The sequence below is a fragment of the Leptopilina boulardi genome, unplaced genomic scaffold (assembly GCF_019393585.1).
Source record: "Leptopilina boulardi isolate dan_hultmark-lab unplaced genomic scaffold, ZJU_Lbou_2.1 LbouV2_317, whole genome shotgun sequence".
Taxonomy (NCBI): domain Eukaryota; kingdom Metazoa; phylum Arthropoda; class Insecta; order Hymenoptera; family Figitidae; genus Leptopilina; species Leptopilina boulardi.
In genome coordinates, this window is record NW_026137882.1 from 461,617 (window position 1) to 587,188 (window position 125,572).

At 30.4% G+C, this 125,572-nt stretch overlaps 1 protein-coding gene and 1 long non-coding RNA gene across 3 annotated transcripts; one reads left to right on the plus strand and one right to left on the minus strand.

Annotated features, from left to right (window-relative positions):
- The first annotated feature begins 11,172 nt into the window (after positions 1–11,172).
- Positions 11,173–94,551, plus strand: LOC127284038 (LIM/homeobox protein Awh-like). Of its 2 annotated transcripts, none has more exons than XM_051309320.1 (4): positions 11,173–11,555; positions 24,995–25,272; positions 70,479–70,933; positions 94,249–94,402. In XM_051309320.1, exons 1-4 carry the CDS (start codon positions 11,550–11,552, stop codon positions 94,260–94,262), a joined length of 753 nt encoding a protein of 250 aa, XP_051165277.1. In that variant the 5' UTR covers positions 11,173–11,549; the 3' UTR covers positions 94,263–94,402. The 2 variants fall into 2 exon arrangements, with proteins under 2 accessions (XP_051165277.1, XP_051165276.1); XM_051309319.1 differs by having other exon boundaries at positions 11,174–11,555; positions 94,226–94,551.
- LOC127284039 (uncharacterized) lies at positions 44,704–45,585 on the minus strand. Its single transcript, XR_007843427.1, has 3 exons — positions 45,562–45,585; positions 45,313–45,481; positions 44,704–44,800 (listed from the first exon to the last, which is right to left on the minus strand). It is a non-coding gene; the product is annotated as an uncharacterized LOC127284039 (long non-coding RNA).
- Positions 94,552–125,572: the final 31,021 nt, after the last annotated feature.

Consider the following 125,572-nt stretch of genomic DNA (forward strand, 5'->3'; position numbering starts at 1 on the left):
AGTTGCAAATATTTTATTATTATAAATTTTATAAAAGAAAATTAAAATGAACCATTAGACATGTAATTTAATTAACACTGTTAAAGAATGTTGGAATTGTTACTGAATTCTATTCAAAATTGAATGTGCAAAAAGTTCTTTTTCAGTCACAACATGGCAATTATAGAATCGCGCGAATGTTCCTGATTTTTCGGTCCAACCTGCACATTTTTTAATAATGTCAATTCCTACACCGTTTTTCTTAGCCAAGGATGTTGCCGCATGTCTAGTGCTATAGGCATCAAAAATGTTGACGTCCACTCCACTGTCCTGAAGAGTCTTCTTTATCCAGCGGCTCAAGGTCTGACTTGTTACCTCTTTATATGGCTTTTTGAAGGAAATGAATAACCGTGTTTCATTTTCTCGTAATTCCTTTGTTTTTTCCAAGTAATCCTCCAATGCAGAAGCTGGGCAAATTCGCTTATCTTGATGAAAATAAGGAATTATTAAAATCGGCTGGGTTTTGTTTAATTTGGATGTTTTAATCCGATCTGGGATCTTAATTTGAATAAGATCAGTACTTTTTTCGATATTTTGTACATTGATTAATGATAGTGTTTGCATTCGATGCGCTGTTATCAATGCCAATAACGTCACTAATTTTAACGTGAGCTTTTCCAACGTCAAAACATTATTATCTCCCCACTCGCTTATATGATCTAATACTATTTGTGGATTCCAAACAACGTCGTATTTCGGTTTACTTGGTCTTAATTTAGTAATTCCTGTAAATAATCTTCTTATTAGAGGATTTTCACCGATTTTTGCTCCTTGTAACAAGGAAATAGCTGACCTACAGCTGTTGAGACTACCATGAGATGCACCCTTGTTGAATTCTTCCGTGAGAAATTTTAAAATCTGTTTTTTATCCGAATTATAAAAATCCACATCGTTACGTTGACAAAAACACCACCACTTTTTTAAACAAGAGTCATATTGTTTTATAGAAGAATCCGCTAACGAAGATAACATGATGCTGACTGAATCTTCAGGTACGCTGCCTCTCTTTAACGCTTCCCCGACAACAATCCTGCAACCAGGGTAATCCTTTTCCAGAGTGGGTGTGGTAACCTGTCAAATGATCGCAATAAATCAATATTTGGTTTAAAGATAATTGGTTTACAAACCAACATAGAATTAAAAACAGGAAACCATGCCTGAGCTGGCCATAATGGTACGACTACTATACCCTTTGAACCATCATCTCTAATTTTTCGTAAGACGCGTAAAATGATAGAAAAGGGGGGAAAAGCGTAAAAAAAGTATTTACTCCAATTTAGAGTAAAAGCGTCGACTGCCATTGAACCAGGATCTCTTCCCCATGAAACGTACAGATCACATTTTGCATTAATCCGCGTTGCAAATAAATCTACTTCAGGTGTTCCGAATTGTTTTACAATATCCAGAAATGCTATTTGTGATAAGGAGTACTCCGTTTCTGGTTCAAGACGTCGAGATTCCCAATCGGCTTCAATATTTTCTTTAGAGGAGATGTACGACGCGAAAATCCAAATCTGCCGGTGTTCGCACCATTTCCAGATTTCCTTTGCTAAATTGCTTAAGTTCTGAAATTGAATGCCTCCCATCTTGTTTATATATGCTATAGCCGTCGTATTGTCGATTCTTAACAATACATCACAGTTTTTTAGATTTTTCGCGAAACACTTTAAACCAAAAAAAGCAGCCAGCAATTCTAAATAATTAATATGTAACAATTTTTCCTCGTTACTCCAGTTCCCGTGTGTTCGGTTTGCATTACAATAAACACCCCACCCAGAACTCGAAGCATCCGAAAAAATTTCAATTACTGGTTTAAATTGCTTGATGGGACATGACGTTTTTTCGACATGCGATTTCCACCAGTCAAAATCAATTTGTAAATCGTTAGAAAGAGTCATACGTGATTCATAATTATCACTATTCTTTTTAAGGGCCAAAAATTTTTCCCTTTCAAAAGCTTTCATGTGAGACCATCCATATTTCAACGTTGGGCAACATGATCCTAAAGTTCCTATGAAACCCGAAAATTCGCGAATAATACAAGTCTGTTTTTTTTCAAATTTTTCAATTAATTTCTTTAGATTCTCTTTCTTTTCGTCTGGTAATTCAAGAGTCATTTTTTTTGAGTCATAGATGAAGCCCAAATATTTACATCGAGTGGAAGGTATTAGATTACTTTTATTCTTGTTAAGGGGGAAAACGCACCGAGAAACGCGAAAAAAAGCCATTTTTTTTAATTTTTTTTAAGGCAACCTTTTAATTCAATCAAAGCAATCTTTTTTTTACATGATAAAATACATTTTGAAGAATATATCATGAAATTTTTTATGAAAAAAATTAAAAATTCTCTGAGATATCCTCATGCTTGTCAAGTACTGCAAAAAACTATCGCTTTGCGGTACGCAGCCCTGCTTCATCTGTAATCATCCAAATCAAAAAAACCAAAAAGATTATTAATCTGGAGAGCATTATCTAGTCTTTTACGTACGGGATTTTGAAAATATCGATTTTTGACAAAATGGCGGACATTTTTATAAAAAAATCGATTTTTAAGGAAAAAAACGACCTTATTTCGTCGATTAAAAAAAAATAAGCCACTAAAAAAAAAATCCGTACGTTAAAGACTAGATAATTATGTGTAGAATAAGCACAAAAAAAATCTTTGCAATCGGTTAATTAGTTTTCGAGAAATCTTGCGTACCGACTTCGAAAACATGATTTCGAGAAAAACGCGTTTGAAAGTTGAGTAATGAATAAATCACAAAATTCTTCAACTTACATAGAATCATCCATTCCAGGTCCATAAAATTCGTTACCGAAATGAAATATAGATGTCAGCGCCTTTTAGTAAACACAATAAAAGTGGTTTATTGGTGTTACAATAGGGGCCGACGGCGTATTACTACCTGAATTTCGTTCGGCCGCTCGGCGCTGTCTAGACTGCTGTACGACGCATTCCGCGCGCTTTTACTAGATCGGCTCTAACTTTGTTATTTATTCGAATTTTCGCATGCGGCTTTCACCACACATTCTTAAGATGTTAAGCTTGAAGAATAGTAAAAAAAAAAAAAATCGAAAATTTTGAAATTTCTCGGTGCGTTTGCCCCCTTAAGAATAAAACCTAAACTCTCGAGAAGTGAACATGTGTTTTCAACATTTTTTAAACACTTAGCATAAGACGTCCCAAAAACTAACAAATCATCTAAATATATAACTGATAGATAGTTTTCCTCTCTTAATTTCGTCATTACCGGTTTTAGTAATTTAGTGAAGGTGTAAGGAGCAGTACTTAAACCAAATGGTAAACACGTATACTCGTAAAGTTCACCTTCAAAAAAAAATCTTAAAAATTTTCTATCAGAATCTTTAACGCGAATTAGATGATAGGCATCTTTAAGGTCGATAGTAGCCATAAAACATTCGGAAGTTATAAGTTTTTGAACTGTTTTTCCGTCCTCAAGTTTAAAGTGTTCTGTTGTTATAAACTTGTTGAGTCCTTTTAAATTTAAAATTAATCGGTACGACCCGTCTGGTTTGGGAACAATAAAAATGTTTGAAATAAATTGGCCGGGAACAGATTTGCACCGTCTTAATGCACCTTTTTTAATTAATGTGCCAATTTGATCTCGGATTATATGTCGGTCTTGCATAGACCAACATGGTTCCGTAGGAGGTACATCTTGTATAACTAAGGAGGAAAAGGGTATTCTATATCCTGAAATCCAGCTCAGGATAGTTTTGTTTGACGTAATTTGTTCCCATTTTTCAAAAAATCTAGATAATCTTCCAGCCAAATGACTTACCTCTACTTCTTCTTCTTCCCTCCTGATTGAGAGTACTTCGGAGGTTGATTTTTGTTCTGAGGCGTCGATCTGTAATTCCGGTGATGAAACTGTTTCTGCCCGCCTCCCCTCGACCTGTTGTGATGAGACGGGGCATAATAGTTCTTTGAATTATTATCACTTGAAGGTTTTTTAACAGGTTTTAAATCATTCGTTGATTTCTGCAAAGTTTTAGCCGTTTTTAGCTTTTCGCTCAATTCATTTCCAAATAACCACTGATCGGATTTCGAGTCCTTCAAGGTGTCTTTCATAGATGCTTTTATATTTTTTAAGATCAAATTCCTACGAATTTCTGTTTCATCATGTTGAAGATCAGTTAATAGTCTCATTACACTGTTAAGCGACTCTAATAATTGAGTTTTTTCTGGTGAATTAGATTTTAATATTATTTCTATCGCTTTTATTGTGCCTGCTAATGAAGCAGTAATTTTTTCTTGTTTCTCGACGATTCTTTGATCTCTTTTTTGAATTGTATTATCCAATGCTGTTTTAACCTCTAAGTTTAGTTTAGGAGGATCCATTAAAATACAGTTTTTAGGTGGAGGAAAATTAGTTAGCAATTTTTTTCTTTCTTCTGTTGGAAGACCTCCTTTAATAATATCTTCCCAAATTTTTGCTAAGTGAGGGTTCACTTCTGGAGCAAGAACTCGTTCTGGCAAGAGCCGTTCTCCAAAAATTTTTAAGACGTCATCCTCCAGGGTTTGAGTCAAAACTGTTGCACTCTGTTGAGACGAACCAAAGTGTTCTGTATTTGATTTTTTTCCATCAGTTGTTTTCGTAGGTGATTTTTGTTCTTTAGCGTCAACCTTTCCATTCGCAGATTTGTTTTTGTCCATTGACTCTGTCTCGTCGATTATACTCGGAGTATACCGATCAGAGGGAGAAGACCAACTATCTTCTGGCGAAGGATTACGAGTGCCGTAGTAATAATTGTTATAATAATTATCATATCTCCTATCGAAATCTTTATGAGAATGTCTATTTTGATAAAAATCGTCACGTCCATCTTGGTTTCGACTATGAGAGTGACTACTAGATCTTTCAGATCTAACTGAATGATGTTCATAATTACCTGTCAAAAAGAAAGGAAAAAAAAACAACATCAAATAAAACATATCTCATATCGCTCATATGAGTGTGTATATATTTATATTTATTTATTTTAAATTATTTCAAGCTTTCATAATTTGGTTGGACCAATTATGATGCATATTATTTTGTTTTTCTAAAAGAAACGAAAGTGTATCACAAGCGTTGAACGGTTGTGAATTGTTTGGTATTTGAGGTTAGGTATAGTAGAGAAGTTGAACCTCAATACTATCCATTAGTGGTTAGTCGGTTGTACCGAAAAACACACTCTTCCATTTGCAGTGAATAATCAATTTTTTTTTTTTTTTTTTTTTTTTTTTTTTTTTTTTTTTTTTTTTTTTTTTTTTTTTTTTTTTTTTGTTCTTCAGAGTTTCCTATTTTAATTTTTAAACACATAACCTAACATTTCACTATACTTACTGTCTCGACTTTTATGTCTCTTTTGTCTAGAAATCTCTTTTTCTAATTTTTCCAGCCTTTTTCTTAATTCGTCAGCATTCTCCTGCTTGGGTGATCTATCCCTATGTTTTCTTTTTCCCATAATTTTTTAACTTTTCTTTTTACACACAAAATAAAACGTGGCTTATTTATCGGCACAAAGAGAAAGAATGAGATATTATAGATGGAACGGAACCGAAATTGAAATTTCATTCTTTAAAACTGTGGCAATATCGGTGCATCGTAGAGGGCACTACATCTTGATCTATTCGGAAGAGGCGCGAAATACAATGAATGATTAAACCACGTCTTTTCTTTATTTCATGAAAAAACTGTTTTCGGTGATTTTCTTCTAACTTATATCTATTTTGTTCAGTACTTGTTTATTTTGTAAATAACAGCATTTTATATAACATTTTTTGTTTTTCATAAGTGTCACTGACTACTCTAGCCAGGTAAACATATTTTGTTTAATTGTTTGTTGAATCATCATACTTTTTGTTGGTTAGCTTTTTAGTGTAATTTCGCATGGGGGGACATCACACGAAAAAAAGTAGAATTTTTACCCCAAAATCGGTATAAAAATTACCTGCAACAAATTTTATCCTAGTTGAGGGCGCCACCGTCTATATAAATTAGCATTGGTGAAAATTACCCGCAACAAAATTTACCCAGCGTTTTTTCTGTGCAAGACGGGATATATAGTTTATTTTATCCCCCACAGCACCAAAACTTTCCTGAAAATTTAGTAAATATTTACTAATGAAAGAGTGGAAATTCGTTTACGAATTGAATTAGTAACAGTTTTGACTCTTTTTTAGTTGAAAATTATTAATTGCTAGTAGAAAACTACTAATTCATGGAGTAAATCTTATTTTTTACTATTTTAAATTTCGTAAGCCGATTTACTCAATGAATTAGTAGTTTTCTACAAGCAATTAGTAGTTTTCTACTAAAAAAGAGTCAAAACTGTTACTAATTCAATTGGTAAACGAATCCGCACTCTTTCATTAGTAGAAAACTACTAGGGTAAGTCCGGGGGAGTTGGCCATGCGGGAGAGATGGCCAATTCAAATATTTTATAGAATTTGCTGCTAGGTATCGCTTATTAAAGATTAGTTTGCTTTATTTTGTGGCAAAACACAATTAAAAGAAAAAACTTCCCAAAAAATATTGAAAAAGTAAGTAAAAATCTGATTTGTTGTTTTGACTAGTTCGGAAAAAAAGTGATGAGTTTACATTTCTCACTGGTGTTATGTTATTTTATAGAATAATTTTGAATTTCATGTTTTTCTTTAAAGTACATGAGCCAAGCTTTGTCATAACCTTATATTCATTCAAAAAATTTATTTATTTATTTAAATTTTAGTTGTGTCAATTTGTCTCCTGACATTAGGAGAGATGGTCATGTTTTTTCGAGGTGAGATGGCCATACTGTTTAAGTTATTAGCACCCTTGAGATTCATGTGTTCGATAAAAAAACATTAATTCTGAGGCAAATGACATTTTTTATGACATATATTACAACAAGAAACTCCAACAAAGATTTTCAAATTTAAATATGATCAAATAAAATAATCACTATTGTGTAATTAAATCTTAAAAACGTTTATAAAAAATCATAACACAGGTATACAAAATAACACTTTTTTATATATATAGCGGAGTGGTTTCCAATGTATTTTTGTGTGCTGAACCCGATTCCGGGTTCTAAAATTGCGTATCACATTTTGTAACCCGGGATCGTGTTCAGGACACAAAAATAAATTGGAAACCACTCTGATATATCTCAAAAAAATACCTTGTAAACTTGTTGTGTTGGTAAGACAGGCAAACAGAGAGCGCTTATCGAAGACTGGATTCAGTGCAATGATTGTCACCTTTGGCTTCATGAAAATTGCACTGAATTTAATGATAAATGTTCGAAATGTGGTCAGAAGAAGAAAAGAAGACATTATAATCACTTTAAATAATGAATTATAATAAAGCGAAAAGCCAAATAATGATTTTAAAGTATTGGCCATCTCTCCCGTACGCCTATGGCCATCTCCCCCGTACATTCCGGGAGAGATGGCCAAACGTGTTTTTTTAAAAATATTAATTTTAAGATTGTTTACATTTAAAAAATTTATCATTTCTATTATTATTTGTAAGTTAAATGTTCAATGTTTAATTAGCAATAAAAGTTAATACATAAATCACTTTCTTCTTATTTTTACAAGCCTTTATAAAAACTATGGCCAACTCCCCCGGACTTACCCTAATTCAGATTTAGAGAGTATTATTCATTATTAATATAATATATTTTGATTAAATTTATTGAATATTTATTATTTTTTATAATGTAAGTGATATATAATAATAATTGAATAAAAAGTTAAAGAATATTTCGTGATTTATATATTTTTTTGATAGTACCCGGTTTTGCCCCACCATCGGGACAAAACCGGGTACTTTGCATTTTTTTGAAAAACCTGGTTTAAATTGATCAAAAAATTTTTTTTCATGCCATCGACCTTATTTTCTCATTCTCTAATGTACAAGGAAGAATTTTCAATGAGACTTGAACTAATTTGTTTGATAGATTTTTTGTAAACCCAGAATTACAAAAAGGTACCCGATTTCATATTTTACTTTTCTACGTTTTGTTAATTTTATATTTATTTATGTAACAAATGTTCCTAATAAGAATGTGCCACGGAACACTGATTCCCAAAGATGATTATTATATAAAATATATTTGTTAGATGCAATTAAAAATATTTGATCAGAGTAAATATTTTTCATATAATTTGAATTAATTTAACGAAACCATATTTTTAGTGTATAGATAGGATAATAATTTCTCTTATTTCATATATAAGCTAGAATATATTCAGTTCTGTGAAATGAACATTTGTAAGAGAATAAAATTTCTATTATTTCTGACTATATATTCGTTCCCTAAACAAGCAAAATATACTTGTAAGTTGTAATAGGATTTATTTGTATCCATGGATCAGTGAATGCTACATATATGCACACAGACCGTTCGTATAATCCTTACTAACAGTTGTACATTGTTAGAAAGTAACAAGATGCACGAAACACACACATTTTCCTCTACTGACAGCTCTAACTAACGTGCTACTGGTTCATTAGAGATCCCCAAACTTTAGGGTGTTGCTGCAGGGAGTGAGGATTTCATTATCGCCAGGTACCTACGTTTATTTGTATGATGCATCGTTACTCCGACTCACAATTGACCAATGTGCCTACAAATAGACATATGCGTTGATTACACTATACCAATACCTAGGAATATATTCCTCCAATATAAAAAGAAAAATTGGATATTAATATTGAGAAAACCCAGATTTTTAAAATATTAATTTTTTCAAGATAAAAAATTATAATTATCTAGATTAAGAAAAAAAATTCATCTTGTAACTTTTAATTCAAATTTTCAATTTTTGTTTTTTCAGTGGTTTAAGATTGAAAAATGTTTTCATGGATTTAACGTACATATATATCAGCTAGGGGGGGAGGGGGTCAGAAAATTGTGACGAAGAGAGAGAGGGTGGCGATCGCGATCGTTATGTCACACTTTTTTTAATGTCGTTTTATTTATTAAACTTGTATATATGTATGATTATACAACATTACGTTCAAAAAAATCTAAGTGTGTGACGTGATTTTATGGGGGTGGTTCAAGGTTTGGGACGAAGTGTGACATGGGGGAGGGAAGGTCTAAATTGTTCAAAAATCGTGTGACGTACTATGTGCACAACCTCTGAGCACAGTAGAAACCTGGGATAAAAATGATCCGGCTACCTGGATCATTTTGATACGCAGCAAAAATTAACCCTGGTTCGACTCATTCTGAGTTTTACTCAGAATGAGCCTGATCCGGATCATTTTGAGTCAAAGACCAAATGACATTTATTATCGAATAACAAGTAATTATTCAAAAAATATGAATTAAAATGATTGTTTCTAATAAGCAAACACACTGCACTTGAAAAAAATTTAATACATATTTATTGCCGAGTTTCATGCGTTTAAAGCTTATCTAATTTTTTTTCTGATGCATAAAATTAATCCTGGGAATGTAAATAACAACTTAAAAAAAATAAACCCGCAAATATTACCTATTTTAAAGGAAGAAACTTACGTAATTTGTGAAAAATAGCGATTTTGTCACCATTTACCCCAACTAACTGTATTATTATTCAATATTATTATTTTAATGTTTTTTATTTGAATCAAAATATTAATTCTTTAAAAAGTAGTAATAATAGTAATTGACAAACCAGTTCAATTAATTTTTAAACTTAAATTTTCATCGGAATAATTATCTTTAATACTAACATAATGTTCATTAACTTTCATTATTATGTACTTTATTTTTCATTATTTCAATTTTCAATTATAAATAAATTGTCAACGCTGTTAAATTAAATTCTGATATTAGATATGGATTTGCTTTGTTTCTTAATCACCAGATGGCGCCATATTACTTAGACCAACTTAATAATTATAATCTTGGCAAGGATGATTTTGAGTCACTTGAAGTTTGTCAATTACTCATTTTGATCCAGAACTCTGAATGATATAAGCAACAAAAGTGAACCCGCAGGTTTTTACTGTGTACAAGAATAAAGCAAACTTATATACAAGATTACATTGTAAACTTACAGTAAGTTTAAAGGAATAATCGTTTTCATTTTGTAATAAATGTTACATTAAAGTAATTTTTTAATTGTCATATATACATACACTGTGCGAAATATAAAAAGAAATGATGATTATTTTCTTCGTAGGAGAAAAGTTGTTTTAAAATAGAAATAAATCAACCCCTTAAAAAAATATAAACACTAAACTATATGTTACAAAACGCAGTTATTGTATGCATTATTTAACTATATATATATATATTATAAAGAAAAAAAATAAACATGGCTTATAGGTTGCAGATTTTTAAAACATGAAAATTGCACTAAATAAGCTGCCTTCGCAACAACTATGTATTACATTGATTTTTTCCGCTAACAAGATATTTCAATTTTGTATGGAAATATCAAAATATTATCAATAAAGTATTTACAAATATTATTTTTTCACTTTTTGTACCAGTGTGTAAAATATTTACTTTTTAATGCATCACTCCACGGCATATATGGTGTTCGGTTGTCATATATTTGCTAACCTTTACAAAAATTGTTTTGGTTAAAAATCTAATATTATACGCGAGTCTTATATATATATATATATATAGTTGACATTTGTAGGCGCACATAAGAACTCCTTCATTTTACATATTTATTTAGCTTTAGGCCATGTTATTAGTATGGTCAGAAAAGGGAACATTGTTACAACCCCTACAAAAAGACTTCTTTTGTTTATAACAAATTATATCAATATGGAGAATTTGAAGAGTATTTTAAAACAAATGTAGGTAATAACATATAGAGAAGCCCCTTTCATATCGTATTCTAGAGGATTGATATATTTTTTTACAATTGGTTAACAAATATTTGTTTCGATAGTGTGCATGTATTTACAAATTACTTTAGTGTAGGATACCATATGTCGGTGTGTTTCGAGATTCAGGGGCGTGAACGAGGCGGAGTTTGTGACTTCCCTCTTCTGAAAGTGCACCTTCTTCCCCACCACTTTGCCTTATAACGCCCCAAATTCTACAATAAAAAATTCTACCGTTCTAATATGAAATCGTACACAACACAACCCAATGATTCAATAGACGATGTGCATGTTTCTGTTGGAGATAGATGTGCCGACTTGGTGGGGCAAATCCGGAACATATCATAACAGTCTTCACCGGGCCACCGGACAAGCTACATAGAATCTATAGATGATTTTAATTCGAGAATTTTATATATAGCCTCAGCGTATATGCATTATTAAATTACATACATATAAAAATATTTTTTAAAAAACATTAAAATAGTTTATAAACCGTTATACCAAGATAATAATGTTGTAACAATTAATTCAATTTTCAAGAAACATAATAAAATTCTCATGTGATTTATAATGATGTGAAGCTTTTTTAGTGATGTAACTTAACATTACAGTTTCTAGTGATAAGTTATTTTTTAACAAGGATTCTGAATTTTGGAGTCATTAGTGATTATAGTTATGAAGGTGAGCATTTTAGATATACAGGGTAAAAGTTCCAAACCAAATGTCCCATAATCCAATAGTTTCAATAGAAATAAGTTCCAAAATTACCAAAAGTATTTATTTAGTAATAAATATATATATATATATATATATATATATATAAATCAAAAAATATAAAAAGTTTAAAGATGTAAAAAATACATAAAAGTATGATGAGAACGTTAGATATACGATATATTATGTCGCACATATGAAAAGCTATCAATATATATCGTCCTTCCAGAAATGAATATTTCTTCCATAAAGTAGATAAAAAATTAATCAACAAATTCAAAAATATATCTAAATAAGTTAAAACGTTAAAACGACGTACAATGATAAATGAATGGTAATCTGCAGATCCACCAAAATTTAATTTGAATTTTAAATTAAATAAAAATATTTTGAACTTTTAATCAAGTCAAATTAGTCAGAAAACAAGGTATGTCAAAAAAACAGTTTAGGGTCAGTCGGGGTAAATCCGAACGGGGGGTAAATCCGAACGCTAATTATTTCAGCTTAATTAAAATTTTTAAAAATAAGTTCGATATGAGAATTTTTACCTCAGATCCTCTTGAAGAGATTCTAAGTATTATCCCATTTTTTGTTTGTTAATTAGCAACAGCATAAACAAAGATAACAAGTATTGCAAAAAAGATTGAAAATCAAAGATGACACTCTTTCAGTATTTTGTCTCGTATTTGAAGAAAAAGAAGCTAAAAATTCATTTTATTATTTATAATTGTTTGTTATGAATACTAGAACAGAAACTATATTTGATTTTTGCCTTTTGTAAAATTTTATTAATAATATCAGACCGTTCGTATTTACCCAAGAAAATTGGAAAACTGGGGTAAATCCGAACGGTATTTTTAATAATTTTTTTTTACATCAAAGCCACACAAAATTGTTTTTATTTGATTACACTATTATTTTAACATTATAAAAGTACCTAGAAAAAAGTTTTTCTTTCTATACGTGTCCTCGTTAGTAATTAATAAGCAGAAACTTAATCTCTGTTCTCTCGAAGGAGTGTTTCAATTTTTTTGCCAAATGGTTTGTTGAAAAAAGTTTTTCAGGATCTTAATAAAATTTGGTATTCTACGGTTTTTGGGGTCGCTAATTACCAATTTGAAGTCAGTTTTTCAAAATTCAAAATGGCGGACGAGAATTAAAAAATTCATTGGATTCGCTCGAAAATTGTTACTCGGGGGGTTTCAGGGTTAGCAAATTTGATCATTTTTAAAAATAAGTTTTAGGAAAGTACGCCATTTTGAATTTAAAAAATTTGACTTTTATTTTTGTATTTACATTCAATCACTCCAAAATACTTTCTGTACCAAGTTTTGCAAAAATCCGTTATGATTTGATAAAGTTATTGAAGGTTTTAATTGTGTAATGCATTTTAATTTTTAACCTGTTTGATTTTTGTATTTATATATGATGCATTATTACATAATAGGTTTATTATCGTATTTTTTTTGAGTTTTTATATAAGTTTAACAATTGCAATACTTTAAATTTATTTTCCCTAAGATTTTTCTGAAATACAGTGGCGTTCGTATTTACCCCCATATTTTAGGAAAGTTGCAAAGTATCGAGGTAAATATGAACGCTAAGTTTCCTGCGATTGTAATTTATCAAAAATTTTTTCTACCCCATAAAATTGTTCTATGGAAGTAAAGTAACAACTTCATGCACCAGAATACCGGAAGTATTTTTTTTTTAAAGAAAAAACTTATGTTATTGTTGAAACTTACTAAAAGCGTTCGGATTTACCCCAGTTGACCCTATTGCAAATTGCCGCTTCCCATTAGATTTTATAATTCGTAGGAAAAAGAAAGCGTAAAAAATTCTGAGTAGGGGAGACCGGGTCTGAAAGTGCCGATTTTGAGAAAACTAAATAAAATGCTAGTAAAATGAGAAATTTTTGTTTTAATCTATATAGTCTATCTATTTTAAAATTTAATGTAGTTTTTAAATCCATTATTATTTTTTGATAATTTTGAACAGTTTTTTTGTAAAAAATGTTTTTGTGCAGCGAGGCAACACGGCACTTTGAACTCCGCGCTGGGGAGAGTTGTGCCGACGCCGGGGTCGGTTGTGCCGTTCAGATTTTTTAGTTGTTTCAGTTGAAGCAAATGATTTTACGCGTAAGAAATAAAATAATTATTGCCAATATATGATTTACTAGTATTTATTAATCATTTGTTATAAATTTTTAAAGGTTTTTAGGAACAATTTCTAGATTTTAGTAAGTACAAATAAACATTGTCTGACTTATATTCTATAATTGCATAGTTAGTCAGTCACTTAAAATATAGTTTTCGTAATAAATATTTTTATTATAAACATTCAAAAGAGTTTTCCAACAATCGTAACATTTATAGATTTTTGTAAATAAATAAACATTTCTGACTTAAATTTTACAATTACATAATTAGTCATTCTTTTAAAATATTTTTTGAAGTAATTATTTGTATCGTTAATTAATTGTAAAAACACTTCTTTCTGATTAATAAATAATTTTTAAGACATGAATACTTATTCCGAATGCGATTTATTGAAATTACAATTGACACACATATAACTGACCCTTTTTTTACCCTTCACACATTTTAAATGTGTCCAGTTTTTGCAAACTATGCATTGAATCAACTTTTCTCTTGATTTCGGGTTGCAATAACTATTCGAACAAACGAGGCAATAGTAGATTATGGTTATGTAGCGATTGACAGCGGCACAACCAGCCCCAAGCGAAAGGCACAATTAACTTCGTTGCGTCGACGCTCACTTTTTATCAAATATTAAAAAACTAGATAAATTAAATGTTAGGTTTCATACACTATTAAATCCGTCGATAAATTTGTATCATTTTAAAAAAAATACGTATCGATATTTTTAAAAATGCAAAAAATAGACGAAAAAGTGTAAACATGGAAACTTGCACGTAAGTGACGCCAAAGCACCAAATTGCAAACAGCTAATTATTCCGTGAAGCAAACAAAATCAAAAAAGTTGCCAAAGATGCGCATAAGTAAAACAATACTTCTGTCACTTCCACTTTTCAAAAAAAAAAATTTTGTTTTTGAGATATTCCTGTCGACAGAACTTACCCCCGGCACTTTCAGCCCCGGTCTCCCCTAATTTAAAAAAACCAACCCTGTAGCTTAAAAATTGTTCGAGATATATAGTTTCCGTATATATTTTAGTAGATTTTAAAAAAAGAATTATTAGAATTTTTGGTGTTGGAAAAAAACAGATTTAGCTAATTTAGATTAAATTTTCTTACTGTAAGGAAATCTATTAATATATATTTAACAATGTTTACGTGTTAATATGTATGTGTATATATATATATATATGTCGTAGGCAATTAGAAGAATTTTCCATTTAGCTAAATGCCTAGGCGTTTAGCTAAATGGCACAAAATAGACGAATGGACTTGGAAAATGATTAAATTCGTCTATTTGCCTGAAGCTGTGTCGGCAAATAGAAGAAAATGGTTAACACATAGAAATTGAATTATATATTATAGTTTACATAGAATACAGAGAAAAATTTTTTCGGGTTTACTGAAAGAAAAATTTTTAAATGTTAATTATTATTTATTCGTTAAGTTAAATTAAATTTTACTTATTTATTGGAACATGGTTGGCTCTGATGGCAACGAGAATTACATAGAGTACCCGATTTGAAACAAATGCATCGTTTGGTTTTACATTGCGATTGACTGGCTTTACAATTACACTTTTTAAAGCCCTGACCACCACTGATAGACTGCTTAGCTGCTGCTTCTCTCAGAGATATTAGCGTGTCTGTTGATACGTCAGAAAATGTTATAACATTGCTGCCAGTAAACCAACCTTTGAGTAGACCATCTTTTGTGCCAATTTGATATACAATTTTCGTTGTTTTCACTCCTTCAGATTCTAAAAGTACTTGTGTCACTTCCAATAAACGTTTTTTATTCCAAGCGTTTCGATTACTTTTTTGACCACTGTTAAACACTTTCAATTTTTCTTCAAATTCATCGCGATTTACACTCATTTTTGGTAAAAAAAAATAGAAATTTAAATAAAAATTCGCGTCAACTACAATTTTCACTTAGAGGGTACGGGAAATATGATTATACTAAGTAAAATTTGGTTTGGTAACGTAATTTAAGGAAATAAATTTATTTTGTTTTGATCATTTGTTTACAATTTCTACAAATTAAATGTACATATCTGACGTTTGTTTCAGAAATTAAATTTCTTTTGTTTCCAGCTCCTGTTTATAATTTCTGTTAACCATTTTCTTCTATTTGCCGACACAGCTTCAGGCAAATAGCCAAATGACTAGTCACTTAGCTAAATGACTAATCTATTCAGGCAAATAGACGAATTTAATCATTTTCCAAGTCCATTCGTCTATTTTGTGTCATTTAGCTAAACGCCTAGGCATTTAGCTAAATGGCGAATTCTTCTAATTGCCTACGACATATATATATATATATCATATTAATGTTTGGTCAATAAAAACAAATCTGTAAAAGAAAGATTTTTTATTATATATTTTAAGGTAACACCAAAATTCTTTATATCTCGTGTACTTGTAATGCTAATTAACCTTTTTAAATGCTTTCTTTAAATATATAATTATTATAAAATCAATTTTATAATAATTATATATTGTGTGAAATGGTGTGAAATGTCAACATTTCACACCCTTAGAAAAACTTTTTCACCTTTTTATGACATTAAAAACATGTAGACTACACTGAGAGACCTTTTGGACTGCAGCGAAATAAGGTAAGTGACAGCAGCGCCACTATGGTTTTGGTGTGTGGCGGTACAATTTTGGGAGCGTGACTGTCCAAAATGTTGGTGAGTAGCTCACCGAAATAGTGGGGACGCCACATTCAGTTTGTAGCTGTACAAGTTTTTGGCAGTCTCGCGCCCAAAAATGTACAACAGCAACCCAAACGTATATAGTCTCGTAGCTTGCCAACAGAATGCTCCGCAGCCCCCTGTCGAAAGTCGGCTACGGTGCAAAAGGTCTCTCAGTGTATATATAAAAACTATATTATAGAGATTCTCAAACTTTAAAATTCTAACGATTTATTAAGATTGACAATCTTATTTTAAAGATATATTAAACCTTAGAAATAAATATAACAAATATACACTATTTCGGTGAGCTACTCACCAACATTTTGGACAGTCACGCTCCCAAAATTGTACCGCCACACACCAAAACCATAGTGGCGCTGCTGTCACTTACCTTATTTCGCTGCAGTCCAAAAGGTCTCTCAGTGTAGGGTAAGGTGCGGGGCGAGGCCGATTACTTCTCTCACAAATGAAATTTTGTATCTTATTTTTTTGTTTACAATGCAGACTTGTCATTTCAAACAAACTTATTATACGGAGAATTTTAGCTGCTAGCGCTATATGTATTATGGACACGAGGTAATGAAATATGTTTTTGACATATATACACGTTTGACTGGAAAACATTTTAACCCTAAAAGTTGCAGCCGTTGGAAAATTCCTATTGAAACTTTTTCAGGGTCCTTCACTGACCATCCTCCATAAATATAAGAAAACTACCCTAAGCGCTTTTTTTTAATTCCACTTGTGTTTTTTTACTTAAAATTCAAGAAAATTGGTTTTTATGATTACATTACTTGGTTTTAAATGGTCCAATTTTGTTCAAAAAATATAAAAATTACTGATTTGAATCGGAAATTAGTATAAGAAACATATACTTTTTCCAATTTCAACTCAAATCATGTAAGATTCTAAAAGTCAAACAGACTTAATAATTAAAATTTTCCTTTTAATATTTACATTAATTCAACAATAAACCTTTTTATCAATAAGATCTTTCTAAAAATATTATGCTGTTATGTCTAAAGTAACTTAAGGAGTTAGACCACTGTGAAATTTTTAAAAAGTCGAAGAAATTTTTTTGGATAAAAAGGTGCCTTAGGGTATTAGGAATGAGAAACAATAATCATCATTATAGAGGTAAAATATTTTTAAAAGCTTAAATTTTACATCCGCGCGGTGCCGGAATTACGGTTCTGTATATCATAGAGACATACGTTTACGCGTTTTTCTCAAAACCATGTTTTTCAAACTGGCCGGTAACTTTTCTCGTACAATTTTTGACCAAATAAGTTAAAAATTGATTTACAGTTTCAAGATAACATTCTCTATGGAAGTACGTAGGGCGAGGGGGAATTTACTCTGGTAGTCAAGTGTACACTTGCATGGTAATACTCGGTAATACCTGTAATATCTTGTAATATTTTGTAATGTCTTGTAATAATAAGTATTATTGTGTAATACTGTGTAATACATGTAATATTGTGATTTTATGGTGTAATACCTTAAAAAATTTAAAGAAAATCAAACCAAAAAATGTTAATATAAGTAAAAATTTTAAACATACTTATTCAAATGTAGCATAGGAATTAATGCTGAAGTATAACAACTTTGCCGGTGGCGGTATCGAATGTTTACAGAATCAAATCAGAAGATGGTTCCTTAGTTATGTTATTTAGATGTTAAAAAAAATTTTTAACTTTATAAAAATCGATTATTTAAACAAATATGAGAAATTAAAACTAATACCGTAATTTTCTATTGCGGCGCGTTTGTATCAATTTCGGTGTATCGATTTCGGTGACAAAAATTACGTGTATTTTCAAGATACTTTGCCCGCCGAAATTAGAGCCAATGAAAATATTAAAAATGTTTCAATTACGGTGAGGGAGAAAATTTGATCTCAAATAATTTAATTAATAATTGTTTAAATGTGCATCTTTATTAGTAATTGTATCAAAAAAAGATTAAAATAATTTTTTTTAAATCATTTTTCAACATTTATATTAAATATAATAGTAATAATAGTTATTTTTTATGAACGCGCCGTAATTGATGCACTTACCCTAATATTTAAAAATATTTAATTATTTATTTCTCTATTTCTTATTTTAAAGTTTTGCTCTTATAAATAATAATTTTATTGAAAGTTCTACTTATAAGAAAGTGCTATTTGACGTGTAATATTTTTTGTAATAAAGGGTAATATTCAGTAATATATGTGTAATACTTTGTAATACAGTAATATTTTATGTAATACTTGTAAAAAGTGTAATACTAAGGTAATAATGGTAATATGTGTAGTTGTAGTCAACTGTACACAATTTTTACTAGTAAAAATACTTGCACGTCTAACATTAAATTCCAAAAATTAAATTAAAATTTTCAACCCACAGGGATCGAACCCACGACCCTATACCTAATCTAACGCTTTAACAACCATGGCTAAATCGACTTAAAAAATTTTATTTAGGATAATTCTAGGATAAGCTAATTAAACAGTGAACATTATACTTTAAAGAAACAAAAAAATACACCGGCACACAAAAAAAAATTCGATTGCCAGGACTGCCATGTGGTAGGTTCTCTTCCTGAAGATGTATTTAAAGAGAAAAACGTAGTCCGACCTCAAAGTTAGATCGTGTTCTCTTTTTACACGCATGGTGGAGGAGGGAGTGATTTTTGAGAAATTTATTTCTAATGGGAGTTTACTTAATTTCTATAAATCTAAAACTGAATTTTATTTGCTTCTCCTGAATGTTGATTTGGATTCAGTGACCACAGTGTTCCTCTACAGTCAACAAGTTCAACAAAAATGTCAATGAAAACTGCTAGTGCCATTTTTTTCTGTGCATTTCATACTTTAAGAATCATTTTTGGTCGAAATCCTACCTGATCGCGTTTTTAAGATAATTAGAAAACAGTTTTAACATTTTATTAACATAATTTATGTGACCTGGACAGTTAAAAGGGACAATTATGTTCGAAAAAATCGATTTTCTCTTTTTTGTTGATTCTTATATAGAAAAAGATGTGCTCAAACAAACCGCGCATCTTAAGCTTCATTAGTCTTTTTACAAATGCGCTTCAAAGATGGACACAACTGGTTAAAAAAATTGTAAAAAATTTAAGTAGAAAATAGGTGAATAAAAATTGATCAAATTAGTTTGAAACTTTTTACTCAGGGGTTTATGGGGTCGCTGATTAGGAATCTGGCAATAGCTTTTCAAAATTCAAAATGGCGGATCCAATAAGGCGGATGACAAAATTAAATGACATCATATTTTTATAAAATTCAAAAAAGGCGGATTTAACATGGAGGACAAAATTTTAAAAATTGATCGGATTTGCTTGAAACACGATACTTAAGGGTTTATGGGGTCGCTGATTACGAATCTGGCATTAGATTTTGAAAATTTAAAATTGCGGATCCAATTTGGCGGATGACAAAATTAAAAATTAATTGTACTTGCTTAAAACTTGTTACTTGGGTGCTTTTTGAGGTCGCTGATTACGAATTTGGCATCAGAGTTTTAAGCGAATTTTAAGCAAATCCAATTAATTTTTAAATTTATTTTTTCCGCCATATTGGATCCGTCATTTTGAATTTTGAAAATCTAATGGCAAATTCGTAATCAGCGACCTCAAAACCCCCCGAGTAACAAGTTTCAAGTAAATCCAACTAATTTTTATTTTTGTCATCAGCCATTTTGAATTTTTAAAATCTAATGCCAGATTCGTAATCAGCGACTCAAAAACTCCCGAGTAACGATCGACCCAAGTATAGCATGGAATATTGCTTAAATGTCAAGGTGATATCAAGCGAGAATATTCTTGTGACATTCAGGCGATATCATAATGTCCGCTTCATGGGGACATTCCACGGGGATATTCATGTGACATTCGCGAGATATTCATATGATACTGAGGGAATATTCCCGAGAAATTCATGTAATATTAAGGGGATATCCCTGTGATATTGAGCGGAATATTCTTGTGATATTGAGGGAATATTCCTCTGATATTAAGGGAATATCCCTGTGATATTGAGAGAATATTCCTGTTATTTATAAAATTCTTAAATGTTGTTTGTTTTGATTGTATTGAATATTTTAATAAAAAAATAAATAAATAGAAAAAAAACTGAAAATTTTTTTTTGAATTTTTTAAATTATCTCATCAATATCACTGGAATATTCTCTCAATATCACAGGACTATTCCGCTCAATATCACAGGAATATTCCCTTAATATTACATGAATTTCACGGGAATATTCCCTCGGTATCATACCGAGGGAATGTCACAGGAATATCACCATGGAATGTCCCCATGAAGCGAACATTATAATATCGCCTGGGGACAATTACGTAACTTTTTCCGGTTCCCATATTCCGTATCCCACTTTCGAAATTCCGTATTTCACATTCCATATTCCGGATCCCACTTTTAAAATTCCCTATTCGGGAATTATCCATTCCGTACTACACTTTTCAAATTCAGTATTACGTATTCCACTTTTCACATTCCGTATTTCGAATTCCATTTTTTACATTCCGTATTCAGGATTTCACATTTCGGATTCTACTTTCAAAATACCGAATTCCATATCCCACATTCTGAAAATGGAATCCGGAATGTGGACAGTGGAATTCGCAATGTGAAATCCTGAATACGGAATACAGAATTTTAAAAGTGGAATCCGGAATACAAAATATGGAATCTGAAATACTGAATTTTGAAAGTGGGATCCGGAATGTGAAAAGTGGAATCCGGAAAAAGTTACGTAATTGACCCCCTGAATATCACAAGAATATTCTCGCTTGATATCACCGTGACATTCAACCAATATTCCGTGCTACTTAGGGAGTTTCAAGCAAATCAGATTAATCTTTAATTTTTTCCGCCATATTGGATCCGTCATTTTGAATTTTGAAAATCTGATGGCAGATTCGTAATCAGCGACCCCAAAAACCCCCGAGTAAAGAATTTCAAGCCATTTCAACGTGCAGGAGCATCGTTTTCGACTTGTTAACTTTGAAGTTGTTTTTCTCGAAAACTTGATTTCGAACGTAAGGTTTCTTTTAACTGTCCAAGTCACATATGATTCCGATTATGTAGTTCCGAAAGCATCCCCCCGCTGATTTTAATAAAACTTGGTATACAAATGTATTTTGGTGCGCTTCTTACGAAAACTATAGTGAAAATTGGCGCAAATTTGATTATCATGGTGAAAACCATAAAAACACCTTTAAATCATGGTTTTTTGCGATTACCTCGTAAAAAATGCAAAATTTCAAAAAATGTTTTAGATAAACGAAGGGTGCGCTGTTAGAAAGCTATGTATCCGCCAAAACAGCACTTACACTTTTGGAGCTAAATATTATAATAACTATTGATATTCATGAATTGATAATAGAAGATTGTTTATAATTATCGTAAACTTTGTTTAAGAAAGATTTTCTTCCTTGTTCCAGCGTTTATTAGACGATAAAGTATTTAGGACGTATAAAATTTTCATATTACGAAGCCATCAATAAGTAACGGTAACGACCGGGAAATCATTTCTTTTTCCAAACCTTTTTAAGAGCTTATAACCTGTATTTAGATTATAAAGTTATTTTCTGAAAGTTTTAATTGTAACATAATTTAACCCTACTAAAAATTAAAATATATAATGAGTGAAATAAATTTTATTAAATAAATAGAAATCAGTATCATATGCCAAATGCATTTTTATTTTTTTATTAATAAAATTTTTATATGAAATGAATTTTATTATTTATTAACAAAATTAGTGTCAACGTCTTCTCTCACTTGTTAACTAAAAATTAAAAAGTAATTTTAAGTAGAATATACACAATTTAATTTTATATTATTTTAAATAATAACATAAATATATTATTATGCAAAAAAAAAAATTTGCGGAAATTTCGCGGAAAATCCGCGGAGCTACTTCGCGGAGTTTACCGGTAATCTTTTCACGTGGGTATCATAGCGTTGTCAATAAAAAACCGTGAATTTTTACGAAAAATGCCTAAAAATGACTATGTACCCCCCTAGCGGCCACATCTTATGACATAAAGAGCTCAAATTTAGTATACTTACGTATTTTTACGTGAAAATTACAGGAAAATATAGTGAACTTGATTCGGATCGATTTATTGTCAAGGAAAAATAAAAAATTTCGAAAAAAATGATTTAAACTCCCTAGCGCACACAATATTCAACCCAGACTGTTTATATTTGTTGTATAAATGTATTTTTGCGTGAGAATTACAGGGAAAAAAATGTGAGTACGATTGGAGTTGATGATAAATTTTTATCAAATTTTTAAAGAAAAATCGAGAAAAATGGTAATTTTAGGAACAAATGTATTTTTCCACCAAAAACAAAAAATTTTATCTAAAGCGCTTCATAGTTATTCATTTTTACTTATTTTTATGTGTAGATTATAGAAATAATTTAACAAACATGAAAAAAAGTTGTTTTAATTAAGTTTTTTAAGAAAAAGAAAATGTTTTGAAAAAGTAGATTTTTCTTATAAGTTTATTTATTCGTTTCTCTATTCTATTTAATTTTTTCTAATTTATTTTTCTCTTTCTCCTATTCTTTCTTTTTTAATTGGATATTTTTTCACATTTAAAAAAAATGTTTTTTTAATTGAAAATAAAATCGGACAAGTGCGAGTTACACTCGTACAATGAAAAAATAACTAGTAGGTTTTACTACTTTTTAACAACTCTGAGTAGTACAATAGGTCCTCAACTGAATTTAAACGGTTCTATTAACTATATAAAAACAGTTAAGCCAATTAAAAATGTAATTGGTAGAATAACATTTTGTGATTGTATTAACTCAATTTAAAAATGTTAAAACAACTCAATGTGTAAGTAGTAGATTTTACTACTTAAAGTGGTTTTATTTATTTATTTATTCAAAACTGACGAAGATACACGGAACATTCACAAAAAACATTTATAATGGCTTTTTTATATCGGGTTTTTACGCATTATATCCCCACTTCTGTAAAACCCCAAAATCCCCATATTGCAGTCCGTAGCCGACTTTCATTAGTAGTACTCGCATTGGCGAGTACTCTAGAGAGTTGTAAAAATTGTCCATTATCAAACAGTACTCTTTGTGCAATAGATTTTCGCGTCGCAGCATCAAACGCTTCATTATTGGTGAAGTGTAAAATTTTTTAAATTTCTTCGAATCGATTTACGGTCATTAAATTATTAACAGGAGTCTCGATCAATTTATTTTTCGACCAGTACCAACGCTGTTTTGGTTTGACAATTCTGCATTGACGGAAATCTGGAAGCATCTATATATATGTATGTTTATTTGATGGAACTTTTTCCAATCCTTTAGCAAATGTTCTTCTTCATCTAGTTTAAACAGAAAATCATCATCTGGTTTATCAAATGATTTATGGGGTCTTCACAATGGGGAGAAATCTAGTCAATTGATATCCGGAAATAATGAGACTTTTAGGAATAAGTGTTCAAGTGAAATATACAACGTGTCATCACAACACACCAGGACAACCGGTATTTTAAAGATTGCGGCGAATCTCTCCCTCTAGATTACTACAAACCAAAAAGAACTTCCAGGATAAAGTGATAAATCTTAAAATTTTGCTTCACATCGTGCCAAAAAGGATCGATTGTGGAGACCACATGGTGATCATCGCCAATACTTGTAACAAGTGTAAGACAAGCTTGAAGAGTACGGGATTGTACTTAATCCTAAATAATGTTTGCCCATTGACAATACGGGATTACATTTCATCAGTCAGTTTACAGTTTACAAGTTTAACTTCAATCATGATCAAGCACTAGTACTGGCGAGGGCAATAATGACAGCAAGACGATGTCACTAATGTTCTGGACAGCAGGTAATGTAGATTCCAAGTTTTATTGTTTCATTGGTCAACTTATGGTGTTTTGTTCAGAATTAGAGCAACCTATTTAACTTGACGAAGTAAGTCATTTACGGAGTCGACATCTTCACAACGAATATGACATCGAAATATTGTCTGCAGGTTCAAAGATATAATATTTACTACTTCTTCCTCATCATAACCTGTCTGCGCCTAAACGTACGAAGGTTGTCAACATAATATTAATATATAAACGTTTCGTTGAGACCCTGTATGCGTGTATAAAAGAGAATTCAAAATTTTCGTACTCCGACAAATAGAATTGCCGAAAGAAAGTGTATAAGTTGTTCATATGTTTTCATATTAATTATACCCTGCTCCTATACCAAAGTGTGACGTCTCCTTTCAGTAACATAATTGGAATTCATCATATCGTGAATTCATCATATTGAGTAAAGATTTAATGACATATAAATATTGCATGCTGATGATAATATTAGAATAAATAAATTTTTAAAAACATTTCGTTTTTTGTTTGCTCCACTGAAATTCTTTCCTTGTCGCTATGAACGAGAGTAGTCAAAGAACTGTAATAATAGTATCGATAATTGTAATTTTTCCCAGCTAAACATTACACGTTCAATTCTGGCTATTTATGTTTCAGACGGAGATCGTGAGAAGCGCTGATTATATGGACAATAATCTTACTGATAATATGAGTAAAACTCTTAGTGTTGTGAATTGTAATAATAATGACAGTGTGTTTGTAATGGACTGTGGGGGTTGTGGAGAAAATGTTGAAGAAAAAACTGTTCTTTGTGTAGGAGGACGTTCTTGGCATTCAAAATGCTTAAGGTGTTTCATATGTGCAAAGTCTCTACATGATCATCACTCCTGTTTTCTAAGAGGCATGCGACTATATTGTAGGCATGACTATGTCTTGTAAGTATTGTTTTCTAATTTATAATCTTAAAACAGGAGTTTTATATATTCGAAAGTATAATCTATATAAATTTTACTCTACATGCCCAGAGAAAACCTAATCTCAAAACGAGTAGCCCCTACTGTTAATTCCCACATGAGATCCTTTATAAGATCGCTTACGATTCTCGTAAGATATCATGTAGTATCTCATATGAAAAACCATAAGTGATCTTATACGGGAATTTACAATAGGGGCGTACTCCACTCATTTTGAAGTGCAGCAAAAATGAGCCAGGCTGGTGGCGCCACTTAATGTCGTTTAGCATTGACTCATTTTGAACTGCATCAAAAAATAAGACTAGATTTTTTCTATCCACAACAAGCGGTCAGGTTTAAAGTTGTGTGTGTTCAAAATTAAAAGTTATAAAATAAAATATAACTTATACCACGAGCTCCAGTCGACTAAAGGTCGACAGCAGCTGACAGCAGCAACTTCGTATTGTTTATTAGACTAAATCTTGCGTGTCAAAATTGTAGTATCCAAATTTCAGTAATTTACTATCACTCCACCTACTAAAATTATGTTCGACTTTGAAGTGGGAATTATTAATGCTGCCAAGGATGTTATTGTATTGAACAATGTACTATGTTTTTTTCACCTTTGCCGAACTATTTATCGACATATTCAGTCTGAAGGGTTACATGAAGTATACAATGATGCGAATGACCGAAGTATTAAAATTGGCGCTCATATGCTCTGCGCATTAGCATTCGTTCCGGTTGATCACATAAATCAGCATTTCGAGACATTACGACTAGATTTACCAACAACTCTTCATCCGATTGCGGACTATTTTGACGCAACTTACATTCGAGTAAAGACGACAAGAATTCGAAGAGGAAGAGTACGACACTATTCGTACGACTTCTCCACAGTATAACCCTGCTCTGTGGAATCAATTTGACGCAGTAAGAGAAGGTTCTGCCAGAACGAACAATATTTCAGAAGGGTGGCATAACAGATTTCAAACTGTTGTGGGCAAGCACCATCCAAGCCTGTACGCATTTCTCGAGGAGATAAAAAAAGAACAGTCCGACACCGAAATTATGCTGCGACAATTACAAACTGGGACAAAGAATCAAGAGACCTACTGACGCTAAGAAATTACAGACGCACGAACAGATTATTAACATTGTATCAACTTACCATGACCACGTACAAAACGGAGACATTTTGACTTACTTACGAAACGTAGGATACAACGTTCGGTTCTGAACTTTAAAATTGACTGTGATTTGAAAGTGATTAAAATTATAAGTGACTAAAAATTTTGGTAAAATTATGTTTGGTAAAAATAAATTTGATAAAAATGTTTTTGGTAAAAATAAATTTGGTAAAAATAAATTTGGTAAAAATGTCTTGGTAATGCATTTTTTTGGGAAAATAATTTTTGGGAAAAATGGTCTTTGGAACTGACAGATTGGGAAAAGTGACACCTAATCAATTAATGTTAATAAAAAATGAAATATTTAACAAATAAATGAAGTTATTGCAATTCTGAAGCAACCAATTGAAAGCTGACGTAATTCCGCATCCAACAAGCTCTACATGAAATATTTTGGATTAGAGGATTTTTTATAAACAATTGCAATGTTAGTTAATTGTTTATTAACAATCCACTAATCCAAAGTACTTCATATAGGGCACGTTGGATGCGGAATTATGTCAACTTTCATTTAGTTACGTCAGAATTACAATAACTTTATTTGTTTATAAAATATATCATTTTTTAATAACATTAATTAATTAATTAATTAATATCTCGAAGATAACGAAAAAGGACATTTCCATATTTTTTGTGTTTAAAGTATACGTTATAAAATTTCTAAAAAAAAATTGAAAAATAAAAAGCAGTCGGATTTTGAAACAAAGTGAATTTTTTTTTGATTTTTAAAAAATAGGGTAGGTAAAATTTTGAATTATTTGAAATTTCTTTTTTCACCAATCGAACAATGTGAATTAAATTGATTGTTTCTAATAAGTGAACACACTGCACTTGGAAAAACTTTAATATTTATTGCCGAGTTTGTTGTATTTAATAAATTAAGTAAACTAGATTTTTAGGTTAGGAACTGTCATGAGTGACAATGTTCACACCGTTTACAAATAACGTAAACTAAATATTAACGGCGCTACTGTCTAAAAACCAAAGATAATGGCGCAAAATTCAAAAGATGAAAAATTATAAATATTTTATAAAATTAGTTAAAAATATCTTACGAAAAGAAAAAGACATAAACTAATTTCAAAATTAAAAATTTTTTTTACTTTAATCGTAATAATCACTTTTTTTGAATTATTATTAATTTTATTAAAATTTTGAAAATAATTGAGTTTTACAAACAGTCACAATTGAAGTTATTTACAAATAAACAAATATTACATTTTTTCTGTGTTATCTTCTTAATTTTAGCTTGAATCGAAATATTAATTCTTTTAAAAGTTTATTTAAAACCTTAAAAACCGTTGTAAAGGCCATACATTTTTTTAAAGCAGCTAAACACACTAAAAATTTTAATTTGACTTTTTACGTAAAAAATATTCTTTTTTTAAAACCCCTTTAAGTTGTTTCATCGAAATCAGAGAAAAAGACAAAATTTTGTTTGGAAATCAGAGAAAAGTCAGCGAAAAATAAAATCTTGTGTCAGCGCTGATTAAATTGTATTAAGATTTAATATGATTTTATTTTATTGAAATAAATTGAATGAACAAGTGTGTAATTAATTAATTAATTTAATTAAAAATAAATAATTGTTGAAATTTAAAATAATTTAATAAACAATAGTTATTTATGTGGCAAGGGCGCAAAAGTAGGGGAATCGAGACTCGTGTTAGTTTGACGCACGAGCGAAGCGACCTATTTAATAATTTTTAAAATTAAATTATTATTTAATATTTTAATTTTAGTTTGAATCGAAATATTAATTCTTTAAAATATTGTAATAGTAGTAATTGACAAACCAGTTCACTTAATTTTTAAACTTAAATTTTCATCGGAATAAATATCATTAATAATAACATAATGTTTATTGACTTTTCTTATTATACACTTTTTTTCATTGTTTCAATTGTCATATATAAATAAATTGTCAATGCTGTTAAATTAAATTCTGATATTAAATTTCAACTGCTTTGTTTCTTAGTCATCAGATGGCGCCTTATTACTTAGACCAACTTAATAATCATAATCTTGATGAGAATCATTTTGATTCACTTGAAATTTGCCAATGAATCATTTTGATCCGGAACTCAGAATGATGCGCAGCAAAAATGAACACAGGTTTTTACTGTGAAGTCGTATGTCTCATGCTCAAGTCTTAAACATAAAATTTAAGACTTAAGAACTACGGACGGACGCCTGAGTCTCGTTATAAGGCTTTTGGGCTTGGACCACGAAACCCTAAAAATGATATATTTTATAAACAAATAAAGTTATCGTAATTCTGACGTTACTAAATGAAAGTTAACATAATTTCGTATCCAACGAGCCCTATATGAAGTAGTTCATATAGGGCACCTTGGATGCGCAATTACGTCAGCTTTCAATTGGTAGCTTCAGAATTGCAATAACTTTCTTTATTTGTTAAATATTTCATTTTCTATTAACATTAATTAATTAATTGATTAATATCTCGAAAATAACAAAATAGGACATCTCAATATTTTTTGTGGTGAAAATACACATTTTTAACTTTGAAAAAAATAAATAAATAAAAAAAAACCGAACTTAAAAAAAGAAGTCAAAAAAAAATTTGCACTATTCGAAAGATCAGAAAAAAACCTTTGGAAAACATATAGGTCAAATTTTTTTCATCTTTCTGTTTAACCCTCCGTCAGTCGCATATTTTTTTGTAACGCGGTTGCCCTGGCGGATTTGATTTACCCAAAGTCCACCCAGCTGGGTGGATATAGGGCGGATATTGGGTCAACATTAGGAATAACGTATAAAAATTGATAAGTAAGCTAAAATTGTTCAAAAAACATTTTGTAATTAAGAGATGGACTTCTTAATAGTCCACTTCTGCATTGTTTATGTTAAATTAATTGAGAATTATGTAATTATTAAGGAAAATAGTAAAATTTGTCAAATCTGTCACTTTAGATACACTGTAAACTTGATGGTATCATTTTGGAATGCAACGTTTTGATTCGATATAAGGTATCAAATTGATCCAAATATTTGAATCATCTTCAAGAAATGATCCAGAATATGGGATCATTTTTTGATACCTGAATTGGTATCAAAGTATAACTGTCATGGCTGGCATGCTCTTATTGACAAGTTTATTAATTAATTTATTCACTGCACTGAATATTCAGATATTAAAAATACTTATTTATTATGAATTTTAAGAAAGAGAGAAGCAAAAATTTATAAATTGCGAGCAATTAAATAAGAAACAATTTATTTCGAAATAAAATGAACTACACTAACCTTTATTTATGTTTATCACATAAGATTTAAGTTAAGTTCACAATCACAACAGTTGAAAATTTTTAATTATTTTTGTGGTTCAAATAATTATCAATAATTTATTTATTATAAATGAACAAAATTTAAGCAATACACGCTTGATAAATATTTCTAATGCGTTGTCAATTAATGCAATTAATAATTTCCTATTACACAATATCATAATCATGACATTTGTAAACAAACAGGGTTGGGAAACAAGAGCCCAAAATATATTCGTCCAAAGCGAATTTCAATCCTACCCAACTCTGCTTTGGACAAACATATTTTGGGCTCTTGTTTCCCAACCCTGTTTGTTTACAAATTTCATATATGTCGATTATGATATTGTGTAATAGGAAATTATTAATTGCATTAATTGACAACGCATTAGAAATATTTATCAAGCGTGCATTACTTAAATTTTGTTCATTTATAATAAATAAATTATCGATAATTATTTGAACCACAAAAATAATTAAAAATTTTCAACTGTTGTGATTGTGAACTTAACTTAAATCTTATGTGATAAACATAAATAAAGGTTAGTGTAGTTCATTTTATTTCGAAATAAATTGTTTCTTATTTAATTGCTCGCAATTTATAAGTTTTCGCTTCTCTCTTTCTTAAAATTCATAATAAAAGTATTTTTAATATCTGAATATTCAGTGCAGTGAATAAATTAATTAATAAACTTGTCAATAAGAGCATGCCAGCCATGACAGTTATACTTTGATACCAATTCAGGTCTCAAAAAATGATCTCATATTCTGGATCATTTCTTGAAAATGATCCAAATATTTGGATCAATTTGATACCTTATATCGAATCAAAACGTTGCATGAGTTGATCTTCATTCTTGTATCAATTTGATACAGACAAGAAAACTGTGTATGCACGATACCTATAGCAAATTACGTTTTAACTCCGAACGGCGGAACGCGCACCAAGATTTGAAAAGAGTTACAAACTTTAACATTCATCAAATTGAAAATATGCAATTTTTTTCTTTATTTATAAAAAAACTTTAGAATTTTGTTAAAATAATAAAAATTAAGCTTATATATTTTTTATAAATTTTTACTTATAACTTTTTAAAAAATTCTTAAATAAAAGATCAAAAAAGTTAGTTAAATTTGTATTTTGCCATCATAATTTTCAACAAAAATGTAATTTTTTAGACATAAAAATAAGAAAAATTTAGAATAAAATTTATTTAACAATTTCTTTTTTTTTAAAAAAATTGCAAAATTCTTTATTTCATATTCATAATTCTTTAATGAAATTGTTTTTTTAATACATGTTATAAAAAATTAATCATTTATTTATACTAATACTAATAATCACTAATTTTAAGTAATATGACAGCTGCAACTTTGTGCTTCCTGCATGTCTCAGCTTTCGTTTGCAATTATTATTTTTTTTTTTTAAATGCATCGATTTTAGTGAAAATAGCAAATTTATGTTTAATTATAGAAAATCAAGGTCAAAATTCAAAAATTTTAAAAAACGAAATTCACCATTGGAAAGAGCATGAAAAAACCTTCAAAAAACATACTTGGAAAAATTTTTTTTATTGCATTTATAGACAGAAAAAATTCAAATAGTAGCCGGTGTCAGGGAAAAATGATAAAATTGACCCCTCTATCTCCCCCAAAATTTCAAAAAAGTCAAAAAATTTTTTAGGGATATTTTACTATTAGGTAGGACAACAATTTCCCCAAGTTTCACTTTTTTAACTTAGGACATTACACGTAAAATGCCTCATATCTAAAGTGACAGATTTGACAAATTTCACTTTTTTCCTTAATAATTAAATAATTCTCAATTAATTTAACATAAACAATGCAGAAGTGAACTATTAAGAAGTCTATTTCTCAATTACAAAATGTTTTTTGAACAATTTTAGCTTATTTATCAATTTTTTTTTTACATTACTCCTAATGTTGACCCAATATCCACTTAGCTGGGTGGACATTGGGTAAATCAAATCCGCCAGGGTGGTCGCAGGTGAGAGAATCCCTCTCCCATGTAAATGAGTGCAGTGTTACCGTATAATTCAAATAAGCGCGGCAAATTTGAAATTAAATATCCTCGGAGTTAGGGTACACTCTTAAGGCGCTCTCACACCTTTTTGGCTGCCTGCAGGTTACCATGGCAACGCATAAGAGTGAGTGCGACAGAAAATTTAAAAATTTGAATATTCAAATTTTCTGTCTCACTCACACTCGTGCGTTGCCATGGTAACCTGCAGGCAGGCAGGCAGCCAAAAAAGGTGTGAGTGCGCCATTACCTCTTGGCAACGTGTAGGAGTAATAGAGATAGTTAATTCAAATCTGAATTTTCTCTCTCTCTCTTACTTCTGCACGTTGCCATGACAACTCCTGCAGTCAGGCAGGCAGCCTAAAAGGTGTGAGTGCGCCCTTACTGCCATATGTTTTTTGAGGTTAGATTCTTACATGTATGTCAACTTGGCAACGCCGCCTCACTACTTTATTTACAAACAACGAGACAAAGAATCCCTCACTAAATCGTGACATTAGTTGACTTTAAATTCAATAAAATAAAAATAACACTGAATAAGAACGTGAAAACTGTTTTAATGTATAAAAGAAAAGTGCTGTGAAAGGATTTGAAATTATGGAATGATAATTTTATGTTATTTAAGAGAAATAAATAAAAAATGCACCTGGGTGAGGGATTCTCTCACCATGCGACTGACGGAGGGTTAAAAGTTACATGTCTTCCAAAATTCACTGTTTAAATTTTTCAAAAAAATTCAACCCCCTCCCTCGTCTACAGTTTTTAAAAAAATCTAACAGTACTTCCTGTTTAAAAACTCACCCTTAGGACTAAACTATGTGCAAGTTACAGCCCGATCCGATCAACTTTTTTTTCACTTAGTACGCCACAGGACGAGGGGGAATTTACTCAGGTAGTCAAGTGTACACTCTTCCTGTAATACTTGTGTAATAACGTGTAATACCGTGTAATAATGCGTTATTACGGTGCTGTAATAACGCAAAAAAATCTGTAATATCTCTGTAATAATGTGTAATACTCTGTAATAACATGTAATAACTTAGTAATAAGTGTAATATAAGGTGTAATACCGGTAGTCAAGTGTACACGTTTTTAACTAGTAAATTCCCCCTCGCTACAGGAATTATAATATTATGTTATATTTTTTTCATTTTTTACCTATAAAAGTAATAATAATTGCAACTTTAAATTAACTTTTTATTAGTTTATATATTATAATTGAAGAAAATTTCGATTTTTAAATTATTTTCAAAGTCGTTTAATTTGTAATTGAATTCAAAATTTTTCCCTTATATTATTACTGCCGTGTTTTTAAGAAACGCAATAACACTGCATGAAAATACAATTTTATGATTTTCTATTTATAAAAGTAGGTATTACTAAAGATAAAGATTAATAAAATAAATAGTTAAAAATATACTAGTATTATAACCTTTTTTATTTAAGTTATTGAATTCGTTCATTTTTCTTGATCCAAAAGAAAGGTATTACGCCTGCGAATTTTGATAAATCGAAATGTTTTGCTTACGAATGACTGTTAAAATATTTTCTTTTCATTTAAAGATTGAAAAGATTTCTTTCTGATATATGACAAGAGAAGTCTGAGGACCTCACACGTAATCGATGATTCTTACTCAGGTGTAATGGGAGTGTTGATGTGTTTTATGTGAGCGTGAGTTAACATATGTATGTGGGTGCTAAGTCACAAGTCAGAACTGTCTAGCATCAGTGCAATCACCTCAAAGAAAGTGAGGAATTCGCTTTGTAAGCCTTCGACTGTATGAAATTCCCTTATGTATATTTGTGGTCAAACTTTAACTTAAAGACAATTTATAAGATGTCCAACATTGTAAAAAATTAGTGCATTAAATTAAAGTCCATAAAGTCAATGTATGTATTATTGTTAAGATGAATGCATTACTAAGCATAGAAAAAAAGAGTAAAATATCGAAGTTCGATTGATCTCAGTAATAAAATATATGTACCTGTTTTTAATACTGCGTTAAAAATGATTTTAATTTAAATAATTTAAACAAATAACACCTTAAACGGATAGTATATTACAGAATTTATTTACCTAGTCGAAAATTCAAAACTTCTTTACAGCGCGAGCGTCCGAAAAGCCTTCGAGAAGAGTACACGGAAAGAAAATCCTTAGCAATAAATGTTAAAAATGATACAAAAATTTAGTATATTCTTTAGCAAGTCATGGAAACTAAGACTATTTATTAAAAATTAATATATTTTTAGCAAAAGCTTTGTAAAAACAATTTTAACAGAAATTGTTTTCATGTAGTTAAAATAAGTGTTAAAAATAGTTATTTTTATGATTTATGTAGTTGAAAAAACCATTTCTTCCGAAATGCAGAAAAACAATTAGACTTACTGTTTTCATATAGTCACTATTAATGTGGAGACTGTCGTTCAAGTCAAACATATAATTTTTGTTGTAGAGTTAACTGTTATTTTGTAGTAAATACTACTATTTTTAGCAGTTGAAAAAGTTTTTATGTACACTTTGAGAAGTATTAATTAAATGAAGATAATAACTATTAAAAGTAGTAAATTTGACTACATTGGATAGTAAAATTAACTACATAGTGATAAGAATGTTCTTAAGTATCATGCAAGCTTGCGAATGTTAGGGTCGTGCGTTCAATCCCCAGCGTTTCGTGATTTTTCTCTGTTAGGTATATAAGAATTAAATATTATAAGGTACATATAAACGAAAGTAGTAGGGAAGAGGATGAAAAAATGGATTTCAATACTAATATTAATAATAATAATTTTACTACTTTGAATAGTTTTTTTTTACTAAATTTTACAGTTTATTTAACCGTTTTTACACAGTTGTCTCAACTACTTTTTGTTAATAGGCGCCTCCTGGAACTATAAAAATTAGCGACTGCAACCTAATGAAACAGTTAATGAGACTGACAAAAAATCATTGAAATAACTTCTTTATTTGGTTAAATTTACTGTGGTAATTTTTACTAAAGTTTACAGTTAATCTGACAATTTTTACATAGTTGTTTCAACTCCTGTTTGTTCATAGGCGCTTCCTGGAACTAGGAGAAATAGTTAAAATTTAGTCCAATTTACCATGAATTTTTTTGAGTGTATATCCCTAACTTATCGAAAATACGCATATACATAAACGCAGAATACTTATATTATATACATGTTTCACGAAGGTAGAAAATTTCCTTATATACTAAGAAAATAGAATTTAATGCACTTGCGAGAAACGCTTTATTTATTAGTTTAAATTATATGCGCTATTATTTTTTAATATTCATAAGAAAAGAATAACTAACTTAAATTAACGTTTAAGAGGTCATTTTTTAAAGTAACACACTGATCATGAATTTCTTATGATTTCTTATAAAATTCTTGATAATCTAAAAAACTAGTGCTCCTAATTTAATTAGTTAGTGAATTGAGTAAATATTTAAAACTTTATTAGCAAATTTTGAGAAATGTTTTTACTTTTAAAAATTAATTACTACTGGTTATGTGAACTTTCAAGTTGCTCGGTTATAAGATCTATATTCAATTCAGTTTAATCTTAATAATGATTAAAGAAATACAATATATATTTTACATAAATTCCAAAAACAAATCATTTTAATAAATATAACTGAAATAGCATAAATGGAAAAAATAGCCAAATACCTACAGGAGTAATCATCGTGACTTTTCGTTAGCAATCGGTCAAATTCGTTCAGACTCGCTCGGTTGCTATCAGTCCCTCTTCCCCAACCATCTTTTCTGAAATTTTCGTATCGGCTATAACAACATATGAAAATATTGAAGCAATTAACGTAATCATTTTATAATGATATTTCTAAAATTTTTAATAAAAATTGTCATTTGAGTTTCCTATAGTAAAATTTTAATTTTTCAAATGACTTTACTAATTTTTATTTTCTAACTATATTATATAATATTGACGTTGAAAAGTCGTGTGCATGGTTTCTGAATTGAGGGGAATCAGGTCTCTCTGTAGCTCAATTGGTGGAGCATCTTACCGGCAATAAGAAGGTTCTGGAATCATACCCCAGCAGCGAGAAACGAACCACTTTTTTCAGAAACCATGTACGAAAAATATTTGTACGAGTTTCATACATAAAAATTTGACTGTTGGTCAATTAAATTTCTACCTTATCAGATATGATTAGGTTAATGAAATACTTAATAGGAGACACCTATTTACCATCTTAACTATATTATATAATATTATTTTTATTTCAGGCTTTCTTAAAAGTGATAATAATAATTAATGAAATCCGTTAGTTTCCATTACATGCTAGCAACTAAAGTAAAAATAGATTTCAAAATATTAAATATTATTACAATTTTTCTTTCCATGTAAAGGATTTAATGGTCTGCGGATACTTCTCGAACATCCTATGGATATCCTAATTTCTAAATATCCCCAGGACGTCCGTAAGATATCATAATTATCCGGATGCTTTTTGGGGAATTTAAAATAAAAATTTCCCTTTACTGAAACTTTTGTAGGAATTATTTTGTATTATGTACCTATTATACAAACTAGTGCGCCGATATGTTAATTACAGTTAGTCTCTGATTTCTGCAAAACTCACTACCTGCACCTCCTCCCATCGTGAAGCGCCTGTAGATCGACTACTTTTCCGCCTTGTGACATGACAAATGACTTTCACTTTTGACATGTACTCAGTACCAAATAGTGATAGGGTATTTTATAATTAAACTGCGTAATAAATGAATAAATAACACTTAATTTTTAATTATTGGAATGATTTTTACTTCATTATTTTATGAAAAATATACCTAAACAAAACTTTAAATATAATATTCTTAATTTGTACAAAAAATATTAAATTATTTTGCATATATAAGTGGGAGGCGTTGAATTAGATATTTTTTCGCGATTACGTTAAATATTAAATCTAGGGGAAAAGAAGTTGACAATATTCTTTTTTTAAAAGAAGAATCCTCTTTTTTTAGATTAAAACTGAATTATTTAATACTACTAATACTAGTTTCAAAAAATGTCACTTCACTAAATTCAGGACAGTGAGACTTCCTTGTGAGGTAAAGACTTAAAAGTTTTTTACTTATGTATTTTTTTTAATGTAAAAACCATTTGTAAAACTAGGGTCAAATCTAAGAACCATAAAGGATAAATGTTTGTCCCTGGCGTGAAATCCCTCACAACAAAAGAAATGGATTTCGATGCAGTCAAAGTTCCTATCGAAATTCTAGACTTTAATATAATAAAAATTCAAATATTATTTCAACAATTATTTTAACAAATCTTTATCACAAAAATATTATAAGCTTTGTTTAAAATTTACATAGGGGAATAGTGTCAGGGTTGGACACAGTTTTGGTTTTTTGTTTATAAATATTTTGTTTAGATAAATTCAGTCAATTGTGGTACATGGGTGGAAAGATCTACAAAAGAGGAACACTTTTGCTGTGGACCGTAAATTGATTGGTCCAAAATTAAAAAAGTTATAAACATTTTAAAAAAAAAAAAAATCTAGTCAGGGTTGGACTTTTCAGTCAGGGTTGGACACTTTTTGAAAATCGAAACGCATTATTGGTAAAAACGTAAAATAACATTTGTAATGTTTTTTATTCTTATTTTTTCATGTTTATCTTTACTTATTGTTTACAAATTGTAAAGCTTCATGGGTTTAAAAAAGGAATGAACTCAAATTATAAAAAATAACGCTTTATTGTTCCAAATAACTCAATGAAATGATGAACAAAATTTATACAATTTAAGTATTATTTTTCTAATATCTTTGGCACAATTTTGCACTGAAATATCAATAAAATAAAATTTATTTATAAATTGTGTCAAATTCATAATTAATATGGGTGTCCAACCCTAACTGTATAAAGTGTCCAACCCTAACTAGAAGCATCATTTTCGAATTGTGCTAACCATAACTAGACATGTGTCGCGATTCGATTTTTCACTTTTTTTCTTCTTAAATTATGTACCCCACAATACATTCAATAAGCTTATCTTGCCGAATTCGTGTTTTTTTTACACATTTTTTAGGTTTATTCACAAGTCAAACAAAACTTTTTTTGTCTCTTCGATTGCACCGAAGTCACAAGAGACGCTACTTTTGATTCTCCAAAAATGTAATGCCACAAAAAGTTAGGTTATACTACTAGAAGATTCGTCACGTACGCACACAGGTGGCGCTAGTGTTCTTATTTAAAAAAAGGCAAGTGTCCAACCCTGACAAGTGTCCAACCCTGACACTATTCCCCTACTATTTACTCATAAAAAATTGGTTAATAAAATTTAATTTCTATGAATCATATAAACATTATAAAGAAATCAATTCAAAGTTGGAAAGGGATTTTTCAAAGGTTTTAGATTTACAGGGCTTTAAAATTTTTATTGAAATTTAAAAAACGTGATACCTACTAGTAAAATAAATGGATCTTATAACCCAGAATTATTTATTATTTGCTAACAATTATTTTTTGAAAATTTAATATTTCTACAACATTGCACAAACACATAAATCTGTGTTGGTAGACCAGGGGTCATTTTTGTTGCGTATCAAATTGAACCAATGTTAAACGACATAAAACGTTGTGCCACCCACGAGGATAAATTTTTTGCATTTCAAGTTGATTACGCTACTCATTTTCAACTCAATTTTTTTGTATGCAAGTGATCAAACCAATGCTTGATTACTGAAAATGTTTCATTACTACTGTGGAAACTGAAAAATTGAAATAAAAAAAGTGTGCGTGTAGGACGTTCTTTTTATATTAAAAGAATAAATTTTGTATAAACTCATTTATTGTTTGTCAATCAATAGAATGGAATATAAACTTTATCAAAATTACTTTTTCTATATGTTCCAAAAGAATAAAATATTTAATCTTTCTGAAATTATAAAATAAAAAAACATTTTTGCAATTAAGTTTTATCGTATAGGATAATGTAAAAATTGCTTTTAAATGTATCTTTATAATATCTTAGTATAGGAAATCAGTCGATATGACAATGACACCGTGCATATTTAAAATTTCACCGTATATATCAACGTGACTCGCACCTTGAGTTCACTCATGTATTAATACACGTTGACATGAATGGCTAGTCGAATGTGAGACCCAAAGAAGCCTGTATCAAAAAACATTAATCATCCAACGTAAACGTCAGATTGTCTTCTTTCATATTTTACGTATGAGTTCATCTATCTTCTCCATCTACATCCGCACCCACGTGACTTAAGAAAAGTTAAGACCTAAACATTGTCGTTTAGAAATTTTTATATACAATCTCTACTTTGTATACAGAAAACCTGTTTTTAAGTGTACTCTAACACATGTGACAGTGTTACAGAACAAGTGTTACAAGCTACTTTCAAACATATTTTATAACGTCATGTCAAACAAAAATATAAAAAATTATATCATATTATAATAAGATGAGGTAGCATAGTTCTGAGACACAGTTTATGTATATGTAACTTATTTCCTATAGATAGATCTTTAAGCATACAAGTATAGTAGAACTTCTGAATTCTTATTAATGAGGAAAAAAACTAAACATAATAATCGATAAAATCTGATAAAACCTTATAAAATCTGATTGAAACTTTCTAAACCTATTTCAGAAACATAATTAAATCTAGTTGAATTATTTAGATACAGTAATAATTCTAAAATAACATATAAACTTTTTTTTAATATTTTGGAAGAAACAATAAATAAATATAATAATTGATGGTCCAGCATATTTATTGTTAGTGCTTTTAAAAAAACAGTTATCAAGTTTTCATCTCGACATATTTAGACTAAAGTTTTATCAATGAAACATTATTTTGTGCAACACTTAAATAAAAAGCATTAATTAATGTTATGTTAATTATGTTGTCATTGCGCGAAACGTAAACATTTCTGGTTATCACATTGAATGGTTTTTAATTACCTACTTTGCAGTAAAAAATCATAAAAAACATTTTTGAAGGATGAAAAACCTCACTTTTTTACACAACATGTTTTCTACTACACTATCCGAGTCGAAATTTGAATCGTCTTTACCTCCTCCTGGAATCTAAATAACCCAGTGGGAAAAGCACGATTAGCTGAATATTGGTCCAATATTGGGAGCAGTTTTGCCAATCTTGGTCCATTATTTTAGCCAATATTGGACAAAGTCTGGGAGTGTAGAGACCAATGCCAAGGCTCGAATTTCAATATTGGCCCAATATTCAACCAATATTCAAAAATACAAAAAATCAGACTTCAGCCAAGATTAAAAAAATTATTATTAAAATTAAAATAAAATAAATTTTTTTGTTATATTTATATATTAAATTTTATTATATATAATAACATTATTATTTCCCTTCGGATCAAGGGTTATATATAAAATCATCCGCAATAAACGGAGAAAAAGAAAAAAATATTTTATAATGTCCTGCTAGACAATAACAATTATCAGGTGAATAAAAGAGATATTGTGAAGATTCTGTACATATCGCGGATACTTATACCCTAACCGATTGATGTTGTTTATAAGAGAGAAAAACACTGCCATTTGTCGAATAGTTGGAAAATTAACGTAGCGCGAAATTCAAATTGCGTGAAGGAAAAACTGTGAGTATAAAGAATTACTTAAAAATGTATTTACTTAAGAATGCATACTATTGCATTAAACAAAACTTAATTAATGTTACAATGGTCACAAATAATTTTTTTAATTTTAATTCTTTATACTTACAGTTTTTCCTTCACGCAATTTGAATGTCGCGCTACGTTAATTTTCCAACTATCCGTCAGATGGCAGGGTTTTCTCTCTCATAAACAACATCAATCGGTTAAGGTATAAGTATCCGTGATATGTACAGAATCTTCACAATATCTCTTTTATCACCTGATAATTGTTATTGTCTAGCAGAAAATTAGAAAATAATTTTTTTCTTTTTCTCCGTTTATTGCGGATGATTTTATATATAACCCTTGATGCGAAGGGAAATAATAATGTTATATATAATAAAATATAATATATGAATATAACAAAAAATTTTATTATATTTTAGTTTTAATAATTAATTTTTTTAATCTTGGCAGAAGTCTTATTTTTTTGTATTTTTGAATATTGGTTGAATATTGGGCCAATATTGTAATTCAAGCCTTGGCATTGGCACACTCCCAGACTTGGTCCAATATTGGCTAAAACAACTGGTCCAATATTTAGCCAATATTCAGTCTTGGCAATTTCCCACTGGAAAGCACTCTTTTAGGTCTTTTAGACTCCTGTAGGCCCTTTTTTCAATACAATGGTGGAGAAAAGGGAAACTTGCGACTGGTTGAGGAAGCTAAATGTGGAAAAATTTTGTGGAAGTCTAGCGTCTAGAAATAGTCTTACCAGTCATAGGCAAGCCCGTCTAAACTAGTCGGTCTTGCTATTCGCTAAGAAGCGTTTCAATAGACGTAGTCGAGTTCGTCTTATCTAGACCGTTTTTCAAGACTCAAGCCAGCGACTTTACAGCGCTACTTGACAAACGTGTAGGTTATGGTCGTTTGCGGTTGTCATCGTACTTTTACAGTTGTTGCACTTTTGTGAAATTCTTTTCTTTGTAAAATGCTTTTGTAAAATACTTTTGTGAAATACTTTTGCGAATTACTTTTGTAATTGTGTACAAATATTTTTAAATAATATATTTTTTACAATTTTTACTAATTACAATTTAATATATTTTATAATTAGTAATTAATATTATTTAAATTATATTTATATATTGCTGTTAATTTCAATAAAAATATTCTTTTGTTTTTTTATAGATTTTTGAAATTTATTTTTTTAATCGAAGAAAAAACTTTGTCACGAATTTATTTATTTTTATATTATATATCCATTTACATAACCTCAAACTAAAAAGTAGTTTTTAACAAAACTAAAAATATATTTAAAATTTATTACACCCAAATTCGACATATCCAATTGTACAATATATATTAATTTAAATAATATTAATTACTAATTATGAAATATATTAAATTGTAAAAAATATATTATTTAAAAATATTTGTACACAATTACAAAAGTAATTCGCAAAAGTATTTCACGAAAGTATTTCAGAAAAATATTTTACGAAAGTATTTTACAAAAGCATTTTACAAAAAAAAAGAATTTCACAAAAGTGCAAGAACTGTAAAAGTACGCTGACAACCGCAAACGACCATAACCTACACGTTTGTCAAGTAGCACTGTAAAGTCGCTGGCCTGAGTCTTGAAAAACGGTCTAGATAAGACGAACTCGACTACGTCTATTGAAACGCTTCTTAGCGAATAGCAAGACCGACTAGTTTAGATGGGCTTACCTATGACAATAAAGTCAATGGATATGGCTTTTATATAAATAGAAATAATTTTATAATTATATTAAAAATATATGTAATTTAAGAATAAAAACATTTTGAATTTAGCATAAAAGCGCGTCAAAAACATCACCGATATTAACAGATTGTCGCCAAGTAGCCAGCGTGGCCCCGTGGTTAGCGTTGTAGGTTTGCGAGTGTTAGGTCGTGGGTTCGGTGCCCAGTGCGAGCGAGATTTTTCAAATTAGATTAGGTGTTATTTCCACAGGTGTTGTTAATTAATCTTAACTGATGAAACAAAAATTGTAAAAAACTTCGGATTAAATTAATTAAATAATAATAAATTTTTTTTGAAATTACTAATAATAATTAAATGAGGAGATAAGTTGTCTTGACTTATAAGATTCCAATACAACTTATCTCCTTATTATTAATAAATTAAAATCATATTATTAATGAATACTAATGTTATTTTAATTTTATCTATAAATATAATAATACGTAATATTAATAGGATTATTATTATTATTACTATTATTATTAAGAATTATTGAACGCGAGAATCAAGACCTGGCCAGCTTGTCTAACTCTAGACCGTAGCATGGAACTTTCGTTCCACTTCTGATCGGGGGCTCGACAAGACCGTCTGGCCTGGGTCTATAGAGACGTTAGACAGTCTGTCCAGTGTCCTACCAGCGCCCCGAAATTTTTCCACAAGAGGGTCTAGTTCGATTAAAAAATACAAAAAAATAGAAAAAAAATAATTTTTTATCCTTCAGGCACAAACATGGCGCATTTAGATACCTGTCGTCTGGGTGTAATGCCAATCATTTATTCTCCCGCCTGAAAATGGTCTCCATGTTTGCCCTAGGGTAAAAATTAACGCCATTTTTAAACGGTAGAACAAATGAATGGCTTTTTCACCCGGCCGTCAGATAACCTAAAAGCGCGACGTTTGTGCCTTTGGAATAAAAAAGTATCCTAAGTAACATGGGTCCAAAGGCAGCCAATTGTTTATACGTTGACGTTTGCTAGCACTCGTTCACGTCTTGGGCTCGCCCTCGACTACCACTTGTGCTGCAAACGCCAACGTAAACGATGGCTGCCTTTGGACCCTTGTTGCTTAATATACTATTTTAATTATTTTGATTAATTTTATAATTATTATTTATTGTTGTATCTTTTAAATAAACAATTCTTTTTACTTAAAAAAGTGATTATTTTGGACCTTTATATTAATAAATATTATAAAAAAATGTTATATTTAATTTAGGGTAAGTCCGGGGGAGTTGGCCACAGTTTTTTTAAAGGTCTGTAAAAATAAAAAGAAAGTGATTTAAGTATTAACTTTTATTGATAATTAAACATTGAACATTTAACTTACAAAAAATGATAGAAATGAGAAATTTTTTAAATGCAAACAATCTTAAAATTAATATTTTTTAAAAAACGCGTTTGGCCATCTCTCCCGGAATGCACGGGGGAGATGGCCAATACTTTAAAATCAATTTTTAGCTTTTCGCTTTATCAAAATTTTTAATTTAAAGGGATTAAAGTCTTTTTTTCTTGTTCTGACTACATTTCGAACATTTATGATTAAATTCAGTGCAATTTTCATAAGCGCTGTCTGTTTGTCTGTCTCACCAACACAACAAGGCTACAAGGAAATTTTTCGAGATATCATAAAGACTCCAAAAAAGTGTTTTCAGCATATTCTTAACTTAATAAAATTTGTTTCACTCAAAATACTTAAGTGGCGTTTTTGTGTTCAAATATATGTATGAAAATTTTTCGATCAGACCATAGATTGACCTGTTTAAAGCAAAAATGCAGTTGTGCCTTTAAAAAATGTATAAATTTAAATGAAATCGCGATTTTTATTATCATCTTTAAATTGTTACCACAGGAATACAATTAGAGGCATATCATTGAAAAAAGTCTTAAAATTTTTGTTTTTTCATCATCTTTTAAAAAATGCATTGAACTTTTATTTTTATCCAACGCCGTAATAGATATTTTCATAAGACGTTCAATTTAATTTTTTTAAAAAGTGCTATCACACAATCAAACCTTTGTATTTTTAGTTTTAGTGGTGGCATACTAGTGGGATAGTGAAAAAATTTTGACAAAATATGTCTGTTAGATATTTCCTTTGCAGCTGAAGCGATATTTTACACGCCGCAAAAGAAAAGTCGTTAAGAATGTAAACTTTTCTTACGGTGTCACATGAAATTTCAGTGTTTTTTCACTTTTTAACCTATAAAACTAATTGACTAATTAATATTTTCTTCGAATATTGTACAGAAATGTTACTTTGTATATAATTTAGCAAGAAAAAATTATATATTAAGTTTTAATTAAAAATAATATAGACTTTTAAGTGTTTGATTCAGGTGTCATAAAAGTTAAAAGTTTCGTGGATTTGCCCTTATATATCTTCATTAGTTACACTTTAAAGCGAAAAAAATACTTCATAAATTATATTTTTTTTTTAAATATCAGTTTTACAGTTACGTGATAAAAACCCTTTCTCAGGAGAATCACTTCGCGAACGGAGAGGTTTTTGCTACAATTTTTATCTTAAAACAAAAATCGGCTTATCTCCTGGAGGATTTATCCGAAAAAGTACTCTGCAAAAAGTATTATATTTTTAATAACAGTTTAAAAAATCAAATACCATAAGAAAAAGTCTTATTAGGGTGTCCAGCAAAAGATTGGAATAACTAAGTTTTACATTGGTTTAAATATGGAATTATTAAATTTTTAATTGTTTAAAACTTGGAATAAAATTGAATTTTTAATTGATTAAAACTTGGATTAATTACATTTTTATTTAGTTAAAATGTGTAATAATTGATTGGCATTCGGAATTATTGAAACTTAAATTAATTTAAATTTGGGACAATTGAATTTTAATTAATTAAAATGTAGAATTGAATTTTTAAATTAAAACGTTCAGAAAATATTTTTATCTTTGGACAATATTAAAAAAATCCCTGACTTTTGATAAAATTCCCTGACTTTCCCTGCCTTTTCCCTGACGGCTGGACACCCTGCTTATAAAATTAAATAAACAGTAATTACAAACGATAATCCAAGATCTACAATCAATAAAAATCGTAGAATTCAATATTTCAAATACCTTTGAATAAATTCCAATGTTTTGGATAGACACGTTGGATAAGCATATCCGAATGTGTAGTAGGAGACGAAGGCAATTAAAATTTCCTCTGATACACTAGTCGCACGAATAATAATTTTTTTTTCCAGAATGACGCAAAAACTTGCATTGCTATCATACAAAGACGTGCCTGTAAGAAATATATTAATTAGAAAAATTCCTTATATAAATTTTCAGTATTTTATAAAGAATAAATTATAAAATTCTTACATATTTTTTTTCAAAAAATTGTCTTAAATCTATTTTTTGAAAAGTGGTGCTCGCAATTACTATTTCACTATATTTAAACAGAATAGATTTATTTTACACACCTCTTACAATTAAATGAGGATAAACTGTCGCTTCCGTAAGCATTTCTTCATCAGTAACAGAATCCTAAACACAGAGAAGCTATTTAAATAATATATATTATCGAAAATTTATGACAATATTATTAAAATTTTTAAGTCTGGTGAAAATGAACAAAAAAAAATCATGTTTACCTGTCAATATATTACATTAGTTTATTTTTACGGTACTTATAGCGTGTGTGCATTAATAAACAAAAACACGTCCAAAAATCGATGAATATAAAAAAAATAAAACCCAAATGTCATGAAATAAAAAGAGCCAAAATGGAATAAAAATAAAAACTTCTTTCAGGTTATTTAAAACGTGAAGTAAACTTGAAGTTATTAAGTATAAAAATATACAGTAATAAATGCAATTTTGATGAGGTAAAAGATTTTTTGACATAACCTACAAGCTGTCATTCTCTGAAAAACTTTTCAGACAGCATATATAAAATATCTTAAAAAACCAAACAATAGAAAGAACAATCAGTGTCTTTCTGTTCTACTTGTTTACAAAATTTAAATTTACTTACAAGAATAGAAAAAAAATGGCCCAAGTAAACTATTAAACCGTCCATTGACGTAGAATATTTCATGCCCACTTGTAAAGAAATCACAATTAATTGTTCTAAAAATTGGTTATTTATTTTAAATACCACCATCAAATTTATATTGGAACAAGAAACTAGCGTAATTCACTTTAAAAGAATATATTTAAAATAAAATAAAACACGTAAAATTATCCAAGCATTTACCTTTAACTTTAGGCTTGTAAACGCCATTTTGTTCGTCCCTAGTACGCATGCGCGAACATTTGTTCCGTATTAACCTCCATGAGATGGCACAAGGACGCGGACTCGTTTTTCAAAAGTGTATATTATTTTTTATGTGTTAAAAAAGATTTAATTTTACAACCTATTCTTAGAGAAACCCAAAATCAATAAGAAAATATATGAGCAGTGACAACCGCATAAATAAACCCTGCAATGTATTTTATTATTTTCCATTTAGAAATATATTTTTCTCTTCTTTTAAGGAGGGTCACGACCATTACATAACCTCAAAACTAAACAATGCTTTTTAACGCAAAACAAGGAAATAGTAAAAACTAATTTTAAACTATTTCAGAAAATCCAGTTACATACTTTCCAGAAAAAATTACGTTAAGTCGAAATCTTTGGCGAAGTAATAATTTTTTGACATTTTGACTTTTTTCCTTTAGATCAGACAAAAGTCGCAATTTTCATTCAATTTTGATAAACAATAGTTTTTTTTACTCAGTGAAACATTCTCTACAAACGTAATTATTTTCGAATTCTTGAAAGTATGTTATTAAAAAATTATAAACAATATACATAAATTTTATTTATTAAATAATTTGTTAACAACATACTTTCAACAATTGGAAAATGATAACGATTGTACAGAATGTTTCACTGAGTAAAATAAGCTATTGTTTATAAAAATTGGATGAAAATTGCGATTTTTGTTTGATCTGAAAGAAAAAAGTCAAAATGTCAAAAAAAAATTATTTCGCGAAAGATTTTGACTTAACGTAATCTTTTCGAAAAGTATATAACTAGATCTTCTGAAATAGTTTAAATTAATTTTTAATACTTCTTTGTTCTTGTTAAAAAAACATTGTTTAGTTTTAAGGTTATGTTATGGTCACCACTCTCCTTAAGTATATGGAATATATCCCCACACAGCACACACAGAAATTCTTCAAAGATTACAATAATCTAGAAATTAGTTAAAGAGTTCGAAAAAAAGAACCTGACAAAATTTTAATTTTTTTATAAGGAAATCCATGTGGATTTCTTGCGTAAATTTTTCAAAATTTTTATAACATTTCGTATGGAATTTCTCTTACATGGGGCTGAAGAGTTGTCACTTAAATAAATTTATTTATTTTTTAATTATTTATTTATAAATTATTTTAAACAAATTTTCTATGAAATAAATATAATACGAAAACTGTGAAATATTCAAGTATTAAGACGATATATTTGTGGCACAAATATAAAAGTTAGATACATATACTTTTATTAATTGTACTTCAAACAATGAGAGATAATAATAATAATAAAAATAATAATACTAATAATAATAGGAGTTAGTAGAATTTATGGTGATAGACGTAGAACAGAGGATATACTGACAATATTTGTTTGTCTACATAAGTGATAAAACTTAATTTTCTTTAGTTTGTGGAATGAAAAATTTAAGTCAAAGACAGTATTAGTTTTAAATAATAATAGGAACAACTTCTGTTCCAGGCCAATAAAAAATAAACCATTTCTACGTATATTAAAAAAAAATTATTAATTTTAGAAAATTAAAATTTAAAGAAAAAATTTAATTAATATCAAAATTAGTGCACATAACTCTTGGAAATAATTATATTATTATATAAATTTAAAATTGATAAATTAGGTTATATAAATATAGGAAATGTATATATAAATATATATGTATATATATTTATTTTATATTACATAAAAATGTAAAAGAATTAAATAATTTACTTACTTTTTTCCTATTTCAATTGTGAAAATTTATTAGGTTGAAAAGCATCCGCTCTGATCTTGAAGCAACTTGTTCAAAAAACTCACTAATAATTGTATAATTTCTATCAACTTTTCTCTTCACGATTTTGTACTATTCAAACCATAGCACAGAGGATACTGACAATATTTATCTAATATAAGCGCTAGAAGCATTTCAGAGCCCCAAGAAAGTTGTTGACAATAACAAACCATTTATTTTCATTTACACATCGATTATTCTAAGCTGTTTAAAGAAAATTTAAGTTAAAACAATAAAAAGAAAATAAAATATAAACTTACAATTAAAACATAAAATAATTAATAATAATTAATATTATAATTTTTATGGTTTTCAGTATAGGTTTATTTAAACTTTCTTTAACCTAAATTTAATGTTTATTTAAAGTAATATATATATATATATATATATATGTCAATAACTTGATTTTCACATATATTGAAATTAACAAAGCTTGGTATATTACATTTGCAAACATAACATTTAATACACTGGTATAGGAACATTACCATATAGATGTACATTACAAAAAATTAATTTACATGCATCTTGAAATTAATATACCATGGTATATTAAATGTGTTTTAAATTTACAAATATCAAGGACTAATACACTGGTATATTAATATCACAACAGAGAGGTGTATTACGTAAATTTAAATTACAGGTATCTTAAAATTAATATTCTTTGGTATATTAAATGTGTTTTAAGTTTACGAACATTTTTAACAGTGTAATATATTGTTTTCATTTAAGTTAAAATCAAAATTTACACAGTGCGACAAAAAAATGTTTAAGTTAATTTTGTTGTTTTTTTCGCTAAAACTAATTAAAATAAGAATACGATTTACTGGATTTGTTGATATTACTACCCTTTTACTTTTTTTATACGTTTAAAAAACACGTATTTTAGAATATTTTAAAGTCTTATAACTACATACTTCAAAAGATTTTTTTGTGTTTTATATTATTTTTTTCATATGTTCTACTCACCAAATTGAATGAAAGTACAAAAATTTCATAGAACTATGAAAGAAAAGAAATTTTTTCCAAACGGTAAAGTCTCGATTCTAAGAGTGGAAATCATCCTTTTAGAAGGAGAAGAGGGTTAAAAACAAAAATTTTTTAAAACTAATAAATTCCCTTGAGATTTGCTACCCAAGGATTTTATGGCTCACTGACTACGAATCCGAAGTCAGTTTTTTAAAATTCAAAATGGCAGGTCTAATATGGCTACTGAAAGTTTATATTCAGATCGGAAAAACACCTCGGCTTTCGTTTGGAATTATTTATTTAAAAAAAACGGACCGATTTTGTGAAAATAGCAAATTTATGTTTAATTATAGAAAATCAAGGTTAAAATTAAAAAATTTTTAAAAACAAAATTCATCATTAAAAAGAGCATGAAAAAACCTTTAAAAAACATACCTTCCAAAATTTTTTTTTTGCATTTACAGACAGCAAAAATTCAAATAGTAGGTGGTGTCAGGAAAAACTGATAAAATTGACCCCCCCCCTCTATCTCCCCCAAAATTTCAAAAAAGTCAAAAAAATTTTTGGGGATAATTTACTATCAGGTAGGACAACAATTTCTCCAAGTTTCCCTTTTTTTCGAGAAATCAATTTTTCAACTTAGGACATTAAACGTAAAATGCCTCATATCGACGACTCCCGTCCATATAATCGTAACTCAAATGTCAGAACTATATAATCGTAACTCGGAGCTCAGTTCAATATGAACGTAGTTAATTTTCAGAAGAATAAAATCGTATCTCAACGTTCAGTTCTATATAATCGTATCCCAAAATTCCGTTCTATATAATCGTATCTCAAATTTCAACGTAATATAACTATTTGTAAAATAAAAATAAATGTCCACTCAATTATACACGGTGAGCTTCGTTTAGGTTCAACCTAAACTGCATGACCCTTCTCAGGTTTTTTTTTATATCAGTTCGGTGATGCCTCACGATCATTTTAAGACGAAAATTAAAATAATCGTTGGAGGGAAACTCAAATTATATTGATTTTTAAATTTTTTCCTAGGTTATTGAAGATATTTTCATTAAAATACCGTTTGGTAAAATACTTATTGCTTCAAAAGCTACAATTTAACATAAAAATAGATTATATATAATAATTAAACCATTTTGATACATAGAATTAAGAAAATGTTTAAAAATAGTCGAAAAAACTGAAATTTTTCTAATTTTTTAAACTTTACTCCTTTATTTAACGTTATTTCAATAAAGTCATGTAGAAGTGAATTAAAGTACATAAAATTTCCTGTAAATTAAAAAAAAACTCTTCTATCTATTACCGTTACAAAAATATGGTCATTTGAATTTTAAATTTAATGGATAAATAGTTAAAATTTAACATTAGGTCTAGATTATTTGGTAAAATTGTTTTCGCAGAACTTCATCTCAATTCCATATTATAATACGTATAAGAAGGTTTAATCTTGAACAGTTTCAAATTGAAAAAACTGATTTATCTCACTTACATCGAAAGTTACATTGGTTTAAAGAATGTCTATTTCTATAAGAGAGATTTGAGTAGTTTTTAAAAATTCGTTTATTTTGAAAAATTACTTTTTTTGAAAATATTTACTTTTTAAAAAAGTAAATATTTTAAATATGATTATGTTGCATTTTTCAAAATAAACGGATTTTTAAAAACTACTCAAATCTCTCTTATAGAAATAGACATTCTTTAAACCAATGTAACTTTCGATGTAAGTGAGATAAATCAGTTTTTTCAATTTGAAACTGTTCAAGATTAAACCTTCTTATACGTATTATATTATGGAATTGAGATGAAGTTCTGCGAAAACAATTTTACCAAATAATCTAGACCTAATGTTAAATTTTAACTATTTATCAATTAAATTTAAAATTCAAATGACCATATTTTTGTAACGGTAATAGATAGAAGAGTTTTTTTTAATGTACAGGAAATTTTATGTACTTTAATTTACTTCTACATGACTTTATTGAAATAACGTTAAATAAAGGAGTAAAGTTTAAAAAATTAGAAAAATTTCAGTTTTTTCGACTATTTTTAAACATTTTCTTAATTCTATGTATCAAAATGGTTTAATTATTATATATAATCTATTTTTATGTTAAATTGTAGCTTTTGAAGTAATAAGTATTTTACCAAACGGTATTTTAATGAAAATATCTTCAATAACCTAGAAAAAAAATTTTAAAATCAATATAATTTGAGTTTCCCTTCAACGATTATTTTAATTTTCGTCTTAAAATGATTGTGAGGCATCACCGAACTGATATAAAAAAAACCTGAGAAGGGTCATGCAGTTTAGGTTGAACCTAAACGAAGCTCACCGTGTATAATAATTGTTAAACATTTTTTAATCATTACATATAAATGTAATATTACTTATCTATTTTACAAATCAAGATTTGAATTAAATTAACAAATACTTTAATCAAATTATTAATAAATTAATTATTTATTAATTAAATTAAATATGCGTTAATAAATTATTATCCTAAACGATAGGGGAGGATCCCTATTGAAAAAAAACACGTATAATTGTACGTATAATAATACGTATTATTATACGTGTAATTATACGTATTATTATACGTATAATTATACGTATAATTATACGCATAATTATACGTATAATAAGACATACGAATTTGAAACAAGAATTATACGTATAATTATACGTATAATAATACGTATAATTAATTATACGTATAATAATACGTATAATTATACGTATTATTATACGTATAATTATAATTCTATTAAAAATAGAATAATAGAATAGAATAATAATAGAATAATTAGTAGCAAAATTGCGCTGAAAATTTTTAGAAATTTTAAAATGCAAATTAAATTTCACGAAAAAAAATATCGTCTAATGTCAATTCAAGCAGTCACCCATCCAAGTACTAACCGCGTCCAACGTTGCTTAACTTCCGTGATCTGATGAGAACTTGTTCCTTCGCCTTGGTGTTTCCGCTGTCTTGTCTTGATTAATAACTTTGTCGTATAAGTATCACTAAAAGTGAGGTGCGATACAATACTTATACGACAAAGTTATTAATCAAGACAAGACAGCGGAAACACCAAGGCGAAAGAACAAGTTCTCATCAGATCACGGAAGTTAAGCAACGTTGGACGCGGTTAGTACTTGGATGGGTGACTGCTTGAATTGACATTCGACGATATTTTTTTTCGTGAAATTTAATTTGCATTTTAAAATTTCTAAAAATTTCCAGCGCAATTTTGCTACTAATTATTCTATTCTATTATTCTATTTTTAATAGAATTATAATTATACGTATAATAATACGTATAATTATATGTATTATTATATGTATTATTATACGTATAATTATACGTATTATTATACGTATAATTATACGTATAATTATACATATAATAATACATATAATTATACGTGTCTATATTTTATAATATTTAGGTATATATTAATAAACAAAAATATATCCCTATTGAAAAAAAAAAAAAAAAATTATACGTATTATTATACGTATTATTATACGTATAATTATACGTATAATTCTTGTTTCAAATTCGTATGTCTTATTATACGTATAATTATACATATAATAATACGTATAATTATACGTATAATAATACATATAATAATACATATAATTATACGTATTATTATACATATTATTATACATATTATTATACGTATAATTATACGTGTTTTTTTTCAATAGGGATGGGGCATGAATAGTTAGGTAAGACGTTTTCGAATCTAGCGACCAAACCTGAATTTGTATCTGCAAACGAGTAGTATTTTTGGAAAGCCTGGTTATTTGGCTATAATTTTGCTATACATTATTTTGCTGTAGAGTGCAATCCCTACGAGATACGAATGAAAAAGTAAAAAAAAAATTTTAACTATCCTTGCCCCAGTACCGGGGCAAGGATAGTTAAAAGAATCCAAATGCTAAAATTGTCATAGAAAATCAGTAAATTTTTGGTTTCTTTATTTTATTGGATTTAGACTATTTAATATTGATATATCAAGTATTAACAACATGTTTCGAACATTTTCCAAATATCAATTATTGCATTAAAATTCGTCTGAAGTAGAATCTGAGGTTTAACCAATTTTCTTCAGATGATAACCAATTTCTTCGTCAATAAGCTTCTTTTTTCGTATATAATTACGTACCATTATGTATATCAACAAAAAAAGAACAATTAAACATTTTTTTCTAATTTGCAATCGCATTAGCAGGATTTTATCGAGCCGTAATAGCTCTAACTATCCTTGCCCCATGAGCCCATATTTCAGTTTTTTCTAAATTTTAAGGAACGACTTGAATTAATTTGAAAATAAATACGATATTCGTGTTCAGCAGGAAATTCCACTCAGGAAAACACTCACGTAAATAAATATTCGGAAGCACTAATATAGAAAACAATGTGATAAACACTACGTTCAGATTTTAGCAAAATAGACTTTTTACAAAAATAAACTCCTGACTTCGCAATTTGTGACAGATTGTCTTCCAATTTTTACTATTTTTTTTTAGTTAAGACGCAAATATACCATAAATGACGCGAATTTTGAGCAAGCCGTCTAAACATAACAGCAACTAACTATCCTTACCCCTTAACTATCCTTGCCCCATCTTCCCCTAATTTACAAATTTTAAAGTTTGACAATATAAAAAAATTTTAAGTTAATAATACTGAAAACGTGTTGAATAATGAGGAAATTTGTAAAAATAGAATATTCAAATAATTTCTTTGGTATATCCTGGCTGTATGTTTAAAGTGTAAAATTTAAAATATAAAAATGATAATTAAATAAAAACCCTAATTGTGGAACGATTAAAATAATATAAGGTGAATAAGAAACTTTCTCTAATTTATCAAAACGTAAGACTTAGTATTTTTTGAATCTAGATTAGCTAAATTATTAGGGTTTTTTTTTATTCAATTCAATGTGTGATTATGCCCATTATTTTTATAATAATTAATATTTTATTTCAATTATAATAAAATTTTTATTACCAACTTTAATATTTATTAAATATTTTTTTCAACATTAAAATAAAAAAAAATCGGACAAGTGCGAGTTACACTCGCACTGAAATCGAGGGTTCCGTACTCGAAGCGAACTTATTTGGTATAAAAACAAATGTTTAAAAAATATGTGTTGTATGTTAAATAATATATGTGATACAAAAAGAAACAATTTTAAAAAAAGAATTTGAAAAAATTGTTCCTCCTTTGGTATAAAAACAAAAAAAATTTTAAATATGTGTTGTATTTCAAATAATATAAGTGATACGAAGAGGAACAATTTTCTTAAATTTTACAAAATTGTTCCTTTTTGTATCACTTATATTATTTGAAATACAACACATATTTAAAATTTTTTTTTGTTTTTATACCAAAGGAGGAACAATTTTTTCAAATTCTTTTTTTAAAATTGTTTCTTTTTGTATCACATATATTATTTAACATACAACACATATTTTTTAAACATTTGTTTTTATACCAAATAAGTTCGCTTCGAGTACGGAACCCTCGATTTCAGTGCGAGTGTAACTCGCACTTGTCCGATTTTTTTCGTTTTTTGCGGAAAAATACAATTTTTATTAAATTTATCATTTTTCTTCAAAAATTTGATAAAAATTGATCATCAACTCCAATCGCGCTTACATTTTTCCCTGTATTTTTCACGCAAAAATACAGTTTTGCAGCAAATATGAACAGTTTGGGTTGAATATTATGTGCGCTAGAGAGAAAAAATCAATTTTTTCGAAATTTTTGATTTTTCCTTGACAACGCTATGTAAATTGATCTGAATCAAGTTCCCTATATTTTCCTGTAATTTTCACTTAAAAATACGTAAGTGTACCAAATTTGAGCTCTTTATGTCAAAAGATGTGGCTGCTAGGGGGGGGGGTACATAGTCATTTTTAGGTATTTTTCGTAAAAATTCATGGTTTTTCCTTGACAACGCTATGATAATCAATTCCTATCAGGTTCCCTATATTTTTCCTGTAATCTACACGCAAAAATAAATATGTGTACCAAATTTCAGCTTTCCAGATAAATTCGTGTGGCCGCTAGGGGTGGGGTACACGATTTAAAAAAAACCGATATTAATAGGGTTCCGAACCGAGTACGGAACCCTAAAAATTTCAATATATCAGGAAGATCTAAACAAATTATTAAAAGTTTGTGTTTGATAAATAATAAAAAAAATCGGACTAGTGCGAGTTACACTCGCATTAAAACTGAGGGTTCCGTACCCCTAATCCTAAAATTTGAGGGGTTAAAGTGTGAAGGCCGATGGAAAAATTCCAATTTTGCTTAATTTTTCCTGTAATGTGAACATGGAAATACGCATCATAAGTTTTTAAAAAATTTTCAATTTTTTTATCATTTAACATTTTCAATTTTATGATTTTTTTTAGATTTCACCAAATAATAAAAATATCAACATAAAAAATTGTCAAAAGTTAAAAAAAATAGCAAATGGTAAAAAAAAGAAAATGGTAAATTATAAAGAATGGCAAAACACTACAAAAAAATATAGCAAGCTCAATTGGAGTTCTCGCTATATTTTTCCTGTAATCTACACACAAAATTACTATGTAAAAAGGTGTGACAAACAGGGGGGGGGGTACATAGTCATTTTTAGGCATTTTTCGTAAAAATTCATGGTTTTTCCTTGACAACGCTATGATAATTAATTCCTATGAGATTCGCTATATTTTCCTGTAATCTACACGCCAGAATACATATGTATACCAAATTTCAGCCCTTTAGATAAATTCGTGTGGCCGCTAGGGGGGGGTACATGCCTTGCTTCACTAGTCTCATTAATAGGGTTCCCCCTTCGGGTTTTGTTGCAAAAGGCTTTCCATGTTCTTTTCTCCAAGTTACGTACATCAAATACATTTTACTTATAGTCATACTTTCTTCTAAATATTCTCTATTTGAGTCCTTTCGAGTATAATGAGATTCTATTGTTGGAAACTTATTTATGTGCTTCATAACACTGGCACTCATTTCTTCATCCACAGCTCTTGGTTTTACTTTTGAAAATCCTCTTTTGTCCTTTAAATTCGGATCCCCACTTCGAAATTTCTTAAAAGCTGTTCTAACAATTTGCTCACTGATGTTCAGTGTGTTTAAAAACATTGTCTTACAGACATCAAAATTTTTGCTCTTACCATTAATTATATATTTTCGAGTGAAATTTCTTTCTGATTTCTCTGTATTTTCCAGGAAATTTTCTTTAATGCAGGTTTCATTAACATGACGAAGGATAAAATCATATTTTCTCGAATGTTCTGAAATACTCCAATATTCGGTAAAAAATACACTTCTTGCTACTTCGGAAACTTTGCTTTCACATTGGAAACGAGAAGCAGGACCACATGTTCTTAACATTTTTCGAGCAGGCATGTCTTTTTTTGTAAACGATGACGTATATTCCAATCCTAGGTTTGAAGACTTCTTTGTAATATTTTTTTTTCCATTTTTCAGAATTACACAATCGCTTTCTGGTTAAAGGATCTGATTCTTCACTTTTTCTCTTTTCTCCAGTATCTGCAGGTGCCGATGTAGTTTTATCAGCATTGCATTCGTTGACATTTTCTTCAGAGTTCGAAAAATGAAATTCCTCATTTGAAGATGATCAATAACGGACTATTGGTTTGAAAGATTTGTATTTGTTAAATCATAATAATTGCCATTATTAAAGTAATTGTTAAAATTTTTATTTGATGATGGAAACACTTCTTCGTTATTAGTAGACGATTCACTTGAAAGATCCACATCGGTTAAGTCATCATAATCATTGTCATTTATAAAATAACTGTCAAAATTTTCACTTGATCTCGCTCCCTGGTATCAGGACAAGGCGAAGAGAGCCGCCATCAAGGTGTGCAACCCAGAATTGCGGGTTGACAAGTTCCTGGAGACGAGCAGTGGATTTGTTTGGGTGGAGGTGGCTAAAAGACGTATGTATAGCTGCAACTTCTCGAGTACATTGAGTTCTCAGTCTCAGTGGGAGACACACGAGGAGGCTGAAGACAGGAAGCTCCTAGTCGAAAAAGCCCCTCGTGGAACATTAAGAGACTCGACAAGGAGAAGTTCGGCCAGTCCCTTCTAGAAGCCCGCTTAATTCAAGAGTTGGGATGGGTAAGAAGGCCGAACAGTCTTGATGGGGAAGTGCGGGCGGTGAGAAATTCCCAAAGAAGAGATCCTTGCACTGGTGGTCAGAAAGGTTGGCCTCCTTGCGAAAGGCATGTTTCAGAGCAAGAAGGACATATACCCGATCTAAGGGAGATCCTTTGCTCAAGGAAGCATACAAGGAGGCCAAAAAGAACCTCAGCAAAGAGATCCGCGCGTCGCGACGCCGTAGCTGGAAGGACCTAATCGACGATGTCGAGAAGGACCCATGGGGTCCGACTTTTAAAATCTTTACTAAGAAATTAGTAACGGGGCAAAAGACCCCCGGCCTGGACAATCCCGATTGGGTCAGAAAGGTAATAAAAGCCCTGTTTCCTCCTGCAGAGCCGTGGCTTAGGAAGGACTGGAGTTCTTGCATAGTCATTGAGGAAGAACTCTTTACTCTTGAAGAATTGGAAGCAGCAGGTAGAAGATTGAAGACAGGCAAGGCGCCTGGAATCGATGGGATAGGCAACAAGATCCTAAAAGAGGTGATTGTTGCTTCCCCCTTGATTTTGTTAGACATCTTCAATCTCTGGCTGGAGAGAGGAGAGTTCTTTCCAGCCTGGAGGAGGCAAAGGCTGGTCCTCCTAAGAAAGGGTAACAAACCTCTAAATAAGGTCTCATCTCCAGAGAAGGGAAAAACAAATTGGGTCCAGATAAGAAGAAGAGCTTCTGCGCGTTGGTAGCAATAGACTTACGGAACGCGTTTAATTCCGCGAACTGGAAAGATCTCATCGAATCGATGATACAGAAGGGTATACCGCCCTACCTGTTGCCGATAATGGATAATTATCTAAGCGACAGGTGGGTTATTTACGAGGGAGACACCTGCATTCTCAAGGAACAGATGCAGCGTGGGGCCCCTAAAGGCTCAAGGGTAGGACCATTTTTATGGAATGTATCTTACGATGACTTCCTGAGAATGGACCTGCCCGAAGGTGCGGTGATCGTCGGCTTTGCGGACGACGCGTTGATCGTGTGCGCTGCCGACTCAGCAAAATTGAAGCATTGCTGTTCACAGACAGACGTGGTTATTAATCCCCACGAATCGTGATAGACGAATTCGAGGTCAAGTGGAGGAGACAGATAAAGTACCTTGGTGTGGAACTGGATGGAAGATTAAATTTAAATCACTACATGGCTACGGCGTCGAATAAGGCAATCGAATGTGCGGCTAACTTAGCACGAGTGATGCCAAATGTTGGAGGCCCCCCTGAGAAGAAAAGGAGACTGGTGGCGAGTGTCGCCCACGATAAACTGCTTTACGCAGCACCAGCGTGGGGCCCCTCCCTGAGAACAAACAGATGTTCAACCATCTGTAAAAAGATGCTGTCCGCGCAGAGATCCATTACTTCACGTATCGCCTCTGCTTATCGGACAGTATCTACGAGCCCTGTGCAGGTCCTTGAAAGTGTCCCGCCAGCAGATCTTTTGGCGCTTGAGAGGGAGGAAATTATCCTCTTTCTCAAAGAGGCGAATTCCTTTGAAGAGGAAGATCGACTCAGCAAGGACGGCATCCGCTTCGAAGCGAGGCACAGGCTGTTCGAAAAATGGCAAGAAAGATGGGACGGGGAGGTAAAAGGTCGATGGACTTATCGCCTTATACCGACACTCGCCACTTGGTTAAGTAGGAACCATGGAGAGGTCTCCTACTATTTGACACAAGCGCTGACAGGTCACGGATGTTTTAATTCGTACCTGCAGCGTTTTAAGAAGAGAGAGAGTGAGGTGTGTGCTTACTGCCAGTTCCCTGTGGACATCGCAGAGCACACCCTCTTTTCCTGCAGTCGATGGGACTTGGAGAGGCAGGCCATGTTCACCGGTGTAAACGCTATAGTTACACCGGAGGGCATGGTAGCGCTGATGATCCAGTCCCAGGAAAACTGGCGGCTCATCGAGACCTTTATCATCTCTGTTATGATGAGAAAGGATCTCGATGGCCGCAGATAGGCGAAATTGACAGTCTCCATTTTATATTTATTTGTTCATTTTATTATTTATTTTGTCCTTTTATTGTCTTTTTACAATTTTCTGTTTATTTATTTTAGTCTTTTTACAGATTTATGTTATATTTTGTGTGTTCATCTGTCTTTTTACAATTTTATTTTACTTTTATTTTATTTATTGACTTTTTATTGTTTTCTTTTCTGGTGTGCTGTTGATTCCGCTTGACATTGATTTTCGTTTTATTATAAACTGATAACGCAGGATGTCCGCAGGAATGGCTGAAGTCGCTTTTGCGACAGAGTTGGAGCGCCACCCTCGAAGGCAAAAGTCTTCACGACAGTACCGAGGGTGGATAAAAGGGCTCCCAAGAAGAGTTGACGGGTTTTTAGTTGGTCGGGGTTGGTAGTAGTTCGCCAGCTTATTTTGTTTAGTGTTCTCCTTTTTTTTACCAACCCCACATAACCTTGGCATGCGGAAGCCAAGGTATCTGTATACAGATTTCCCAATAGTCCCTAAGCAAAAAAAAAGCTCTTTTCATTAATTGCAGTTAAAATATTTTAATTTTAAACATTTAATCCGAACACTTTTATTTAAAAAAACTATATTTGCTTTTCCGCAATTATTATAAATTTAAAATTACATTAAAGTTTAAGTGAATTTTATCTTATTATTCTTTTCCTTAAACCAGCATATTGAATTGCTCACAAGTTCTAATCGTCAGCAATAGCTCTTGAACTCTTTGACGCACTAAATAAGTATATTCAGATTTTCAACCTGAAGAAAGGTTTACTTCTTAATCATTAAAAAAAAGTAGTGACTAGCGTTAAATAATGAGACAAATAGGCTTCATTTCTTCCCATGCTTTATACTTTATACAAAAGTCAAAAGAAGGAACTCGATGATTTAATAATTTATTATAATCAGGAAAATCATCGGTTATATTCTCATCCGATGCGTCGTCGTCTGATATATTAATTTCATCAGTATAACAGAAATTGATATTATTGAGAACAATGTTTACACAATCTGATGTTATTATTTTTTCATCGACATTTTCACACGCAACTTTAATATTTAATTTTTCGATAACTTTACTTCTCAGCTGTCTTTTATCATTTTTTAAATTTGTGTATATATTATGTGCAGATCACTATTCATTTAATTTCTTACTGACTTCAGCATCAAACATATCTGAGTACGCTGGTATTGTGCCATTACGTAAAGTTGATGGAAGTAAGGCACAAACTGCTTCAATTCTTTTTTTCAAGTTTTTTTTTCATATTTTTTGCATCATTTTCACTAAATTGACAAATTTCTTATAGAAGCGATAGATTACGATGTTGTACATTAATTGCTAATAATTAGGATACGATAAAATAAAAGGTAAAATATCGTTAAAAGGATTTTAAAAATAAAAAAATGACTATTTAAATGTAGAATATATGAGTGATATAAGAGATTTTAATAGATTTATGTAAACCAAGTCCATTTCGGGGCCAATAGGCTGAAATACAAAATTTGATCAATATCTCTTTGTTTAATAATTTGCAGTAAAAAAAATATATGTGACAAAGTAATGAATTTCCATAAGAATCAATGTTAAACAGTGAAAAAATAAAACGAACAAAACTTTTTTCTCCAGAACCTACAGATCTCAAAAATTTAACTACATAATTTTAGAAGCATTATCTAGTAGTACACCAAGTATTATCAAAATCTGTTTCTTTATTCGATTATCCGTAGATTCTCCTTAATGTAAGAATAATTATCACAATTGTCACAACGTTTGAATAATTCAGAAAAGGAAAAGTAAAGTAATATTTGTTTTTATAATATAGAATTAAATTTAAATGATAGTTTAACTACTTTACTGTTGGGGCGTTCCAATTGGCATTCCACGCTGCCTGGACCAGACTGGGGAAAACACCGAATTGACGTTCCTACTAAAACTAAAAATTTTAAAAGTATACGTTAATTTTAAATCTCACAAATTAATATTTCTATATTTGAGACATCAGGGAAAAAAATATAACAATAAAAATTCGGTCTTTTAATGTTATTAATGTCTTAAACCTTGTCCGTTAATACAAAGGGATTGTGTATTATTTAACTTAACTTAACATTATAAAAAAAGTAAAATACCAAAACAATTTATAAAAAAACCAAATTTTTATTATCATATTCTTTTTCCCTAATGTCTAAAATATAAAAATATTAATTTGTGGTAATTAAAACTAACGTTTACTTTTTAAAAATGTAGTCAATATAGGAACGCCAATTCGTTGTTTTTGCCAGTCTGGGACAAGGAGCCTGGAACGCCAATTGGAACGCCTCGTCAGTGAAGTGGTTAATTTAATGCATTGTAATCAAAAAATTTAAAGTTTTATCAAATCTTAGGTTTGGAAGTTGAATAATATTAAATCCAGCGCATTAAATTTGGTAACAAAAGTAAAATAAAAAAGAAATAAAAAGATTTAGAGAATTACAACCCGATCGATTTAAAAAGTAGAACGAACCTTAAGAAGAAAAATTAATCATCAAAACAGTTTAATGTTAATAATTATAATATATTAAAAAATAATATACAGTACAATCTCTTTAAGAGTCGGGACCCTCGCAGGGGACTTCAGGACCGAGGGAACAACAGCTTTCACAATGCCGTTTTTGCCCCAAGCTACATTACCACCGGGATTGTCCAGTATTAGCCGCCCGTCGGGTAGAACGACTGTCGGAAAACTGGCGAGCTACGACGGCCCCACCATCAGGGACGGCCGTCGTGAACCCTCAAAACACGCAATAAATTCAATCTATTCCTCTACTCAGGATCTGCCCCGTACCCGTGTTAGCCTCGAAACTCGAGAGGTCGTGGCAGAAATAGACTCATGCGCTTCACATAATTTTGTAAAACTTTCCGTTCTTACTGACGCCGAGCGAAGGAAATTACAACCAGGGCCCTCACGTGCCGACCTAGCAGCTAATGGGGCCTTTATGCAGTTGCACGGTACCATTAGACTATCCCCGCATCTCGGAGACTTAGCGTACCCTGGCAGTTTTGACGCCTGCGCCGATCTGATCCTCGGTCGAGCTTGGCTCAAAGAGCATCAAGTCCACCACGATCATCACACAGATTGCCTTTATTTAGGTATCAAAGATCGTCGCCGCATCTATGTAAACTCCATGCCAGCGGCAAATGCCCCTTCTGCAGATCCAGTAGAATTTGATCTGTCTACATCGATTCCCTCAGAATACGCCTCCAGTATTCGCAGCGTGCTCCAAACATACGAGTCACTTTTCCATAAAGGGGGACCCCTTCGGCAAACTCTCGCTATACAGCATGAGATCAAAATTTTGAACCCTCAACCTTTCCGTGAAGCCCCTCGTCGCTTCTCAAACGTTAAAAAACGTTTCATCGACAATCAACTGCAGGAGATGTTAGCAGATAATACTATAGAGCCTACCACGGTCGGCTTCAGTTCGATTACCGTTGAGTAAATAAACAAACTGTCGACGCCCCTCAGTTTTTGCCTCGAATCCACGAAATACTGAAGGACCTCGGTAAATCCTCTATTTTCAATACTCTGGATCTGAAAAGTAGTTATTGGCAGATTCCTTTGACTCCTGAATCCCGAAAATACACCGCCTTTTCAGCACCCGAGGGTGGTCAATACCAATTCAGGGTAATGTCGTTCGGTCTAAAAAAACGCGCCAGACACCTTCCAGAACCTCGTGAGACACGTCCTCTCCTCATACTGGGGAAAATTTTGTATCGCGTACTAGGACGACATTATTATCTTCTCGTCAACTTGAGAAGATCATCTTCTTCATCTGTCGTTGGTACTAGAGCGACTTCAAATCAACGGTCTCACGTGTTCCCCTTCCAAATGTCGTTTCGGTCAAAACAGTTTACCTTACCTGCGCCACACAGTTACCTCGGAAGGAAACCAAGCGCAGCCCCGTCATGTGGAAGCTATACAAAGTGCTTACCCACCTCGGAATCGGAAGAAGTTATCCTCTTTCATAGGCACATGTAATTGTTGATTGAATATATCCCAAATTATTCTATTCTAACCGCCCCGCTTACTAACTACTTTCGCCTAAGAAACCCTACAAGTGAACTTCTGAACACCAGGAAGCCTTCGAAGCTGTAAAAAGAGCTTTTCTGAACCCGGCTCCGCTGAGTCGACCCGATCCCAATCTGCCGTTTATTCTTTAAACTGATGCTAGCGCGTTAGGAATTGGAGCCGTACTTTACCAAGAAGACTACACCGGAAAAAGGCACATAATTTCCTACGCTAGTGCAAAATTCAGTCCAACGGAAGCTCGATACCATTGTAACGAACAGGAGTGTTTAGCCATCATATGGGCCATTAAAAAATACCGTCCTTATTTGGAAGACCGTCCGTTCACGATAAGGACCGACAGCAAAAATCTAACATAGCTCAATCAGATGAAAGCTTCGAAAGCCAAGTTAGCCCGGTGGCACATGCTATTGAGCGAGTACATTTTTGCCGTCGTACACGTTCCCGATAGAGAAAATAAACTTCCGAACGCTTTGTCCCGACAGCCTGATTCTCAAGAGACAGCTCCAGGAGAACCAGATATGGAAAAAATGTCTTTCCCCTCAACTCAGACTACCACTGTGTCCCCACCGCCGATCATCAACCCCTTAATCTCCAGATAAATGGGACAGTGGATAGATTTGCAACGATCCGGAGCAACTAATCCTCTAGAAGAAAAGTTTCTACAGAACAATCTCCTTGACGACAAAGATTTGTGGAGACTTTCTCCTAAGACGCAGAAATGGCAGTTACGAGTTCCTACTTCTATGATCCAGCGAGTGATCCGAGAGTATCACGATGCCGCGCTCGCCGGACACCCAGGAGCTGAAGAAACACTCCGGAGTATCCAAGAACACTATTTCTGGACCGGAATGAACAGAGACATTAAAAGGTACGTTATTCAATGCCATCTTTGCTTCTGTACCAAACCGCTTCACGGTCAACCTACGATCGGTCAACGTCCTCGGTCCGCTCGCACTGCTTGGGAAACCCTCGCCGTAGACTTAATGGGGCCCTATCCTCTCACCCCAAAGGGTCGCCGTTATATCCTCGTTATAACAGACCTTTTCACAAAGTGGGTAGAAGCGTTTCCACTCCGAAACTCAGATACCTTAACAATTACTAAGACCCTAGATGACGAAGTTTTCTCTCGATACGGGTACCCTCGTCGCATACTTAGTGACAATGGGCCACAATTTCGAAGTGGCGTATGGATAAACGCATGCGATAAATGGAAGTGTACATTGTGGATTACACCAACCTATCACCCTCGCGCTAATCCAACCGAACGCCGTAACCAAGAAATCAAAAAAAGGTTTACGACTAAGATTACACGAGGGAAATCAATGAATTTGGGATCAGCAGTTACCAAATTTATTGTTCACGTTACGCCGAAGAAGGAATGCAGCTACAGGGGCCACGCCTGGTTACTTGCTGTTTGGGCGAGAAATCAAACGCTCTGGAGAATTCGAAATACATCCTGCAAATCTACCAGACACTACAGCCGACCCTGTGGCTCCACGAGAAGAACAAGCCAGACTACACCAACAACAATATCAACAACGATACGCCGGCCCGCTTACACCACCGCGATACCAAGTGGGAGATATAGTCTACGCTACAAACCATAAACTGTCTAATGCAGCAGAGCGGTACAATGCTAACCTGGCGTTGGCCCGTACCTCCAGTCAGTCAGGAAAGGGACCAGGAAAATCCGGATGGGGTTCAACGATAAGATACCCCGCCTCCTGATCAGATCTTGCTACTCGACATGCAAGAAACCAACGTCCCGGCCGCCATCCTACCACCGCTCACGGATGCACCCGGACCAGCTCCTATCACCATGCCTGTTCACCACTCAAATAAGCGGAAACTGACAGATATCCGGTGGGGTATCCCCTACCATGAAGCTCGCAGCTGAACAAGCTTCGCTTTCTAATCAACTCTCGGCAGAGTTGGAGATTAACAACAGAACGGTTGAACGATTACCACCTTCACAATTAGAAATTGTGCAAACTAATATCCCTGGAGGGATGTCCTCATCGAAGCAGTATGTGGCTGAAGAAACTGTCTATATGCGCTGCAAGCAAAGAAATCTTTTCTTACCTAAATATATATTATTATTTTTTTTCTTTTCATTAAAAAAAAAATTATATGATAAATATACAACGGAAACTTCCCTTAAAAGGGGCCAATTGTTAAAAGATGCTCTATTCTAGAATAGAGCATTCATTTAAGGTCACCTTCCGACGTATTTTTAACACGTTTAAAAAAAAACTTATTTTATTTTCCTCATTTATGTATTAATTTATTTTTATTATGTTTTATTTGGATTTATGGTGACAGTTCGGGGTGTTTCTGTTTGCAAACACTATCTGAAAAGGAAGACGAGCACATAAACATCATAAACTGGAAAAATATACATTTCGAGAGCCCTAAGCCAATCATTGTTCCCAAACGTTGACGCCGACTATTTGAAACCCTCAAAACACGCTACTACGTAAAGAAGCCGTGCCTTATTTTTACTCTCACTGAACGAGAGGATTTCTCAACACCTGACACAATCCGCCCTATTCAGGGCGCTTTGAATTATTTTCGTTCTTGACACATCTGCCCTTTTCAGGGCATCTACGTAAGAATTTCTTTTGAAAGTGGTGCAATATCCTCTAGGGGACAGTGCCAGAACCTTGCTGAGGTTCGGCACCCGACACCTAGAGCGACTACCGGGACCTTGGAGCACGAATCCTGCTTGGGTTCTGCCCGACGTCACCGCCCTGACCAACACCACCACCAGTCACGGTGAGCTTCGTTTAGGTTCAACCTAAACTGCATGACCCTTCTCAGGTTTTTTTTTATATCAGTTCGGTGATGCCTCACAATCATTTTAAGACGAAAATTAAAATAATCGTTGAAGGGAAACTCAAATTATATTGATTTTAAAATTTTTTTTCTAGGTTATTGAAGATATTTTCATTAAAATACCGTTTGGTAAAATACTTATTACTTCAAAAGCTACAATTTAACATAAAAATAGATTATATATAATAATTAAACCATTTTGATACATAGAATTAAGAAAATGTTTAAAAATAGTCGAAAAAACTGAAATTTTTCTAATTTTTTAAACTTTACTCCTTTATTTAACGTTATTTCAATAAAGTCATGTAGAAGTAAATTAAAGTACATAAAATTTCCTGTACATTAAAAAAAACTCTTCTATCTATTACCGTTACAAAAATATGGTCATTTGAATTTTAAATTTAATTGATAAATAGTTAAAATTTAACATTAGGTCTAGATTATTTGGTAAAATTGTTTTCGCAGAACTTCATCTCAATTCCATAATATAATACGTATAAGAAGGTTTAATCTTGAACAGTTTCAAATTGAAAAAACTGATTTATCTCACTTACATCGAAAGTTACATTGGTTTAAAGAATGTCTATTTCTATAAGAGAGATTTGAGTAGTTTTTAAAAATCCGTTTATTTTGAAAAATGCAACATAATCATATTTAAAATATTTACTTTTTTAAAAAGTAAATATTTTCAAAAAAAGTAATTTTTCAAAATAAACGAATTTTTAAAAACTACTCAAATCTCTCTTATAGAAATAGACATTCTTTAAACCAATGTAACTTTCGATGTAAGTGAGATAAATCAGTTTTTTCAATTTGAAACTGTTCAAGATTAAACCTTCTTATACGTATTATAATATGGAATTGAGATGAAGTTCTGCGAAAACAATTTTACCAAATAATCTAGACCTAATGTTAAATTTTAACTATTTATCCATTAAATTTAAAATTCAAATGACCATATTTTTGTAACGGTAATAGATAGAAGAGTTTTTTTTTAATTTACAGGAAATTTTATGTACTTTAATTTACTTCTACATGACTTTATTGAAATAACGTTAAATAAAGGAGTAAAGTTTAAAAAATTAGAAAAATTTCAGTTTTTTCGACTATTTTTAAACATTTTCTTAATTCTATGTATCAAAATGGTTTAATTATTATATATAATCTATTTTTATGTTAAATTGTAGCTTTTGAAGCAATAAGTATTTTACCAAACGGTATTTTAATGAAAATATCTTCAATAACCTAGGAAAAAATTTAAAAATCAATATAATTTGAGTTTCCCTCCAACGATTATTTTAATTTTCGTCTTAAAATGATCGTGAGGCATCACCGAACTGATATAAAAAAAAACCTGAGAAGGGTCATGCAGTTTAGGTTGAACCTAAACGAAGCTCACCGTGCAGTACCTCGCACATGCCGGTGCCTGCTGCATGCGGCCAACGCCGCCGTCCAGGGAAAGCCGCACGTCATCGCACTTAACGTCGTTCGGCTCGGGAACGAAACACTGACCTACACTCCGCGCAATACTACGACCCGGGTCAGTCCTGCCCAGTGTCTCCTTCATCCCGTTTCTTTGTGGAGCTAGTGCGAGGGCACTCATCAACCCAGGATCCCCGCCGCCGGATCCTGCGACCGCCACGCGTTGAACTGTGCCTGCCCGTACCAGTTTTCTCAGCAGTACCACCGCCTGTCCGTACACCGATATCGGACCTAGAGGAAGTCTCTCGAGGCTCAACCGACGAAGACAAACGTGGATATATTCCGTCCACGACTAAGCTCCTTACGCCAGTGGGGACACCATCGCCCCAGACAATCTTCCTGGAGCTCTTCGGACCAACCCCTGTCAAGATTGGTTCTCGACCAGTCCACTCCAGGACCCAGCTGCTTCCCATTTATCCGGACACACTCTACATACCGGTCGGCGTCTCCCCAGAGGCTTTTGTGTTGGATCCCCTACCTAGTGTGGACCGAGCCGCACGCCGTCATTGCCGACGTTTGAATTTCGGACCATACTAAAATCAATTCACCGGCCCTTTTCAGGGCCACCACAAACATTAAACGAAGGTTAAACTTTCTTTATAAAACTGTCCCTAACCGAATTAAACAGTCCGTAAGCACAGTATCCCCTGTGTATAGCGGCCATCTTACGTTCTTCATCGGAGTGAGAGAGACACAACCATATTCAGTGTATCTCTCTTTCTATCAATAGAGGTTTCCCCATTCGTAGCACGGAGTAGCCCCTATGTGCGGCGGCCATCTTATCTTTCTCTCTCTAAAAACCTACGTTGTCCATTTCGCGGCATCCGTTTTATTTTGTCACCCGCCTTGAGTCAATTACTCCCCTTCTACATTGTAATCGGTATCAGATGTATAATGTATAATTCTTCTCGGATATAAAAGATTGAATAATCTAATATATAATTAGATTAAAATTCAACTTACCTACTTCAAATTCATTATTAAAGATATTATTTTTATTTTATTGACGTTTATATTTAAAACTATTTCATACGGCGTTGGTTTTTGATGCGCACGCAAATAGTAGGAAAAAGGCACCCGACACTTGTCAAGATTATAGGCGTGGAAAAAATCCGACACATGTCGCGACCCGACACTTACCGAAATTGTACTGTATAAGTAATGTGTTAATTTTGTAAAAAACCAGATTAAACGGTTTTAATAAAGATGATTATTTTATAAAATGACTGTGCAACCATGTTGAAATATATCTAAATTGCATTTATCTTAAATACTTACAAATTCAGTTTCTTGCTATATTGGATACTTTTCATGGAAACTTTTACTCTTTTTACATCCATTAGCCTTTCATTTCAAGTTTCAGAAAACAGTTTCTTTAATTTGCATTTGTCGATTCTTGTTTTTCCAGATTCTTCTATTAGTAATTGTAAATTCATTTCTTATTTTTATACATTACATAAAACTTACCTATGTCTAATCTTTGGCTTTAAAAATCATTGTTAAATATTGAAATTCCAAATAATATAGTAATGAAATATAATGACATAACAAAAAGTTTAAAATATTATTCCATACGAACATGAATTGCTGATGAATTATTCCCTTTTAGACCAGGAAATCTGCAAGTATCTACGATTACAGATAAGAAAAGGTATTGTGCATCTTTTTTTCCTGTCTCTTCTAATTTGTCAGCAACTAATCTCACTACTTTACAAAATTTAGCTCCTGGCAATTCCTTTTCCTTGAATAGTTCGGACATAATGTTTTCGTGAAATTCTCGGTTAAAATTATGTGGAACAATGTCCTCCATGTTAACCTATATTAACAGAATTTTAACACGAACAAATAATTATTAACTGCAGATAAATGTGTGCGAAACATTTTTTATTTGTTAGATTAATCATTTTACCAGTTTTCTTTTATATTTCTCCGAGAGATTGGCATACGCATCCGCTGCTATGTTTTTTCATCAAATATATACAATAAATGTTATTTTCTTATAATTTATATAATTAATATTTATATAATTATAATTTTCTTATAATAATATAGGGGAGATATATCTAGTTTGAGACAGTTAGATATTATTTAGTATATAACTAATAATACCATAGTGCCTATTGACATCTTTTTATTTGGTTAGTATCAAACTATATAAGACGAAAGCTGTAACTCGTGTTGTATGTGTTCGAGACAGAGCACATCAAAAATGTTTAAGTAAACAACAAGCTTCCAACGACCTTGCTATGTAAGCATTCCATGTCCATACATTTTAAGTTAAAAATAAATCTACTGACAGTTTACGATGTTATCTTACAATTCTTACATGAAATGCTTTTTGTAAACTCGATGTAATATACTGTGCTGTGTGGAAAGTTATAAGCCACTTCAATAACTTCGAACTTTAGACATGGACAGTTCAGGAATTTCACCTCATACATAGAATGAAGAAAGAACGATTATATAATATTTAAACTAAACTTGTTTTTGTACTGTTTATATCGTTTATCGTTTTTTAACTCTTTATAGACATCAAAAAAATCATTGATAGAAATTAATAAGCATTTGTCGCATGTTGTATATCTATAATATTAATGAAACCTATAATTAACAAACTCCATATTATCACAATGAATCTTGCTTTTCTTTTTAACAGAAACTTTGGAACCAAGTGTGCAAAATGCGGGAGAAATATGGGTGCCGGCGATTGGGTAAGAAGAGCAAGAGACAGAGTTTACCATTTAGCTTGCTTTGCCTGTGATGCTTGTTCACGTCAGTTATCTACGGGAGAACATTTTGCCATTCTGGACGCCCGATTACTTTGCAAAACTCATTACTTGGATGTAATAGAAGGCAATAACAGTAGTTCTTCGGAAGATTGTGATTCTGAGCATGGCGGTAAATATAATAAATCAAAAAGGGTTAGAACTACCTTTACAGAAGAACAACTGGCCATTCTTCAAGCCAACTTTCAACTTGATAGTAACCCTGATGGTCAGGATCTTGAGAGGATAGCAAATGTTACCGGATTAACAAAAAGAGTAACACAAGTTTGGTTTCAAAATTCAAGAGCAAGACAAAAGAAGCATAATGGAAAAGTTAAAACTTCAAGTAAGTATGTTTTTATATCTAATTAAATGAAAATTTAATATTAGGATAAAAGTAGTATATTGAATTGTAACAAAAACCTAGAGTAAGGGATATTTAATGTTTGCGAAAAGTAACCACATTTGTAAAGATGGTATATATGAAAATTCAATTGCACATGACCCACACAACAAAAGGATATCCCTGAGATATCTAAATTTCCATCCTGTGGAGTACCCATACGAGATGTGTTTAAATATAAAAATTTAATTATTGTAACGAATCATGAAAAAGATTCACAATTCAATTATCGTTAAGCGTGTTAGCACTTTTGGGCTTTGTCTGCCATCTTTAGACAGCATTCACAGGTTTGTTTCATTCATGCATTATTTTGGGGATATCTCGCGCGGGATATCCATGAGATAACCTAGGAATTTTTTCGTCAACTAAATGAAGTTCGTGTAACTGTTCGACCCAGTCACGCTGATTGCCGTTAGTAAGGGGGAGTTTTAGGCCCCTTTTTACTTTTTGATTCCGTCATTTTGTTGGATTAGTTTGTGGATGACATTAAGGGGTAGTCCAGAGGTTGCAGTCTTATCATTATCCGAGAAGGACATATACATGATTACGGAACTGAGAACTGTTGTCAGTGAGTAACTTCCGAGCTTATCTGAAGCGGAAGAATAATTTGGTTTCTAGAAGTTTAATAATGATGGGAGCATCAGAATTTCGAAGTAAAAAGTAGAAGTATAATGAAAAATTTAAAAAAGTCATAAACGTTTAATAATGGTGGGAGCATCAGAGTTTCAAAGTAAAAATAAAATAAAAATTTTAAAAAAATCATACACGTTTCATTAGTACTTTTTACCATAGAATCAAATGACGTTGTTAGTAGTTAAAAAAAACATCAATTTTTTTAACATGTTTGTGTTGGAAATACAACGATATTTAGCAAATGTCAGAGTGTTAGGTTAAATTTAGGTGGAAAGGGAAATTCGGGTACTTTAGGTACCTGAGTGCAGTTCCGGCCTTCCGGGTCTCGTCAGTCGTACTATTATAGTTATGCGGTATGCACTAAAGTCTCGTACGTCTCAACTCAAGTTTAAAAGTCTAAAGTCACAAAGTCTAATTTTAAAGTGTATGTTTTTAATCTTAATTGTTCAATAAAGTGTTAATTTACTTAATTAATTTCCTGTCCTGTTTCATATCTCATACGTGTTATTTTTCCAATTCAAATATAAATTCAACAGTTTGTAACAATTTACTCAACCCTTAAACTTTACTTTTCTTTCTGAAATGAAATTCCATTCTTCTTTCGCAGTAAATGAATTACTTTTAAGAATTTTTATACCACACATGCTCGAAAACCTCGTTTAATTGATAGGGTGAAGTGTTGTTTTTTTATAATTTATTTATGCCTGAAAATATACAGAAAATTTTGCAAAAAGAGCCAGAATGGACCTGATGAGTTACATAAGTTTAAATGAATTTTTAAAAATTTGTTGCAAGCTCCAGCCGCCCTACGCTACACAGTGTGACAATTAATACAAAGCCTACAGATTTCAACCGATTTTGGTCTTATTTTAAAGATGATATAATTCTGTATAACGACTTTGATTTTGTTTTTTGAAAAAAATTAAATTGTTTAAACAATTTTTAAATTTTTTTTAATGATTTCTATTCCTTATTACAAAATTAATGACATATTCGGAGAACTGTGCAATATTATTAGTCAAGGAAAAAGACTTATACTTACTTTATTTAATTTTTACTCATACCATTGTTTAAACAACCCTTAATTAACAAGTAGATAGTACCGCTGCTTTTACATGTATCAGATTTAATTTTGCTTTAAGTTTTTTTAAAGACAATGTATTTTTATAATATTTAACAAAAGCAATAAATAATAAAATAATTTTTATATTTATAAAAATTATAATTATAATTATTATTTAGTGAGGATGGTAATTTTGTTTTTGAATTTTAATATTGTAGTTAAGATGGTAAATAGGTGTCTCCTATTAAGTATTTCATTAACCTAATCATGTCTGATAAGGTAGAAATTTAATTGACCAACACTCAAATTTTTATGTACAAAATTCGTACAAATATTTTTCGTACATGGTTTCTGAAAAAAGTGGGTCGTTTCTCGCTGCTGGGGTATGATCCCAGAACCTTTTTAATGCCGGTAAGATGCTCTACCAATTGAGATACAGAGAGACCCGATGCCACTCAATTCAGAAACCACGCACACGATCACGCATAAACTAATTATTTTTAATAGAAGATTATAATAATAGAAATTATCTTAGACGGCATTCGCATTTACATCATTATGGATTTTTGCTTTGACAAAACCGTTTGATTCATCCATAACATTATATAGTATCCTAAGCTAGTATACGGAATCGAGGAAGGTTATGACAACCCCCCTTAGGCAAAAAATTTACATTACAAAAAAGAATGGTCGCTTCATTATGGTCAACGAATATCGCGCCTAAGGATGACCCCCCCACTTTTTGGGAAACTTTCTGTATCCGCCACTGCAGTTAAGATAAGATGCAATTGTATATACCCGATTAGTAAAAGTAAAATTTAATTCTGTGCATTATACAAAATTCGTGCGCGTTTAGTCACAAAAACTGTCCCTACTTGTTTAAATTATCCGATATTAAGTTTTTTTGATATTGGATCTTAAAGAACAATGTTTAAGCTTTTATTTAATCCTATGGAGAACAATTTATTTTGTCGATATTTTGTTTTTCAGCTGTGCCAAAAACTCGTCTTTTTACCATCTTCTTAAGTTCTTAAGTTCTTAATATTAACGTTGAAAAGTCGTGTGCATGGTTTCCGAATTGAGTGGAATCGGGTCTCTCTGTAGCTCAATTGGTAGAGCATCTTACCGGCAATAATAAGGTTCTGGGATCATTCCCCAGCAGCGAGAAACGACCCACTTTTTCAGAATCCATGTAAGAAAAATATTTGTACGAGTTTCGTACATAAAAATTTGACTGTTGGTCACATAGAGATATAAGAATAGAGTGCGCAAGAGGCTCGAAAAAACGACAGATTATTATATGCGTTGGACAGAAAGAGACAGATTCGATTTGTAGGCCCCTTTCCCATCCTTGTTTCACTGATGTTTCAGAGTTAGTAAGACAAGAAGGAAGGCAGGGCTCACTAGTTGCATCTGTCTTCTTCTATTGGTTTGTCGCAGCGTAACATGGAAATTGTACAGGCTTGCGCACTCTATTCTTATATCTCTATGCGGTTAGTCAATTAAATTTCTACCTTATCATATCTGATTAGGTTAATGAAATACTTAATAGGAGACACCTATTTACCATCTTAACTACAATAATTATTATTATAATTTTTCCCCGTATATAAAAAAAATTTACAATGTCTGATAGCAATAATTTTGTAAATTTGTTAACTAACATTAGTTTCAATATTGCTAGTATTTACATTAAATAAAAGTATGAAAAAAATAATTAAAAAATAAAGAAAAGAGCTGTAAAGAGACTGCTTAAAAATAACAAAAAAATATTTTGTTTATATAAAATTGTTATTATAAATATAAAAATTATTTAATTAATTATTGATTTTGTTAAATATTATAAAAATACATTGTCTTTAAAAAAATTTAAAGCAAAACCAAATCTTAAACATGTTAAAGCAGCGGTACTATCTATTTGTTAATTAAGGGTTGTTTAAACAATGCTATGTGTAAAAATTAATTAAAGTATTAGTCGTTTAATGTGACTAATAATATTGCACAGTTCTCTCAATATTTCATTAATTTTGTAATAAGAAACTGAAATCATTAAAATTGATTATAAAGGCGTTCATCAAAAGCGTTATGCAGAATTATATCATCTTTAAAAAAAGACCAAGAACGTCAAAAGCGGTTAAAAGTAGGCCCTATGTTAACTGTCCCACTGTGCATTGTGTAGCGTAGCGCGTGTGGAGCTTGCAAACAATTTTTAAAAATTTATTTAAACTTATTTAACTCATCAGGCCCATTCCGGCTCTTTTTGCAAAATCTTCTCTATATTTTCAGGCATGAATGAATCAAAAAAACAAAATTTAATTGGGGCCAAATTAAAAAAAAATAATTTGTTTATACAAAGTTAATTTTTTTTACTAAAAGTTAAAAAAAAATGTTTCTTGAATTTCTTAAAAGTTGAAGAAAAAACAAAACTTTCATTCTGTAGCAAGATTTTGCCAAATTTAATATTTTTAGAGATATTATCCATTAAAGAAAGGTCTACTTTCGCAAAGCCAAAATTTCGAGAATTCATAAATAAAAAAATTTGTCCGATTTTTCAAAAATAAAAAATACGTATTTCATGTTTTTCTACAAAGAATATAAACAAATATATTTAGACGAATTTAAAGGGTCATATGTAAATTTCACGTGGAATCGGCCAAGGAAGAAATTATCTATTAAAGTAAATATTTTATTACAAAAAAGAGTACATAATTGTAATGAATATATCTTCTTTAAATTAGTTTAATTTACAGTTAATAGTATTTATTAAAAAACCAAACGACTTAGAAATAAAAATGTTATTCTAAAAAAAACACTTGATTTAAATCAATAAATTACTAATTAATGAAAGAAACATTTTTTTTCGCAGAAAAATGTGGTATCCATCATTATTCGCTCTTAGATGTATATATCTTTAGTATCATAAAGTAAAAAACATAACAAATATGTAAAGATTTTAAAGTTTTAAGGTAAATCTCAAGTTAGGGGGGGGGGGTAGCAAAAATCGCACCTCAGGGTAGGAAGGTGTCTAAATTTAAGGAAAATTTGCTCACGTAATTAATGGACGCTCTCTTACCAGAATTGAAACATTTTTGTCCAAAATTTTTGGAACACATTAAAAAATTAAACATAAATTTTGTCTGTTTTTATTTTATTTATTTTCATTTATTTATTTTTTATTATGGAGAAAATTATTTTCATTGTAAAAAATATCGATACTTACTTATGAAAAGTTATTCCACTGCCTTTACACGAACTACAGTAGGAACACAATAAAACCATTATTTGTTTACAAATAAATATATAAAAACACTTGACTTAAAACCCACGATTGATCGAGATGAATGATCACAGTGAATACACTGATTCACTGTCACTAACCACCTGACTTACACGGAAAAATTATGTACTTATACTACAATCCAATATGGCCAGTTCCTCTAATGGCATTATTTATCCAAAGGCATATCGTCACCTTAATCAGCAAACCTCGTAACTCCACTTTTTGTCAAAATTCACTTATTTGAATTCTTTATAAATAAAGAAATCTAAATTTCAAAGGAAATAACTTTTATGCAATAAATGTAATCTAAAAATTCTGCCCAGCAAACCTTGTAACTCCACGGCGAAAAATTTGAAATAGCAAACCTCGTAACTCCATCTATGATTATTCAAGATGACAGAAGTCGTCAACAATGAGCAAATTAATGTCAGTGGCAAAAGTTAGAAACCTGTGTTTTTTAGTTTTTAATGAAACAATTACATCTGTTTGGATACAATGGTAAATTTCAGTCAGTATTTTAGTTTCATTATGTCAATAAAATAATAGAAATACGGAAGTATAAAATCATGAGAAATTCGATGTATTTTGTATGTGTTATTGGGTATGTTTACATTTTGGAACTAACAACATTTACATGTTTAAACTTATAAAATTAAATGTTTTCTTCTGTAAATTTGCAATATATAATATATAATGTACTCCTCTTAATAAAATATAGCAACAATTTTATAGGTTATGATGTAAAAAAGAAACACATAATTTACATACCATTTTTATAATGATTACTTTGAATTTATAAGATATTTTATGAATTTCGTAAATTTACAGAATTTATTATTTCATTTTTTTGCAGTTTTGGAATATAAGACTGAGAAGAACATTTTTTTTTATAAAAGTAACAATTTTTTTAGACAATAATTGATTTTATTAAATGAAAAACCTATGGTGTCAAAAAGTATTCGGTATGTGTTTTTATATTAAATCTAATCTAATCTAATTGTCATTAAGACTGAATTACATACAACGTACAACATTGTGCCTTTTTGTTATATTAACTTGAATTTAAATAAATAATTATTTATAATCATCTGACTAAAGTTTCTATTTTTTTAATTCATTGATTTTATAATTATAACAAATTTGTGGCTCTCCCTTAAAGTTTAAGAACTACAATTTTTAGGTTTGTATTACTAAAGTAACAGTTATTGATAGTAGTAAATAAAATTATAATTAAAATTTTTAATTATTTCAAAAATTGACAAATTTAAATATAAAATAATATATATTTAGTGTTATACACACAGAAAAATGTCCGGTTATACTAGTTCAAATTTATATTCGTGCAAAATACAAACCTCGTAACTCCTGAAAGTTTAAATTTGTAAGAAGTACTAACCTCGTAACTCCATCATTAAAATAATAGTTGTAAAAAGAACAAAATTACAGATTTTCATATTAATTTGAATAAGGAGTCCTTTAACATCTAATGAAACTTATTATTTTGCGTAAATATGAAATTTAATGTTTCTAAACAGTTTTTTTGCTCTCCTGTAAAGTTGCATTAAATGGAGTTACGAGGTTTGCTGATTAAGGTGACGATATGGAGATCAAGGGGTCGATTACGTAACTTTCCCACTTCCCACATCCCATCTTTCACATCCCACTTCCCATATTTCACACCCTACTTCCCACTTCCCACATCCCACTTCCCATCTTTCACATCCCACTTCCCATATTTCACACCCCAGTTCCTACTTCCCACATCCCATATTTCACATCTCACTTCTCACTTCCCATATTTCATATCCCACTTCCCATCTTTCACATACCACATCCCACTTCCCATATTTCACATTCCACATCTCACTTCCCACATTTGTGGTATGTGAAAGATGCGTAGTGAGATGTGAGAAGTGGGATGTAAAATGTGGAAAGTGGCATGTGATTTATGGCAAGTGGGATATGGGAAGTGGGATGTGAAATATGGGAAGTGAGATGTGGGATGTGAAATGTGGGAAGTGAGATGTAGGAAGTGCGATGTGAGAAGTTGGATGTGGGAAGTGGTATGTAAAATGTGGGAAGTGAGATGTAGGAAGTGAGATGTTGGATGTGGGAAGTGGTATGTAAAATGTGGGAAGTGGGATGTAAAATGTAGGAAGTGAGATGTAGGATATGGGAAGTGGGATGTAAAATGTGGGAAGTGAGATGTGGGAAAGTTACGTAATCGACCCCCAGTGAAATTTTACCATACATTATTTTAGATTATGCCAGGAGTCAAAAACATTAGTACCAAAAGTAGGAAAATTGCATAATTTTTTCTTGAAATCATTTCGGTGTTATAAATGCTAAAAAATTTTTTAATATACATTCATACGCAGAATTTTATCAGCTTCCCAACCATCTAAGTTACAAGTTTCTACCTTTTTCTAACCAAAAAATCTTGCTTTAAAGTCAGCATCAAATTTTTACTCCTTGCAAAACAGGCGTACCGACAATTTCCGAGAGTACTGTATATTCTTTTTTGTTCTATAATATAATCCAGAAAGAAAATCGTGGGTGTTTTCATTTTTGATAATAATTAATTTATGCTCACCGTGTACCTACATTTAATTAATATTATTTTCTGTCATTTAGGTATCTTACATTAACCGCATAAACTAATTATTTTTCATAGAAGATTATAATAATAAAAATTATCTTAGATGGCATTCGTATTTACATCATTATTGATTTTTGCTTTGACAAAACCGTTCGATTCATCCATAACATTATATACTATCCTAAGCTAGTATACGGAATCGAGGAAGGTTATGACAACCCCCTTAGGCAAAAAATTTACATTACAAAAAAGAATGGTCGACGAATATCGCGCCTATGGATGACCCCCCCACCTTTTAGGAAACTTTCTGTATCCGCCACTGCAGTTAAGATAAGATGCAATTGTATATACCCGATTAGGAAAAGTAAAATTTAATTCTGTGCATTATACAAAATTCGTGCGCGTGTAGTCACAAAAACTGTCCCTACTTGTTTAAATTATCCGATATTAAGTTTTTTGATATTGGATCTTAAAGAACAATGTTTAAGCTTTTATTTAATCCTATGGAGAACAATTTATTTTGTCGATATTTTGTTTTTCAGCTGTGCCAAAAACTCGTCTTTTTACCATCTTAACTACAATATTAAAATTCAAAAACAAAATTACCATCCTTACTAGATATTATAAATAAATAAAGTTTAAAGTGTATGATGTTCGCATAAGTGTGTTTGACATGCTGCAATGGCTTATCTTAACGAATTTAACGTCCCATAATTTGCCATCAATATTTTAACACGGAATTATATTACTTTACAATGCCAGAGGATGACACATTGACCTGCAAAGAGAAAGCAAAAGATTAGTCAAAGGTTAATACACTACCGTCCGAAATTGTGCGAACTCTGCTTTTTCAACAACTGTAAAACTGTTCAAATCTTCAAAAATATTAAAACTAAAATTTTTTCCTCTTTATTTTATTAAAGTTAATAAAATTCTGAAAGAAATGACACCTTGACAAAGATAATATGTTAATTTTTCAATTAGATATCTAAGAAAAACCCAATTTTCAATGTTTTTACTATTTTTTTTATTTCTCTGGCAAAAATTAATATTTTTAAACGTTCTTAGGCTCATTGAAATCGTATTTTGTTATGCAATTCAAATTATATAAAGCAATTCATGTACATAATCTTTACTTGATTTTTAAACATTATATTTTATTGTAGAATTAAATTTAAATTTTTTGACATTTTATGAGCCAACTTTGACGGTTTGCATACGCTAGGGAAGAATGTGTACATGAATTGTTTTATATAATTTGAATTGCATTACAAAATACGACTTCAATGAGCCTAAGAACGTTTAAAAATATTAATTTTTGCCAGAGAAATAAAAAAAATAGTAAAAACATTGAAAATTGGGTTTTTCTTAGATATCTAATTGAAAAATTAACATATTATCTTTGTCAAGGTGTCATTTCTTTCAGAATTTTATTAACTTTAATAAAATAAAGAGGAAAAAATTTTATTTTTAATATTTTTGAAGATTTGAACAGTTTTATAGTTGTTGAAAAAGCAGAGTTCGCACAATTTCGGACGGTAGTGTAATTAATTAAATTTGAAATTAATATTCTTTTAAATTCTGGAGACCAAGGTTGTCCTGACGAGCATATCAGGATTCTCTGCTAACTCATCCCCGTATACCTGCCCGGCGAGGAAATTTTGTCATGGCATGTTCCCCCACTCTGTGGCTCAGACCAGTGCGGGTTACCCCTCCGTTGACTCTACTACTGACAAAAATTTGAAATTTAAAAAAAAACATTTTCCCATCACACTTTCCCTAGGCTTTGGAGTGGCAGCATTATTATTATTAACACCAACATTACCATTATTATTATTATTAAAACGTACATTACCATTATTATTATTATTTTTAACACCAACATTACCACTATTATTATTATTATTATTATTATTATTATTATTATCAACAACACGATTCCCATGATTATGAATCAAAGATTGAAAACTTAAAATATGATAAGGAGACATTCCTGTTGTTCTGACAAATGCAGTGCATTTGGAAGTTCCACACCTCCACCCCGTTCCCCGGAAGCTACAATTATTTGTTTAACAAATTTAATACCATATACCATCAATAACACTGGTTGACAAAATTTGGGATTTTTTTCCTACAAGAATAAACGACGGTAATTCTTATAGGATTTTTGCCGCAGATCACAAATCTGCAAGTGCAAGGACAAAGTGTCAAAAATCGCATTTGTGGCACTTTTGAAGCACTAAAAAAAAAGATCTCGTCGTAATAAACAGCTCAAATATGGCTTAAATGAAAGTTCCAATCCTCTAATTTAACCTGTAAAAGCAAAAAATTATGTAGCTGTAACTCAAAATTGTGGAGAACAATTTTTTACCGCGTGTGCGCCAAGCTTATATTGTTCCCACTATGATAAGAAACAAACTGCCAAAAAAGTCGCCAAGGACACAAAATCGATTTTAAATTCGCTTGAAAATCGTTACTCGGGGGTTTTTAGGATCGCTGATGACGAATCTGATGTTAGTTTTTTAAAATAAAATATGGCGGACGACTTTTTGAAAAATTGATTCGATTCGCTTAAAAAATATTACTTGGGGGTTTTTGAGGAGCTGATTACGAATCTGATGTTAGTTTTTTAAAATTCAATATTACGGATGCAATATAGCGGATGACTTTTTGAAAAATCTATCAAATTTGCCTGAAATTTTTCACTCTGGGGTTTTCGAGGTCACTGATTACGAATCCGTTGATAATTTTGGATGAACCTTCTTTTCAGTAGTACAATTATACAAAAACTTATTTCGATATAGATGTGACGTATTGTTTATTTTGCACGATCAAAGACTTTAATTTTACTTCTTTTACATTTTTAAGGAGTTCAAGTGGTGAGCTCTCTGTCAGATTGCTTTTAATTTTTTTATTGATGAAAAAAGCGGATGGTAAAGAGGAAGCCTAAAGCTATCATTTGTTTTAATTTTCACACCGTATTAATTCGCTTGATCGTTTTTTTCAGTTCTACTTTTCTTGTGACATTTAAAAGTCTCGCAGTTATAAAAAACAAAAGTTATAACGCGTGTTTACATATTTTTAAAACTTTATTTAATTCAATGTCGTTATAATATTTTCTGTATAGTTAAAGTTGTTCTTTTCATTGTTTGTTCGTATTTCCTTCTATTATTTATAAGTTTGCATCGAGTAAAAATGTCTAGCAAATGCCTTAACCATCCAGACACATTTTGTTATGTGTATGGACAATTTATTTTGAAATTACAAAGACGAAAATTCACACCCTTTGTGAAAAAATGTTACCAAGAATGATTTAGCTTTTCTGTTGAACATCAGGATAAGGCTTGTGCAACACATATTTGTTGCGTGACATGCGTCAATAATTGTAGTGTGTGGAAAAAGAAAAGACGACTTATGTCTTTTACAAAATCCATGTTTTGGAAAGAGACAAAGGGTCATTCAGAATGTTACTTTTGTTTCATAAAAATTAAAGAATTTACAACTAAATCTAAACATGCCACAAAATATCCAGAAACATCATCCGCTGAAATGCCTGTGCCTCGTAGTAAGAAGTTAATTGAAGTGCTTTTTATTGAAGAGATAGCGGCATAAGCATGCAAAATCGGCTTTTGCCTCAAAAAAGTCGAAACTTATACCAAATGTTGGTACCAATGAGACAAGACACTTCACCAAATTTTAATAAAAAATATTCATATTTATGGGAGTTATGGAGGGGGAAAGCAAAATCAAAAAATGCGTTTTTCTCAAAAACGTCTTAACCGATTTCAATAAAAAAAATTATGAGTTATGTAGACTTGTGAGAGAAATTAAAAAAAAAATTTCAAAAATTGTTGACCGGAAAAACCCGGAAAAAAAATTTTTGAAAATTTTTTTTAGGGGTGTTATTTTAGAGGTACCACTTTGAAATTTTAACCAAAATTACTTCATAGTGTCTACTTTAAAATATATTTTTTAAAGATTTTTTAATTCTGGGGAACATGTTGAAAAAAAATAAAAATCGCGGGCATTCGTGTTTTTCGAGCATAATAGCAGTGCCGCTTATGAAAGGAGTCATTTTCTGCTTCGTATTACTTCGTTCAATTTTTAAACAGAGAAAAAAAAGATTTCAAAAATTTTTGCCGTAACAACCCGGAAATTTTTTTTGAATTTTTAAAAAAAATTTGGGGGCGTTATTTTAAAGGTACTACTTTGAAAGTTTTACAAAAATTTTTTCTAAGTGTTAACTTTATCATATATTTTTTATTATGGTGAAACTTGTATAAGAGAAATTTAAATTTTCAGTAAAACCCACGTACATCAAATTTGAAAGTGTTAAAGTTATAATTTAACAGTGATTGCATTTGAACGATCCACGGTTAAATATTTTAATGGAGCCCTCTGGTGCTCATTTTTGAGTTTAACTTTTCGTGGACGAGCGACGCCGTCTCACTTTTGCTATCGACGCTGTCGAGTAATATTGTATCCATTGTAAAATACGCATTTTGATTCTTTTAATATACGTCTTATTATTTCATAACAATCGTGTCGTTTTTGTGTTTCCCTACGTCCTGCTCAACAGAAAGGTCTAGAAAAAATATCGAATATATACGGAAATTCGATATATCTGGGTCAAAAACTTAGATATAATGATCCAAGGAACCGAAAAAAAATTTAATATAAGCGAAAATTCGATTAATGCGGGTTCTATATACAGAGGTTTTACTGTATATATTTGAGGAGCAAATTTTCAAAACTTGATAAATCCATTTTTCAAAAAAGTGGAGATAACCATAAATTTAATATTTTAAGGACCTCACAAATCGATCTGTCACTGTTAAATTTAAGGAAAAAAATTTATTAATTACAAATTTTTAATTTAAAAACTTATTGACATAACCAAGATGATTTACAATTTGTATGTTTTATATTAGAAAAAATTACCAAAACCTGTAAATCACTCCATTATGACAAAATTCAATTAGAAACATAACGTCTTGAATATAAAAACAATGTTATAGAAATATATTATTATAAATTTTTTATTTTAAAATTAACTCTAGTGGTTATGTGTGGAAAGTCATTTGTTTGAATTTCTCGAAATAAGAAAATATGGATTTATCAGGTTTTAAAAACTTGCTCCTCATTTCAATAAACAGGACAAGCCGTTTTGTACAATATACATATACTCTTACAATCTAATATAGTTATTGAAATAACAATACATCATAAAAAAGAAAAAAAAATTCCTAAAAAAGAAAATTGTTTTTGATAATTGAAAAAAATTTCTAAAAAGAAAAATTGTTTGCTTAGCGTCACCCCAGCACAAGATTAGGTCTTTTTAATGAAACCAAGTCATTTTATGTTTAAAACATTTCTTGTAGTGTTGTCTCTAAAAAATATTCCTAAATTCAAATAACTTTCATTCAGTCTTTACTATAGATCAAGATGTCTGAATTGCCACACGTACATTTAAAATATGCTAGTTGTAACTGCTCTTTAAAGAATAGTAGTCGTAGGAAAAAATTAGTTGCAAATCCAGAAGAAGCAAATTCTTTTTCAAACTGTTTAAATAAGACTATATTAGTCAATGATACTTTATGTAATAAATGTCGCCTTTTTTTATAAATTAAAATCGTCTACAGCACATTCTACATCAGATAATACAGAAAACTTTTTAGTTGCATCATCATCGGATCCACCATTCGAAATTAATATAAAATCCAAAAAAGACGATTCTCATGATGAATACATTGAAATTCCTTTTCAAAGAACTGTCTCTACACATGCATATTGCTGCATTTGTACAGCGTCAAAAAATCTTATTGTGATTCCAAAAATAGCTCGTATGCAGTCATACATCAAAAAGAAAATCTACATTCCCGTTAGCAATCGATGTTGTGAGAGTCATATAATTAAGAATAGATTTTTTGATGAAGACCTTAGTCTTTTAAAAGTACTCTCTAATACATCAAGTCTTACTATAGCAGAGTTATCCAGTCTTATGGAAACTCTCACTGTTAACTGCGATTCCAGCCTATAGCATCAAATAGGTGAAGCTACCATGTCAGAAAAACAGCTCAAAGTATTTACAGGATTAACATGGGATAATATTAACCAGTTAAAGGACATAATGATTTCATTAAGAAACCGCCAATCTCGTTCTATTGATCAAGCATTAATTGTTTTTCTTTTTAAAATGCGTACGGGTAATTCAAACAGAGTAATAAGCTCTATCTTTCAACTTGAAAATGAACAATCAGTTTCAGAGTATTGCTCAAGTATTATTAATTCTTTCGAAAAAGACATTTTACCAATTCATTTTGGTATACAAGCTGTAGATAGAGATGATCTTATTGAAAATTATACTACCAAAATGATAAAGAAACTGATGTTGATAAAAACCTGTGTTTGATTTGTGATAGTACCTATGCAAGGCATCAAAAAAGTACAAATTCGGAGTACTAAAGAAAATCCTTCTCTGGTCAAAAGAAAGTACCTCTCTGTAAACCCTTTACGATCTCGACAACTGATGGGTTTGTTGTTGACATGGTTGGGCCTTTCCCTGCAAATCAAAATGATGCAACAATTTTAAATATTATCGTGGAAGATCCAAATGGCTTATCAAAATTTCTGAAAGAATGTGATGTTTTCATACTTGATCGTGGTTTCCGAGATATAAAGGGTTATTTGGAAGAGAAAAAATTCAAAGTTTTGATGCCGGCTCTAAAGGGAAAGCGAAAGCAATTGACGACAAAGGAAGGTAATGAATCGCGCTTTGTAACTAAAGTTCGATGGCCAGTGGAATCCGTTCACGGTGCAATAAAACAAAAGTTTCATCTTCTGGACCACAAAATTGATAATAAGCTATTACCAAAAATTGAAGTATATTTTAGAATTGCTTCTTACTTGAACAATACTTTTGGAAAAAGATTCGAATCTGATGCTGAAACTTTTGATGACATTGTGAATAGAATGTTTGCTCAAAAAGACACTGAAAATGCTTTAGCCGTTGAAGCTGAAGAAAAAGGATGGTTTCGTCGAAAACTTCCCTTTCAAAGCATAACGGCTAATGATTTATTAGACTTTCCAGAAATGACGGAAAATGATCTGAAAGTATTTTTCATTGAGTAACACATTACGCATGTGAATGTGCTAATGGCAGAACAACAGTTTGGTGCTGTTCTCACATTGCCGCGATTATTTATTATTTGTCACATGTCAGATATTTGGCCAAAATTATTAAACCAGCAGAAATTCTTAATAATTTATTTCTGAAAAATAACATTATTCCTGTGATTAATAGTGACAGTGAAGAAGATTGAAAAAAACCATCTAGATTACATGTTCATAAAAATAATTTATTTTAACAAAGCTAATTTTTTAAAAACATTTAAAAACATAAAAATTACAAAAAAAATATAAGGAGTTTAAAATCGTACTGCAACCTCCACGTGGTGAACTCTGGAAACAATATAAATTTTTTTAAAAAAAATTTCAGGGTATTTAACGGGCAAAAATTTTTGAAATCTTTTTTGTCTCTGTTTAAAAATTGAACGAAGTGATACGAAGCAGAAAATGACTCTTTTTCATAAGCGGCACTGCTATTATGCTCGAAAAAGACGAATGCCCTAGATTTTTATTTTTTTTTAACATGTTCCCCAGAATTAAAAAATCTTTAAAAAATATATTTTAAAGTAGACACTATGAAGTAATTTTGGTTAAAATTTCAAAGTGGTACCTCTTAAATAACACCCCTAAAAAAATTTTTCAAACATTTTTTTTCCGGGTTTTTCCGGGCAACAATTTTAAAATTTTTTTTTTAAATTTCTCTCACAAGTCTACATAACTCATAATTTTTTTTATTGAAATCGGTTAAGACGTTTTTGAGAAAAACGCATTTTTTGATTTTGCTTTCCCCCTCCATAACTCCCATAAAAATGAATATTTTTTATTAAAATTTGGTGAAATGTCTTGTCTCATTGGTACCAACATTTGGTATAAGTTTCGACTTTTTTGAGGCAAAGGCCGATTTTGCATGCTTATGCCGCTATACCCTTTGTAGCGACTTGAAAGTCATTGCTCTATTGCTTAGATTGCAGTTAGGCTTTACAAAATATTATAAGGACATTGAATTAAATAAAGTTTTAAAAATATGTAAACACGCGTTATAACTTTTGTTTCTTATAACTGCGAGACTTTTAAATGTCACAAGAAAAGTAGAACTGAAAAGAAAAAACGACCAAGCGAATTAATACGGTGTGAAAATTAAAACAAACGATAGCTTTAGGCTTCCTCTTTACCGTCCGCTTTTTTCATCAATAAAAAAAATTAGAAGCAATCTGACAGAGAGCTCACCAATTGAACTCCTTAAAAATGTAAAAGAAGTAAAATTAAAGTCTTTGATCGTGCAAAATAAAAAATACGTTACATCTATAACAAAATAAGTTTTTGTATAATTGTACTACTGAAAAGAAGGTTTATCCAATTGAGTAAAAAATAAAACATTTAAATTATATATTAAATAACTCCTTTCAAACAAAATGTGAAGTTTTTTAAATTCCTTAGCCATATTGAAACCGATATATTGGATTTTCAAAAATTATCAACGGATTCATAATTAGTAACCTCGAAAACCCCAGAGTGAAAAATTTCAGGCAAATTTGATAGATTTTTCAAAAAGTCATCCGCTATATTGGATTCGCAATATTGAATTTAAAAAAACTAACAGCAGATTCGTAATCAGCTGCCTCAAAAACTCCCAAGTAAAATTTTTTTAACGAATCGAATCAATTTTTCAAAAAGTTGTCCGCCATATTTTATTTTAAAAAACTAACATCAGATTTGTCATCAGCGATCCTAAACACCCCCGAGTAACGATTTTCAAGCGAATTTAAAATCGATTTGTGTCCTTGGCGACTTTTTATGGCAGTTTGTTTCATAGCATAGTGGGAACAATATATGCTTGGCGCACAGGCGGTAAAAAATTGTTCACCACAATTTTGAGTTAGAGCTACATAATTTTTTGCTTTTAGAGATTAAATTTGAAGATTCGAACTTTCATTTAAGCCATATTTGAGCTGTTTATTACGTCGCGATCTTTTTTTATAGTGCTTCAAAACTGCTAAAAATGCGATTTTTGACCCCATTTTTCTTAAAATTGAGACGTGATGGAACAATTTCACTTACAGATTCATTTTCAGTTCATTACAGTTCATTACAGTTCACTTTTGCTGCGTATAATTCTGAGTTCCGGATCAAAATTATTGATTGGCAAACTTCAAGTGAATTAAAATGATTCTCGCCAAGATTATGATTATTAAGTTGGTCTAAGTAATAGGGCGCCATCTGGTTATTAAGAAACAAAGCAGTTCAAATTTAATATCAGAATTTAATTTAACAGCATTGACAATTTATTTATAAATGACAATTGAAACAATGAAAAAAAGTGTATAATAATTAAAGTCAATAAACATTATGTTATTATTAAAGATATTTATTCTGATGAAAATTTAAGTTTAAAAATAAAGTGAACAGGTTAATTAATCTGACCACACCTGCTTATGCATTAGTTTTAAAGGACTGTGCAATAGGGTGGCCCAAAAATACACAGGAAAATTATTTTTTTAGAATTTTCTTGCTGCCGCCCCCTAGAATTGTTCCAAATGGAAAATAAAGAGACCCCTATTTTTTTATTTTGAAATTAGTTAATGTTTAATGGCGCCGCCAGGCCCTTGAAGTTTCCCATGTATTTTATATGGGGAAAAGCTGCTTTTTCGCAAAATTGCAATAACATTGTTAAAAATTAATATTTTTTAATCGGCAAACAATATTTCTTTTCAAGAATGTCCAAACTATGAAGTTCTAATAATTATTACAAAAAAAATTAATTTAACTATTTTTTACAGGGCCGCAAAAAACCCCATAATTGCAAAAAAAGTAAAGTTCGTGTTTAAAAGTGTTTCTAATGATTTTATCGCTTTTTTTATAGGTTTTATTTGTTATCGAGTTACTCATTATGACTGATGATTTGATGAACATTTAAAAATAGTTTAAACAAATTATTGTTGTTTTTCTTTAATTTTTCAAAATAAAACTATGATGATGCAGATTTTTCAAAATTTTACAACTTACCTTGTTGACTAACATAACAAATAAAAAGTAATTGTCAAAAATTAACCATGTCATTTGTTTAAACAAATTATTATTGTTATTTATTACTCTTTTAAACACAAACCTATGAACTCGAAGTTTTTTCTCAATAATTTTAAAACTTTCGTTGCTGGCTACAATTACTAGTGTTGAGAAATTATCAAAGTGTAAAATTAAAATTTGTTTAAACAAATTATTGTTATTATTCATTGCTTTTCTAATAATGCATCTAAAAAACTCGTAGTATTTTCTTAATTTTACATCTTACTTTCCTGACTACCACCACCAAAACAAGTTAATTATTAAAAAATAACAATTATAAATTTTAAAAAAATCTTTATTGCTATTTATTTTTAGAAAAAAACGTTTAGAGACACATTATTAATTTCACAAGTTTTATTATTTATAAAAATATCTAAATATTAAGAACCAAACAATTTTTTTGAACCACTGTTTAAACGTGTAGTCGTTGCTTTTTATTAAATTAAATAAAAGTGTATGCAACATAACAAATGTTTTTTTAAATTTCTTTATTCACATTTATGCAGTTTTAAATTTTAATTCAATTTTTAGTAAATTAAATTGAATAATACATATATTAAAATTATATAAAACTTACATATTTAGAACTTTATATACTTAAAGTGAAACTTTTATAAAGCCTGGAACAATGTTTCTTTGTTAGTATTAGGATAACGAGTTTTATAATCTTTGACAACTTGAAGCAAAAACTGCTTTTGATTTTCATCATTTGTTAAAATTTTATTGCATTCAGAAATCAGTTTAACACCTCTTTCTGCAGTATCATTGACGACTTTCAGTTTCTTTATAATTTCGTTACATTCTTTATAACTTGGATCGTTGCTCCAAGTTGAAGGATCTGTTTCCAAAAAATCTGTACTTAAATTTAATTTTTCAAAGAATCGTTTTGTTTGCGTAGAAACAAAGTCTTGGATTTTCCTGTTTTTCATTTCATTAATTTCACGTATCATTATTCGCTTAATACCTTCTTCGTTTTGTACTTTTTCTTTAAGAGAATTAATCATTGCTTTTTTAGTTTGAACAGAAATTTCATCATCAAAAAATTACAAAGCTATATTCTCTGAATTTAGATACCACAAATGGTTCATTATTTTATTGCTTGCGGCTTGAGATATAGCAGGGTCAATATCTTTATATCTTATTAAATCTTTGCATAACTTTAGATCATTAAATGGTGCTTTTTTAGCCATTGGTGCTTCAAACCATACTTTAATATAAACTTTTACAGTGAACAAACATATATCATAAATGGCTTTCTTTTCCTTTGCAGTTCGCTTAAACTGATCTTAAAAAAAAATATTTTTAAACAATATATTGCTTTGGACATCCAACGTGCATGATGAAAAGCGCCTGGACGATAAAAACTCATGCAAGTCGGATGTTCTTCAAGAAAAAGCTTAGAAAGAATTAACAGTTCTTTATAATCATCACGAGGATGTTTGAAATTTAAAGTATCATTTATAAAGTTATCAAGTTGGGATTTTTCATCTTTTAAAATATCTTTAATTTCTGTATCCTGAAATCCAGTTTTGATTTTATTCTGATCAATTTGTGGCCAAAATTCTTTAAAACCTTTTAATAAAGGTACATTGGGACCAGATGAGGAAGGCATTTTAACATCAAAGACACTTCTCAAAACGATTTCACAAATGTGATGCCCACAAGGCAAATACAAAAGATCCCTTTCTAACATGTTCTGCAGTATAATAGCTGCACCATTTAAATAGCCCATGTTAGGGGCAAAATTTTTTTAAATTCCTTAAATTAACTTATACTTCCTTACTCGCTGTATTTTGCAGTCGCTGATTGCAAATCTGAAGTTACTTTTAAAAAATTTTAACTTGCAGATACAATATGGTAGGCTTATTTTTTAAATTTACCGAATTGGCTTAAAACACATTACGTAGAAGTTTTTGAGGTCGCTGATAACAAATCTGATGTCAATTTTAAAAAATTCAAAATTACGGATCAAGTATGACACGAGATTCTTTAAAAACTAATCGCATTCGTATGAAACTCGTTAAATGGAGATTTTCGGGATCATTGAAGACGAATTTAATGGCAGCTTTGTAATTAGCGATCCAAAGTTTTGTCTAATAATAAGTATAATAAAATCAACCAATCTTTTAAAATTTCATGCACCAGAATCGTATTTAACAGGTCAAAATATAATATAAAATTCAGAAAAAACTTTTTAGATAATCAATGAATAACATCTCTCTTAATTTGAATCAGTGGAATTTTCATCATTTTGGGCTCAGTAACCGACTTCTAGCTATTTCACTCATCGAAACAGCCAGAAGTCGTTTTCTGAATCCAAATCAGTGAAAATTTCACTGATTCAAATTAAGAGGGAACAATAATTTGTTTAAACAAATTTTAATCTAACACTTTGATAATTTCTCATCACTAGTAATTGTAGCCAGCAACGAAAGTTTTAAAATTATTAAGAAAAAACTTTGACTTCTTAGCTTTGTGTTTAAAATATTAATAAATAACAATAATAATTTGTTTAAACAAATGATATTGTTAACTTTGACAATTACTTTTTATTTATTATGTTAGTCAGCAAGGTAAGTTGAAAAATTTTGAAAAAACTGCATCTTTATAGTTTTATTTTGAAAAATTAAATAATAACAACAATAATTTGTTTAAACAATTTTTAAATGTTCATCAAATCATCTGTTCCCGACACAAAATACATGGGAAACTTCAAGGGCCTGGCGGCGCCATTAAATATTAAATAATTTCAAAATAAATAAATACGGGTCTCTTTATTTTCCATTTTGAACAATTCTGGGGGCGGCAGCATGACTATTTTTTTTGGGCCACCCTACTGTGCAATATTCCCCACTCTTTACAATACACACTCATACTTCATACTGTCGACAATTACTAAAAAATTATTATTTATAATAATAATTTAATTTTAATAATTATTAAACAATAATATTAAATAATATTAAAATTTTTAAATTTATCATATTTGTCAAAAAATTAATGATAATAGTTATCATTTTTTTAGTAAATTGAAGGAAACAATAATAATTAATTAAAAAATTAAATGAAAATAATTTATCATTATTACTACTTTTGTTATATAACAATTAAAAATATTTAAGAATAAGAATTTTTTAGATTTTGATTGTTCCTTAATTTTATTGATTTAAAAATAATTTTGTTTATTAAATTATTATTAATTTCAACAATTATTTATTTATAATTAAATTAATTAATTACATACTTGTTCATTTAATTTATTTCAATAAAATAAAATCATATTAAATTTTAATATAATTTAATCAGCGCTGACACAAAATTTTATTTTCACTAACTTTTTTCTGATTTCCAAACAGAATTTTGTCTTTTTCTCTGATTTCGATGAAACAACTTAAAGGGTTGTTAAAGAAAGAATATTTTTTATGTAAAAAGTCAAATTAAAATTTTTAGTGTGTTTAGCTGCTTTAAAAAAATGTATGGCCTTTACAACGGTTTTTAAGGTTTTAAATAAACTTTTAAAAGAATTAATATTTCGATTCAAGCTAAAATTAAGAAAATAACACAGAAAAAATGTAATATTTGTTTATTTGTAAATAACTTCAATTGTGACTCTTTGTACAACTCAATTATTTTCAAAATTTTAATAAAATTAATAATGATTCAAAAAAGTGATTATTACGAATAAAATAAAAAAAAATTTTAATTTTGAAATGCAATGCGTGCAGCAAAGAAAACAATAGCACAGGCCTATAAGTTTTTTTTTGATATCAGAGTGGTTTCTAATGTATTTTTGTGTCCTGAACACATATCAGGGTTCTAAAATTGCGTTTCATGTCAGGATTTTGAGTAAAGTGGGGGTAAGGACCCCAAAAAATGTGTTTTTGAGGGTTTTAAGTATTTTGTTTCTCTTTAACCCGACGTGCAAGACATTAATACATAGGCTTAAATTAAAGGTTAAGATATACACGTTAAGACCCATATGTTCATGATAAAAAAACTTTTAATTTTGAAAAAGTTAGGTTGAAGACAGCCAAAAAGTTTATTAGGGTTATTAACCCATTTTTTAAAAATTTCAAAATTTTTGTTTATCTTGCGCATATGGGACTTAAAGTGTACATCTTAGCCTTTAATTTCATCCTATGTATAAGTGTCTTGCACGTTGGGTTATAGTAATAAATTACTGAAAACCCTCAAAAACACATTTTTGGGGATCCTTACCCTCACTTCACTCAAAATCCTAACGTTATACGCAATTTTAGAACCCTGATATGTGTTCAGGACACAAAAATACATTAGAAACCTCTCTGATAGCAAAAAAACCTTGTATGGATTTTTAAGATTTTTTTTTAAACACGGAAAATTTTTTCTTAAGAAAAAGAAAATTAAAAAAGCCTTAATAAAATGAAGCCCTTATGAAATAAAAATTTTAATTATGTATGCGTGAAAACAAAAAATAATTTTTTAAAAAAAAGTCCTTCTGTTAGCCGCTAAAAATAGCATAACTGTGTTAAATTAAGGACCTTCTATATGAAAATATACATACCATTTTCCAAAGCCTGTAACCAATAGTGAGTTCTCCTTGTTAGTTACATTTGGTTATTTTCTTAATATGATTAATTTTAAAACAAAATTTGAATTGAAATCAACAGAAAAATCTCATTTCGCTTGACCTTTGATTTAAACTTGGTTCAAGAACACCGTGATTGACTTCGAGATTTTCACAATATTTTTGACAATATTTTTACATTGTAGAATTAATAATAAAACTCTGATAACTATTACGCAAAATATTAGTGTGCAACAGAATTTATTTTTTTTTATTTCTGGAATTGCGTACATCCTCTAAGTTTTTTGACGCTGAACATGAATCTGAACTCAGAACTATTTAAGATTTATTTTAACCCTAAATAGAAGTCTCTAGCATGTTAAGGTTAAAAAGAAAAAATACTAAAAACCTTCAAAAACACGTTTTTTGGATTCTTTACCCACATTTTTTTCAAAATCCTGACCCTGGAAACCCTCGAGAAACAAGTTTTAACGAATCCTATTAATTTTTTGAAACCCAAACTTCAAACAAGGATATCTCATACAAAAATAAATATTTTTAAAATATCTAAATTGGAAATTTTTCAACAAGGTATGAGCTTTCATATGCATATCACAAAAACCTCAAAATTTGTGTACCCTTATAAAAACAACAAAAAGTACCCTAAAAATTGCATTTTTAAAATTTTCAAGATGAAATTTCTCAAAAACCCAGGGTGATGGAACAATTAAATTCAGATTCGTGTTCAGCGTCAAAAAAACCTGCGAGATTCACTCTAGGAGATCCCAGAAATGAAATTGCTATTGCTCAATGTATGTAGAGCAACTAATTTCTTTGATAATATTATTGAGAAAATTTAGAGAATATATTTTAAAACAATTTAATGATTTTTTATTGTGTATAAGAAAAATATATTTTTACAGTATATCATTCTCCACCGTTACAGCACCATGCAAGTGATATTTACGAAACTGGAATGACTATTAAAAGAACTAATTTAGAAGGATACCAAGGTGCAATTGCTGATATCGAGAATCCTAGTAGTCCAGACACCATCGTGAAGCATTCAACACAAACGACAGTTTTAACTTCAGCATATCGTCAAGTCCATTATGACTACCAGAGTGGTTAATTGTTTAAGTTTCCTCTAAAAATTATGTAAAATTTAGGACTCACAGATACATAACAATTTACGTTTATAATGTTTGTTTTGTTGTAAATAAAAATTGTACATATTTAAAAAAATTAATTAACATGTAAGTCTTTAATTAATTGTTAAGGGTAGAAACTCGTGTAAGTGCATGTTTTTTCAAAATTAATAAAAAATAATAAAGTTTATTAAATTGAAATAAAGCTTACCTTAAAGTGTACAATATAAGTTATGTATAATAACTTTTTTAAGGGGGGAACACCAGTTGTAACTTTCGAAAAATCAATTTTTTTTTTTGTGCATTTTCTTAAAGTATACATATTTAGAAATGTGTCTGTAAATTTCAAAGTTGATCCGGTGAAAAATAAATGAGATATACAGAACACTGCATCGGCGCGTCCCGTGGCTTCATACAAGGTGGCCAGCCATAACTGACCCTAACGACAGATGGCCTTTTCCTATGATTTAGAAACGGCAACCACTGCGGAAGAGTTATTATATGGTCCAGGAATCGATGACTCTTTGTTACTTGGAAACAAAATTTCTTCTGAACAAAAAAAAGTAAGTTGAAACTTTGAATGCGTTTTTCTCAAAATGACATTTTCCAAGTCGGTGACCACGATTACTCGAATACCATTAAACCGATTTATTTAAAATTTAGTGTGCTTCATTTACACATATAAGTCTAGTTCGTGATCGAAGGATTTTTTTTTTATGCAAAACTTTTTTTTATATAGCTGAAAATCGACCGTATTTTTTTAACGAAAATCATACTTTTGACTTTGACAGGTCGCCATTTTGTCAAATTTTTTTTTTTTTTAAATCCTTCGATCACGAACTAGATAATCTTATAATAAATGTAAATCAATTTCATTTTTGTATTTCAGACGAAGTATACTTGCAGAATGCTGGTCACCGCAATTCGCCTTTTTTCTTAAGACGCCACTTCAATGGCTCATATCTCCAAAAGTTTTTGTTAAAAAAATTTTTTTTTTCTTTTAAATTACAGCTTTTTACATGTACTTTTAACTAATAAATAGTATTCTTTAAAAAGATTCATTGTTCTTTTGGAAAATATTCTTGAAAAAAGCATTATTTTTTGAGTTACAACTGGTGTTCCCCCCTTAATTTAAAATATTACAAAATGACGGCATTACAGGCGTTTGAAGTTAGATGTTTGATTTTGCGCCGTGCAGCCCACTGGTCTCAAATCTCAACCAAAATAAAAATAAAATTTTTTTCCTTAAAATACACAAATACGCTTTGCATGATGAAGAGGAAATTAAAAAATTTTTTTTAGAAAATTTGGAATTATTTTGAAAAAAAATAAATTTTTTTATAAACAATCTACAAAAAAAATTGTTTAAAATTTTTAAAAAAAGGAGTTCGTCATCCAATAGCCAGTAAGTTAAAGAAGATTTCTGGTAAGGTTCATAAATATCGGTTAAAAATTGGCTGAGTTGCATTGCACGGCGAGCGAAAAAACACGATTTGAGAAAAACGCAATTAAAGTTTTTGAAACAATAAAGTAGTGTTTTAAGTATTACCTTGAAGACGATATGTGTTCGAAAACAACTATTGCACTAAAACCAAGGTTTATTATATCACTTGCTAATAGTGCTTGCTACTGTCAATTCATAAAAAAAAAAAAAAAATTAAACATTTGATAATGATTTAATTGTTAATAGAGACAGATTGATCAATAATCACAGTCCCTTATCTTTGCCGTCAAACAGTCTGTGGGGAATTTTATTGTTTAACAAACTTCCAGTGAGACGTTTGTTTATTACTATTTTTAGAAGTTTTCCGTAAATTTTCAGAAAGATTCCTCAATTTTTTATTTTAATATGTTAAATTTTAGAATCAGGCGGATGCTTCGAACGATCGTATTTGCGGAGTTTTAAGTGACACTTACAATTAGCCAATGTCTTGTCGAAATATGCTTCTCGTTGCAGGAAATTATTTTTACAAACATTCTTTTAAAGTAAATCATGTATGTTTTATATTTTGCGAAAAATTTATATTATTTGTCGCTTGGAAGCAGATTTTATAATAGGTAATTAAATTCGTTTTTAAAATTTTTACAATTTTAACAATACATGTTAAATTATATGTCAGATGTTTTAAAATATTTATTAATCTTTTTCATTTTATTGAAGATAGTTTATATGTAATATATATTTTTAATTTTTAACATAAACAATATAACAGAAAAAAAATTATTTTTTCTTTGGAAATTTCAACACCTCTAGAATCATCGAGAGTGGTATGTTGTAAGTTATTAAAAAACATAGAATTATTCTACGTGGTTTCGTCCTCTAGATCAATTGTAGTAATGCTGGTTGCTAGATCCGATCTACAGATTTTTTAAAGCTCGCGCCAAAAATACGCTTTTCTGTGCGATCCGGTTAAGATCAGCTATTAAAAAAAGTTTACTTACAACAACTGTTATCGTTTCATTTCTCCAATAACAAGTTAAAACTATGAGTAAAGATTTAGAGTCGCGTGAGATTGCGAAAAAATCTCGCAAACAGCATCGGGACCGCAATTTCGACAAATTGTGCGAGGAAAATTCGTCATCAACGGAAACCTCGTCCAGCTCCTCAGGATTGTCATCCTCGTCAGAGGTCGACCCAAAAAAAAGAAAGCACAATTCTCGCTCAAACGAAAGACGTGACAATCACAAAGACGAAAGTAGGCAACACACGAAATCGCCCGACCGTAAAAGCGGAAGCCAAAAATCCGGAAAGTTCCGAATACAACCCATCTGAAAAAACACACGACACTGACAGTTTCACAACAAACAGGCTCAACCTTCTAGGCAATAATGTTGACAACGAAAAAACTGGACCCAATATACACGAAACACTGAAAGATATTTGGGAGAAGATTTCAAAGTCTGGATTGTCAAAAGACACCAAAAAAGAACTCCTTGAAAAATATCCATCACCTAAAAACTGCTTCATCAAACTTCTTCGAGAACCTTAATTCTGCGAAAGCAACCGAAAGATCCAACAAGGATATAGTCAAACCATCGTCGAGAACGAGCAGCGGCTCTATGAAAAAATCATACGGAAACAATTTAAACTTCAAGAAGCCCCACGTAAAGAGCTACAAAGCACCTCAACAGAGGGAGCACAAATCGAAATTCCAGCCGAACAACTACCAAGAGAAGCAACGTCGATGAGAGCGGTAAGTACCATCGCAGGGAGATTAAGACTTTGGCCATAACTGGTCAGAAATAACTGCAGACCCATTCATTTTAGATACTGTCACAGGCTATAAAATTCCATTCTTCGAAAATCCTTGGCAAGCTCACCCTCCAAAGGAGGCAAATCTCTTGATAGAAGAGTAGGGCAAACACGTAATCGCAATAGAATGATTAATTAAAAAAGGAGCAATTCAAAGATGCTCACCTGTCAAAAAGCAGTTTATTTCCCCCTATTTTCTTAGAGACAAACAAACAGCCCACACAGCACATGATATTTCCTAAATATTTCTGAGATATTTCATTGAAATTTTGAAATATTCCAATGAGAATTCCTTGAAATATTGCTGAAATTAGGGAAATGTCCGCCTTTAAGAAATATTGCCGTGTAATTTTGCTGAAATATTCCATTAAAATATTATAGAAAAATAGTCGATCTCAGTTTCCATGGCCTGTACAGCTGCGCAGTAGTTTTTAATTTTCTAGGATCCTAAGGTGTTGAACATGTTAGAAAATAACGATTGATTTCATATTTTAAAAAGGTTCTAACTTTCTTTGAAATATTTCCTCAATATTGCAGAGTCTTCATTTGTAATATTGCAGGTGTCTTAAACTGTAATATTTCAGCAAAATTGCACAGCAACATTTCTTATAGGCGGACATTTCCCTGTTTTTATTAACATTTCATGAACCTTGCATTGAAATGTTTCAAACCTTTCAATGAAATATTCATTAAATGCTTAGGAAATATAATGTGCTGTGTGGGAGTGAAAAAAGATTTATACTAAATTCAAAAAATTTAAATAAATTCATTATTCCTCTTTATTTTAATCTTGAGGACAGGAACAAACCAAACGGTGAAAAAAGATTTATACTTTTAAAATTTTTTAACAGGAAACCCGGATCAAGGATAATTTTTCAAAATACGTTTTTCCAACTCTTGACTGGTTTGATGCATTCCTCATGATACCAATAGAGGAAACATACAGAAAATATCTTAGATTTTTATTCTAAAGGAACCTTTATAAATTCGGTTAATTTATGTCCCCATTTATTTTAACTAAAATCATGACAGCCGTAGCAGAAAATCTCAGTCCTTACTTTCCGTCATAAACTTGGAAGACTTTTTATTAATTGGCAAATCAAAAGAACAATGCATCAAAAACGAAGAAACAACATCGCAGTTATTAGAAAGCCTAGGTTTAATCATAAACAAAGAGAAATCCACTATGGTTCCCTCAAAAACGGTCAAATTTCTAGGTTTTATATAGGACATGGAAAAAATATTGGCATAACTGACAGAAACAAAAAAGAACACCATACATTCGAGCGCGAAATCCTTTCATCACAAAAAACATTGTAAGATTCGTGAGAACTTTAGTACCAGCGTGCTCTGCTGTAAAATACGACACACTCTACACAAAATATTAGAAAGGGAAAAATATCTAGCCTTGTTAAAGGGAAGCGAAAATTTTGAAGAACGTATGTCCCATCCAAAAACACTATTAAAATAAACAAACACGAGATCTCAAATGGTGGATAAAAAACATCCACTCCGCTAACAATCCGAATTAATTGACAGATTTTGACCTGGAAATATTTTCAGATGCTTCACTGTCAGGTTGTGGAGCAGTCTCGAATGGAACCAAAGCACACGGCTGGTGAAGTGAAGAACAGAAGAAAATTCACATCAACCATTTGGAACTTCTTGCAGCGTTCTGCGGTCTGAAATGTTACGCCAAGAATCTACAAAAATTATCCATACAAATCGACAACACGTTTATGTAAGGATACCTGGTTGTAGTGCGAACAGCGAGATCTGTGGATATGCGCTAGCTATATCCCATCAAAAGAAAATTCCTTAGCCGATAACACAACTTAACAAAAAAATGAAAAACTTTTGCGCCTGGGTTTCTATCATGGTTTTTCTACTTATGCACCAAAATAAAGAAAAAATATTCATATTCTTTTTAAAGTTTGCTTTTGCAGTAGTTATACTAATAATACTAGATTTTTTAACCCTTTGAAGCATACATTTTTCTTTAACAGGAATTTATCTTTGAAGTGCATTATAGGGGGTTTTAAGGGTCGCTGATTACGAATCCGAAGCCAGATTTTAAAAATTTTCAAAATTCAAAATGGCGGATAATTTTTTACAAATTGATTAAATTTGCTCGAAACTGGTTACTCAGGGGTTTTCGGGGTCGCTGATTACTAATCCGATGTCAGTTTTATAAAATTCAAAATGGCGGACCCAATATGGCTGACAATTTTTTACAAATTGATTAAATTTGCTCGAAACTGGTTACTCAGGGGTTTTCGGGGTCGCTGATTACGAAGCCGATGTCCGTTTTTTAAAATTCAAAATGGCAGATCCAATATGGCGGACAATTTTTTACAAATTGATTAAATTTGCTCGAAACTGGTTACTCAGGGGTTTTCGGGGTCGCTGATTATGAATCCGATGTCAGTTTTATAAAATTCAAAATGGCAGATCCAATATGGCGGATAATTTTTTACAAATTGATTAAATTTGCTCGAAACTGGTTACTCAGGAGTTTTCGGGGTCGCTGATTACGAATCCGATGTCAGTTTTTCAAAATTCAAAATGGCGGATCCAATATAGCGGACAATTTTGTTAAAATTGATCAAATCCTCTCTAAACTGGTTATTTGGGGGTTTTCAGGGTCTCTGATGACGAATCCGATAATATGGCACCCAAAATAGTTAAAAATAATTTGGATCTGTTACAAGATGTGACTTACTGATGTTAAATCGGATTTTGATTTTTATTCGCTTTAACGTTACCCAGAGCTAACGACGAGGACGTAGCGAAATTTTAGCTCCATTTTTTTTGTTTTTTTATTTTTTTTGCTTTTTTAATTTTTTTTTGTTTTTCTGTTTTAATAATTTTTTTTTACTTTTTTAGAAAATTTTTGTAAACTGAAATAAATTGTTTGGTCCTATTGGCCCGATTTTCGAAAATCTTTAAATGTGATATGCTTTAAAGCAATTACGATCAGCCAAAAGACACAGAGGTACATTACAACTGCTACATTGCCATTTTGTAACTTTTCTTTGATCTTTAGTGGAACAGTGAGCACAATGTCATGCTTTGTTTCCTTCCATTGTCTCAGGCATATGAGCAGAAGCATTTCGTCTTTTTTCTAAGGAAACTTGTGGCTTACAGTGCTGAACCGAGTCAGTAGAATTACGCTTTCTTCCTTTTTTCGTAGAAATATTTCCACCAATTAATTCATCTGCAATTACAGGCCTGAACGTTTACAGCGCTAAATTCTTTGGATTGCCGTTTTCTTTACAAATGACAAAAGCGTTTGTTACACAGACATCTACAAAGTGCCAAAATATTCGGAGCCACCATCTTTTTGATTTTCGATTTATTTCGTACAAGAATTTCAACATGTCTGCCTTGTCAACATAACCTATGTGTTTATTGTAATCCTGCACCATTTCAGGGCAACTGATAGATTTAGAAGTGCCATCTTTCATTTTACGATCGATAAATGTTGCAAGCGATGGATCATGATAATTCGATAGGAGTGACACAACTCGATTATCTTTGCATTTCAACCACGTAATGCCCTTGTACGAACTTCGAAATTCATGTTCTCCTCATATTATTTCTTTATCAGCTTTTTGGTGTTTCGGCAATGCAACTCGATTGGATCTTACAGTACCACAGGCCATGATGTTGTCTACCTTCAAGGAAATCATAAGTTCCGTGCTGGTAAAAAAATTATCGAAAAACACTCGATGGTTACCTCCGACAATTTCGCGTGTTCTGACACTTTTACTATTGAAAGGTTTTTTCTCGACCTGAGTACAGTAAAGGTTAGTTTCATGAACAATTAGCTCAATAAGATCTTCAGGAAACAAACATAAAAAAATATCTAATGGTGACGTAGCTAAAGTCGGAATACTTGGACCAGAATCTCTAATGAAAGGTAAATCATCTTTTGATCTTAATTTTTTTTCCCCAATTCCATCTAAATTTGACAATCGTTCACTGAGAACACGACTAAAGTCATTGTCACTATAGTTGTCACTTTCGACCTCAATACCAGTTTCTGCTGCAGTTTCCATTTCATAATTCCTTACTGCTTGAAAATCATCAAGATCAACATCATCATCCTCAGAATCACATAATCCATCGATTGATTCAGAATCGCTGGGTATATCAGCAAACTCCACTTCCACGTTTAATATACTTTTCCGTCTTAATTCCATTAAAAAGATGTATTAATTATTAGACGAATGCAGATAAATATGCACACACTATAAATTATACTTCCCACAAACAAGCAAGTGACAAATTGTTACATTCCCAGAAGTTTCGCAAATGTCACAACACACTTATTTATCAGCAACGACGTTAGAATGCCAGTAAAAATTATAATAAAACGCTATGCAAAGATGTCTTCTTTGATAGGTGCATGAATGCATGTATAAAGATGAACGTTCATATACACAACAGATTTACTTGTACCTCACATGTAATTACGATTCATACACAGACACACACACACAAAAGCGCCATTTGGAATTATAAAAATACAAAGTCATATTCATAAACAGCGACATCAAAAACACCGTAATAACAAGTTTCAAGCAAATCCGATCAATTTTCATTTTATCATCCGCCATTTTGAATTTTGAAAGTCCAACGTCATATTCGTAATCAGCGACCTCAAAAACCCCCGAATAACAAGTTTTAAGCAAATCCGATCAATTCTTCATTTTATCATCCGCCATATTGGATCCGACATTTTGAATTTTGAAAATCGAACGTCATATTCGTAATCAGCGACCCCAAAAACCCACGAGTTACAAGTTTCAAGGAAATCCGATCAATTTTTTCATTTTGTCATCCGGCATATTGGATCCGCCATTTTGAATTTTGAAAATCCAACGTCATATTCGTAATCAGCGACCTCAAAAACCACCGAATAGCAAGTTTCAAGCAAATCCGATCAATTTTGCTTCCTCGTGGAGGAAGCTATGTAGTCCTTTCGTTTATAAAATTTTTAAAAATGGTGAAAACAAATTTTCCTCTATATAGAAACATGTTTTATGAGATCCTGATCAATTGTCCGGATGTATGTATATGTGTGTGGATAGTTTTTGTGAACACGATATCTTTAACAGGTTTTAATGGATTTGGGTAAAATGTGGTAGGCTTATTTAACACATTAATCTCTTAAAAATGACGAGAGGATTTTTAAAAATACCCCCAAAAAAAAATTTTATGGTCTTTTTTCCAAAATTTTTTTTTTAATTGAAAAAATTTTTAAATCGAAAAATTTAAGGTAATATATAATATAATCGTCTTCTTTATGTCAAGATGAATCGATTGATATATATAAAGTATAGATTTGATTGAAATTTAAAGAATTAATGAAAGTTAAAAAATCAAAAATTCTCATTTTAGCTAAAAAATGATGTGTTTAATTAAATTCAAGTTTATATATGAAATAATTTTATTCCTTGCATTGAAACAAATCAATTAGTATATAGAAAGTATACATTTGAATAAAATTAAAAAAATTAATGAAATTTAAGAAATAAAAAATTTACGTCTTAGCTAAAAAATTGTGTTTTTATTTAAATTCAAGTTTAAACATAAAATAATTGTATTCCTTGCATTGAAACGAATCGACTGGTATGTATAAAGTATACATTTGCGTTAAATTAAAACAATTAATGAAAGTTAAAAAATAAGAAATTTACATTTTAACAAAGAAATTTTGTGTTTATTTAAATTCATGTTCAAATATAAAATAATTGTATTCCTTTTTTTAAACTTTCATTAACTCTTTCAATTTAAATAATAATAATAATTTAAATATATATCATACATACCAATCGATTTATTATAATGCAAGGAATACAATAATTTTATGTTTAAACTTGAATTTAAACAAACACAATTTTTTTATGTATATTAATTTCAGTGTTAATGCTTCATCCATGAGGAAGCAAATTTTTTGCATCATATAATGAGGAAGCAAAATGTTCATGAAATGAACATAAAGGACACCCTACTTGTTTCATTTTGTCATCCGCCATATTGGATCCGCCATTTTGAATTTTGAAAATCTGATTCCAGATTCGCAATTAGCGACCCCGAAAACTTTATAGAAATTATTGTTAGGTTATTTCCTATTGTTGTTTAGTTACAATTACATTTATTGTAAAAAAAACGCTATTTTTAAACTTAATTTGTTTATAACATTTATTTTATTTATAAAAAACACTTTTTTAATGTAGTTATATTGTAATAGATATTCTAAAATACATTTTAAATACATTTTGTTACTGAAATGTGTAAAATAGTGGCTGAAGTATTCAAAAAAGTGCAAGAAAAAAGGTGACACTCAGGAGTGTCACTATGCCGCAAAGGGTTAATCTTTATAGTTAGAATAAGTCGATTTAATATATTAAAAATTTGAAACTAAGCGCGGGAAAAGAAAAAGTATTTTTACATTCACACAGTACCTACAGATGGCTCTCGAGTCGCAAACAACGCATATTATTGTGTACAATTTTGTCAAGAAGGTTAAATCGCGTAAAATGTCATCAAGAGAGTGTAAACATAATGCTCATGGAGATTAGACTACAATCTTCCATGCATATAGGTACTTCACTAAAGTGGTACCAACATTTTTGGAAGTTTATGACAAGTACTCATACATCCCCATAGGTGGCGAAAGTTTCGCTTAGATATCGACGCACGCATGTCTACAAATATCTATCAGTGTTTTCAATAACATAACAGGAACAGTAACAGATTTCACTTTTAAACTTCTTCGCACTGTTTTGTAAGACAATATTATAATTATTGCTAATAAAAATCATACAAAAAGAAATTGTTTTATTTTTTCAGATGAAATTGCCTAAAGTCATAAATTTTTAAAATACATTAAAAGCGTTCTCCTCTCTACAAAAGCAAAATTTTTCATAAAATATAATTTTTTTCTTTATATCTGTCGATAAATCTAGCATACAAAAAATCTTAAATATCAGGCGCAAATTTCATGTTGACTTGTGTAAAGAATAGCACATCCTGATAAAAGAAACGGAGTGGGAATTAGCACCCCGACCATTCAGTGAAATAAAAAAACAACTTTGGTAAACCAGAAATAGACCTTTTCGCATCAAACATAAATAAAAAATGCAAAAAATTGGTTTCCTGGAAACAGGAACCAGATTAATTCACTATTGACGCGTTTACGATTAACTGAGGTTATACCGAGGGGTTTTTCACTCTAAAATATAACGATTTTAGTGCGAAGAATATTTTCAGAATTATTTACCGAACAAACGAAGAATGAAGAGTAAATCACGAATAATATTTCAATCAAAAAATTTGAGGAGTATAGATTTACACAATCTAGAATTAACAAATCAGGTGAAATAACAAGAGAATCCGAGGGAATTTTAGGAGTAACGAAGGAATAGTGCAGTATAGCGTACGAATACTGTGAGAACCGCCAAGAATTTTCAAGAATATCGGAAATACCTGGGATTCTCGAACGGTTGTTGATCAGCTGCGCATACGAGTTCGCGTAATACGAGCACGTGTTTATATGTATGTGTTTATATGAAATATAAATAATTATATAAATAAATAACTGAAAAATGTAATTTTTTATTAGAAAATTTTGTGAGGAACAAATTATAACTTCAAAATAATAATTGTATATTAAAACTTAATTTCTGTTTTTATACAACAAAGTTTTCAAACAAAAAGTTTAAAAAGGTTCCTCAATTATTATATTTTAATGTAAAAGATAAAATTGCAATTTTTGTCTTTAATTTATTTTAATTCAATAAAACGTTTATAATATTATGATATCTGTAATAACATGAGTATATCATATAATATTAGGTGTATTCTGATTTTTAGTATGACAGAGATTAATTTCCCGTGAAAACGTGTCTGCTATATTGGATGTGCCAGTTTGAATTTTTGAAATCTGACTTCAGATTTGTCATCAGAGACTCCAAAAACCCCCAAGTAACGAGTTTCAAGCGAATACGATAAACTTTTCAAAAACGTGTCCGCCATATTGTATCCAGCATTTTGAATTTTAGAAATCTGACTTCAGATTCGTAATCAGAGACCCCAAAAACCCCCGAGTAACGTGTTTCAAGCGAATCCGATGAACTTTTCAAAAACGTGTCCGCCATATTGGTTTTTTGGGATTATGTCAAAACCCCGATTTCATGGGGTTGAATGGACCTCGGATTCGGATTCAGCGACCCAAAAAACATGAAGTATACATAGTCAGATCCTCAGATCATAACTTATTTTGTGTGTGGCTGTGTTATTAACAATTATCAATTATTAATTATAATTAATTATATAATTATATTATATATCAATATATTCATTACTATTTACTCGATTTATGTTTAACAAGTTGCTTCAGCTGCAAGAAATGATTAAATGTTGCTTCAATTCTGTGCAATATACATCGAACAGAATCTGAGAATCGACGCACAGTGAGGAAAACTGTAAATTTTTGTGTCAAAATCGTAGAACTTGGGACAGAGTTGATACAATTTAATAAAAAAAATTGGAGATGAAAGCTGTGACTCTAGAGATTAGAGGAGAAATACGGAGAAACCTGTAAAAAAATTGTTAACCTATAAAAAAAATATGCAAAGTTGGAATTTTATGGTAAAAAATTGGTTTTCAATGTACTGCGAGCATAAAAACGATGAAATCTTTGTCTATGTCGACTATACTTACGTACTTTTTCATGCTGAATACGAATCCGATGCCAGAATTAGTGAAAAAAAATCGAGGAATAGAAATCGACCATGTTTTTTTCATAAAAAGTCCAAATTATTTAAATTGAAACGAAACTCACTTTTTAAGTGTTTTTGGGGTCGCTGATAACGAATATGACCTCAGAAATTCAAAATTCAAAATGGCGGATCCAATATGGCCGACTAAAATTTTTAAAATGCTTCTGTTCTAATCAAAACTTATGTTTCTTATGTATCTTATTCTTATCTCTGTAGTTAGCCATATTAGATCCGCCGTTTTGAATATTGAATTTCCGAGATCATATTCGTTATCAGCGACCCCAAAAACATAAGAAACATAAGTTTTGATTAGAACAGAAGCATTTAAAAAATTTTAGTCGGCCATATTGGATCCGCCATTTTGAATTTTGAATTTCTGAGGTCATATTCGTTATCAGCGACCCCAAAAACATAAGAAACATAAGTTTTGATTAGAACAGAAGCATTTAAAAAATTTTAGTCGGCTATATTGGATCCGCCATTTTGAATTTTGAATTTCTGCTGTCATATTCGTTATCAGCGACCCCAAAAACACTTAAAAAGTGAGTTTCGTTTCAATCTAAATAATTTGGACTTTTTATGAAAAAAACATGGTCGATTTCTATTCCTCGATTTTTTTCACTAATTCTGGCATCGGATTCGTATTCAGCATGAAAAAGTACGTAAGTATAGTCGACATAGACAAAGATTTCATCGTTTTTATGCTCGCAGTACATTGAAAACCAATTTTTTACCATAAAATTCCAACTTTGCATATTTTTTTATAGGTTAACAATTTTTTTAACAGGTTTCTCCGTATTTTTCCTCTAATCTCTAGAGTCACAGCTTTCATCTCCAATTTTTTTTATTAAATTGTATCAACTCTGTCCCAAGGTCTACGATTTTGACACAAAAATTTACAGTTTTCCTCACTGTGCGACGGGAATACATAAGAGTATGAGGGAGTATCAGGGAGTATCGTGCTGTTTAGAGAGATTCCGCGCGATTACGAGTTGAAATACTGCATAAACGTCGACTTACTTTTAGAATTCATCGAGCTATTTCACAGTTGCTAGAATAAAATGAAATATCGTGAAACACTGCATTTAAGTTATTCTGGACAGTGAAGTCACTTGCATTTATCCAGAATCTTCATGAAATCAAATAACGTACTCGCAAGTATTCTAGAGTGAAAAACCTCTCGGGTTATACTAAGTTCTACGCCTTTCCACCCTTTTCTATCGTTCTTAGAACCTTGCAAAAAATGAGTCATAACAAAGCAGAAGGAATAGTAGTAGTTCCATACTGGCCCAGGCAGTCTTGGTTTCTTCTATTCTAATCCCTGTTAATCAGCGAACCGATTTATTTCGAACCTAGTAACAATTACTTAGGAAAAAATTATTAACAACTCTGTCTTTGTAGATTTTTTATTTACATTGTTAATAATTAAATATTTAAACAAACTTGTAAAAAAAATTACTAAGAATTAATTATTTATATTTTTGTGGAAATATTCTAAAATAACCTAAAAATGAACAAACCTAGTATCAAAAAACATGAAAAATATAAAAAATTGTTACTTAAATTTAATTGTTCTAAATTTTTAAAAGCTATAAACAAATGAATATATAATTACAAAATACAAAAATAATTAATAAAAATTCAATAAACTAAATTTTTAATTACATCTAGTAGCTTATATATACATATTATATATTTAAATATGCAACACCATGAAAAATCATTCACAAATTAATTTGGTAGCGCGAAAATGAGCACAATGTTTCGTGAATTTTTTGTATTAACACCAAATGACCTCAAAGTTTTGTAGATGTAGTTGATTTATTTTTAATCACGTTTCTTGTCATGATTAAAATAGAAAGTTTGTGCCTTATGTTGTTTAAAAATTTGTTTCTAAAGACAGTAATTTAAAAACTTTTTTCTTCACAGAAAGTCAAAAAAAGATCATCCAAACTTTTAGGAATAAAAGTTTTTCTTTAAATAATTTAAAATTTCCAACGAAAGAGTTGCCGTTGATGTGTTCAGATAATATTTTTTGACAATTTGCACACATACTTGATAGAAAATTTTGAATTATTTAAAGAAAAATTTCTAATCTTAATAGTTTGGATCAGCTTTTCTTGACTTTCTGTGATAAAAAAAGTTTATAAATTACCGTCTTTGCAAATAATTTTTCTACCACATAAGACACAAACTTTCTATTTTAATCATGTTAACACGCGTGATTAAAAATAAATCAACTACACCTACAAAACTTTGAACTAATTTTAGCGAACTTGTTATCATTTATTTTCTAACACGATACAAATACAAATTGCAATAGCAGTAACTAATGTTGCGTATATTAATAAGAATAAGAAATGATAGAAAATTCAGATAATCTAATGTTTACATCTGCGGTGTTCTAGGGAAAATACTCTTTTATTATTTTTGTTGACAGTACGGATTTAAAATTACAATATTTATCATGCAACTTTTATTCCCAAAAATTATAGTAATGTAATATTGTTATTTTTTTACATTTAATAAGTATAAAGAAATTGAACTAGTAATTTCAACTGATCTGTACATCATAATGAAGCAATTTTTCATTATAATGCATAAAAAAACAATAAATTCATAAAAAATCATGCAGGAGGATCGGTTAAGATTTTGAATCTTTGAAATTTTGTTTATTTAGGGTACATAAATTAATAATAAGCTTTCCTCGTTACTAAAATATTATAAATTCTTTTTAATTAAATTTTTTAAAAAGTGCTTGGAATTATGAATGCATTTGAATGCATTCTCGTCGCATAGTTTATGTAAGGTTGATAAGACTGGTCTTTGTCATAGACATATAGAAATGGACCGCTCACCACTATGGAGAGATGGGATATGTATGAGTGAGAGAGAGAAAATATCAACTTATCCTATACTCTCTCTTTCTAGCAAAATTTGATTGGTTAAAGCATTTTGTGACGTCAGCGCTTCAGGGCTGCGCTTTGTAGCAATAGTACCTTGTACATGTATCTATGGTATCTTCCAAAGATACACGTGTGAAAAATGTTGATTTAATTTTTGATTCTAAATAAGTGATTTTTAGAAATAATGGTGGTAAAGTGTTGTTATTGTACACTGAAAATTGATTCTTATTCAAATTTTAAAAAAAAATTAAAATATTTCAAAAATTTAAAACTTTAATATTTGTACTTATTTAAATTCTGTAAGAAAAATTAAAAATGAAAATAGTTTAAAAAATTTAATAATTTAAAATTTTAATATTTGTACCTATTTAAATTTCTTTTTATAAAATTACTTTTCACCGAAAAAATTGCATATTTCTTTTTCTACATTTACAAAATTCAACCATGGGTCCACTGATTTCTTCAAACGTCCCTGCTTTAGAAAGAGAGAGTGTGGGATAAGTCGTTTCTTTATCTCTCTTACTTTTTTCCTTCCCGTCTTTCCACAGTGATGAGCGGTCCATTTCTATATATCTATGGTCTTTGTATGTATATATGTATGTAACACGGATTGGGCCTACACCTGATCTGACAGCTAATCTTAAATTTTTTATTATATGTTATTATTTAATTGTTGAACTTCCATAAAACACTTAAAATTGAAATGAAAATAAGATTATTTACTTATAAGAAATTTGTATTATAAGTCGTTCACCTCAAAATTTGAAAATAAAATGGAATTTTCTTTAACCTTATATAAGCATATAAATAGTTTATTTATTATACTTTATTTCAATTTGCATGATAATTAGTAAACAAATATCAAATTAAATAAAACTGTGATTGTAGTAGTTTTGAACTATGTTTTATTTTGACAAAAATATTTAATTATAATTTGAGGTTATGTACGTGTATTTTTATCACTCTTTTTGTTTTCCAATAATTAATCAGAATTAAATTTATATAAACTTTCAAATTAAACATATTGTATATTCTATTAAAATTGCTTTTTAATCCATTATTTTCTAAAAATAATATAAAAAAATATCTGAATATAAATATCAATATGTCGACTTGTATACTTGCATTTGAAATTCGCGGCAAGTTGCTGCGCAAACGTGCCAAACACGTGTTGCGACGTTGCCACGTTTTCATGTCTGCTACACTTACTATTATTATTATGACAAAAAATCAAACTTTATTATTTATTTACTGAAAAACTATGTGGTAAACTTTCTTTATATTGTGCAGTTAATAAATTTATCATATTTTCTTCCTGTATACCAACTTTCAGATTTTTGTGTAATTTCCATCACACTTTTTTCCTATGGTTTATACATGTTCCCATAAGAGCCCATGTTAAATTGGTCATATATTTTATTTTTTTCTAAAAAACTACGTGGTAAAAAATTCTGAAAAAAATCATAACTTCCTAAATCAATCTAATGAACAAACTGTCAAAATTTGATAAGTCTGTGTCATTTACTTATATTGCCAGGGAGAATCCTTAAATAAAAAGATGAGAAAAATAATTAAAAAATAAAGAAAAGAGCTGTAAAGAGACAGGTTAAAAATAACAAAAAAATTTTTTTTATATAAAATTGTTATTAAAAATATAAAAATTATTTAATTAATTATTGATTTTGTTAAATATTATAAAAATACATTATCTTTAAAAAAAACTTAGAGCAAAACCAAATCTGAAACATGTGAAAGCAGCGGTACTATGTATTTGTTAATTAAGGGTTGTTTAAACAATTCTATGTGTAAAAATTATTTAAAGTAAGTATTAGTCGTTTACCTTGACTAATAATATTGCACAGTTCTCTCAATATGTCATTAATTTTGTAATAAGGAACTGAAATCATTAAAATTGTTTTTAAAAATTGTTTTAACAATTTAAAAAAAAATCAAAGGCGTTATAAAGAATTACATCATTGTTAAAATAAGACCAAGAACGTCAAAATCGGTTGAAATTTGTAGGCTCTATGTTAATTATTGTCCCACAGTGCAGTAAGGTAGCGCGCATGGTGCTTGCAAACAATTTTTAAAAATTCATTCAAACTTATTTAACTCATCAGGCCCATTCCGGCTCTTTTTGCAAAATCTTCTGTATATTTTCAGACATGAATAAATCCTAAAAAAATTTAATCAAGCCCAAATTAAAAAAAAATTAATTTTTTTTATTAAAAATTAAAATATATTTAGACGAATTTAAAGGGTCATATGTAAATCTCACGTGGAATATAAAATCTATAAATCTGTTTCATTAGATTCAAACATAGATTCAGTTCAAAATTGATATTATATATGTGATATCATATATGTGACGCTCTGCGACACAAAGTGCCATAGCTATACATTCTTTTTAAAATCGGTCTTTTAAATCTTTTTTCTTGTTAGACTGTCATTATAGAGAGTTTAACTCATCATTGGCAGAAAATAATGCCTATATCATAAAGCTATGAGTTAAAGAGTTAAGAATTGTTCTATAAACTAATTTTTTTTATAATATTTTATTGTTACCGCGTGGCCACCTGTGTATGATTCAAAAATTAAATTATGAATGATATTATTTATTGATATTTCTTTCTCCTATTAAATTAATTCTTGTTTAGAGACAAATATATCTAGAGATGTTGTAATTAAATCAAGTGACAAATTAACGTTTTCCGTATCACAAAAAATATGCAGCAAGATTTTTTACCATTTACACTGTATGAATCAATATTATATTCTGGTCTAGATTTTAATTAAATTAATAATTAAAAATATTTAATATTAATAAATTACTTAAAGTTAATTATATAGGATAATATCTTTGCAGTATATACTTAAGCATAATTATTAGATTGAATAGGTTCTGATTTATACATCTATATTGTTTGAAATATAACCTTAACTGAACGATAATTTTCCCAGGATGTCTCACTCAAAATTAACAAACTTAACAAATAACAATAAACTCAACAACTAATTGAATAATGAATAAAGATTTATTTAAACAATAACTAAAAGATATATTTATAAAATAATTTAAGGGGTTATGTACCTTTTAATGGGTCAAAAAACCAAATTTTAAAACTCTAAAATCATTATTTTTATTTATTTATTTGAAACATAAACGGGTTAAAAAAAACACTTTCGTACATAGGTGCTAAATATATTAATGGCTAAATACCATAAAAAATAAAAAGAAAAAATAATTGAAATAGGCTATGTTGATCATAAGGGTTGTTTATATAATCAAGTTAACACTAGAACTACCGACGATACAAATTGTCCCATCGCACATGTTTGTTCTAGTGCATCTTTCGTTAATGACCAGCTAGAGGGCTGAAATTTTCTGACTTTTATTTTTTTGTTGAGTTTATTCAGTATACCATATTTCAGATTTTTGTCATTATTAGAACCTGAGATCTGAACCGGCATACCTAGAACTACAGACGTTACATTTTCACTGCAAAAACAAGTGTGTAGTAATGCACATAAGTATGCATTTCTAAGTGCATAAAAAAAGTTAAGTGTATTAAACTAACACACTTTCTAGGATAAGTGCATAAAATCTATGCACATAAGTAAATATCGAATATTTTAAACATCTTGAAGTGCTTAAACAAGTAAATGAATAAAAATTATTCAATAAAAGTGCATAACAATTTGTTAAGTGTATTATTTCATAAAACGTTTTTATTAATCCCAGATGCTCATTTATAATCACTTTTACTTTTTACTTTTTAAAAATAGCTAGTATAAATGAAAATAATATGATTTGAATTATTTTTTCAATTGGTAAAAGATAAAATAAAAATTTTAAATTGAAAATTCTGTTCTACTGTGCTACATTAAAATTACAATTTGGTTTCCGTTATAACGAAAGACAGACAATGGATGAGGATGGAGCACATTTTCTATGTGCAGAGCATGATACTCGACATTTTCCGTGTTTCGCGACAATTTATATGCGTTAAGTTTCGAGCAATATGCTTCCTGTAAAATAACACAGCCACACAAAAAAAAAAAAGTACCCGGGCCGGGAAATGAGACCATCATTTCTTGATGTATTTTGATGCGCTGAACACGAATCTGAAGTCCGTTTAGCTCCATCACGTCAGGATTTTGACATAACCTCAAAAAACATAGCTGATTTTATATGACAGGAGAAATTTTTTAAATAATGTCAGATTTGCTTGAATCTTGTTACTCGGGGGTTTTTGGGGTCGCTGATTACGAATTTAACGTCAGATTTATAAAATTCAAAATGGCGGATTCAATATGGCGGACGAATTTTTAAAAAGTAGTTGGATTTTTACGAAAATTGGTATCTAGGGGTTTTGGGAGTCGCTGATTACAAATTTATCGTCAGATTATTCAAATTCAAAATGGCGGATCCAATATGGCGGACGAGTTTTTAAAAAATAGTTTAATTTTTATGTAACTTGGCCGATACTGGGGTTCCGAGTCCCTGCATCGTAATACGTTTCCTACGTGTGTCTGCCATGACGGCATCAAAGCCATTATCCAGGGACTTAGCCGGATAGCGGACAAACTCCGTTGTCCACCGTCACCGCGTGGAGGTACCCTGGATGCAGACACATGTAGAAACATAAAGATATTTGACCACCGTACTATATCTGCCATTTTACATTTGAATAATCTGACGTTAAATTCGTAATCAGCGACTCCAAAAAACCCCATGATACCAATTTTTGTAAAAATCCAACTACTTTTTAAAAATTTGTCCGCCATATTGGATCCGCCATTTTGAATTTGAATAATCTGACGATAAATTTGTAATCAGCGACTCCCAAAACCCCTAGATACCAATTTTCGTAAAAATCAAACTACTTTTTAAAAATTCGTCCGCCATATTGGATCCGCCATTTTGAATTTATTAAATCTGACGTTAAATTCGTAATCAGCGACCCCAAAAACCCCCGAGTAACAAGATTCAAGCAAATCTGACATTATTTAAAAAATTTCTCCTGTCATATAAAATCAGCTATGTTTTTTGAGGTTATGTCAAAATCCTGACGTGATGGAGCTAAACGGACTTCAGATTCGTGTTCAGCGCATCAAAATACATCAAGAAATGATGGTCTCATTTCCCGGCCCGGGTACTTTTTTTTTTTGTGTGGCTGTGTAATTGAGCGAATTTTAAAGGTCGTTCCCAGAACAGTTACTTCTGATGTTTCCATAACCTGGCATAAATTAGGATCGACTTCTTCCGGAAGAATATTAATTAACAAATCTGCATTGAGCAAATCTGTTAACATCCTCCTGTTTCCAGGTTTAATAATGTGTCCTCGATACAAAAAATGAGGAGAAGTCCCTATTGTTGATTCCGATAATAAAATAGATTTGAATGCCTCATATTTATATGCCAAAGATTTTGGCATGTTTTTATAATTTCTTAAAATTTTTGCTGACGTTTTGAACCAAGCATGAGCTGCTTCAAATCGCATGCACCACTGTTGCCGTAGAGGTCCAAAGTCAATTATTTGCATTCCAAAATGCAACAGAAAGTGGAATTTCGGTACCTTGGAATTTGGATAAAGAATATTCAATTTATGAATGAAAGCTTCAATAAGTTTGTTGAGAAAATGTGCATCATCAACAGTAAATGAAAAAGCTAGACACATATTCATGATTTGTGTAAGTTGTACATGACAGAGAAATCTTTCCTTCAGATCATCATTGTCGGATTCATCATCTCTTTCGAGTGCATCAACAATTAGAAAAGGTAATACATAGGCTAGACAAACCATCTGAGTTGCACTTTGTCGAAGATTTTTATGCAGATGTTCTTGTAAAATTAATGATGGTTTGTCTTTTTGAAGGTGACCATATTCAAAATTATCTATTTGTTGATTTAAATAAGCAACATTAAAACAATTTTTACTCACACAGTATTCTAAAAATATTCTTATTTCCACTTCCAAAAACGCCTTCGTAAAAAACATGCATTGGATCTTGCACTAAACATTTTGTAATATCGCAGTCTTCAATATCCATTAACGGAGTTTTTCCATTGAGACCATAAAATTTACTCCAAAATTTTTTACCCCTATTTGATAAAGTCGGATCTAAAATTATTCTTACTTGTTGGCAATGAGTTTCCATGGTCCGAAGAATGAAATCACTTTCATTAAAATGCAATTTCCAGAACTCTTTGTCATTCGTACATCTACGGCAGAATTTATTTGCACTGACAGACTGTTTAAAGCTACCAAGCCAAGCCAAAACAGGTGTGTCTCCTGCAACTAGTAGAAGAGCTCCTTTAAAGTTTTTAATTTCATTATTTAATATGACGTCAATGCCACTGGTTTGGAGAATGTTAACTTCATTTACGAATTTCTTCAAAATTTTTTCCATCCCATCGTGTTTTTTCAGATCTTGATAATTAACAATGGCAAGTAAATTAACATTTTGAAGAGTAGACCTATATTCTGGGTATACATTGGCAAGAGACCAATAAAACATACCTAGTTTATGATTTGCTGTATAAGAACCTAGTGGATTTGTCAAAACGATTTCATCATAATATAGTATAATTCCCAATGCTTTTTCATGAAGGCGAAAAAATGGATGATTTTTGTAATAAAATCCATCTAATAGAGATTTCAAAATATTTCCTCCATGTCTAGGATTTTCTACACAGAACCTTACATCTTGGTTAAGTAGAAGTCTTTTTAAAGAATCTAACATTGGCACATAATATCCAGTAAATTTTTTAATTATGAGTTTAGGGGTTGGTTTCCGTTTCCATATTCTTATCTGACCAACATTTACAGTTTGTGGGACAATGAAATCTAAATGTTCATCAATATACTTGTTCAATTTATAATTGCTATCTACATGTGTAAAGAAATGGGCAACAGGGTATGTTTCGTTTCGTATGTTTCGTTAAATAACACCTGAACATCTTCAGTATCTTCTTCTTCTTATGTTTCCTATTCTTTCCTCGAATAACTTTTGTATCTTCTGCTGTAAAAATAAATTTATATATATTTCAAATATATTACATGCACGTAAAATCAAACTTAACAAAATCACAGATGGCCATAGATTTTTTAAAGGATTGTAAAATTTATAAAAAAGCGACTTTAGTCTGAAAATTTATTGATAATTAAAGGCCACAATTAATACCAAACTGTTTTTCTTACAAGAAAAGATCTATAAAATAATAATAAATAAATTGATAATTACACATTGAACACTTAACTTTAAAATAACAAAAGATAAAATAAAATATTTTTCTAGAAACAAACTTTAAATTTACATTTTCTAAAAAATGCGGGAGAAATGGCTAATACTTGTAACTTTTTAATTTTAGTTTTAACTGTTTTTGAAATCATTTACATTATTTTTCTCATTCTCATTTCTTGATGTTAAATTTGCATTTAAAAAATTTTTAAATTAAGTAGATTTTTCGTTTTATCAAATTGTTTTGTCAAAGAACTTACTATCATAAATGAAATATAAGTTTCTAATAAATGTTTCACACCTTCTGCTATTGTCTGCACTGTAGTTTGCGGAACTTTATATACGTCTCGAATAGTGACAAGAAATCTACCAGCCATATGCAAAATATTATTATATTCGATTATATTTATAGCAGCAGCGTTATTGTCTTCGCAATTCTCTAGAATTCAAAAAATGCGATAAAAAAATGAAATTTCAAAGTTGATATACTAAACATATATTTACCGAAAAAATCCCTCTGCCAATCTTGTTCCTGGTCATTATTTTGAGGAAAATCTTCAAACTTTTCATGAAAAATTCCATCAATTGCGTTTCCATTTTCCATGTCTATTTCGTAAAACCATATTACCGGATTTAAAGATAAATTAATCTTATGTTATTTTCAAATAAATTATATTATTCAAAATATAAAAAATAAAAAATATGTTTAAATAAATTGAAAAATAGTTAAGTAAGTTACCAATCACGTGATTTCCTCCATTTTCTGGTACAATTTCTTCGTCATCGTCATTTACGCGTTGTGCATGACTTCTTGACAAATGTTTGCGTAAAGATTCCCAATTTCTGAATGTCGCTCCACAACCAATTTGGTTACATGTCACCGTAAAATTTGGATCCAATTGATGACATAGTGAATAATGTTTATTGAATTGAAATTCAATATCTGTGCTAAAGTAACACATTGAACACCGGAAACGTCTAATATTTTGCATCTTTATTTTCTTGTCATTTGAGGTTAATGTGAGAATAATGTTATTATTGAAATATCGAACTTTTCTTCACAAGCAATATCGCCACTTAACTTTTTTGATAAAGTTCATTTAATTTTTTTAAACAACGAATTTTCATGTAGATTAACAAAAGATTCGAAATTTATACTCAACTTTGAAAAATTTATTGATGTTTACGTCAAAAAAATGTTCAATAATTGAAAAAACTAAAGTAATATACTTTTAGGCGCATGTTCTGCGCTTGCGCATGAGGTGGCTTTAAATGTCTGTTCAAACTGACTTGAAATTTATGACATAGTTCTAAAGGAACTAAATTAGTATAATTATAGTTATTTAATATTTTCAAAGTATAATTTAATATTTTAGAAAATATAAAAATGAAATGTGTATATAAATGTCTTTTTCGTTTTCAATTATTCTTTTTAATTTTTTAAATTTCCCGCAATTAAATCAGTTATAAAGTGTAATTTTTCAAGAAATTTCATCAAACTTTCAGTTTACTGAAATTTTCATTCAGTCGCTGGAACGATAATGACATTCGCCATTTTAGCAGAATTTTATGGGTATATTCGACTCGAGTGAAACTGTGAAGATAATTGTGATGTCCCGCATTTAATTAAAAAATTAAGAAATTACCGAATAAATAAACTGTTTAAAGTGTTTGTTAACAATGAAGAAGTCGGTGTATTTAAAAATGGACAGTTGAATGAAGGAAATATCATTTGTTGTTGATAAGAATAAAAGTGATTGGATTTCTTTGAGAATGGCTTTGTATTGCGCGTCGAAGATAGACAAAGATCTCCAAACAAGAATGGAAAAATCAAGAATCATTTTTCAAAAAACAAAAATTAAAAAATCAGGTGATATAATATTAGTAGATGTGGATGAAGAACGCGAAACAGTTATTGAAGATGAGTGCGAAGTAAATGTTCTATTTTTTCCAATGGCAAAGGTTCTTGATAATATAAGAGAAGCTCATGTGTCTACAGAAACTGAGAAAAATGAGATATTGTTCGATGGCATTCTAAGTACAATCGATGTCGAAACATACCATGCTAATGATTATGAAAAACAGAGTTTACAAGAATTTGCCATTAGCGATGAAATGTCGTGTTCAAAAAATTCCAATATTCCAGAATTTATAAATTGTACTAATTGTACTTCGCCACAGATAGAAAAGCAGACAAATTTTCTTCAATCACAAAATCCCTCAACATCTACGGCAAGACTGGAACAAGATATGCCAAATGTGACTCAGGTAAATTTATTTTATTTATACTGTTCTCAGTTTTTTATAATTTATACTATCTATTTATATGTAATAAAATAATATTTAAAATTAAAAAAAACTTACATAACCTACTTAATACTATTATTTTTACAGCACCTTCGACGCCCTATGTTAAAAAAATTACCAGCTCTAACACATACCTTACAACAATATGTTAACGATGGTCAAATTTGAATCTTTTCATCCAAATTTTATAATTTTTATTCTAAAGTTTTAAGAGAGTGGACAGAAGATGCTGCAAACCGATCCGATTATGATATAATGGTTGAAGCCATATGTTTACGCCATCCAGAACTATTGGTCCTACAACAACATCCTCCTTGGGTATGAACGTAAATTTGTTTAAACATTTTTAGACATATATATCATTTTAGTCTTTTCCTTTTCAGCGCTCTTGTCATTGAAAATTGATTTTGTTACTTCATTTTACTTTAATTTGATTCATGAGTTTTTCTATAAATTTATTATAGTATAAATTTCGTTGAATAAAATTTATTAATTTTTCTTAAATGAAAGTGCTAAATTTTTACTTTAAAAATGGTGAATAATTATTGGAAAGTTGATTTTATAAAATTAATCGAGATGTCAAAAATGTCACTTTTAGAAGAATCACCCATATTTGAAGATTTATTAAGTTCCTCAATTTTAGAAAAGGTGAACAAACAGAACGAGAATTGGAGACTCTTTACAAGGAACTCAATGATATTTTACATGTGGGGGCATCAACTCATGTACTACACCTTATCAAAACAACATATTCTCACAGAAGAAATATTATTATTGGAATTCAAGATCCAAAAAACCACGATAGGAAAATTAATGAAATTGACAAGCCAAGAGTTTCAACAATCACAGATAAATTTCCTCATTTGAAACAGTCAAATTTAGTAAATATTTTTTAAAATTAATTTTGATATATTCATATGACTTATTATTAATTTTATATTAATTTGTACTATTTCAACTAAATAATCTTTTTAGATTTTATGTGAATTATCTTTAATTCATCCTGTGATAGACTATGAAAGTGCATTAGAAAAGTTTTTTGTCGATTTATCTACGTTTTTCAAAATGCCTTGTGATAATGAGTCACACAGATGTGACATCCTAATGGAACTTACTATTCGTCTAAAACCCCCTCGCGTTAACAAGAAATTATATAACTTGATCAATGTTTTACCGGTAAATTGATACTGAAAATAATTTTCCAATTCATTGTTTTTCAAAGTAAATACTAATTTCGTCTTAATTACATTTTCAGGCTATAACACCTTTAAATAGCAAACTGATTACAAATGAATATGAAGCGCCAAGACTCGTTTTGTTCGTTGATGAAGATACTCTATCTTCGACCTTTATTGTTGCTGATGGCTGCGTTGAAATACAAGTAGAGGACCCGACTGTTATAAAAAGCGTACTAACCCTTTTGGGCTTATATCACACATGTCACAGTGGCTATCTACCTGCATATAAAAACGTTCTAAGCTTATTGGATGAAATTGTTTTTCAAATGAAAAATCTAAATCCAACTGGATGCTATTCTAATTTCCTTCGTCAACTGGCTCCTACTAAATAAAATGAAGCATAATAATATTTCGCAACAATATAATAAAGTTCATGTTCTAAATAGAAATACAGTAATGGTTTTCAAATAAATTTACTTTCTTTTCATCTGCAACCAAATTTTTTTATATATTTTGACAAATTCCTTATAATATAAATAAATGTAAAGTCCTAATTTTCAAAATGGGAACATTTTCGAGCTCTGCAAAAAGTATGGTTATAGCTTCAATGAGCAAATGCAGAATTTTAATGCACATAGAAGTATATAGCTGTAATGCACATCGAAGTGCATAATGAAAATGCACTTCAAAGTGTGTTCAGAACTGGGACATCAATTTTTGCACTTCAAATGCATTGTAGCAATGTACTTGTTTTTGCAGTGTTTTTAATACAAATCTACATCAGAAACAGCGCAGCGGACGGTTATGCAGGATCTTCGGTAATTCTAGTGTTAATAAGAGTTGTCGCAGATTATAAGTGATACTAGCTTTTAGATATGAATCGACAATACTTTCAATTAACTTACACATGTTTTTAAAACAAGTTATTGTAGAATTGGGAGGAATGCAAAAACAGCCTATAATATAAAGAGTCTTTAATAAATTTAATAAAAATATGTTCAACAGAATCAAATTTAGTGGTAAGAACTGAGCAATTTAAGAAATTATTGGTTGCTATGAGCTCTCCACCCCCTCTTAAACCTTGGTTAGTAGATCTACATTTGTCAAATCGAAAAACGTCGACGTTACAAAAATCAAATTTATTTGAACTAATGTCTGAATGCAATCAGGTTTCGGTGAAAGTAATAAAATTAAAAGGAAGGAGAGGAATATTTTGACACAAGTGATGAATTTTAATACGCAGACTTCTGAATTTCTGATAGTATATTCCCGAAGAGACGAGTGTGTTATAAGAAGAGAAGAGGGGACTGTCAATGTCTTCTATCAGCTGAGAAGTTTCATGTCTTATTGGTCAATCGATTGATTTTTTAAATCAAATTTTTAAGGAAAAATCATCGCCATTTCTAGAATTTTTTTTTTAAAATACTTCGTTCACGCACGAGGTAATATAATATACTAAGGAAATTTCCGTTGTTTTTTAATTTTAGTTAAACTCTGTCTTATTTATCGCAGTCACCGCAAGCAGTTATAAAAAAGGTGTTTTAGTGCAAGGTCTGCAGTTTCCTTAATTATTAATATTTTTTAATAAAAATTTATATACAAATACATCGAAATATGTACTATTAGATAAAATAAACTTCGTTTCAAAAAAATTTTAAACAACTTCTGACAAATTTTTTGAAAACTTCTCTTTTTTGACGCGCATAAAGGTATATAATCCCTTAAGGTGAAACGCGATGATTGATACACGTACAGAAATCTGTTACGAATATCTCACAAGACTTACGCGTGCGCTTTTCTCATGAGCTTCGTTTGCTATTATAGCAAAGACTTGTGCTAATTTTGCACAGCTTGTGCGAGTTTTGCTCGAAAGACATGAAAAATCAGCATGGATTTCTTGCAATTTACACAAGTTTGTGTCTGTGTTACTTTCGAACGGACAGCTCAAGCGTTATTAGAAATAGATTTCTCTCCGTGTAGATAATCTCGAAAAAGGTCATTTTCCGGTAAACGATCTAAAGTCGACTGGAGATTGACAGCAAATTTCCTTTACATCACATGATCCATAAGGGGGCGCGCAATTCATCTTTATACAAATTAAGTTAAAACTTTAAACAGGTTTTTATTCAAAAATACATTTTTGAACCACTCTAACTTGAAAACTACTGAACCGATTGTCTTGAAATTTAACATACTTTTTCAATACATGGATTTAACCCCATCAGAATCAGGGTTTTGACATAACCCCAAAAAACCAATATGGCGGACACTTTTTAGAAAAATTCATCGGATTCGCTTGTAACTCGTTACTCGGGGGTTTTCGAGGTAGCTGATTACGAATTTGATGTCAATTTTTAAAAATTCAAAATGGCGGATGCTTTTTTTAAAAACTCATCAGATTCGCTTGAAACTTGTTTCTCTTGGGTTTTTAGGGTCGCTGACTACAAATTTGATGTCATTTTACAAAAATTCAAAATGGCGGATGCTTTTTTTAAAAACTCATCAGATTCGCTTGAAACTTGTTACTCGGGGGTTTTCAGGGTCGCTGAATCTGAATTTAATGTCAGTTTTCAAAAATTCAGTACGACGAATCAATATGTTGGAAAGATTTTAAAAAAAAATTCCTATTTTTTTGAAACTTGGTATCTAATAGTTTTTTTGGTCATTGATTACAAATACTATATCATACTCTAAAAATCTCACAACCCCAATAACATTTAACTCAGCATATAGACGTATCAAAATTACTTTAACAGTTTGGATTAAAGCCACTCCTGATAGAGGTCTACTTCACTCTATCGAATTCTGCTAATGAAGGCATCATTAACGAAAAATACCGATAATAAATCTTACTTCGGTTCTCTGTTCGAGAAAAGTACATTTTGTCTCAATAGTACGATATCAGAATTGTATATTTCGCCCAAGTTGCACTTAATGTTTTTTGTCTTTTGTGCTTAAGGGGTTAGGGGTAGTCAGAATTTTCAAAAAATCAAATTTTTTTTTTGCATTTTCGTTAAGTAAAATATCTTAAAAATAATCTCTGAAAATTTCAAGTTAATCCGATAATTCGTTTTTAAGTTATTCGACAAATAACAAAGAGAGCTCGGGCCTTTTAAAGCGCTCGGGAGCGCTTGCAGCTCGTGTCAGCTGCAAGAAATCGGCTTTTAGGGTTCTATTGTCATCGATGAACTTAGACTTGGGTATATGTAGTAGTACCTAAATTAATATGGCCCAGGAATAGATGACTCGGTGTAAGTAATTTAATAATTCGTTTTTTTGTACGTAAATCTAGTGTGAAACTAAACGCGTTTTTCTCAAAACTATGTTTTTTGAACTGGTGACAACTATAACTCGAAAACCGCTCAGTCGATTTTAATGAAATTTATACAGCTTTTAGAATACATAATAAACTCGGGCCTGATCGAAGGATTTTTTTTTTTTTGAAAAATTTCGATTTTTTAAGACCAATTAACTGTTGATTTTTTCCCAAAAATCTAGACAAAAATTTCCTGAGGCCGCCATTTTGTTAATTTTTGAAAAAAAAAATCCTTCGATCAGGCCCAGGATTATTTATTTATAAAACTAATTTTTTTTATCCGATTGATTTCTGATTAATCTCCAAGGACTTATGATTGTCACCGCAAGGACCTTTTTTGGGAACTGGGTTAACACAAACAGCTGTAACTTCGGAAATAAAAATTTTTTTTTTTTTAAATTTTCGTGACTTCAAGTCAAAACATTGTTTAATAATACCATATTACTACTTTTATAAAATAAAATTATTTAATAGCAAAAAAAAATACTGAAAATTCTCATTTTTTCGTGCCTCTGACTACCCCTAACCCCTTAAGTTCTATGCAGAGTAATTGGATCTTGCGTTTGTCTGCATCCACGGCACATCCACGTGGTGACGGTGGGTAACGAAGATTGTCCGCTATCTGGCTAAGTCCATAAATATCGGCTTTGATGCCGTCATGGCAGACCCATGTAGAAAACGTGTCACCATGCAGGGACTTGAAACCCCAGTATCGACGGTACAAGTATTTAAAAAACTGACATTAGTTAAATCAATATAAAAATAAAGTCATTTTTTGAGCTTAGAAAAAAGTTTAATCTGATAGAGTTAAATAGACATCGTATTCGGATTCAGCGACCCTGAAAACCCCCGAGTAACAAGTTTCAAGCGAATCTTATGAGTTTTTCAAAAAAGCGTCCGCCATATTGGATCAGCAATTTTGAATTTTTAAAAACTGACATCAACTTCGTAATCAGCGACATCGAAAACCCCCGAGTAACGAGTTTCAAGCTCGATTTAGCGACCCCAAAAACATAAGGTAGACATACTGAGACCTCCAGGTCAAAATCAAAATTTTTGTTGTGTTGCTGTGTAATCTTTCAATAAATGTAAATGAGTAACTCCAGGTCAACCGTGTCAACAAATTTTCATTGATTTTCTAAAATGTTAAAACTTTTATGAAAATCTGTAGTTTATAATAAAACAAAAAAACACTTTTAACACTTTTTAACTTTTTTTTTGCATAAACAAAATTTGACAACATTTTAAAGAAAAATTAATAACTCAACAACCGTTTGCATAGTCTCTGGCCTACCTACACCGATACCGGGAGTCACTCTCAGCGAGTCGGTTAAAGTACGGACACAGAGTATACGCAAACCCTCCTAACGACACGGGGAGTCACTCTTAGCGAGTCGTCAGGCTACGGGTAAAACCTCCAGCAACAATCTTCAGGCAATCCGTAAATACGGAAAGCTACGCTTCTCATCGTCGACATCACGTGACGTGACCACCAAGTGCCGCCTCACTAACATACGGGGAGTCACTCTTATCGAGCGATTACGTTACGTGAAGAGCCGCAAAGCGTTTACGGACCACCTACACCGATACCGGGAGTCACTCTTAGCGAGTCGGTTATGGTACGGATGCTGGAACCACCAGGTGACGTCATCTCACACACTCTCATTTCACTCCATGCTACAGAAAGAGAGCACTTCACGTGACGTCACTCTCTCTTACTCTAATATAACACAAACTCTTTCGCGCCTGCGCAAACGTAATTTTGGTAATTTGTTTACGTTTTTTCCTCCTTTGAGCCTTTTACCCCTTGTGACTCATATTTATATTCAGCGACTCCAAAAACTATAAATTCCACAACTAAAAATTATAAATAAGTGGGCCTCTGTATATCGCTTAATAGGTGTATGTAGAGTGCGCGCGCATATAAAAGTTATATGCTACATAACAATTTTGGATTGATTCTGGATTTTTTCAATTTTGTTTCTATTAAATGACGGTTCAAGCTGTAATTTAAGCCTAAGGAGAGACTTCTAGTACCACCGGATAACTTTCTACATGTGATCAAAACAGGGCTTAAACAGGGTTTTTTGAGAATTTCAGTCCATTTTTCTCAAAATCTCGACGT

Coding starts and splice junctions, on each gene's coding strand:
- LOC127284038 (XM_051309319.1), top strand. Junction 25,273..70,478: donor TGTAGGCATGACTATGTCTT/GTAAGTATTGTT, acceptor TCTTTTTAACAG/AAACTTTGGAACCAAGTGTG. Junction 70,934..94,225: donor TGGAAAAGTTAAAACTTCAA/GTAAGTATGTTT, acceptor ATATTTTTACAG/TATATCATTCTCCACCGTTA.